General features: G+C 34.4%; 5 protein-coding genes and 1 pseudogene across 20 annotated transcripts; 3 read left to right on the plus strand and 3 right to left on the minus strand.

Moving 5' to 3' along the window:
• Nucleotides 1-1,130: 1,130 nt before the first annotated feature.
• LOC114181605 (anaphase-promoting complex subunit 11-like) lies at nucleotides 1,131-5,528 on the minus strand. Of its 3 annotated transcripts, none has more exons than XM_028068107.1 (5): nucleotides 5,391-5,524; nucleotides 3,358-3,503; nucleotides 2,983-3,068; nucleotides 2,685-2,803; nucleotides 1,131-1,432 (listed from the first exon to the last, which is right to left on the minus strand). In XM_028068107.1, exons 3-5 carry the CDS (start codon nucleotides 3,033-3,035, stop codon nucleotides 1,317-1,319), a joined length of 288 nt encoding a protein of 95 aa, XP_027923908.1. In that variant the 5' UTR covers nucleotides 3,036-3,068; nucleotides 3,358-3,503; nucleotides 5,391-5,524; the 3' UTR covers nucleotides 1,131-1,316. The 3 variants fall into 3 exon arrangements, 1 of the variants encoding a protein (XP_027923908.1); XR_003603866.1 differs by lacking the exon at nucleotides 2,983-3,068 and adding an exon at nucleotides 3,176-3,210 and having other exon boundaries at nucleotides 1,137-1,432; nucleotides 3,371-3,503; nucleotides 5,391-5,528; XR_003603865.1 differs by lacking the exon at nucleotides 2,983-3,068 and having other exon boundaries at nucleotides 1,409-1,432; nucleotides 5,391-5,517.
• A 30,745-nt stretch (nucleotides 5,529-36,273) lies between these two features.
• On the minus strand, nucleotides 36,274-39,095 carry LOC114181062 (F-box protein SKIP14-like). Of its 4 annotated transcripts, none has more exons than XM_028067390.1 (3): nucleotides 39,011-39,095; nucleotides 37,696-38,683; nucleotides 36,274-37,089 (listed from the first exon to the last, which is right to left on the minus strand). In XM_028067390.1, the coding sequence occupies exons 2-3, from the start codon at nucleotides 38,638-38,640 to the stop codon at nucleotides 36,532-36,534; spliced, it is 1,503 nt and encodes a 500-aa protein (XP_027923191.1). In that variant the 5' UTR covers nucleotides 38,641-38,683; nucleotides 39,011-39,095; the 3' UTR covers nucleotides 36,274-36,531. The 4 variants fall into 4 exon arrangements, with proteins under 4 accessions (XP_027923191.1, XP_027923188.1, XP_027923190.1 ...); XM_028067387.1 differs by having other exon boundaries at nucleotides 39,004-39,095; XM_028067389.1 differs by lacking the exon at nucleotides 39,011-39,095 and adding an exon at nucleotides 38,908-39,005.
• A 2,673-nt stretch (nucleotides 39,096-41,768) lies between these two features.
• Nucleotides 41,769-44,446, plus strand: LOC114180517 (annotated as a pseudogene).
• Nucleotides 44,447-52,040: 7,594 nt separating this feature from the next.
• Nucleotides 52,041-52,622, plus strand: LOC114180518. The gene has a single exon (XM_028066829.1). The coding sequence runs from the start codon at nucleotides 52,041-52,043 to the stop codon at nucleotides 52,620-52,622; it is 582 nt and encodes a 193-aa protein (XP_027922630.1).
• A 378-nt stretch (nucleotides 52,623-53,000) lies between these two features.
• Nucleotides 53,001-53,609, plus strand: LOC114180519. Its single transcript, XM_028066831.1, has one exon. It carries the CDS (start codon nucleotides 53,001-53,003, stop codon nucleotides 53,607-53,609), a length of 609 nt encoding a protein of 202 aa, XP_027922632.1.
• Nucleotides 53,610-63,469: 9,860 nt separating this feature from the next.
• On the minus strand, nucleotides 63,470-76,221 carry LOC114182203 (glucose-6-phosphate 1-dehydrogenase, cytoplasmic isoform-like). Of its 11 annotated transcripts, none has more exons than XM_028069014.1 (16): nucleotides 76,037-76,220; nucleotides 75,194-75,407; nucleotides 74,119-74,204; nucleotides 73,575-73,641; nucleotides 73,278-73,464; nucleotides 70,789-70,946; nucleotides 70,643-70,711; nucleotides 70,381-70,439; nucleotides 69,966-70,002; nucleotides 69,382-69,453; nucleotides 66,204-66,351; nucleotides 65,858-65,953; nucleotides 65,256-65,326; nucleotides 64,308-64,423; nucleotides 64,007-64,052; nucleotides 63,470-63,920 (listed from the first exon to the last, which is right to left on the minus strand). In XM_028069014.1, exons 2-16 carry the CDS (start codon nucleotides 75,368-75,370, stop codon nucleotides 63,750-63,752), a joined length of 1,560 nt encoding a protein of 519 aa, XP_027924815.1. In that variant the 5' UTR covers nucleotides 75,371-75,407; nucleotides 76,037-76,220; the 3' UTR covers nucleotides 63,470-63,749. The 11 variants fall into 11 exon arrangements, 10 of the variants coding, with proteins under 10 accessions (XP_027924815.1, XP_027924807.1, XP_027924810.1 ...); XM_028069006.1 differs by having other exon boundaries at nucleotides 65,831-65,953; XM_028069009.1 differs by having other exon boundaries at nucleotides 65,831-65,953; nucleotides 76,028-76,213.
• Nucleotides 76,222-144,179: the final 67,958 nt, after the last annotated feature.

The raw sequence follows: 144,179 nt of genomic DNA on the forward strand, positions 1-144,179 counted from the left end.
ATATGTATTGGACGATCCTGTGTAGAATGTTGAAACTACAGAAGTGTTTAATTCTTAGGTTTACAAGGACTTGTATTGGTTCTTTGTACTAAGACAACTGTATCATAGTTTGAAACAAGTGGTAGGATAGACACCCAAAGGACAAACTTCTCTTTGTTTTATAACTAAGACTCTAGCATTGCAGTAAAATATAGAATGGTTCAATCACTGACATGCTTTCTACATTTTAATACCCAAGTATACTTCTAATTCATTTTTTTGACAAAAATAAAGAATAAAAAAACACACACACCTCAATGAAATATTTATAGCCTATAAAAGAGGCAAATTGGTAATAAGTAACTAATTACTTTTAGTACAACTATTTATTGAGAGTTTTTCTTCTTCTTTTTTCATTTCTGCTTAAGCTTTATATATCACAACAACCAAGAGAAATGATAAACTCACCATATCTTTAATTTTTTTTTATCTAATTACTTTATTTATTCATCCCAACCTGTCACAAATTTAAACTTTTCATTTTTTTGGGGGGCACTTTCATGCTTCAAAATACCTTAGGACTTCATTCTGAAACATGCTACATTCAAATCACAATCTACATCTACACGCGTAATAAAATGTTACTAATGTTTTAACGTGACTTTATAACAATTCTAAAGTTAGATGTTACCTCACGTAAACCCGTTTCTAATTAGATTTTTTTTTTCAGGCCATGACTGAGGAGCCTGTTGAATTTTCAAACGCTCACCAAACCAATTTAGGAAACAACAAAGTATTAGTGTGAATAATAAAAATAATGTGTACATATTTGAAATTTTGTTAGGAACTGTAATTATTTCAAAAATTACAATCATTTAGACAATATAAAAGAAAAATATTGTATCAGATTTTATACCAAATTAAGAGATTCCCTCTATTTGGAGACCAATAAAAGAAATACCAAATCTTCTGCAAATACAAATAAGTAACATGAGGATTCCAATAATGTAAAGATATCAGCATATAAGCTTTAAGGAAGAATAATCCCAAATCATTGAAGGACCCTATCTATATTGGGTAAAAAAGGTCAAATTCATAGATTAATTATAAGAGAAAAATCAGGCATGACATGACACACCTTAATTTTGGCATAATCATGATAAAAAGGAATAACTAAATATAAATAAGAACCCTTCAACCCATGGAGAGGCACAATACAACACTAATCACAACCCAGTACATTTATATGCATGGTAAAATTGAAGAAGTATATTCAAATTAACAAGATCACATTTACAATGTTCAGTAGTCACCCTTAAGGGAAAAAGCCAATGTTCTTATCCTTTAAACTGCCATTCACGACGGCACATGGGGCAATGCGCTTGTGATGTTTGAGAATTAACCCATTTCAGGATACAATGCAAATGAAACGCATGATTGCATACACCCCAAACTACAAGAAGACAAGAGAATAAGTATTACTCATTTCCGTTATAAAGACTTACATAGCACTACAATTTGATAAGCAAATCCTGACACCGAGAAAAAGAAATCATCCTACATTAAACAAACAGTTTTTCAAGGGGAGTCAAGCACGAATTTATAGCCCAAAATAAAATATTTTTATCTTACTGATGTCTTAAAAGCTTCTCAATCATGCGAAACTGCTTCGGCATAAACCAAAAAGTAATAGTAACACACTCACACAACAGTTGAGTGAATTTGTGTTGGAAAGAATGTAACATACATTGCTAGAGTATATAAATTTTGCACAAATGTCAAAGTCATCCACATGAGCAACAATTTTCTTTGCAGGAGTTCAACACATTCAAACAAGAGAAGTTTGCATTTTAAATACATTTTCATTATAAATTAGAACTAGAAACGATGTAATTTTAGAGATAATTAGAAAATTAACAAAATTTGGACAGGGTGATTCAGTGTACTATGTGTGGAGAGAAAACGAAACCAAATAAAAAGACCCTTTTTCCATAATCCTACAAACTTATATGCAAAGTTTGGAAGCTTCATTGATTCATTTACACAATGTTGATGATTAGTTAAACAAGGCCCAAGCAGTGATATTACAACTAAAAATTTTCTGAGACTTCCTTCAGCCCTCACAATAGGACCACTGCCTACACAAATAATAACAGAACACATGCGTTAGAATTTAAGCACAAGAAGATATCCCACCCAAAAGAATAGTCCATCATGTAAGAGAGCTCACAGCTTATCCTACTCACTGTGACACTCTTAACTTTGTTAACCCCTTTAATGTCTGATGTCCATAACCGTCTCACACACAATTGACACTGAGCAAATGGCATCTCTTTTTTCTTTTAAGAAAACTTTACTCATTTATTAGTAGTGGCTTTGCAGCTTAATCTAGCTTATAATTAGCCTTTTCCCTGTAACATAACTCTCAATAAAAGCAACAATTGTTGGGACTCAAATACAAGAGGATATTCCAACCTAAGAATTAGTCCATTAAGTAGGAGAGTCTTAAGGCTTATATTCTACTCAGTGTGGGACTCTTAACAAATAAAATCACAAACAGTTACACAATGTGTAGTTGAGTTTAAGACTATATCACTAACACAGTTACCCAAAGCACAATGATTAATCGAGAAATTTAACTAGGACAAGTTGGTCCAAATATAATAACAACACAGTCTACCACATAAAAAAAATATATAGCTTACTCAGAGGACAGTCATCCCCTGGAAGTTTACAGTCTGGACAACATCCATCAAAGGCCATTCTACAGATCCCACACGTTTCATCTTGAGCATCCCAAGTCCACGAAACAATACCGTGCCATCTAGATTTAACAAGAGAGAACAAAAATTAGGAAGAGCTTAATATTTATTTACAAATGACTAGAAAAAATGATAAAGGAGACTAACAATTCAGAACAAAAATAGGGTTAAATTAAATTTCCCGTGTTTAATAGAAATTTGAAGCAAGTGAAAAGGCAATGGAACTCAATTTCACACGTACACCGCAACTTTTTTCCTCCTTAAAATTATTTTCAATCCCTCCTTACTTTTCATCTTCTCTAACCTTAACTATTCAAACATGGTAATCTACATATACTAGAAAGCATCAGCCATGAATTATTTGACAGATAAACTAAGTAAAACAAATCCATAGCTGCATGTAAGTTATGTTGAAGATAGAAAACAGAACTTACTCTTTTCAGAAAATCAGGAGTACCCAATCAGAGACCTTAGTCAAGAAAAACACCATTTTTTTTATTTAATTTATTTTCTGCAATGAAAATATGAAAAGTATATTGTTCCAAAACAAAGATACAAACATCAATCAAAATAATAAAAGGAGAAATTATGTAACACGGAATTTTGAAAAGGATACGCAAGATCTTCACTTTCATCTCCGATCCCGCACGGTGTTGGAGCCGCGCTTCCCCGCGTCGGAAGCGCACCGGACACGGACACCCGTCGGAAGCGCCTATGACGCGGTGTCAGACACTGATATTTGGGTCGGACACAGTCTTCTTTCTGGACGCGCAGAAAATAGGATTATCACAGAAGTTGAAAGCCACAAAGAAGAGGAGAAGAAGTTGAAAAGAAAACATAATATAAATTTAATAATAGTTATTTTATTTAATTAATTTGTTTTGATTTTACGGATTTCAAAGAATTTTCTTATATCACACTTGATCATTTAATTTTTTTCTCAATATAATTATTTTATTTAAGGAAATTTTAATATGTTTAATTAGTATATAATATATTATATTATAATTAATTTTAATTTACAATATCTTTTATTTTTTATATTTAAATAATTTAATTTCTATTACATTAATTTATATATGATTATATAATTAATATATTTTATAATATATATGTCTCGTATTTCAAATAAATATAAATAAATTATTTTATATAAAAAATAAAAATAAAAATAAATACACAACTAATCTAAACTAAAAATCTTAACCAATTATATATAATCAAACTAAAAATTTTAACAAAATAATCTTCAAATATATCTATTTGAATATTTTTATATCTATCTTTTAATAACAAAAATCATATACATGTCCTATAAATACATAAAGAAACTTATAAAATATACAAAGAAATTGGAGGAAAAAGAAATTGGAGAAAAAAGAAAGAAATGTTGAGATTTAGTGCAAATAGTTATTGCAAAAAAAACTCTTTGAAAAAGAAGGAAGAAGCTCCGATAGAAGAATAGAAAGAGATATATTTTGAGTAGAAAAAAGAAGTAGATACTAAGAAAAAAAAATGTGCAAAGAAAGGTAAGTACTCTTTACGTGTCCGTGTCTGAACTTCATAACTAGCGACAATAACAGCTACGACAAACAGCTAATTGAAAATGAGGATTGAGTTAGTTAAATGTCAACTAGAGATGGAGAAGATTTGAAATTCGTAAAGAGTTGCATTATTAGTTCACCTGGGCGGGCTGCGGAAGCCAATTCTTCTTAACCATCACACATTAAAAATGGTGATTTAGATTTTAGTATTTTTCATGATTGGAGAATTTAGTCCATCGCTCTAGTGGACGAAGTTTCATAAAAGGAATGAAACTCACATGTATAAAAAAAAAACAAGTATACGAGATATTTTTAAATTATAGAAACTAAGAATAATTTGACCAAAAAGAAATGAAATTGACGAAGTATAAAAATATCATAGATATTTTTCAAATTACTGGAATTAAGAACAATTGTGATAAAAAAATTGAAGGACCTAAATCATAAAATAATAGGATAAAATTTGTTAGGTCCCTCAATTTGATGTCAAATTTGCCTTAACCACTGTATTCTAAAATCAGTGATTTTGGTCCTCGAAATTCTTTTAATTTGATGAAGTCCATCGTCCCAGTACAATAAGTTCCACACAAAAAGAACAAGAACTAAGTATAAAAACCGCAAGCACAAGAGTTATAGTTTCAAAGAATAGGAACTAAGATCAATTGAATAAAAAAATTCAAGGACTTCAAACACATGCTACTCATAATACCAATTACATGTCAGAAGCAGAAAAAAGTAGTGAATCCATTTGGTTCTATCAGCGAATATCAACACGTTCAGTTTCCCACCTTATACATGTTTGTGAAGTGAACTATAAAAGAATGCAAATTCCAACAATATAGAGAAAATGCAAACACATCACAATCAATCAGAGTTTCCAGAATGTTCGAAAACAGTTTGTACCAAACTCAATTTAAAAAATTAAAAAAAAAAGAAAAGGAAAAAAGCATTGTCATAAGAAAACAAATTAACAATTGAAAAAAAAAGGTATAAAATTATCAGATATGTTATCCCAAGATTCAACCCCTGACAATGGAGAGAGAGGACGGTTTCCTGTTAAGAAATAATATCCCATGTGAAGAAATCAAATGGTGTTGAAGCTTACAATTCGAAGAATATGGAGGAATACGATCGTATCTCCGGCGTTTAACGGTGGTTTCCGCCACGGCTCCTTTTATGCTAAGATGCGCGCACCAAACTCTAAACTCCTAGCTTCACAGAGCGTGTGGTTCAGCTCCAAACATTCAGTGACCGAACCCGAAAAAGGAAAGGCTTCTTTACGGTGGACCTGGGTTCATAGAATACGCCTAAGGGAAAATTCTTCCTGCACCCCATAACTTCATTTGCACCACCACCGTAAATTTAAAAAAAAATTAAATTTAACTTTTAGTTTATAACTTTTATATTGTTTAATTCGAAACGTTAGAGATTATGTAATTTAAAATGTTAAATATTCATATTTTTGTATTATAAAATACAATTAAAAATATAAAATTTATATTTCAAAACGTATAATGTAAAATATAAATATTATATTCTAAATTTTAATTCCAAATATAAAAATATTGCGGTTGAATGTTTTGAATTATATAATCTATGATATTTTTAAATTACTCGGAACTGAAAATTCAAAATCAAAAGTTGAATTTAAAATTTTTAAATTTATAGAAGTGTAGAATAAAATTATAGAGGCACAGGACAAATTACACGGCACATTATATATACTCTAGTTTCTTTGGTGACGTTATTTTTAATTTGTTAAAGATAGTTTTGTACTAATTTCACACTTTTTTTTTCTTTTTACTTTTTATAAGCGACTTTGGTCTTTCTATTTTTTTCTCTGATTTTAGTCTAAGATTTAAAGAGATTATGTTCAATTCTTCATATGCTTATCTTCTTTTCTTTAAATTTGTATTAATTAAATTATCTTTAAATTATCTTTTATATTCTAAATTTTATAAAATAGAAATTTTATATTCTAAATTTTAATGAAAATATACAAATATTGATATTGAATGTTTTTGAATTATATAATAATATTTTTAAATTTCTCGCAACTGAAAATTCTAAATCAAAAGTAGAATTTAAATTTTTAAATTTATAGAAGTGCGGCATAAAATTATAGAGGTACATGACAAATTACAGGGCATATTATCTAGTTTCTGTAGTGACGTTATTTTTAATTTGTTAAAGGTAGTTTTGGTCTAAATTCATAATTTTATTTTACTTTACTTTTTTATATGCAATTTTGTTCTTTCTATTTTATTTTTTGATTTTAGTCTAAGATTTTAAAAAAATTTCATTTTGAATTAGTTTTGGGATTTTTTAGGCAATTCACTAGTGTTAGATTATATAAATGTTGTATATATAACACAAGTATATTGAATTTTTAATCCAAAACATCAAAACAATAGGTTATGAGTCTTTTCTTTTATATGGTGTTTGATTTTGTCGTTTCTACTTAATGTGATACTTAGATCCATATCTAAATTATTTCGAACACAAACTTTGATACATTTTTTATTTCTACACTTTAACAATAAATAAAAATAATTCTTTTAATCCAACGATATTAACTTTTTTAGGTGTTAAAGAGTATTTCAAAATTGACATTTGAGTTAGGAACGTGTTAAACAGTGTAAACAACTCAAACATTAGTATGAAACTTGGTTTAACACATCAAAAAACTATAGTGCATTTGGATTAGGAAAAATAAATCTATTCACTTTTAAAATTTAGAGACCAAGTTATATTAAAGTTTGAAACGGACAAATTCTAATTTAATGTCAAGTTTTAAAGAATAAAAATATATTTAACACTTAAATTAATAAAAACATAACAAGGTGTAAAAAAAATTAATATTAGATTAAAATTATGAATTTTTATAATTTAAAAACTAAAACATGAAATAAATAAAATTATCAATGAGGTAGATATAAAAGTTAAATATACTTCAAAATTATAAGTTATCTATCTTTATTTAGATATGTTATAATTATTCTAAAGTCATTTAATTTCAATAGGTTTTTGATGAGCTTTTTCTAAGAGGTATTTATTAGGGGAGAATATATATATATATATATATATATATATATATATATATATATGACTTCAATTTAATTCTTATATATAAGAATTGACATCACTTTTAATCTAAAATTTCGAGGCAATGTGTTTATCTGTCTTTTTTCTTATATGGTGTTTGATTTTGTAATTTCTACCCAATATGAGTCTTAAACTCACAGTTGGATTATTTTCAACACAAACTTCGATGATTTTAGTTTCTAAACTTTAAAAATAAATGAATATAATCTTTTTAACCCAATGATGTTAATTTTTTTAGATGTTAAACGACATTCCAAACTAGCATTTGAGCTATGAACATGTTAAAATGTGTAAAGAACTCAAACGCGAGAATGAAACGTTGTTTGACACATAAAAAATATGTAACACAATTGGGTTAGAAATACTATATTTATTCACTTTTAAGGTTTGAAGGTTAAATTGAATCAAAGTTTGAGATAAAAATGAATTCCAATTTGGTGTCAAAGTTTAAAAACTAAACATATTTAACTCTTAAATTATTGAAACAAAATAAGTCATAAGAAAAATTAGTATTGGATCAAAATTATAAATTTTTTAAATTTAGAAACTAAAACTTGGAATAAATAAAATTATCAGTGTCGTTGATAATAGTGTTAAATTATATATTAATTTAATATTTGGTTCATGTAATTTAAGGAATAACTTTAATGTAAAGATTCAAATGTGATATTAGAATATAAGTTATTAAAATTATGGGGATTATTTTAGACTTATTAAATTAATTCCCTCACTTCTCACTTCATAAATTAATTCCCTCACTTATTAAAGGTATTATAGTCAACGAGGGTAGAATCAAGAAGGACCTTAAATGCTTTTTCTGCAAGAAGGTGGGTCATTTTAAGAAAGATTGTCCAAAGAGGAAATCCTGGTTTGAAAAGAAAGGTACATTTTATGTTTTTGTAAGTTTTGAAACAAATATTGTTAAAGTGCCTAATAATACTTGGTGGTTAGATTATGGAGCTACCACTCATGTTTCTAATATTATGCAGGGATTTCTTTCAATCCAGCCCATAAAAGGAACTGAAAAGTATTTATACATGGGGAACAGAATGAAGGCACGAATAGAAGGAATAGGGACCTACATATTGATTCTAGACACTGGTTATTGTCTAGATCTTGAAAAGCGTCTCTATGTTCCTGGTTGTGCTAGAAACTTGATTTCTGTTGCAAAGTTGGATTGTTTAGGTTTTAATTTTAAGATTGAAAATGGTGTTTTTCATTTGTATAGACATACATACTATTATGGTTCTGGTACTTTATGTGATGGATTATATCGTTTGAATCTTAATTTTAATTTTACTAATTCCCTGTTTAATGTTGAACATGTTTCTAGTAGTAAGTGCAATGTACAAAATGAAAATTTTGCTTTCTTATGGCATCAAAGATTGGGTCATATATCCAAAGAAAGGATTATGAGGTTGGTGAAAAATGAAATCTTACCTCAATTGGATTTTGGTGACTGGGATGTATGTGTTGATTGTATTAAAGGTAAACAAACTAAACACATATCAAAGAATTCTGCCACAAGAAGTAATGAACTTCTTGAATTAATACACACATATATTTGTGGTCCATTTGACATTCCGTCTTGGAGTGGTGAAAAGTATTTTATCACCTTTATAGATGATTTTTCACGTTATTGTTATTTATATCTTTTGCATGAAAAGTCTCAATCAGTGGACATCCTAAAGGTGTTTATTGATGAGGTAGAAAGGCAATTAGATAGAAAAGTAAAGGTTGTGAGATCTGATAGAGGTGGTGAATTTTATGGAAAATCCACTAAAAGTGGACAATGCCTAGGTCCATTTGCAAAGTTTCTCGAAAGTCAGGGCATTTGTGCACAATATACAATGCCCGGTACACCACAACAAAATGGTGTAGCAGAAAGGCGGAATCGTACTCTCATAGATATGGTTAGGAGTATGTTGAGTCATAACAATGTTCCTAAATCTTTGTGGATGTATTCATTAAAGACTGTTGTTTATCTTCTTAACAGGGTTCCTAGTAAAGCAGTTTCTAAGACTCCTTTTGAACTATGAACTGGAAGGAAACCTAGTTTAAGACATCTTCATGTTTGGGGATGTTCGGCAGAAGTAAGGATATATAATCCACATGAAAAGAAGCTTGATGAAAGAACCATTAGTGGTTACTTCATTGGCTATCCTGAAAAGCCAAAAGGATATAGGTCCTATTGTCCTAACCATAGTACAAGAATAGTTGAGTTTGGTAATGCTAGGTTCATTGAGAATGGCCAGTTCAGTGGGAGTGAGAAATCACGTATAGTGGACATTCAAGAGACTAATAGTAATGTTTCTACACATGTCTCTTCTCAACTTGTTGTCCCTCTTGTTGTATCACAGTCACACAACATGCAAAGACAACAAGTTGATGTTCCAATACCACAAAATGAACATATAGATAATGAACCAAGTGACAATGTGCAAGTCACTAATGAGGAAATGGTAGAGGAACCACAAGAAGAAATATTAAGAAGGTTTGTAAGGCAAAAGAGAATAGCTATTTTAGATGACTATGTGGTTTACTCTATTGAACATGAATGTGACTTAAGCATTGATGGGGATCCAGTCTCAGTTAAACAAGCCATGGAAAGTGATAATTCTGAAAAGTAGTTCAATGCAATGAAAGAAGAGTTAAAATCAATGGATGACAATCAAGTTTGGGATCTAGTAGAATTGCCTGAAAGTTCTAAACAAGTGGGTTGTAAATGGGTCTTTAAGACCAAACGTGATTCAAAAGGCAATATTGAAAGATATAAGACCAGACTTGTTGCCAAAGGTTTTACTCAAAAGGATGGCATTGATTACAAAGAGACCTTCTCTCCTGTTTTTAAAAAAGGACTCTTTGAGAATTATTTGGGCTTTGGTGGCTCATTATGATTTAGAGCTTCACCAGATGGATGTAAAGACCGCCTTTCTAAATGGTGACTTAGAGGAAGAAATATATATGGATCAACATGAAGGTTTTGTTTCCACGAGAAATGCAAATATGGTGTGTAAATTAAAGAAGTCAATATATGGACTAAAACAAGCTTCTAGACAATGGTATCTCAAGTTTAATGATACCATCACGTCATATGGTTGTGTAGAAAACACCGTTGATCGATGTATTTACATGAAGGTTAGTGGGAGCATGTTTGTAATTTTAGTCCTATATGTTGATGATATTCTGCTTGCTACTAATAATGTTGCCATGTTACATGATGTAAAGAAGTTTCTCTCTAATAACTTTGAAATGAAAAATATGGGTGAGGCATCCTATGTGATAGGAATAGAAATATTCCGTGATAGATCACAAGGATTGTTGGGATTGTCTCAAAAATCATATATTAACAAGGTATTAGAGAGATTCAGAATGAATAAATGCTTTGCTGGAATAGTTCCAATTCAGAAAGGGGATAAGTTTAGTCAAATGCAATGTCCTAAGAATGATTTGGAACGAAAGGCCATGTAGTCAATTCCTTATGCATCAGTGGTTGGGAGTTTGATGTATGCTCAAACTTGTACTCGGCCGGATATTAGTTTTGCTATTGGTATGTTGGGCCGATATCAAAGTAATCCCAGTATGGACCACTGGAAAGCTGCAAAGAAAGTTCTTAGGTACTTACAAGGCACCAAGAACTATATGCTCACCTACATGAAGTCAGATCATCTTGAAGTGATTGGTTACTCAGATTCAGACTATGCAGGATGTGTGGATTCAAGAAAATCCACATTTGGATATGTTTATCTATTGGCTGGAGGAGCAATTTCTTGGAAAAGTGCAAAACAATCAGTTATTGCTACTTCCACCATGGAGGCTGAATTTGTAGCATGCTTTGAGGCTACTGTTAATGCTTTGTGGTTGCGAAATTTTGTCTCAAGGCTTGGTATTGTTGACAGTATTGCTAGACCATTAAGGATTTATTGTGACAATTTTGCAGCTGTTTTCTTCTCTAAGAATGATAAGTACTCAAAAGGTGCAAAACATATGGATTTGAAGTACTTAATGGTCAAAGAAGAAGTGCAGAAATGTAGAGTGTTAATTGAGCATATTGGTACAGATTTAATGATAGCGGATCCATTAACTAAAGGCTTACCACCCAAAACATTTATTGGTCATGTTGAAAGAATGGGTGTTATGGACAAGTCCTTGTTATGAATGTAATCTGGTATATATACATTATTGCAATAATGCTCTCTTTGTTTGACACTCGTGAATTCAATTATAGTTATGTTTCTGTTCATTTATTTGTCATTCACAATTAAAAGTATGCATTATTGTTTAGTTTATGTGGAATGACAGGATGTATCTTTGAAAAGAAAATAAAGATACATATTATAGTATAATTAAAGTGAAATTGAGTTAGATTATTTGTGATACATGGAAGGAACCATGTTGTTGAATAGCTTGCAACCGCCATGATCCATCATCCAATTCAATTATTAAAGAGAGATGACTTGATAATTCCAATGAATGGTGTGCACTTAAAGTTTAATATTGGATCTTCAAGTCATCACATGAACCAAGTGGGATAATGTTAAATTATATATTAATTTAATATTTGGTTCATGTAATTTAAGGAATAACTTTAATGTAAAGATTCTAATGTGATGATTATTAGAATATAAGTTATTAAAGTTATGGGGATTATTTTAGACTTATTAAATTAATTCCCTCTCTTCTCACTTCATAGGGGTATTATAGTGTTTTATTAAAGTTTTAAAAATACTAGAAGAAAATAATGACAGTTGCTCTTGAAAAAAAAGCGGTAGAGTTTTATGTTTCAAGAGAACGTAAAGAAAGGTGACTTTGACAGGAGAAGACTTTGTACTTGGTAATTCTAAACCATCAAGAAGCCATTAAAGAGAACTAAGAGAAGGAAAACATTGATTAAGAGAACTTTGCAATGGATCCAGGTAAGTTCTTAAACTCTTCTAATAATATAATTGTGAGAATCATAATTCCTAAACGTTCCTTTTCTATAATAGAGTAGTTTCTTATATTGATTAGAAAATGGAAACTACATAAACTTCAAAATTATAAGTTATTGATCTTTATTTAGATATGTTTGTGATGAGTTTTTTCTAAGGGGTATTCATCATGGGAGAGATTATATATGTGACTTCAGATTAACCTACGTAAGGATTAATACCACTTTTAACCTAAAATCTCAAGGTAATGAGTTTATGGATATTTTTCCTTACATGGGTGCTTGACTTTGTCATTTCTACCTAGTGTGAGACTTAGACTCACATTTAGATTATTCCCAACAATCTTTTTCTTTAAGGGTGAGTCCCTTTCATATGGTATATTTCTCCTTAAGTGTAGGGTGACCTTTACTTTTACCATTGTTATTGTGGTTATGGTGTTGTTGTGTTATGTTATTGTTATTGTCATCACAACGGTTTCAACCAGTCACCAAGATGAACCAGTGGCTATGATATACACCATGAGTTTTTTTTTTTTTATCTGAGGAGGTTCATTATGGAGAAGTTATATAAATGTGACATGAACTCAACTCAATGTGAGACTTAATTTCACACTTAAATTATTCCAATAGTGTGAATGAAATTTTGCATGCATATAGGAAGGAGAAAAAAAGATTAAAATAAGAAAATAATTATTTTTAAGGTTAAATTAATTTGTATAACTTAGCTTGTTTACTTTAAATTTTTCAAAGTTAATAAATAAACTCTCTTCTATTTGTTTCTTCAATATATATATATATATATATATATATATATATATATATATATATATAAACTAGTTTAAATTCATAAAAAAACTTAATTTATTTTCTTTCGATTTTTTGTTTTCATTTTTTTATATATAGATTTGGTGTATTAAATTCTTACTTAGATATATGGTCTCATGATAATAAATGTCGTAGTAGAGTCATTTAATGGTTGTAGACATCGTGTGGTAGTAGGATCATCCTGATTCAGGTATATATCAGTTGGGCAACTACATATATGTTATTTTGAATAGGGTTAAATATGTTTTTGGTCCCTCAAGTTTCAGTGAATTTTGGAATTAGTCCCTCATCAAAACTTTATACCAATTTAGTCTTTAATCTTTCAAAATGTGTGAATTTAGTCCTTTTAACCAAATTTTGTTAAGTTTATCTAATGTTTCAAGCGCATTTCATGATAGTATTTAAGTTAACATTAAAGCAAAAATGTGTCAAACAGTGTAAATAATTTAAATACTATCATGAAATGCGCTTGAAACGTCAGATAAACTTAACAAACTTTGGTTAAAAGGACTAAATTCACGTATTTTGATAGAAGAGGGACTAAATTGGTCAAAAGTTTTGATGAGGGACTAATTCCAAATTTCGCTAAAACTTGAAGGACCAAAAACATATTTAACCCTTTAGAATAATTAGTTAATTTTTTTTATTGTAATTCTAACTTACTTGTAACTGATTTATTATATTGCTTAATAAACGAATTAAGTTTTTTATTTCTATCTTTTTCATTTGTCTTCGGTAGATATGATTTGTTTTACCGATTCAATAGGTCTTTCATTGTTTTTTAGCATAATTTAGCATAACTGAATAATGGACATCGCACATTGGGTAGCCAAAGAAAAATGATATTTTTATGATTAAATTTTGACATTTTCTATTATAATTTTTAAATAATTTTAGAATATAGAGAAATATAAAAAAATAAAAAAATAGAAAGTCATTTAAAATATGTCACCTCAAGTCGTAAGAGAAAGTTGTCAAATATAGTTATTATAATATTATTTTTCATGTAAAAAATACAAAGATTATATGAAAAGAAAAAATGGAGTAGAGTCCAATGGACATGTGATTATCACAAAATGTAATTCAAATTGCAAGATTGTTTACTCTTTATGTACATTGATCCTTGAATCCAAGTTGATTCTACATAATAAACCACTCTCCAAGTTCAAAGGCTCAATTTTGTGCTAAGAGTGCTACAAAGTGTGAACACAAACAAAATATAAAAGGAGGGAAGGTTGAAATGTGTATTTAAGACATTTGAAAATTTTCAAAAATCAACGTATGATAAAAGAGATTAGATAAATTAAGTAGCCGTCTTTGTAAGAGTAATGTTTGATGATCTTTCATCAGACTCAACTTCAAGTTGACATGTACACTGTCAAAAATACTTTCCAAAATGTGTTCTAGTGAAACTCTTCTTTAATTAGTGGCAAGTCAATAATATGCAATTTATAAAGATGGAGGTACAAAAGATTTACACTGGTGTTTCTACATTGGTTTTTTAAAAGCTCATTCTACGTTTAGTTCTCAATCAATATAATTTAGTTCCATTGACAAACTAACGCTACAAGATACAAGCATAGTCTTCTTTGAACCCCAACCCCTCTTGGATAAACACAAAATATTATTTGGGTTGCAACCACTCTCTCTTAGATAAACACATAGTATTCTTGAACATGCAAACCACTCTTGGATAAAACCTGAGTATTTTTTGGACCTAGGCACTTTTGACCAAACACAATATTATTTGAATGACAACCAATCTTAGTTAAATACATGGTGTTTTAGGTGAAAGGGGTGAGCGTTCCCTTATACACTTTATTTGTCCACCTACGTGACAATATTGAACGGTTAAGTGGATTAACTTAGTCTTAAATGCATATTAAATGTACCAACAACCATACATTTGACCTCTATTTATAGTTTTCTTCGATGGGCCTTGATTAGGAACAACCTAATATCATCAACCCAACTTCTCCTAATCTTTTTTATGGCCATTTTAACATAATTTGCTCAACTAAAGTTTGTTGGTTTCGAGTTTGATCGGACCGATCAGTTACTACTATTGTTTACCAAGAGACCTGATGGACCTCTTTGGAGTAGAATTGGAAGGAGATCCATAGCAATGCAGCGAAAATGGAGGAGGAGCTGTTATAGACTCTCGGCCATGGAAGATTGGTGAAGATGATGAGTAGAAATGTAACTATGGAATGGAAGGTGGCTAGAGGAGATGGATGAGAGGGATAGCCATGTGTGCTCTCAAATTAATATAAGGTGGAGTGATCTCAACACTAGCATTTATTAGCAATTCAAGAGTAACCCTTACATGTGCATAGGAAGCTATCATTTATAGTATATTAGCTTCCTTAATGCAATTCAAATTAGGCTCAAATGAAACATAGATGTAGCTTGAAGAGCAAGCTTGATTCTCGGTCATGTGATGTAGGAGGTGATGCAAGATGACGACAAGTGTCCTTGTCACACACTCCTTTCCACCTTAGGACTTTCCTTGCCTTGGTCATGCTTAGCTTGTTTGTCTCCATGTGTAGCACATGCTAAGGAATCTTAGCCAAGAAGGAAATTGGGCTCGACCCAATTTTATGCACAATGTAATCACAAATGTTTTAGTTTATTTATTGAAAGCAAAGCCTAAACAATGGTCCAATTTAAATCTAAACTACGGTCTTCCATGCATCAACTCATATTTTATAGATTTCTTTGGCCCATGTGAATAAAGTGAAAAGCCCATGATTGACTTGATTATCTTGTGAGAGGCCCATTTGTATCTTCTTCATCATGCTTCTAGTGATTGGGCCTCGAGGTGGGCTTGGGCTTGTTGATGTATTTGGGCTTAGGCTTATTGGGATCACATCATCCCCTCCCTCTTGAAGAGGATATGTCCTCAGATCAACAGGGGTCTTCAAAGCCCACAACAATCGAAGCTTGGTTCCACTAGGGTCACTACAAAAATTTATAGTTTAGACCACACTAAAATAGACAACGGCTAAATAAATGTAGCCTAAACATATAATAAACAACATTTTTATAAATGATGTATAAATATCATGAAAGTCCATGATTATATAATTGTTGCTTTAAACTATGTGGGCAAAACTAGTAAAAATGTAGTCTAAAAACATAGGTAAGGTATAAAATCAACATGTAAAATTGTTGTTTATTGTGAGAATTTTAAGCAACGGTTTTAAAAATATTGTCATACTAAAAACCGTTGTCTATTACCTATAGCTACACTCACCTATACCACACCTAAAAAATTGTGGTCTAATCTTTAGACCACGGTTTTTATAATTTATATCATAATTTTATGTTGTTGTCTAAAGTGATTTTTGTTGTAGTGGGTAAAAAATATATCTGCAATAGTCATCAAACATAATTGCAGTAAAATCATAAAGACCATGCAATAGATATTGATAGAAAATGTGTGAAGATGTGCTTTTAAATTTGAAAAATTGTGATATTCGACCCACTTCACAAAAGGAGTGTCTTACACTTTGACTTAAATGAGTTTTGAAAATAATTTTAAAGTCAAAGTGTGTATTGGCAAAATATGTTGAGTAGTGTAAAATAATGGAATGAGATGGATGAAAAAATGGTTGAGAGGGAAACAAGACAAAAGATGGAATGGAAAAAGAAGAGTTTAAAGATGGGATTACTCCCTTTGGAAATTGGGTCTTCATGGAAGGGAGTGTAGAAGGATGGAACACTAATTCCCTAATCCTGATTTCCCTTTTTGCTTTTGAATTTCTCTTAAACTCTACCACCTTGGATTGTCGTTCAAACTCTTGCTCTTGTCTTAGTTTCTCTCTTTCTTGATATTCTTTTCTCTCATTCTCTTCTCTGGCTTTTCTTATATACTCCTCTTTTGCCTTTTCTTCTTCATCTCTTTTCTTCATCTCTTTTATCTCTATTTCCTCTTTTTGCTCTTTTTTTTTTCTTCGCACAAAGCTTCTCAAGCTTTTCCCGTGCTCTCTTTTGTTTTGCTTTCTCTCTTTGCTCACTCAAGATCAAATCCAGATTGTTCTTAAAATCTTTTTCTTGTCTAGAAAACTTGGCAACATTTTGAATGACTGCATCACCTATGTCAATGAAGTTTTCTATCCTAGACTGTTGCTCTCGAGTTATCTTAAAGGAAGGGGGAATAAAATGTTTCCACATGCATGCTTTCAATTCATAAAATGTGTTAATTCATGATTCTCTCCCCTTTTGCACTTTAGATTGTCTCTTTTGCCACCACTTAGATGCACGTCCTATAAACCTAGAAGTAATATGCCTAAGAATGTCAAATTGACTATATTTACTAAACAATGGTTGCACCAACTTCTCTGTATCACACATCCAATCTCTAAATGATATTGGTCCTATATCCTCCCAAAGAATGGAATGTCACTATGAATGGTATGATGCAACTCATTACTATTATGCATATGCAACCTAGGTGTCAACACCCAACTTTGTCTGGGCGAATAACATTGTTTTTTTAAATATATATATATATATATATATATATATATAATAAATTAATAAAAATAAAGTAGAATAAAAAATTTATATATATATATATATTCAAAAATAAGTGTTAAATAAAAAAGAGAAGGATAAAAATAAGTTGTTAAAAAAATAATAATAAATAAAAATTAATTAATTTACGTTTTTAAGAATTGAGTAAACTAATACTTTTTTTTTGTTTTTTTATATAATAAAATAAAAAAAGATAATTTCGTTTTTTAATTAATTAATAAAATTCAGAAATTAAAAATTAAAATTTGAAAATGAAAATAATTTTTTTGGTAGGATAGGAAGGAACGGTTTCTTATTACGTCGTGCACAAAAACCTCTCTTCAAATTTTGTTTTTTTGGGAGAAGAAAAATGAAGGAGGGGCACGATGCTTTGGTATGCTGGTATCCCTTCCACTCAAAGAAAAAAACTTACAATCACCGCTGCGGGGGCTGATTTTTCAATTCAACACTATGCCTTAACCTATTCAACCCTTCACGCATCATCATCATAAACAATCTTAAAGTCTAACATTTTAGTCCATCATCAAGCACCAGCTTTAATCTTAGCGATTTTGGGTGATTGTGGTGATTGACGATTGCTTTCTTTTTCCGCTGTCGACATTGGTGTCTCCCTTCTTGTCTCAAGCATTTTTTTCCCTTCAAGATACTTTTTCTCATGTTTATTGGTTTAGTTTGATTCTCCTGTTGGGTGTTAATGGGTTCATAAGAATGCACATAGGGATGTTTTTTTATTTTATTTATCTGCTTTGATGGATGCAGTTTTGAGTTCCGATTTATTTTGTGAAGATCTTAGGTTTTAATTATGCCAACTATTTCATTTTCCTTGAGTGGGGTATTTTCTAAAGCCACGATGATACACTTTTTCTGATGCATAGTTTGATTCTTTTTTTGATGCATTTTTTCGCTATGATAAATATAGTGGTGTTTTATTGTTGGTGTTGGATTAGAAATATTTGGTTCATTTGGAATTTAGAATTTGAAGACTTATTCGATATGATATTGTTTGTTGCATTGAGATTCAGTTTTTGATATTTGTGGTTTTTTTTAGAATGATTAGTAGTACTTGTGCTTTAAACTTTGGTCTAATGTTGTAGTTGAATCCAATGCTTGATTTGATTAAAACTTGGTTTGGGAGATTAGATTTAGGGTGTTTCAAGATTTAAAGTTTCAAGTAACCACTCGATGTGTTCAAAAAAATTAATTTATAAATTTCACATGTTTTTTTAAATTATTCCAATTCATGCAAAAATGGTGGAGGTGGGACCTGTGTTTTTTAAGCTTTGGAATCATGCGTACGTGAGTTTTGTTTTTTGTGTTTTAAATTTCAATTGCATTCTATTCACATGTCCATTAGTGTTTCTTATTAGTGTATGTGATAGAATGGTGCAGGAGGCCAAAATCTTGCTACTTTAGCCATTATTTTTTCGTTGCACCTCTGTTTTTTTTAAGTTAGCAGATTTATTTTGCTTCACGCACCACCACACTTCATTTGCACACCACCCCTATTCTTTTTTTAAGTTTGCAAATTTATTTTGCTTCATGCACCACCACAATTCATTCGCGCACCACCCCTATTTTTAATTAGGGTAGCAAATTCTTTTTCTTCACGCACCTCCATATTTCAGTTTGTGCACCCCTTGCTTTTAATTTGGATTCTGTTTATCTATTTACTTCATGCACTTCCCAATGTAATAGCCCCACATCCCTTACATTAAGTTTTATTTTACTTTATGTACCTGTGTTTTCACTAAGCACACACTCCACTCCTTTATTTTCTTCTTAGGCTAAGATGTGTGTACTTTAATACATCCCGCATTTACTTTATGGACCCTGCGTTTCTCTTTATGCACCACGTTTCCGTGTATCTTTTTTGTTTTTTTTCTCATTTATCTCTTTTTTAATTAAATCTCACCTTTCAATCATATCATTTTCAAAAATAATAAATGTATTTTAAAATTGAAATAAGAATTAAAGTAATTTTATTAAAATGATACAAATAAGGATAAATAAAATTTAAAGTTATTTTCTTTATTTTATCTTTTAGTGTCTAATTGACTACTCGCGTCACACGACACTCTTTTTTCAATAAATAAATTATAAAAAATGTATTTGGTGTCTAATCAACAGCTTGCGTCGCACGATACTTTCTTTTAAAATGCAAAAATTATTAGAAATTGTTTTTGGTGTCTAATTGATCGCTCGCGTCACACAACACTCTTTTTCAATAAATAAGTTATAAAAAATGTGTGGTGTCTAATCGGCCGCTCGCGTCGCACGACACTCCTTTTCAAATATGTCAAAGGACAACTTTCAAAAATTAAATCATTTAATCAAACAATTTTACAAAGAACTACGTAGTCCTGATTTATTATTTTTTAATGAGAATACGTAGGACCAAGGTTTTAATCCTTGTCAGGTCCCTTTCACTCAAAACATATGTCTGTTCAATATTTTCTTATTTTTTTGGGAAAAATAAATATTATAAGATAAACATATCTTTTTTTGAATTTAATTAAAGGCACCGCCTTTGGGCGAGCGCTGTAAGGTGCTAATACCTTCCTTACCCGTAACCGACTCCCGAACCCTAAATTTATTTTTCGCAGACTTTATTTTATGGTTTTCCATAGTCTTCCAGAATAAACTATGGTGGCAACTTCAAATCTCTTTTTCCAAATCAATTTATTTTTTCATTTGCCGTCCCGTCGCGATATAGGTTGCGACACTAAGACTATGTGTAGAGTATGTACTCATGGTGATTGAATGAACTTAGAAACTTTAACAAAGTGTGAAAGAAGAAACCAAGGACAAGTAAATCTCTAGGTTAGATGAGGTGATGATAATCATGGGTGTCCGTCGGTAAATGTCAATTACCGATGGATATAAATCCGTCGGTAAACATCCGTCGCTAAATACGATATTTCTTGTAGTGTTTAAGACTTCTTAAGTACCAAGGCCAATCCTTGCCAAGATGAACTTGCAAAAGGTTTCAAAGAACACACAATTGTCTAAGTGTTAAGAATATAGAATCACTTGAGACATTAAGCACAAAACAAGCACAAACAGGACTCAAAGAAAAGAAAAGACTAACACTAAAAGCAGACTCCTAAATGGCAAAAAATTTTAGAGACTTTGGTCTCACAATTATAAACCACTAAGCGTCTAACTATGCGGCCTAAAAGCAAGGTGAGAAAGCACTTAGAACTTTTAACACACTCACTTACTAAAACGTTACACTATTGGTATGAAAAATTGTTCTACTTAGGAGATGAGATTGAACACCTTTGGTTCCCTAAGACACCTAAGTAGGCCATGGATACAATGAAATGATTAAAGCAAAAGAAATTGTTGCACAAGTTTTGGTACAAAGTGAAGCAAGCCGAGAGCAACTTGGATGGTAGACAATAAGATTTTAAGGCTTTTTGGAGAACCAATAAAATGCCTTAGAATACTTCAATTGTATCAAAATAAGTGTCCAAATTATACAAAATTAAACGAACTAAAAGGTGTGGTTGAAATGAGATCCAAAATGTGCAGCCAAAGACTCCAAAACAACACCAAAACAAGCTTTCCAAAGATCACAATTGTTGGAAAATGCACTATCCCGATAGTAAAAGAGGCTTTGGTAGCATTTGTATATGACCAATGTTCAAGCACCAAAGTGTGAAAATGTTCTTTTGCAACACCAAAACACCAAAAGCAGCCAACAAACCTGCAAAGAGTGAAAGAAAGAAACAAAAACAAAACTATGACAAGCAAACTAGTTAGCACACACTCTCTCAAATGAATAGGCTCAAAACTCTCAAGCTCTCAAAGGTGAGAAGAAGGCAAGCTTATAGAGAACACACAAGCTAAAATTCTACATCAATATCCACCACCTAAGGTGCTACCATATCATAGAAACCATTCTAAACTCCATGGCATCATCAAACAACCAAAAATCGAGAGACAAGTGTATGAACCAATGAAAGGAGAAAGCAAGAAAAGCTAATTAGAAATGCTAAACCAAAGAGAATTTAATGAAACATGACTGAATGAGTAAAGAAGAATTGACAAACAACAAATTTAAGGCTGGAAAGAAAGGCAAGCATCACAAAAAGGAACCTAGAAATGCTTTAGAATAGATGAAAAGAATTGAAAATAGAGAAGAAAAAGTGCTCAGAAACAGCCACTATACTCATTGCAATTTTGTGCCAAATTGAGGGAATAAATTCTACTTCTAATGAAGGCAAACTAAATGCAATATAGAGTACACAATCAAGGAATCAATTAGAATAACAAAGAGCACTTAAAAGCACCACAAAACGCACAAAACAATAGTAAAATAGAGAATTCTCGACCACTGTGTCAGAAAACGTGAAAATTTGCCTCAACTTTGCGAATTTTTCATTTTTTTTGTACTCAACATTTTTGAATGATTCTTTTTTTGTATTTTTCATCTAGATGTTAGCTAAATGAGGCAAAATTCAGATTAAAATTTGGACCAGACAGTAAGTCATTATAAATCTCAAACAGTAGGTGTGTGTGTAGTGAAAACTAGAAAAATAGACTAGAGCAGAATTGCTCACGGAAATTGTAAGATGTTCTATGAAAATTCAAGATGAATGAACTTGATTATGATCTAAAATCAAGTATGAATCATAGAAGAACATCTTAAACACTCAAAAGCACAATCCAATTGGTGAAATGGAAGAAAAATAGTGAGACCATTGCCTTACACATCCACAAGCATCACTTGAAGTTCATAATTCATGTTGTGTGATGTAGGACTTGGTTCTCATCAAGCAAGTGCAGAATTCAGCCATATGAACGAAAATTAAGATGAATTAAAGTTCTTAAACATGACTTAAGACAAAACACAACATAAGGAACTGAAAATTAAAAGATGCACTGATTAAAATAAAGAAAAATAGCAAGGAATAAAAAAACAAGTGCTGGAAAACGAAAATGGAACCTAAAACAAATTTACACCAATGAAGCAAGGAGTACTACAAGATGAATCAATTGAGATTCATGTAGCCTCAATGTCAAACGGTGGAGAGCAACAAGAACATGAAGAAACAATAAAAAAACTTGAAGAAAACAGTGGAGAAGAAGAACAACACGGAAATGGAAAACAAAATGTTGGTATTGCGCAATAGAATGTTTAAGCATTTGGACAAAAACCAAGAGGGGGGTGAATTGGTTTTAAGTAATAAAATTAATACTTTAAAATTTTTCCAAAATTTTATCGATTAAATCAAATATTAATTTCTTTAAACACAATAATAGATGAAATAAAGAGATAGAGAAGAAAGTTGAACATAAGTATTTATATTGGTTCGGATCAAAAGATCCTACATCCAGTTATTAATCTCTTAAAAACGAGATTAACTAAATCACTAACAAATATCAGATTACAATCCGATAATAAAAGAGTAAGGAAAAAAAACACATCTCTTGAACACACAAGAGATGAACACCTTTCTTTGAATCACACAGAGAACCTTGACCTTAGCTTTCCTAGCAACACTCAATCTCCTAGAACACCTCTCAGGAAAAGTTATCGCTCTACCCACACTAGGTTTTTCAAAGCTTCTTTTGAGAACACTCAGAGAACACTATTTGCAGTCACAACACTAGCACTCTAGCTTCTAAAAAAGGTAAGTAAGAAGTAACTCTAATGTTCCTTAAATAGGGGTTTCAAAAATTAGGTTAAAAAACTGAACAGTCGTGCTCAACTTACTAGGATAATCGATTATCACTAGTGATAATCTAGTGATAATCGATTATTCCAATGCATTTTCTAAAAACAAGGTTTTGAGCAAATAATCTTGATTATTCCAGTGTTATCCTGAAAAAATTGACTCAGCTCAGGATAATCGATTATCCTAAGTGATAATCAATTATCACATTGATTTTTCGAGAAATTACAGATTTTTGATCTTTGCATGTTGATTCTAACTAATCTAATTACTATTTACAAGATAGCTTTAAACATAAAAATAATATTCTTCAAATTGACTTGCAGATGGCTTTTAGGCTTCTTTTATCATCATCATCAAAATCTTGCTTCATCATTAGACTTGTATTTGCTTTTGCCAACAATCTCCCCCTTTTTTATGATGATCAAAACAATATGTTTAAAGTATCTGCAATCAAAAGATCTCACAAATAGATTTGTTAGTAGTACTGTTTGGTTTAAACTTTTAAACTTTTTCTCCCCCTCTTTTGATCATTTGAAAAAAAAATTAAGAGAAAAGCTCCCCCCTAATTAGACAATGCTAAATAAAATGGACTTTTATTAGGAACTAATAACCATGGTAAGCACTTTACAATAGCAATAAAAATAATAACAATGATGTAGACATTTAAAATTCTTGACTCATGTCATCATCTTCATCATATTTGTCAAACTTATGTTCTAGATTAGAAATCATAGAATTTAGTCCTCTAATTAAGCCAGTGACTTCTTCTTGTCGGGTAGTGGAGATGAGAAAGAATTCTTCAAGTCTCTGGTTTAGGTTTAAGATGTGATCCTCTAAAGAAGAGGATGAGCCACCAACCCCACTTGATGAGCCAATATTTGTGTCAACAGGAGGGATATGAGCAGTGGGAGGATTCTCTTCTTCTTCATGGTCCGAGGGAGGCATATCATCCTTGTGAATGTAAGTATTCCCAAAAGGAATAAATTTCATTTGCTTCAAGGAATTTTCCGCAATTTTGTTTGCCTCAATAGTGTTATGAGATTGTTCATCAGAGACATTTACACCTTTATACTCACAAATGCGAGAGATGAGCAAAGAATATGGGAGTGGATATTGAGGCAGTCGCTTGGCTTTCAGCATTGTGTCAAGGATAATGCTTGGCCAATGGATAGGAATGTGATTGAGCATAACATAAATCATGAGATCAGCTTCACTGCATTGTGCATGATTTGTACCACGTGGACATATAATCCAGACAATAAGATAGTGAAGAAGACGCTCATAAACCTTGAGAGGTCCTGCTAGCAATTGTCGGCCTATTTCTTGATCCGGTCTTCGCATAAATGATCTATAGGCAAATATTCTGTTGATTCCTTCAATGTCAACAATGAGGATTGGAGATGTGCCATCATGAATGGGAAATTGAGCAACATTTCCTAAATATCATCATCCAGAATGATGTCGACACCTTTCACTTTTGTAAACCCCACTCCATCTCTGAATTTGTAGTTGAAGTAGAAGGCCCGTACCAGATCGGGGTAGTAGGTGCCCTACATCTCTGTGAAGAATTTGACCCCTTGTTCAGCAAGAAAGACAAGGATTGTAAAACGCCGATTTACAAACCATTGAGATTTGATGAATTTTGGAGTGATAAAAGGCTTGTCTTTCCATAGAGTGATGAATTCAGATCGCCTATCTTCATCTAAAATCCAGCCTTCGATGGAGGTAGTCCTAGGTGCAGTTGAGGGTTGAGGAGCACGAGATGCAGTTCTTCTATGGGTAGGAATCTTCCTACGAGAAGCTTCAACCATTGTTTAAGTGGAGGAGAAGGAAGCTTTGAGAGTTTTTAAGAAAATGAAGGGTTCTAAAGATTGTGAGGGGGTGAAAAGAGTGTAACAGCGACTAGAATGGCATGTATTTATAGGGAAATGTCTCTAATGGCCATATACACGGATTTTAATGCAAATCTAGCTGTTACAACGGCTAGGTTTTGAAATTATTTGGTCCAACAATGTGTAATAATCGATTATCTGAAAGTGACAATCGATTATTGTTTCAAAAACTGTGTGAAACATGAATCCTAACGAACTGATAATCGATTATCCTAAGTGATAATCGATTATTCTAGAGTGGTTTTGAAACTTGGCTCAGAATTTAATGATAATCGATTATTACATCCAATAATCGATTATTCCAAAATGTTTTGGAATTTTTAATAGAGGCTGATAATCGATTATTGGCATTGATAATCGATTATTGACGTTGTTTTTCGGATTTTTGAAGGAACTTGAATTTTGACACTTTTTAAGAAATCTCTAATATGCCTAAGTCTCTTCTTAGTTCATAAAATCTATCTTTAGCTAATGGTTTGGTAAAGATATCAGCTAATTGATGCTTTGTATCTACATATTCTATCTCACAGTGGCCTTTACTTATGTGATCTCTTAAGAAATGGTGTCTTATTTCAATGTGCTTTGTCCTAGAGTGCATTATGGGATTTTTGGTTAAGTTAATAGCATTGGTATTATCACATTTCAGAGGTATATGATTTAGAAAGATATTATAGTCTTCTAATTGTTGTTTCATCCAAAGAATTTGAGCACAACAGTTTCCAGCTACTATGTATTCAGCCTCTATAGTTGACAAAGCCACACAAGCTTGTTTCTTAGAGTGCCAAGAGACTAATGAACTTCCTAAGAGGTGACAAGTACCACTGGTACTTTTTCTATCTATTTTACAACCACCATAATCAGCATCTGAATAGCCTATCAAACTAGGAGATGCTCCTGAAGGGTACCAAAGTCCAAAGCATGCAGTTTCTTTTAAATATTTTAAGATTCTTTTCATAGCAGTAAGATGTGATTCTTTTGGATTGGCTTAAAAATGAGCACACACACATACAACTTGCATAATGTCAGGCCTACTTGCAGTAAGATACAACAAAGAACCTATCATGCCTCTAAACTTAGTCTGATTTACTTCTATTCCTGATTAATCTTTGTCTAAATAGCAGGAGGTTCCCATAGGAGTACTTGCTTCCTTAGTAGTATCCATTCCAAATTTCTTAAGTACTTCTTTACAGTACTTAGATTGAGAAATGAAAGTTTCATTTTCCATTTGCTTAATTTGTAGACCCAAAAAGAATGTCAATTCTCCCATAATTGATATTTCAAATTCTCCCTGCATTATACTAGCAAAGCCCTTACATAGAGAACTATCAGTAGACCCAAATATTATGTCATCTACATAAATCTGAACTAGCAAAATATGCTCATCTACTATTTTAATAAACAAAGTTAGATCAATTTTACCTCTTTCAAAATCATTTTCTAACAAAAATGTACTTAATCGTTCATACCAAGATCTAGGTGATTGTTTTAATCCATACAATGCTTTCTTCAATTTATAAATGTGATTAGGAAACTTATAGTCTTCAAAGCCAGGTGGTTGTTCAACATACACATTTTCTTTAATAAATCCATTTAAGAAATCCCTTTTGACATCCATATGATACAATTTAAATTTCATGAGAGAAGCATAAGCAAGAAGTAAACGTATAGCTTCTAACCTGGCAACTGGAGCATATGTCTCATCATAGTCTATACCTTCTTCTTGTCTATATCCTTTTGCTACAAGTCTGGCTCTATTTTTAGTGATGTTTCCATCTTCATCCAGCTTGTTTCTAAACACCCATTTTGTTCCTATGACTTGGTGTGAATCATCCCGAGGAATGAGTTCATAAACTTCATTTCTTTCAAATTGATTTAGTTCTTCTTGCATTGCTATACACCATTGATCATCTTGGAGAGCTTCTTCTACATTTTTGGGTTCTATCTGTGAAACAAAAGCAACAATCATACATAAATTTGACATATTTCTAGTAACTACTCCCTTTGATATATCTCCAATGACATTTTCCAAAGACAATCCTCTAGGTGATTTCCAGCTTTTGGCAAGATCTTTAGGTTCAGCCAATGGGTTCTCATTTTGGTACATCTCATCAAGAGCTTCTTTGAAATATTCTTCATCACCTGCATTTGTTTTATTTGACTCAAGAGGGTTCTCCTCAAGGTCCACAATTTCATAAAAAACAACATGCATAGATTCTTCTATATTCAAAGTTCTTCTATTAAAAACTCTATAGGCTTTACTAGTTAATGAGTATCCTAAGAAAATAACTTCATCTGCTTTAGAGTCAAATTTACCCAAATTTTCTTTTCCACTATTTAGGACAAAACATTTGCATCCAAATATTTTTAAATGTGCTACATTAGGCTTTCTTCCTTTAAACAATTCATAGGGGGTAATTTTCAAAATTGGTCTAATGAGCATTCTATTTAATACATAATAAGCCGTGCTCATAGCATCAGCCAAAAATATTTAGGCACATCATATTCGTTCAACATTGTGCGAGCTAATTCTTCTAAAGATCTATTTTTCCTTTCTACAACTGCATTTTGTTGAGGAGTTCTAGGTGCAGAAAAATTATGCATAATTTCGTTTTCTTCACAAAAGTTTTCAAACAATTCATTTTGAAATTCTCCACCATGATCACTTCTCAAAACTTTAATTTTCAAATCTTTTTCATTTTGAATCACTTTTGCAAATTTCTTAAAGGCTTTAAAGGCCTCACTTTTTAGTGTGAGAAAGAAGGTCAATGTATATCTTGAGTAATCATCAACAATAACAAGAGCATAATAATTTCCCCCAAAACATTTTGTCCTTGAAGGACCAAACAAATCCATATGCAAAAGTTCTAAAGGCTTTGATGTAGAAATCACATTTTTTGAATGAAATGATGATTTTACTTGTTTTCCTTTTTGACATGCATCACATAGTTTATCTTTTTCAAACTTTATTTTTGGCAATCCAATTACTAATTCTTTAGAAATTAGTTTGTTTAATTGTTGCATGTGAATATGAGCAGCTCATTTATGCCACAACCAAGGATTTTCTTCTTTAACAACCAAACAAGTTATATCACTAGATGATGCAGTATCAAGATCAATCAAGTAAATGTTATTGTGTTTCATACCTTTTAAGGCTACTTCGTTGGAGTCCTTTTGATGAATAATGCAAAAGTCACTCTCAAATATTACTTTGAGTCCTTTATTACATAATTGGCTTATGCTGAGAAGATTGTGCTTTAGTCGTTCCACATACAGTACATCCTTGATTTCCAAAGTGTTTCTTCCACCTACATCACCCGTTCCAAGTATTTTTACCTTGTTGTTATCCCCATATGTAACAAATCCTTGTTCCTTTCTTTTAAAGTTCTTAAACTTCTTTTTGTCTCCAGTCATGTGTATTGAACAACCACTGTCAAGATACCACATTGATCTTCTAGATTTAGAAGTCATCTGTAAAATAAGGAAACAATTCATTTAGGTCCCCAACAACTTGTTTGGGTCCTTGGGGTTAGAAGAAAAATATCTACTTATGAACAGACACCCAATGATACTTCCTATTTGGAACACCAAAATGTTTAATATTGCATTTATTTGAAGTATGACCCTTTTTCACGCAATAAAAACATGTAGCAGTACATGCATATGTATTCATAGAATGAGACGTTCCTTTTTCTACCCAAACTCTACGAGTTCTTTTAGTTTTATTTTTAAAATTATGATTATGAGCATGCTTGGTCTTATTTGGATTTTTCTTAAGATCAAACTTTTCACAGTTTTTATTTTCTAAGGCATCTTCAAGATGTTTCTCCAAAATACATATATCAAACATGTAACTTTTACATGAAGCACATTCAACAATTTCTTTTTCTTTATTTTCTAATATTAAAATTTTATTTTTTAGAAATTCTTCTTCTTCAAGAGAGATTTTTCAAATTTACTTTGCAAATCTTTAAAATCAGATTTTAACTTTTTATGAGCAATATCCAATTTACTAGATTTAACAAGTAATTGTTGAAAAGCATCATACAGATTATCATAGTCATTTTCATTGCAAGTAGAATTTACCTCACTGTCAGAATCATCGTGATTAGCCATCAAACATAGATTTGCTTCTTCATTATCAGTATCGCTAGAATTTGATGAGCTTGAGGCATTGTCTTCCCATGCTATGTATGCCTTCTTTTTAAAGTATTTTCTGCCCTTCTTTTCTTCACTTTTCTTTGAATTTGGGCAATCAGCCTTGACGTGTCCAGATTCTCCACATCCGTAGCATTTGAAATTAGAGGATGATCCTTGATTCTCCTTCTTGTTGTTCTTGAATTGATTTTTACCTTTGGCCTTCATGAATTTTGTAAACTTCTTAATCATGAGACTAAGATTTTCATTGTCATCCGAATCTTCTTCTTCCTTTTGCTTTTTGCCTTTAACTACTTCAGTTTTGAAAGCAATGTTCTTCTTTCTTCCAATATCTTCTTCTTCATTTAGTCTACCCAGTTCAAGCTCATGCTCCCTTAGCTTTCCAAATAGGGTCGCCATCGTCATTGTCCCAAGATTTTATGACTCCGTGATGGTTGTCACCTTTGGCTGCCAAGTCCTGTTGAAGGATTTAAGAATTTTTATATTTAATTCATCAGTGTCAAAAGTTTTACCTAGACCTGTGAGATGATTGACGATGTGTGTGAATCGTTTCTGCACATCATAAATAATTTCTCCTTGTTGCATTCGAAACATTTCGTATTCTTGGATCAAGGAGTTCTTGCGTGCCTTTTTCACATCGTTTGTTCCTTCATGGGTCACACGCAATATTTCCCACGTATCTTGTGCATTGGTGCAGACTGAAATCCTGTAAAACTCATCTAGGGTTAAAGCAGATGAAATTATATTTCTAGCTTTTACATCATACTAAGCTCGTCTATTTTCGTCTGCTGTCCATTGCGAGAATGGCTTTAGTTCCTGCACATCATTTACAACATTAACAGGAAGAAATGGACCATTTAACACAGCATCCCAAATACCTCTATCAATAGATTCCAGAAAAATTTGCATCCTGACTTTCCAAAAAGGATAATTTTCACCAGTAAATAGCGGAGGTTTGTTGATAGACGCACCCTTAGCAAAAGTTTGATTTTGTCCAACCATTTTCAAAAAATTTGAATAACTATCAAAGCAAGCTTTGATACCAATTATTGGTATCGCGCAGCGGAATGGACAAAAACCAAGAGGGGGGTAAATTGGTTTTAAGTAATAAAATTAATACTTTAAAATTTTTCCAAAATTTTATTGATTAAATCAAATATTAATTTCTTTAAACACAATAATAGATGAAATAAAGAGATAGAGAAGAAAGTTGAACACAAGTATTTATACTGGTTCGGATCAAAAGATCCTACATCCAATTGTTAATCTCTTAAAAACGAGATTAACTAAATCACTAACAAATATCATATTACAATCAGATAATAAAAAAGTAAGGAAAGAAAACACCTCTCTTGAACACACAAGAGATGAACACCTTTCTCTGAATCACACAGAGAACCTTGACCTTAGCTTTCCTAGCAACAGTAGCAGCACTCAATCTCCTAGAACACCTTTCAGGAAAAGTTATCACTCTACCCACACTAGGTTTTTCAAAGCTTCTTTTAAGAACACTCAGAGAACACTCTTTGCAGTCACAACACTAACACTCTAGCTTCTAAAAAAGGTAAGTAAGAAGTAACTCTGATGTTCCTTAAATAGGGGTTCCAAAAATTAGGTTAAAAAATTGAACAGTCGCGCTCAACTGACCAGGTGATAATCGATTATTCCAGTGCATTTTCTGAAAACAAGGTTTTGAGCAAATAATCGATTATCAGAAGTGATAATTGATTATTCCAATGCTATCCTAAAACAATTGACTCAGCTCAGGATAATCGATTATCCTAACATTTTGATTTTTTGAGAAATTACATATTTTTTATCTTTGCATGTTGATTCTAACTAATCTACTATTTACAAGATAGCTTTAAACATAAAAATACATGTTCTTCAAATTGACTTCCAAATGGCTTTTAGGCTTCTTTTATCATCATCAAAATCTTGCTTCATCATTAGACTTGTATTTGCTTTTGCCAACACAAAACACAAGTATGGATCAAGAACCTTACCCAAACCAAGAGGATGGATGCACCAAAGGCTTGAATGGCTCTAGATACCATTGATGGACCTCTTTAGAGTAGAATTGGAAGGAGATCCATAACAATGCAGCGAAAATGGATGAGGTGTTGTAGACTTTCGACCATGGAAGATTGGTGAAGATGAAGAGTAGAAATGAAACTATGGAATTGAAGGTGGCTAGAGGAGATGAAGGAGAAGGATAGCCATGTGTGCTCTCAAATTAATAGAGGGTGGAGTGATCTCAACACTAGCATCTATTAGCAATTCAAGAGTAACCCTTACATGTGCATATGAAGCTATCATTTATAGTAGATTAGCTTCCTTAATGCAATTCAAATTAGGCACAAATGAAACATAGATGTAGCTTGAAGAGCAAGCTTGATTCTCGGCCATGTGATGTAAGAGGTGATGCAAGATGACACCAAGTGTCCTTTTCACACAGTCCTTGCCTTGGTCATGCTTAGCTTGCTTGTCTCCATGTGTAACACATGCTAAGGAATCTTGGCCAAGAAGGAAATTGGGCTCGACCCAATTTTATGCACAATGTAATCACAAATGTTCTAGCTTATTTATTGAAAGTAAAGCCTAAACAATGACCCAATTTAAATCTAAACTATGGTCTTCCATGCATCAACTCATATTTTATAGATTTCTTTGGCCCATGTGAATAAAGTGAAAAGCCGATGATTGACTTAATAATCTTGTGAGAGGCCCATTTGTATCTTCTTCATCATGCTTCTAGTGATTGGGCCTCGAGGTGGGCTTGGGCTTGTTGATGCATTTGGGCTTAGGCTTATTGGGATTACATCAAGACCATAACAACTGAACTGTAGAGAGCATAATCAAACGGGTACTAAGGCTCTCAACCGTTCAGTTACATCATGGTAATCGATAATCAAGATAGGAATTTAAATTTCAGGGGACATGGATAACGAATAGTGGTTTTATCAACCGTGTAGTTATGTCACATTGATTGATGGATGTTGTGTAAGATAAGTTGAAGTACTAACACAAGACGTCACTGTTTGCAAATCGGAATTCATGTACACCCCGTACACATAGTATTTTTTGAACATGTCTACTTCTAGCTAAACAATCACAATTTTTCTAACCAAAAGATGATAGCATCCTAAGATGGATAGAAGATTAAGAATATTATTGTATGTGTCGATGAACACAATAGTGTTCTTACTCAAGAGCTAAGGCTTGACAACTCATTTGCTAGTTAGCCGATTAAACCTTTGACAAGACAAGTCAAGATTTTCAACATGCTTTGCTAATACAAGTCGTTCTACTCTCTCTACTTTCTTATAAACAAAATGACATGTCATGCTAAAATACACCGAACGAATCCATTATGCAACCTTTATTTAATAGTTATTTTTATGATTGATAAAGTATAATATAAATTAAGTTTGATTATATAAACATAACTAGTAATATTTGTTCTATGGGTGAAACACATAAAAATATTAGAGTAGAATTTATTTGAATTGTTACCTTCGTTTGTTCTCTTCAAATGTGAATGAAAATTTTAAAATCAAATTTAAAAAATATAATAGTCAACTTAAAATATTTAAATTTTGTCAAATTCTGATCGGATCGACTGGACCAAATTTGGCCAGCGTAAACTCAGTCAAATTTAGCCAAATTTAAGCCAGGATTGACTAGGCTGAATTTGACTAAGGTCAATTTACCCAAATTTGGTTAAATTTTGGACGGATCAGACTAGATCAAATTTGGCTAAATTTTGGCCAGACCAACTCCACCACATTCGGCCAATTTTGGATGGAGATGACTCGGTTGAATTCGGCTAGGTCAACTCGGCCAAATTTAGGCTACATCGACTTGGGTGAATTTCGCCAGGGTCAACTCGGCCAAATTCAGCCAAATTTTGGTGAGGCTAACTCCAAAATTTGCCAAATTTTGGCTCACGTGAATTCGGCCGAATTTCGGATAGCACTATCTCGGTCAAATTCGGCCATGATAAAGATGTAAAAATGAGCAAGGGCAAGGATCCACTTGAAGAACTTAGAGGACCCATGACAAGGGCTAGAGCAAGAAAAGCAAATGAAGCTCTTCAACAAGTATTATCTATATTATTTGAATACAAGTCCAAGTTTCAAGGAGAAAAGACCCATGTTGTGAAATGCATCATGACCTAAATGGAAAAGGACTAATGTTGTGCTGCAATTTTTTTTATGTTATTAGTTTGTTTAAATAATGGCCTAATCATTTGTAAAAATTGGTTGACCAAATTATGTTTTGGATTAACCGATTAATGGACTTTAGTTTCGCTTTATTTTCAAGTTGTAATAAGGCCCATTTAGCAATCTAAGAATCAGCCTTTGGGAGACTAAGGGGAAGCATAACTGAATGCTTTTGGGGTGACTTTTAGGTTGCCAAAATACTAGTTACAATCAGCCACTAAGTAGTGGGATCATTAATAGCTTAAGTGGGATGTAATGGGTCTTTTGTAATTCTGATGGTTAAAGTTTCTATATAAGCTGAACCATTTTCATCAATGAAACAAGTTAAGTTAATATTAGAGTTTTTCTCTTCTAAGATCTTAGTGAGAGTGATTCTCCTAAGTTCTTGAGTGATTCAAGAACTCTTGGCTGTATAAAAGGACTTTTCTAACCTTTGTGTTTTGCCTCCTTCGGAAAGAGTGATTCTTTCCTTCCACCTTTCATATTCAGCTTTTATTCTTTCTTCTTCACCAAATTTTTAGAAAGAAAATCCAATTCTACCCAGATTTATCTCATGGTCATAACTCACATTCTATTACTCCAAAATTAGTAATTCTTAAGCCTAAACTAAAGTTCAGAACATGAACTTTCACGTCGTTTTGGAATCATATCAATTGGAGTTTTATACCACAAGATATCGACTATTCTAAATTATTATCCAAACTAAAATGTCAACCACTTTCCTGTTTACCTTTTCACTAATTTTCCAAGTTTCCTACAAGGTTTTAACCCTAAAGATCCTAAGTCAGCCCTTGTGCAAATGGGGTTCACATCAGGCCAAATTTCGGTAGGTATCAACTCAACTAATTTCGTTCAAATTTCGGCCAAAACAAACTTGGTCACGCTCAGTCAAAATTCGGTCGGTGCTGACTTGGCCAAATTTTTCCAAATATCGGTCAAGGTCAACTTGCCAAATTTATCTTGAGGCCGACTAGGTCATATTTGGAAAAAAAGTTTGGTTGAGGCTGATTCGATCGAATTCGGCCAAATTGACTTTGCCTAATTCGACCACATTACGACCATGGTCAACTTGGTCAGATTTGGCCAAATTCGGGACATGTTCGACTCGGCGAAATTTGGCTAAATTTCGGCCAAGTCCAACTTCGGCCACATTCGGCCAAGTTTTTGTTGGGGACGACTTGGTCAAATTTAGTCAAATTTCATCCGAGGTCCACTTGGCCGAATACGGCCCAATTTTGGATAAGGCCAACTCGCTTGAATTCTGCTGAATATTGGCTAGATCAACTCGGCCAAATTTGACTAAATTGGGTCAAGTTAGTGTTGGTCGAATTTCGGCCAAGCCTGCTCCGACCAAATTAGGTCAAGTCGGGCCCAACCAAAATTTGGTCGTACTTGGCCAAGACGACCCGACTGAATTCAGCCGAGTTAGTCCCGACCAAATTTCGATATATTTGACCCCTGCCTTTTCTCATCTTGAACAATAACGAATTCCACAAGTGATAAAATTTCAATTTCCTTCTTTTTGGAGTGAATTTCAAATTTTATTATTTTAGTTATTTGAAATACCTTCTTAAAATTCCTCAATTTCAATTTCCTTTTAATTTCCTCATCCAAACAAGTTATTTTACTTCAAAGAAATTCAAATTCTCCAAATAAATGAATTACTCTCTTAAATTGCCTCATCCAAATATGCCATTAAAGAAATTCGACTAAACAAAGTCAATATGAATAAATACTAAAAGTGAAGAACAATTTGCTGGAGATTAAAATTTTCAATTTTTCAAGAAAAGCTTATTTTAACCAAAATTTTATTCAAAATTTTCTTTTATGGAAAAAATTGTCAAAAGATCCCATCAAATAAAGTTGATTGACTATTACTAGGCAGAGCACACATTCAAACATAAAAGATGCCACATTTCATGCTTTCAAATTTTTGAGAATTGTATATATAACATATGCAAGTGAACCAAAAAATACATTATTATTGAAGGTAAAAGACAAAGAGTTGCAAAGAAAACCAAATAAAAAAAGTAGGGAATAGTACAAGAATTTGGAATTTCTCTTACTCTTTTCTTCTTCATCATAAACAGAAAAAATCAATTGTTTCTACTAGTAAGGATAATTTCTCAATTTGCAGAAACTGGAACTTACATTGCATTCAAGGCTGCAATGGCTGAATTTATTTCTCTCAGAACCCCAGTTATGTCAGACCACTCTGCTTGACAGTGTAGCTTCTTCTCTCTGACAAAAGATGGTTTGTTAAAAACTAATAAAAGGTGGAATTTTCTTCCATGATCAAAACCCAGATAAAAGACCCACTTGAAGTACCAGCACAGCCCTACTTCAGCATCACCATTCATCAACAAAATTGTTCATTCTAGTTTGAATGAATGCCATTTCACAACAGTTTACATGAGGTGGAGACACCATGTCACAAAGATGTCAGGAAAAATCTGCATGCATGCCACATCGTTGAATCAAGAATAACTGAGAATTTTTCACCATATTGTTGAATAAAAACATCTGCATCTGCTTTGCTTCAATAAACTTGACCAATAATTTCACCACAGAAGGCATCACATCATGAAACTTCTTCTTTTCCCTTGATCCACCTACACTCAACACTTTGTTCTTTTTCCTTTTTACAACTTTGTTGTTTTCCAAATTCAATCTCAATTAATTTTCCCCTCCAAAACCCTTTCTTCGTTTTCCCTATCACAGTTTAAGAAAAAATAGTTGTGATATGGAACCGAAGCTCAGCTATTGAGGAATATTACAGTACCTCTCTAACCCAAATATATCTCAACTTTGCTGCACAAATAAAACCATACAGCCAAATGTGCAGATTCTGGTCCAATGTTTGTCAAAAGATCATGAAGATCAGACACTCCTAGCCATAGAGACAAAACTGATACCTGGTCCTCTCACCAATAATAGTGCATTCTGCAGCTTCCTTTTCCCCTTCCACTGGACAATGCAGGAACTGATCAAAACAATTCAAACAAAGAGAGTCTAAACAAAATGTCTCCTCATAAATGTCCGTAATGCATCTTCCACAATGAATGCAGCGTATTATGCATACTGTGCAACCTCTACAGAGCTGAGTAGCAACATGCTGCTGCTGACAACTCTCAGCAGGACAATCATAAATAGGTCTCACTTTCTTGCATTTTGGACATGCATCTACGTCGATTTGACGGCCATCTTCACGTAAGATATGTGAATACTCTCTCCGGTAGAATTGCGGCTTCTGATTTCCATGTTGCAAATGCTTGCTAGTATCCAGTAATTTCTTTAACTCTTCCAACTGCTGTTCAGTCACATGACACGTACCAGCAAGCCCACCAATTCGTAAATGCTTGATACCAGATTTTCCATATGACTTAAGAGCCCTGAGGTTCAATAAGATGCCCTCAATTGTGATTTTGATACAATCTGGAACACTAAGCTGAAAGAGGTACATTCAAATTTGTTACATAAATAATTTCAAGATATGTCATTTCAATATAAGTTAAGCTATCAAAACATCGTAGTACATAGACAATGATGTGTTTTTCATAAACATGCAAAGGAAATGTAATTGAATTAGCATTAGCATGGTAGCGCACATTCATCTTTACTGTTGTGTGTGCAACAATTGTTCAAGAATAGAAGTTCATAATTGAATTGTAATGCTTAGACTACTAAGCAAAAAAGTTGTGCCTACTATTAGTAATACATACAAAATATTGTACATTGACATCATTATATATTAACAACAAAATATATACAAAATATTGCCAGCATGAAATCTAAAATATACAAAGCACCAACTTGAAAAAACCATAGCTCTTTAAAGATATATTCTTGGGAAAGTTTTGATGTAAAAGAAAGGTTAACATAACTCAACAAGACTCAACAGGTAGCAAAAGTTTTGAAGTTAAAATAACACCAAATCTGCAAGCTAGTGATGTAGGGTTAGCTTCAAGCAAGGTTTTAAAAGGAGGTCAGTCACTTTATTGGTAATAAATGATATGTACACATGTTTGTTTTGGATCATGTTACAAATACTAACCTTCATCAATCCTGTGTTACTTCGTAAAACTCTTCGAAGACCACTGTCAGTGACCCATAAACAGTTCACCAGGATCAGGCATTGAAGGGTACCTTGAGCTCTGTTGGTTAACTTCACAAGTTTATCATCAGTAATCCTTTCGTTCAATGGCTGATTAATGTGCACAGTCCTCCATAACAAAGGATCACCTCTAACAGCATCACGCAATGTTCTGCAGACCTGTTCAACAGAGAGAAGGTCCCGCACACCTAGGTAACCCAAGACAAAAAACAAAGCATCATGTGGGTCACCTCCTTCAGCATCACATTCAATTTTGGTGCAGTTTTGCATTGCTTCAGTGCTTGGAACCAAGTAATTGTCATGCTTAACGCTCGTAAATCCCCCTTCACTTCCCTCAGCCACAATGCCCCCACCAAATACCCCATCAAAATTTTGATACCCTTTGAAAATATCACCTGATACAGACATCTCATTCTCCTTAGAACTAAACCCATGTTGCAACTTCTCAAGGCCATTCCAAGTCCAACCCAGACCTAAAAGGTGAAGATGATCATGATCACCGATCTTTTCATGTGTTTCAGCCAGCAAAAAGTCTATATCCTCAGGTGGGAAATCCCATTCAAAATCAAAATCCTCAATCCAATCTGAGAATGCTGCCAATGTAGATTTTATGTCTAGTTCAAAAGGGTCCACTGGCAACCGACCACGAACATCATCATCGTTGTCATGTTCATCGGTGTCATCATCAACAACCACTTCCTTTGCATTCTCCAAATAAAAACATGTCTCTCCTAAATTCTCGTTGAAACAACATAGGCAGCAAGAACTGCCAAAACAATCACAGCTTTTGATCAAATGGCCGTCCAACACCGACCCATTTGAGGGGCAAAACTTCTTCTCTTGCGGAATCAAAAAGCTAGATTCCTTATAAGAATCAAAAGCCATTCTTTCCCTCCTTAACCGTCACTGTAACAAAGAAACAGAAACCCTGCAACAAAGGATAACCGGAACTCAAAACACGCACCTGTAATGCCTAATCTCTCCCGTTTTTTTTTCTCAATTGAGTGGAAGGAAATAAAAAACAAAAAACACGCACTTCAAAGCACAAATTGATGACAGCAGACAAAAATAACAAAAAGGGGAGATTTGTAAAGAAGGCAAAATAGAAGAATGAGAAAAATAAAACAAGAGGGTATGGAGCATATGTATCACCAATGTTGGGCAGGAAGAAGAAGATACAATGTGATTTGGAAAATCAGGTTTGTAATAGCCATGGAAAAACAAAAAAAAAAGGAAGAGAGGAATTACGCTCTACTTCATTGTTTTGGATTTTCGCCAATTCATGAGAGGGGACAGAGATTAAGACAGTCAACATATGGAGGTAAGGATCAGATTCCTACTCTCCTCAACAAATGGAGGAGATTAAGTTCACAGATTCTTTGAGATTATCTTTATACATGATTTTGTTTTTATTTATTTCTTTTTTACAACGTTAGAACATTTTAATTTCAAACGTTAAAAATAAAATAAATAATTTATTTGTTCTTTATTTACATAGCAATTTGTTCTTTCTATTTTTATTTACCTTAATTTAGTTTTTATTTTTAAAAATTTTATATAATCAAGTCTTTTCGGTAATCTATAACTATACATATGAACGGGATTCCCCCTTTGTGTCCACATTTCATAATTCCAACTTTACCCTTTACAATTTAATTATTTATTAAATTTTTAAAAATTAACGGTTACTTTTACAAGTCTTTATAAAACTATTTACTTATCTCCTTCCTTTTTTTTTCTCATACTATTCATCAACAGTTATTTTCTCATATTTTCTCCATACATTTCACTTTAATTTTTATAAATATATTTTTATTTTGTTTATTAACTTAATAACATTACAATATCATTAATTATTAATATAATTCAAAAAATATGTACACAAGCGCTATCGCGCCTGTGTTTACGCTAGTACTATACTAATTGCGTTAAAATGGTATCAAATGTTAAGTTTTTGAAATTTTTGATTTATTTTTTAAAAATATTAAAATTTGTCACGTGTTAAATTGATGTCGTGTCACAGGACAATGATAGTATGATGTGACAAGAGCATTCTCACATGTCATTGTTATGCTAGTGTCATCTCTTCATTCTCAACTTAGTCCTTGTATTTTTTATTTTATCTCAATTTAGTTCCAATTTTAGTAAAAATTTAATAATTTTGTCCCTCTTCAAATTGAAAATCAAATTTAATTTTTATATAAATAATAAACAAATATTTTTATTCAAATTGATATTTTTATTATATATTTTTTTAACAAAACTAAATTTATTTATATATTTTTATTCAAGATAGCATAAGTTTTTAAATAGTTATAAAATATTTAAATTTTAAAAATAGTAATTAAAAAATAAAATAAATAAAATAAAATCTATAACTATAAATACAAATTATGGATAAAATAAATTTTAGTTATTAAAATAAAATAATATTATAAGTAGTTATTAAAAATGTTAAAAAATTAAATAATTATTTTGTAATGAGTAGTTATTAAAAGAATGACTAAAATAATAAAATAATAAAATAATAATTTGTTATAAATAATTATTTAAATTTAAAAAATTGTAATTAAGAGTATAAGATTTAAAAAATATAATTAAGAGTGATTGTGTAAAATTTAAATTTTTCATCAAACTGCTGGTACTTAATCATGTTGATTTTATCTGAATGTTTTAGGAATCTGTAACACTCCATTTAATTAATAACTCTAATTAAAGGAAGCGTCACACAGATTAATATAGTAAGCATGGTCCTGAAGTATAAACGTTACTCCTTACAGTAGTCTAAAAGAAACAGGAAGGAAATTTAGACACACCACGATGCCAGTAACATAATATCATAATGTATCGACTACATCTCGAAATAAAACCTAAAGGCACGACAACACATGGGCTATAGCCTTAAAAGGAAAGCCCAAGCAAAAGGTATCCAGCCCAAGCAAAAGGTATCCAGCCCAAGCAAGCTATGCAGCGGAGTCACCATTTTCCTGTTGGCCACGAGGATTTCTCGCATCTGCTCACTTAAATAAATTGATGATCATTGTAAAAAGAGAGAACCACACAAGCAAGACATACAACAAACAAAAGGGTAAGCTAGAGCAGAAAATGGTTTATCACACAGTTACGTACAATTTTGCAGTTCAAGATGCATAAGCCAACCAATCATGTTATGACTTGCAAACAATACACTAAGACTCAGACACGACTCATCCAGATACATATAATTAGTCGGATTCAGCGGATGCTTGCACTTGTGGTGGCTTTTATTGCTCTATTGAGCTGCTCTACCGAGCTAATTGTTCCAGTGTCTCAACCCCCACACACAAGGTTAGCCCTTAATGGGTTCCAAGCCTCCTACTACTTTAACTACTCGAGTTAGTACGCTCTACATGAGACTAATCGACTCTTTAGAGCGTCATGATGCAATCCTTACCTTGAATCCTTACTAAATTATATAGATGGGGCACCACCATGAACTCCCACTAACAATGGCCATGGAATTAAGTCCTGACCAACTAAGGTACCACCATGAGATCTCACCTAGAGATTCATGGAATTACGCCCTAACCAAATGAGGCACCACCACGAAACTATCGTGGAATTACCCCCCAAACATACCAACATCATGTTTCATCCATTAATATATAATCATATCTCATACCAACACCATGCCACTTTCATTACCAACCACCCCATTTGTTTTACATGCCCAGATCATACCAACACATCAATCCAATTCATAACCTCAGATATTTCATGCATATTCACATACCTCATACTTTAAATAGAGCAAACCAACATCATGTTTCATCCATTAATATATAATCATATCTCATACCAACACCATGCCACTTTCATTACCAACCACCCCATTTGTTTTACATGCCAAAATCATACCAACACATCAATCCAATTCATAACCTTAGATATTTCATGCATATTCACATGCCTCATACTTTAAATAGAGCAAACCAACCAATCAAACAATCAATAACAACCATGTGAGGAGAACAATGTGGCCTACAACATATCTCGCTCAAGCCAGAAGCCCTCGCTCAGGCGAGAGGAGTACCCTCACTCAAGCTGCAGGCTCTCGCTTAGACATGACTGCGACAAAGGTCCTGGGAGGTTTTGCGAGCGCTCGCTTAGGCGAGGCCATCTCGCCTAAGCGAGATGGTCTTTCGCTCAAAACTCAATTTACTCGCATGAGCGAGTATTCGAGCAAAACTCCTGGGCAATTTTTTGCTAGTATCGCCTAGGTGAGACAGGCTCGCTTGGACGAAAACACCAGATCTTGCCACTGTCCTTCCTACAACAGCCATACATACATATCCAAATAACATAACCAGGCAGTCCACACATTCACAGTAGCATACAATCCATACAAGACAAGAAACAGGGTTGAAACAGATAGATTTACAGAAAGTACTAAAGACCCTAGCTTCCCTTACCTAGAAAGAGCTAGTATAAGACCTCGACACCGAACAACGGAGCACCACAACTCTAGGAATAGATTACAAAGCTCGAAAAATGTAGCAGAACATATTTAAACGGGTTTATTATTACAAACCCTAGTTGGAACCATCAAGAATAAGTTGAAGGGAAAAGAGCATGAACTGAGAGCAACTTACATGAGTAGGGAAATGAGTTGAACTCACTTGAAGACAAAGATGTCTCAAAAGCCTAGCATAGAAACGACAACAGATCTAAGGAAAAGGGGAGACTGTTTTCTGAAAGTGGAGTGAAATGAAAGGGGTTAGGGTAGTTTAGGGTCCTTGGTTCCCAATGGGCCATCCCAGGGCCCAACTGATTTGGGGCAGCCCCTATAAAATAAGGACAGAAAAATAATTGGGCCTTACAAAATCTATATTAATGAAGTTAATGACAATGCACAAGTAGTATATTCCGATTTTTCATATGTATCACATGTTCGAACAAAAGGAAATATGTTTCACTTTGTACACACATTATATATGTTCCAATTTTCATGGTCAATGTTTAATAATATTATTATGAATACATAATATGATGCTCTTGAATGTGCGTTAATGGTGTCGTACGTTTATCATTTGCCTCACTTGCAATGTTATTTCTGCAACCTAGAAAGCTAAGGTTTCTTTATTTTTATTTTTGGTTAAAATACCTTTTTGGTTCCAATTTCTATCAAGTTTTGTTAAATATGTCTTAATTTTGTTTTTGTGTTCAAATATGTTCCAATTTTCGTTAATTTTGTTCAATTAGGTCCTTTTTTGCTAACACCGTTTAAATCCTTAACGACCTTGAACAGTGACTGCCACGTGTCACTTTGTGGGTTTTTTGAATTTTTTTTTATTTTTTTAAAATTTTTTTAAATTTTTTGGGAAAAATATGTTTTTGGTCCTTAAAGTTTTACCAAAATTTGGAAATGGTCCCTGGTCGAAACTTGGTCACTGTTTGGTCCCTGTACTTTCAAAATCATTGTTTTTAGTCCCTATTTTTGAACAGCGTTAAATATAACAAACGGCGTGCCACATGTTATTTATTTTTTTTATAAAAAAAAAACTAGCCGACACTTTTCACAAAAATTGGAAAAAATATGCTTTTGATCCCTGAAGTTTGAACTTAATTTGGAAATGGTCCCTGGTTGAAACTTGGTCACTATTTAGTCCTTGCACATTGAATAATAATAATATAATAATAGTACTATACTAATAATAATAATAATATTATTATTATTATATAATAAGAATATATAATTATTAATAGTATTATTATATAATAATAATAACAATAATAATAATTATTATATATAATTATTAATAATACTAAAATAAATAATAATATTATAACTATTATTAAAATTATGTTAAATTATTCATTTGGACCCAATTTTCGTAAGTAAATTTGAATTTGGTCCCTTAATTTTTAAAAGTGCTACCTAGGTCCGTAATTTTAATATTTTGTATCAATGAAGCTCCTTCAGTTAAAATAACAGAAACGATGTTAAGAGTACAGTGACATAGAGATATGAAATCTAAAGAGTGAAGTGGCACAATAATGTGGTCACTGAGGTGCATGCTCGAGCCCCTACAATAACTTTCTTTATGCATGACATCATTGGTGGATCAACCCCTTCAGAAAGAATCGTTGTTGGCACCATTGTAGACACTCAAACAGCTAAACTTCCCTTCTCAAAACCCAACAACAGGATCTTCCCCTTTAAAGGTGCCATACCATTAGTTGATACAAACACTACCACTAATCTACACACTCAAGCACCACCATGGTCATAAAAAACATTGACAAAAACAAGGTTGTTATTGATAGGAATCCACTGGGAGCATCACTAGACAAGTTTTTGTTCAGAAGAATAACGGTTATTGACGATGAAATTACGCAGGGGCACGAGTTTGGGTCAGAGGTTATTGGTAAAGCACAGGGATTTCATTTGACTAGCTCATTGGATGGAAGTAGCCGAACCATGGCCTTTACGATTGTGTTTGGTGGTGAAGGTGATGATGAGGAGGATGTTGTTAGTTTCTTTGGTGTGCACACGACAGCCACAAAGGAGTCTCATATTGCTGTTGTTGGAGGAACTGGAAAATATGATAATGCAAAAGGGTATGCCAAAATTCAGACACTGCCTTCACCTCAACAACATATCACAAATGGCTTCGAAACACTTCTTCATATTACTATATACATAGCTTAGATAATAGATCATAGCAATTAGCAAGGCAGATTACATATTCTTTGTAGTTAAAGAAGCAAAACTTTTTTCTATACATGAATGGAAATTTATTATCAGACAGTTGGATATCCAAATTTTCAAGTGTTCTCAAACAGTTGCATACTTAAAATTCTACATTTTAAACTTTATCTTTAGACACTTAATAACACCTGTTATATTTGTTTTGTAGATCATGACATCCATATTTGGACCAATTTTTTTGTGCTGTAACAAGGTTACATAGTGGACCAAATTTATTTTGTAATGCTGAATGTTTAAGTGTTGGAGCATTATATGTTTATGAATATAAGCAGGTGTCCTTTTCAATACAGATCATTTGTGTTATTTCGACAAATTAAGAAGACTCAAATAATTCAATATTTTACCCCAACTACTGCAATTTTTTCATTCATAATTAAACATTACAAAAATAACACAAACCAACCATCTGAACTACAAAACACTCATGGATTTGTAACCAACAGATACACTACAATTATATTGAATACACGCATAAAACACTCATTACACATTTATATTGAAAATTTTTAACTGTTTTCAAATGCATTTAAATATAAATGACACATTTCAGTCTGATATCTCCACGTCATTGTTCTCTTAACGTCGTTTCTGTCATTTTAACGGAAGGGACTTCATTGATACAAAATATCAAAATTAGGGACCTAGGTAACACTTTTAAAAATTAAGGGACCAAATTGAAATTTACTTACGAAAATTGGGACCAAATGAATAATTTAACCTCAAATTAATATTAATAATAATTATATGATAATTATAATAATATATCAGTAATAATATAAATAATATAAAACTGGGACAAAATTGAATCAGATACACATAAGTAGGTATTAAATTGAAACAAAAAGACATATATAGGGACTAAATCGAAATCAACACAATGTTATTTGATAGTGACATTGACACGTGGTATTGCAATGTCACGTGTCACACACAATGACCTGACACGTGGGTACCAAATTGACACACCTGTACCAAAGTGGGTACCATCTGAGTAATAAAACCTTTTTGTTAACACGAAACAAATTGGTTCCTCTCCAAATTGGAACCAAATTTATTTTTTATATCAAAGTTATAATGATGTGAATTTTAATATATTATATAAAAATATTTAATAAAAAAATGTGAATTTTAATATAACCACCTCAATCTAATTCTCAGCCCCTAATTACACCTCAATCTAATTCTCAGCCACCACATCAATCTTTTCATGTATATGAACCAACAATACCAACTACATCGTATTCATATTCTGAAAATGAGAGGAAGAAAATGAGGAGACTGAGATGCAAGTAGATGAACAAAGGCCCACAACCTAGAAAAAAAACATGGTTTGTTAATGTCATTGGTAAGAAACTATATACAAAGTACTACTTAATATGTTATACATACTTTTGTCTTTATAATAAATTAGTAAAAATTATTTTCTCACATTTCATAGATGATCAAGGAAAGAGAATTACAAAACAACAACGAACCAATGATGTGCGGCATTTACCTCCTAATGAAAGGATTGTTGTGCAGTTGAATAATGAGGGTCAACCAATTGTAGATGGTTGAGCATTATTGAATAGGTTCTTAGGGAGTATTACAAGGAACACTAGTTCTTTTCCTATTAGCTATTCTAGTTGGAAGAAGATTCCTAAAGATTATAAAGAAGACGTACTTAAGAACACTATCCAGGTCAACATTGAAAAAATCTGAATGTATAATTTAATTATACTATAACTCTTATTAAGTTTAATTGTTTTATGTTTTAAAGGCTAATTTTGATGTCCATTCCGATGTTCATATAAACCACATCCTCAAATCACTTAAGAAAAAGTGAAGAGACCACCGACAAGAATTGTGGCAACATAGAAATGATGGAACGCGTACTAGAGATGAATTGATCGCAATGACTCCAGCATGAACAATAGAGTTCATTGGGCTTCTTTTGTGGATTATCGACTAAATTAAAAAAACAAAGGTATATTGAAACTATTTTTCACCAACATCATTTAGGTTGATGATTATGATTTTTTATACGTTGATGATTATGAGCAAGCCTTAAAAAATAAAGTTAATAGGGCAAAGCAAATCATTGCTCACACATGTGGATCTAAGTGCATTGCAAGGAAAAGGGATTAAATGGTGACAATACTACATATCTTGATGTGAACCTTTTGTTTTAATTTCTAACTTTATGTGTCATATATTTTTTCTTCAATTTTATACGAAAAAGAATGTTGCCACAAGCGTCGCCTTATGGCCGAGAGTGTGCCGCCAGGCGGTTCCTCTTCCAGGAACCCAGATTACGTACATTTGCATGTGCCGCCTGGCGGGCTATTCACAGCCCGCCAGGCGGTTTCTGGGAATTTTCCAAAAACACAAAAATATAACCAAAAAAGAACAGAAATCAACAATACACATATATCAAGCAATTCAAATACAAGTATAAAAATTCTAACGTGTAAACTCCCCTAACCTGGTTTTCCTTTGCTTAAAGCTTGACGATTAAGATTTCTCCCTACCAATTGCCTCCTTAGCCTTCTCTCAATTCAGCCCCACAAGTCTCACTCAAACCTCACAAAATTCCAGATTTTCGTGCTCTCTTTCTGGGTATATTTTTCAGCTTGCCAAACCTTCTCTATTAACCCACTTTTACCTTTTAAAGTGTGCCTAAAATCTAGGTGAATATCCTAGGACGAAAATTGGGTATTAAGTGATGTTTAATGTCATTTACCAACTCATTATAGCTATTTTCCAGCCATCCATACTACTAGGTTTTCCTTCAACCTTTCCATATTCAAGCCAAAGCCAAAAATACCAAAAAATAAAGTTTAATATAAGTTCTCCAAGACTTAAACCCATAACCATGAAATTGCCAAATCAATATCAAACCATGATGCCAATTCATATTTCATGCTAATAATCATCATCCAATTATCATATTATTTCACAGGATGATTATCATATATTTAAAATAAAAACAAATAATAACACAAAATTGGCAGACATAGGACTCGAACCTAAGTCCTCTCACACAAACAAAGTACTCTCAACCACTTAAGCTAGTACTTTTCCACGTCATCCCAATCATAATTTAATGTCATAAATAATTTTCCCACCTGCATTTATTAATTAATTAATTATTTAATTAATTAAATTCCATGGGTCTTACAATCTGTACAAGGAGGAATGTGTCTTCAGAACCAGTCCTTGTTGATCCTAAGATAGAGAAAACTGCCTGCATAAACAATAATGCCAAAAGGAGATGATGAGCTCAAGCACAACAAGTTGCCCCTTATTCTTCTGCTTCAGACACTTTTCAGTCTACTTTTTAGAATCTTGATTCATTTCTAGACGAAGAAATGACTGAAAATCCTTATGGTGATGATAGAGGTCGTGAAAGACGCACTTTGGAAGATTACGTAGCGTTCACAGGCCATATGAACTTCAACAATATTGCTCAACTAATAGTCAATGCCACCAATATGGAGATGAAGTTGGCTCTTATTCACTTGGTTCAGAGTAATCAGTTCAACGACTTCTCATGAAAATCCATACACTCATTTGGCCACATTCTTAGAGATTTGCAACACTATGAAGATCCATCAAATTTCTGATGAAGCCATACTCTTGAGTGTCTTCCCTTTCTAACTAGCAAGACCCGCTAAAGCCTAGCTGAATTCCTTTCTTGAGAATAGCCTCACTAATTAGGATGATGTAGTTGCAAAGTTTTGAGCAAATATTTTCTTCAGTCCAAGGTCAAAGGACTGCTAAGTAAAACTCCCATTCATGGGTTTGATCAACCTACACAACTTACTCTTTTCTAGGTAGGCCTTAAATCCCAATCAAAGCTAATGTTGGATGCCTCAACCGGAGGAAGTATCAAGTGGAAGACGCTAGAGGAAGCTTATGAGTTGACAGAGAATATGACGACTAATGATAATGAAGTGTATACTAAGAGATCTCATTTTCAAAAGAAGGGTATTCTAGAGCTTCAATCTTAAGATGCCCTGTTGGCTCAGAACAAGATCATGACTCAGTAGCTAGAGACCCTCATGAAGAAATTGTCACAACTTCCCCAAGAGCTTTAAAATGCCTCTATAACTCAACTCCAACAAGTGAAAAGTTGTTACTTGTGTTGAGGAAACCATACCAATGGGCAATGTGCTATGCAAAGCAGATCTCAGGAGGAAGTTAGTTATATGGGTAATCAAGGCCTACCAAGGAACTAAAATCAAAGATGGAGACCTCACCAACACAAGACCCTTACATTGTAAGACCCGTAGAATTTAATTAATTACATAAATAAATAATTAATAAATATGGGAGGGGAAATAATTATGACATTAAATTATGGTTGGTATGAGGTGAAAAAGTGCTAGCTCATGTGGTTGAGAGCACTTTGATTGTGTGAGAGGACTTGGGTTCGAGTCCTATGTATGCTAACTTTTGTATTATTATTTTATTATTTAAATCTATGAAAACATGTTCTGGTATGATATGATGATTGAATTGTGATTGCTAGCATGAAATATGAATTAGTTAAATGGTTTGATATTGATTTGGCGATTGCATGGTTATGGGTTCAAGCCTTGGAGAACTTACATTAAACTTTATTTTTTTTTTGGCATTTTTGGCTTTGACTTGAATATGGAAAGGTGGAAAGAAAACCTAAGTGAGTGGGCAGCCAAAGGAGGATGGAAAGGCAACCGTAGGGGAGTTGAATGGCACATTATGTCCTATTCAATGCCATTTTTGAATCACTTAGTTTTAGGTACACTTTAAAAGGTAAAATTAGGTTAAGAGCTAAGGTTTGACAAGCTGAAAAATATACCAGAGAGAGAGCACGAAAAATCTGAGAGTTGTGAGACTTGAGGGAGAGTTGCGGTGTTGAATTGTGAGGAAGCAAGGAAGGTGGGTGATCAAAGGAGAACCTTACAAATTGTCAAAGTTTAAGCGAAAGGATCCAGATTAGGGGAGCTGGACTCCGTAATCTTATGTTTATTATTAAATAATGTGTGTGTATGATATGCTGGATTGTTTGTGCATTGTTAACTCTGTGGAATTCTGCGTTTTCTGGAATTTTCCAGAAACCGCCTGGCGGGTGACGAACTACCGCTAGGCGACTCATGTAAATTCATGCTTTCTGGGTTCTTGGAAGAGGAACCGCCTGGCGGAACACTCCCGGCCGCCAGGCGATGCAAGGCGTCTTAGCCACTTTCTGGGTTTGCTGATGTAGTGCCTGACGGGACTGGTTGAACCGCCAGGCGGCGCAGGGAAATCTAACTCGTGTTGGGTTTTCTGGAGTTCTGGGCTAAATCTAATCGGGGCAAAGGTCAGTGGTGAATCATATAGAGTGATAATGTTAACCAACAGTAGGTATGGTCACCTAATTAATGGCTTAATTGAATGGAATAGTATGTGTAAGTTTAGGGTTGAAGGTATGATATCTTTGATTGCTATTTGAACTGAATTACCGTGAATTGGATATAGGAATAAGGATAAGTGTAATTAAAATATGGAGTCGTTGTGATTATACTTGAACTAGATTACATTGTAGTGGGAATTCACAAAGGTGGAGAAATTGTGGGGTTTTGAGTGCGGGAAAAATCTGGAAAAATACCCAGATGGTAAGCACTGCCTGGTGGCACGGGGGCTGGCCGCCAGGCGCCAGTGCAGTGGCAGAGATGCTGCAGGCTGAAGTGTTGTGCGCTGAGGTTGGATACTGTTTTCCTTTGGGTTGGAATTAGTGGATGGAAATTGTGATAGTTGGGATGGTTTGACAAGGGAGTCGTGTATGAACTACAAGGGTGAGAAATTCCTTAGGTGGCGATGATATCGAATATTGGAGGTCTTTCTATATTATGGTATAATAGGGATTCTGAATACTGGTTAAGTTGGGTACAAGGGGGTTTAGCAAATTGACCAATTATTGTGAATGAGAGTCCAAACAGTGAAAGAGGTTTGACAACAACTTAGTGGTAAAGAATCTAAGAGTACCAATAGGTTAAGAAGGAAGGAGCTTAATATCATAATTGAATGAGTCCTGTTATCAAGCTAGGGAGTGAGGATTTGACCTCACCATTGTTAGTAAGCATTTAAGTTAAATAATATTGGAGATTGATCAAAGGGAAATGAGGTAAGAAACTGTGTTAAACTTGAACAGTAAAACCAGTATGCGTTGTACTATCATGGCGCCTGGCGGTGGGACTTGGACCACCAGGTGGTAGCGGGATCACAGTGGGGTCTCGGGGCTTGGTGCGCTGGCGGCGGAGGCAGTTTTGCCAGGCGGTCGCTGTTGCGAGAGAAATTTAAAGGCACTGTGCGCCTGACGGTACACGACACCCGCCAGGCGGTCTGAGAGCTGGCAGTGCCTGGCGGTACGTGTCCCCTGCCAGGCGATTTGTACTACTGCAGCTTTGAACTTTGATTGTGTATTTGTGATCTACAAGGCGTCTAGTGGTGCTTTAAAGGTGGGGTTGCTGGTGTTCCTTGAGTTATGGCTCGGAACGTATCCCTTGAGTTGTGGCTCGGGATAGGGGTTAAGCACGTGGTATTCCTTGAGTTGTGGCTCGGAATAGCATCTCTTGAGTTGTGGCTCGGGATGGTGGATGAACACGAGGAACCCTTGAGTTGTGGCTCGGGTTGGCGAGTGTTTCCGGTGTGAGTGTGCTAGTTGTGGCCAGTATGGATGGGTCCAGATAGATTGCCCTTCTCAGTTGTTGGCTGACAAGTTTGGTAGTCTTGGGACGATACGGACTATGTTCGTATATGGGAACTCTACCTGGCGTTACGGTGTATGATCCATAGCATGTTTTCCCGCACGTGATCTATCGGTTGTGGCCGATAGGTATGGCAACATGTCACCTTGAAGTAATCCTTAGACGATGTAGACCACGAATAATCCGATTTGGGGGTCAAATAGTAGGAATAAAAGTACAGGGCAATGTGGGATGTTAAGTTAAGTACTGTGATACGTATGCATGTTGATATATATGTTTGTAACATTGTATATATGGTTTATCTGCTAAGCTCACTCTATCTGCGTGTGTTTGGCGATGATCGTGTACGCGGTACATGGGAGCAGACATTGATGATGCAGGTGGCTTAGGTGCAGCTTAGTCGCGGAGAGGGGTTCGACTTGGGAAACTCTTATGTTTTATTTGTTGCTTTTGAAAATAGTTGTAAACCCTGACTGGTGATTTTATAACATTGTTCTTTTAGTTTGGAACGTATGAATATGAACTCTATTTGGGTATTTAATAAATTTTAAATTTTCCCGCATTTTGGGAAAATGAGGTATTCTTAAATGCGATGATTATTTTATTTCTTTTATTTTATTTATAAATCCGTAATATCCTGACGGGATGTTACATTTGGTGTTAGAGCAATGATTTTCAAAAAATGATTTTTGGGATCTATGGGGAGTGAGCTTACCGTGTTACGCTCGTGTGACTAATTGCTTGTGTGTTATTTTATTTTTGGATATGAAATCCTAATTTGAGCTGTGTGTGTGAACAGCTATAATATGTGGCGCACACGAGCTATGGCTAACAGAAGGAGGAGGAACACCGCTGGAGCCGATGACATAGCTCAGGCGATCCATCGTATGGTGGACGCGATGCAGCCCATAGCAGCGCCACCCAGAGCTGTAGTGGCACCTATCAGGCCGGTATCTATGGAGGATTTCATGAAACATAGGCCGACCAAGTTCTCTGGCAAGGCCACTCCTGATGAGGCAGATGCTTGGATGAGGGAGTGCAAGAAAATTTGCGGGGTGCTAAAGTGCACAGATGCTCAGAGGCTACTGTTTGTCACCTTTCTTCTGGTGGTAGATGCAGAGTATTGGTGGGAGGAGGTGACCTGGGCTACCTTCAGGACGAGGTTCCTGGAGAAATATTTCCCGAACAGTGCGAGGCACGAGCGGGAAGCAGAGTTCCTCACATTGCAGCAGGGAACCATGACCGTGGAGGCTTACATTGAGAGGTTCGAGTACCTTGCACGTTTCTACACTCCAGTGGTCATTGAGGAGTGGAGGTGTAGGAAGTTCGAGGGGGGACTAAAACATGAGCTGCACAGATTCTTGGTACCTCTCAGAATCAGAGAGTTCCCGGTTTTGGTCGAGTAGGCCAAAACAATTGAGCAGTTGGAGATGGGGCCCAGCTGAGCAGCACGGTCACAGAAGGCTGTGACAGACACTCGTCAGCAGAAGAAACCTTATAGCAGGCCACCGACTACCTCTAGGAGGCTACAATGCTATAACTGTGGCGGGGAGCACTTGAGAAGAGATTGTACTAGACCTGCCAGTAGTACAAGTGGAGGCAGTAGCACTGGTAAGTGCTACATGTGTGATCAGACTAGACACTTTGCACGACAGTGTCCTAACAGAAAACCAGTTGGAGGTGCGCCAGCTAAGAAACCTGTAGGAGATTAACCCAGAGCACCAGGGCGTGTGTTCGCCTTGACGACTACAGAGGCAACCCAGTCAGGTAATTTATTGTAGTTCATGTGTTTGTTGTGTGACCACGAGGTGGTGGTGTTATTTGACTCAGGGGCAACCCATTCGTTCGTGTCTAATGAATGCGTGGGGAGGCTCGGACTTGCTATGCGAGAGCTGGAGTGCGAATTGATAGTCGCGACGCCAGCATCTGGAAAGGTATCCACCACTTCTATGTGCGTGGGGTGTCCTATGGAGGTGGCAGGCCGTAGGTTCACTCTGAATCTTATTTGCCTGCCGATGGAGGGTCTGGATGTGATACTGGGCATGGACTGGTTGTCGAGCAACGATGTTGTCATTGATTGTGGACGGCGTAGGGTAGTGTTTCCGGATACAGCAGGGTTGGAACTTATCTCGTCTAACCAGGCAGTGAGGGAGATTGAGGCTGGGGCTACGTGTTATATGATAGTGGCTCATGCGGAGAAGATGAGTACGATAGAGAAAATCAGCAGGATTCCGATAGTGGAGGAATACGCAGATGTATTTCCGGATGAGATTCCAGAGTTGCCGCCTAGCAGGGATGTGGATTTCTCCATTGATCTCATCCCTGGCCCTGGGCCAGTGTCTATGGCACCGTACAGGATGGCGCCTGCTGAGTTAGCCAAACTAAAGAAATAGATTGAGGATCTACTTGAGAAGAAGTTCATCCGACCGAGTGCATCACCTTGGGAAGCACCAGTGCTGCTAGCGAAAAAGAAAGATGATAGCTCCAGGTTATGTGTTGATTACCGGCAGCTGAACAAGTTAACGATAAAAAATAAGTACCCGCTACCGATGATTGATGATTTGTTGGATCAGCTGAGGGGAGCTGGGGTGTTCTCGAAGATAGACTTGAGATCTGGATATCATCAGATCCTAGTCAGGCTGGAGGATGTCCAGAAGACTGCTTTTAGGTCACGTTATGGCCACTACGAGTATGTAGTGATGCCATTTGGGGTGACCAATGCACCGACTATATTCATGGACTATATGAATAGGATTTTCTGGCCATATCTAGATTGGTTTGTGGTAGTTTTCATCGACGATATCCTGATCTACTCTGAGAACAAAGAAGAGCATGCAGAACATATGAGAGTGGTGTTGGGGATTCCTAGAGAACACCAGTTGTATGGTAAGTTATCAAAATGTGAGTTCTGGTTGGAGGAGGTACAATTCCTGAGCCATGTGATCTCAGCCCAAGGAATAGCAGTTGATCCAGCTAAGATAAAGACCGTGGTGAAGTGGGAGAGGCCCTAGACAGTTTCAGAGGTGCAGAGTTTCCTGGGTTTGGCAAGGTATTATCGACAGTTTGTGGAGGGTTTCTCCAAGATGCTGAGTCCCCTTACACAGCTTACGAGAAAGGATCAACCTTTCTCATGGACAGATGAGTGTGAAACGTTCTTTGAAGATATGAAGAGAAAACTGACCACCACACCGATACTGGCAATCCCTAACACGACTAAAACATTTGAAGTGTACTATGATGCCTCGTATCAGGGGTTAGGCTGTGTACTGATGCAGGATAAACGACTTGTAGCCTATGCATTGAGACAGTTGAAGGTGCATGAGAAAAATTACCCGACACACGACTTAGAGTTAGCGGTAGTCGTGTTTGCTCTCAAGACATGGAGGCATTATCTGTATGGGGCGCAGTTTCAGGTATTCAACGATCATAAAAGTTTAAAATACTTATTTGATCAGAAAGAGCTGAATATGAGACAGAGGCGTTGGATGGAGTATTTAAAGGACTACGACTTTGAGCTATTGTACCACCCTGGTAAAGCTAACGTCGTAGCGGATGCCCTGAGTAGGAAGAGAATTCATGTGTCAGCTATGATGATTAGAGAGTTGGAGCTGATAGAGTAGTTGCGGGACATGAATTTGGGGTTGGATATGGGGCCTGGACAGATACGATGCAGCATGCTGAGGATCACGAATGAGTTCCTAGATAAGCTTCGAGTGGAACAGGGTAAGGATCAGGAGCTGCAAAATATTATTGGTGAGTTGGGCACCAAGAAGAGGAAGGATTTTCGGATGGGCAGAGATGGGATTCTACGGTTCAGGGAGAGAATGTGTGTTCCTAGCAGCACAGTTCTGAGGAAGATGCTCCTAGATGAGGGGCCTAAGAGTCATCTTAGCATACACCCTAGTATGACTAAGATGTATAAAGATTTGAAAGCCTCTTTCTGGTGGACGGGTATGAAGACAGATGTGGCTGATTACGTCGCTTCTTGCTTGGTATGTCAGAAAGCGAAGATCGAACATCAGCGACCAGGTGGTATGTTAGAGCCTCTGGACATTCCACAGTCGAAATGGGACAGCATTTCCATGGATTTCGTCTCACACCTGCCGAGATCGGTGAGAGGACATGACTCAATCTGGGTGATAGTAGACAGATTGACGAAGTGTGCTCATTTTCTACCGATTAATCAGAAGATGAATATGGATAGGCTGGCGGATTGGTATGTTCGGGAGATTGTTAGGTTACATGGGGTGCCAGCGAGTATTGTGTTAGACAGAGACCCGAGGTTCTCATCGAGGTTCTGGCAGTCATTGCAGAATGCTTTGGGTACTCAGCTCAGGATGAACTCCTCCTATCATCCTCAAACAGATGGACAGTCTGAGCGGACCATACAGTCGTTAGAAGACCTGCTGAGAATGTGGGTTTTGGATCATTTGGGTACTTGGAGTGATGTACTGCCGCTGGTAGAATTCACTTATAATAACAATTATCATTCTAGTATTGGAATGGCTCCCTACGAGGCCTTGTATGGTAGGAGATGCAGGACACCATTGTGTTGACAGCAAGATGGCTAAGCAGTAGTTCTGGGGCCAGAGTTCTTACAGCAAATCACTGAGAAGGTGAGGGTGATTCAGAATCAGATGCGCATGACTCAGAGCAGGCAGAAGTCTTATGCAGACAAGAGGAGGAGGTCGCTTGAGTTTGAGGCAGGGGACCACGTGTTTCTTAGAGTGACTCCTATTGCAGGTATTGGCAGGGCACTTAAATCGAGAAAGCTGACACCTCGATTCATCGGACTGTATCAGATCATGAGGAGGATTGGTCCTGCAGCGTATGAGATAGCATTGCCACCACACTTAGGAAACTTGCATAATGTTTTTCATGTGTCACAACTGAGAAAATACATAGCCGATCCTACGCATGTTATGGAGGATGATGATGTGCAGAAATTTATTTGTACTAATGGAGCTTTGAACTTTGATTGTGTATTTGTGATCTACAAGACGTCTAATGGTGCTTTAAAGGTGGGGTTGCTGGTGTTCCTTGAGTTGTGGCTCGGAACGTATCCCTTGAGTTGTGGCTCGGAATAGCATCTTATAAGTTGTGGCTCGGGATGGTGGATGAACACGAGGAACCCTTGAGTTGTGGCTCGGGTTGGCGAGTGTTGTCGGTGTAAGTGTGCTGGTTGTGGCCAGTACGGATGGGTCCAGATAGATTGCCCTTCTCAGTTGTTGGCTGACGAGTTTGGTAGTCTTGGGACGATACGAACTATATTCGTATATGGGAACTCTACCTGACATTACGGTGTATGATCCGTAGTATGTTTTTCCGCATGTGCTCTATCGGTTGTGGTCGATAGGTATGGCAGCAAATCACCTTGAAGTAATCCTTAGATGATGTAGACCACGAATAATCTGATTTGGGGGTCAGATAGTAGGAATAAAAGTACAGGGCAATGTGGGATGTTAAGTTAAGTACTGTGTGATACGTATGCATGTTGATATATATGTTTGTAACACTGTATATATGGTTTATCTGCTAAGCTCACCCTATTTGCGTGTGTTTGGCGATGATCGTGTACGCGGTACACGGGAGCAGATGTTGATGATGCAAGTGGCTCAGGTGCAGCTTAGTCGCGGAGAGGGTTTCGACTTGGGAAACTCTTATGTTTTATTTGTTGCTTTTGAAAATAGTTGTAAACCCTGATGGGTGATTTTATAACATTGTTCTTTTAGTTTGGAACGTATGGATATGAACTCTATTTGGGTATTTAATAAATTTTAAATTTTCCCGCATTTTGGGAAAATGAGGTATTCTTAAATGTGATGATTATTTTATTTATAAATCCGTAATATCCCGACGGGATGTTACATACATCAACAAACTTACCCAATATCCCTCTTTGTCTAATAGAACATCCAAGTTTGAAGACATGATGCAACAATTCATGCAAATGCCAATTCAAAATCAAAAAGAACACTGATGCATCAATTAAAAACTTGGAAGTGCAAGTGTGGCAATTGGCAGAGCAAGTGGCAAATCAACAAAGCAATTCATTTTCCACCAACACCGAAGCCAACCCTAAAGAGCAATGCAAGGTGGTGGTCACAAGGAGTGATAAGGAAGTGGGATTGAATGCTAAAGGAAGTGATGAAACCAAAGGCAAGCCCAAGGATAGAGGAGAATGCAAAGATGATGAAGAGATCGATGAAGAAATTGTTGTAGAGAAGGAAGAGAATAAAAGTGAAAACAAAGAAAAAGAGAAAAAGAGAAAAAGAAAGAAGTGGTAACAAAACCACCACTAGTGAAGACTCTCCCATATCCTTTCAAGCCTTCAAAGAAAGACAAAGAAAGGCAATTTGCAAGGTTTCTAGACATCTTCAAAAGACTGCAAATTAATATCCCTTTCTCAGAAGCCTTGGAGCAAATTCCAACCTATGCAAAGTTTATAAAGGAGATCTCCATAAAGAAGATAAGATTTATAGAAGAGGAAACCATAAAGCTAGAGGCAGAATGTAGTGCCATCTTTCAGAAAATGTTGCCTCCAAAATTGAAGGATCCTAGTAGTTTTACACTTTCAGTCACAATTGGGAGCCTAGTTGTAGGGAAAACCTTACTTGATTTGGGGGCTAACATCAACATGATGCCTCTGTCTATGCTTAAGAAGATTGAGGAGTTGGAAATCAAGCCTACTCAAATGACATTGCAATGTCGTATAGGTCAATCAAGTATCCTCATGGAGTAATGGAGGACATGCTAGTAAAAGTCGATAAATTCCTATTTCTACTTGATTTTGTCATAATGGAAATGGAGGAGGATGTTGAAGTGCCTCTCATATTGGGGAGGCCATTTATGAAGATTGCAAAAGTTTAAATAGATGTTGATGATGGAAAACTTAAGGTGAGAGTTCGCGATGAAGAAGTGGACTTCAATGTTTTCGAAGCCATGTCTCACCCCAAGGATGTTGAAGGTTGCTTTAGAATTGATATTCTCGATGAAGTGCTCATGAGTTCCAAGAAAGTTCTACACACCTCATCCCCTCTAGAGAAAGCTCTAATTGATGCTTTTGAGACTCTCAATGATGAGGAGGAGAAAGAGATTGATGAGTGATTGGCCAATCTTGATTCTTTGAAGGAAATCCCTCCTCATGAAGCGAATATTGAAGATTTGAAGATTAAGAATGAGGTCAAGGAGGCAAAAGTTGAATTAAAGATGTTGCCCTCACACTTGAAGTATGTGTTTTTTGAAGGAGGTAGCAACAAACCTGTGATCATTAACAATTCCTTATCACCCTCTAAAGGAGAGAAGTTGATTAAGGTGCTAAAAGTCAATTTAGGAGCCATTGATTGGTCTATATCTGATCTTAACAGAATTAGTCCCTTCTACTCTATGCATAGAATATTCATGGAGGAGGATTTCAAGCTAGTGGCACAATCTCAGAGAAGACTGAATCCTGTGATGAAGGAGGAGGTGAGAAAGGAGGTTTTGGAGCTTCTAAATGCTGAAATTATCCACCATATCTCCGATAGTGCATGGGTGAATCCAGTGCAAGTGGTTCCCAAGAAGGGCGAGATGATAGTGGTTCACAATGAGAAAAATGAGATATACCCACATGGGCCGTGACCGGCTGGCGGATGTGCATAGACTACATGAAGTTGAATAAGGCCACAAGGAATGATCACTTCCCTCTTCCTTTCATGGATCAAATGTTAGAGAGATTGGCGGGCCAAGCGTTCTATTGATTTTTGGATGGCTATTCGGGATATAACCAGATTTTGGTGGACCCTAAAGACCAAGAGAAGATAACTTTCACTTGTCCTTTTGGTATCTATGTTTATAGAAAGATGCCATTTGGGCTTTGCAATGCACCAACCACGTTTCAACGATGCATGTTGGGTATTTTCTTCGACCTTGTGGAGAAGTGCATAGAAGTTTTCATGGATGACTTCTCAATGTATGGAAGCTCATTTGATCTCTGCTTAGCAAATTTGGAAGTTGTGCTCAAGAGATGTGTTGAAACCAATCTCACTCTTAATTGGGAGAAATGCCATTTCATGGTGACTGAAGGGATTGTCTTGGGCCATAAAATATCTTCCAAGGGCATTGAAGTGGACAAAGCAAAGGTGAATGTCATTGAGATACTCCCATTATCAACAAATGTGAAGGGGATCCAAAGTTTTCTTGGACATCCAGGCTTTTACCGACGCTTCATCAAGGACTTCTCAAAGATAGCCAAGCCATTGACCAACTTGCTCAACAAGGATACTTTCTTTAATTTTGATGCTGAATGTTTAAATGCTTTCAATCTTTTGAAAACTAGCCTAGTCTCTGCACCCATAATCACCACACCTAATTGGGATCTTGATTTTGAACTTATGTGTGATGTGAGTGATTGTACGGTTGGGGCTGTTTTGTGGCAAAGAAAGAATAAGATTTTTCACTCCATACACTATGCTAGTAAAGTCCTTAATGAACATAAAGTAAATTATGCAACTACTGAAAATGAGTTACTTGTAATAGTGTATACCTTAGAAAAGTTTTGTTCTTATCGGATTGGTTCTAAAGTTGTGATTTACACTGATCATGCTGCAATAAAATACTTGCTCACTCTAGTTCGCTGCCTTCTTGAGTCTTCTGTGTTGTTGATGTTTCCTGGATGAATCCTTGATGTATACTTGAGTGTATTTTGATGTGATTGGATAACTGCAAGTAATTTTTATGATCATGGTATGAATCATGTATGAATTTGGGGTTAGGGTTCATGTTGGAATTGGAGGAATTAATGGACGTGATTTCTGGTGATGACCAATGATATGGTTCGTGAAATTAATATTAAATTAAATAAACACGATCTATGTGTGATGTTAAACATTAAAATTATGTCAGGACATGTACTAGAATTGGTAACTAGGGCTTTAAGGTGCGAGCTGGTGCTGGAAAATCTGGGATTTTCCCAGAATTTGTATGCACCGCCTGGCGACACATGCACTGCCGCCATGCGACACGTCAGGTGCAAGCAGCTATGCGAACTTTGCTTCGCATTGTGTTTTGAGGGTGGATACCTAAAAGTTTCCTGCATGATTTTAGGAAAATGAACATAAGGTGTGGCATTATAATTCAGTCATAATGTTAGGACTAAATAATTGTAATGGTGCTATGTTTTTATGTGTTGCGTGTTTGAGGTTCATGAGAACCTATTCCAAAGTGCCAAAAACAAGTAGCACTTGTGCTACTGGTATGGTGCCTGGAACCGTGGGACAAGCCACCAGGCGATAGAGACCCAAGATAGTGGCATGGGCCATTGGAATCGTGTGGCGCCTGGCGGAAGGGTAGGCTCTACCAGGTGGAGTCTGCTGACAGATTTACTTTAAAGGTGTGTCGCCTGGCGACACAAGGAGACCGCTAGGCGGCCTGGAACCAAGTTCTACCTAGTGACGCGAGGGGTGCGCTAAGCAGTTTTGGGTGCATAGTTGGACCGCGAGGAGGATTTCTACACAACTTTGGATGGAGGTCATGATGCAATGCTTGGCTGGGGGCCTAGTTACGAATGTAACTTTTATTGAGGTAGCACATGGCCACTCGAGGTTGTAGTTTGGTGGTTTTGGAAGTCTAGTGGAGTGTGCGAGATCGTGGCTCGTATGGATGGGTTTTGGAAGATTGCCCTCCTGGGTGTTATCTAAGGAGTTTGGTAGTCTTAGGACAAATACAGAATGTAGTTTGTATTGGGGAACTCCACTTCGTGTCGCGGATCGTGGCCGTGGCAATTTATTCTCGCGTGTGGACTATTAGGTGGTGGCCTGTAGTTGGAAGGGCGAGTAGACACTCGTGCAGCCAAGATTGATCAGTGTACTCATTAAAGGGTGTAGAATCAAGAGGCATCCAACAAAAGGTTTGGAAGTTGAGGTGTTAGAATTAGGGTGCTAACACGGGGCATGGTTTTGAGACGCTTTATTATTTTATGTTGTAATTGTTTTATTTTAATTGAGCTAACCCTATCTGCTTGTGTTTGGCGATGATCATGTAACTTGTTACATGGAAGCAGATGTTGATGTAGGTGAGCATATGGATGCTTAGAGTCGGAGTGGGGGCCAGCTATGGGAGTTTATACTAGTTTTCTTCATGGATTTTTTTTATGGACTATTTTGTAAATGAATTTTATAAACCACATATAATTGTAATAATTGAACGCCGTGGTTTTTTCATTATAATTGGCATGTTGAAATAGATTTAAAATTTTCCGCATTTTTAAGGAAGAACTTAATAATAAATGCAGTTTATTATTGTGTTCTTTCTTTTTTAATTTTTAAATTAGTAATATTCGGCTGGGATGTTACACATGAGAGCGAAGTAGGTGAATTCTAACCCCGACAATATCAATTCATATCATTTTTAATCTTTTCCCTTCGCTAAAAGTCTTTAACTTCCAAAGTTCATCTTTAATCAATTATGCACAAATTTACTTTCATACATGAAACTCAAAATTATGGAATCATTCTTTAGTTTAAAGTAGTTATTAATTGCACGATTATTCAGTATACACGAGTCTCTCGGGAAATGATATCCCGATCTTACCGGTTACTACTTGCACGACCTGGTACACTCGCCAAAGTCCTAACAGACTACTAGTCTAGTACTGGTCCCATTTGAAGGAAAAAAAAGGTAATAGAATTATTATAATTGTAATCCTGATTTGGTTGATTCATCTGCCACACAACACATATATCTGAAATATATTTTAATAAATAAAAGAAAAATGAGCGAGTATTTAAAGAGCATTTGCAACAACTTTCACAATCCAAGAATAAAGAGAAAGAGAGTGAGTGAGAGAAAGAGAGAAGATTGTAGGCAAGAAAGGCAAATGAAGAACTACATTTAAATTGAAAGTCTTGAAATAACACACTGTGGTACATCAATGCCATAATAAGTGGTGGCTACACATGTTTTGAAACTAGTACTAACAGGGTTTTGAAACCTCAAGTATTAACAAGGGTTTTGAAGGCCCAAGTATTAAAAGGTGGTGGTTTTTGAAACCCTAAATAGTGCTTAGGGTTTAAAATCGCAGGGAGTTATGGGGTTCGAAACCTCAAGTAGTACCAAAAGTTTTATAAACCCCTAGTAAGTTGCGTTAGTTCCAAGGATTGCTAGAAACCCCCATCAATCGATTAGCCACTCTAGTTGTCTTAGGGGAATTTCAAATCCCTGGTAAAACCATTAGTGGGGGTTAAAACCCCAAATATTTAAAAAATAGTCCCAACTAATTCTTTTTTAATGATTATACATAAACTCATTAAAACAATATTTGACATGATAACAAAAAGAAAAAATAAAATTATTAAAAAGAAAAAAATGATCAAACGATTTAACACACCACATCAAACGACAAAGAAAAAAAATGTATAATTAAGGATATAATAAAATTGAAAGTAGCTTAGAGATATCATAAAAATTTTCAAATATTTAATTAATTCAACCGTTGAGAGATAATGAAAGTTGTTTGAGCGAAACAAAAATTTCTACAAATGAAACAAAAATCAAGGATCAAAGATAATAAAGATAAATTTATTATATTACTTAGTAAATGAAATATTTACGCAATTGAAAACTTGAAATTGAGAGAGTCAAACACTCTTATGTGGAAAGGAAAAAACAATAAATAAAAATACTAACAAGGAATATAAATAATCAAATGAGACCTTAAAAATATTTGATCTACTAAAATTGATAATACACAATTTGAACATAACTACATAAAAAAAATGTGTAATCAAAATTGTGATAAGAAATGCACCTTGGAGATATGGATGGATTTAAGGATAGAACAAGCCAAATAATAAAAAGACAGAAGTAAAAAGCGAGTATCAAAAGAAAAAAAAGGACTACAAATATATACTAAGAAAATAATATTTATATTTATATATATATATATATATATATATATATATAATATATATATATAAAAGTATTTTAGGTTACCTAGTAAACTACTAGTAAATTATAGGTATTTTTGTAATTTAAACAGGGACTGGTACAGGTGAAAATAGGGGTGAATATTAAAACAGGTATGGGGATGGAACCGTGAATGGGATGGATATCTACGTAACAATTCCAGCCCTCATACCTAATTTAAAGGAGTATTATCCATCCCTATTTCCATATTCAATCAGTATGATATTTTTTGTCTACAAGTTTGAAAAATACCCGGGAGACGGGTGTATTTGTCCTTCCTTGTGCTTCAATGAATGTATACTACTGCATATGAAACACAAATACTACTAAATGAGCTTCGTTTTCCATTTATTTTGTATGCACAATACATATACCATGTCAACCATTCATTGTTTTGCTTTCACAAGACATACACCGTGTCAACCACTCATTGTTCTGCATTCACAGAGAAGGTTATATAAAGCATGTCAACCACATATTTATTCAAATGCTTGATAAAATCACCCATTAAGGAAGAATCTTGTTCCAAGGAGATCTTCTCATGCTTATCAAGTGTAAGCATAAAATATTTAAGGCAATGACTGTACTTTCTACAACGTAGGAGGGATCCATTTATAACTGGGTGTTTGAACATAACCAGCTTTTTCCAGCAATAGTTTATCTGCTTCTGCAGGACCTCTTGTTCCAGGTTTGTAAGGGATTGGCTTGAACTCCCCTTCATCTATTTGGTGCAAAAGAGGAGTGAAGATCTCCCATGATGCCTGATATGAAACAAAATACAGTCACTGAATTCGTGAATAAAATTAATGTTGAAATGGGTGGGTCTATGAAGCATGTACTGTATTACCTTCAACTCATCTCTGCGAACAAAATGTTGCTGATCACCTCTAATTCTGTAAAAATGAAAATACCGTTTTTCATTGATATTCACAAAAACTATTTCCTTCAAATAAACCTAGTGGTAAAAGTTGGAAAGGAGGGTGGGAGAGGTTGTGAGTTTAACTCTCCCACTAATAAAAACTAACAACTAACATTTGATAAAACAAAAATGTAATCCAAAATCATGTATACTTGTAACACCTTGAGATGTCTGTTCTCAAGAGACAAGCCATTAAACAATTAAACATGAAGTTGTAAGAGCAACATACGTGTCAAGAATTAGACGTTCATAAGCCTCTGGAATGGTTACTCCTTGATAACGTTGCCTATATGACAAATCTAGTTCACTTTCAACTATTTCCATATCCAGTCCAGGTTTCTTGACCTGCACAAAATCAGAGAATAGTCCATTCTTATACATATCATCGAATTATTTTAGCAGTGCAGGTGCATTTGAACTGGTTGAGCAGCAGCAGTAATCACAAAAAGCAAGACAGCTGAACTGTGACAACACAGATCAAAATGGATGGTATATTCTGATAGCATATCAGAAATGAATTGGAGATAACTTAGCACACATTCTTCATGTCTAGGACTAGACATGTAGCATGTGCTGCTTGTAGGACTGGATACACTTAGATAACACTTGAATTTATGATCGGAGATTTAGAGGAAGATATAGCAGAATATTGTATAGAGAGAGTTTAGAAACTGGAAATATTCTTTTATTCAGTGAAAATGTGAAAAATATGTTCTACATATATCCATATATGTAAACTCGTAATAGACTTAGTTGAGACTATGTCTGAGGCTACTACTAATTAAAAAGAAATTCCTAAAAACTATTACTCGTAAGTCCTAAATGCATTTTATTATGTGATATGCGATACGAACATACCATTTCCTAAGTGCATTATTTCCAACAGAACTTAACATATAGATTTCTTTCATGAACTCAAGATAACAAGTAAAAGAGATAAGATGTGGCCGAAGCTGACTACAAATTAACTAGAAAAGTTGTCATTTGCATTTCAGGATAATTGATTCAAAAATATGTCATGATATCTTTACATTTTTCAATACACAAACACTAAATATCTAAATTTTAACACTAAAAAATACTTTCCTGAATGACACATATGAAACTTCCAGAGGTAATTAAGCCAAACAAATGGCAGAACAGTTCTCGTTAAGTGTTATCAGCATGATAGACATACTATTAGCTTCATGTACATAGCTTCTGAGGGTTGCAGGCGTATGACAAACTCATTTCTCTCCTGCCTCTTACCTAAAACAAGAATAAATTTACAATAAGGTCTAAACATAGGTTGAAATTTAGATCAATAGGTACTTCTGTACTCACCAAGATATGGAAAAATACACTCTAGCTAATATTTATTTTATTTTTCAATGCCTTTATACTTTGCCAATAAAGAACAAATTCCTCCTGCATGTTGCCTTTGTTGGAATTATGGATCATACAGATGAACCCCTAATAAAAACATCACTTTCGGCAGCAATAAGATAGTTTTATGCACATACACTAATATTTCTATTTGAAACCGAAGTGCAAAATAAAGTCTAACTAGATAATCCTATCACAAAAATTCCTTGTCTTTTAAAGCAATAGGTTGTATACTGTATCTGACTGCACATGATGGATGATACATAGATATATTCAATGTCATGGTCATGATTGATATATTTACTATATATATATATATATATATATATATATATATATATATTTATATATATATATTTAAAGATGCATGATTTGAAGAGAGTTCACCCAAGCATTTAAAATTTGTTGGCATACACTTGAAAATGTCACCAGGAACATCCTTGAATTGAACTCTTATATCTGCCTTTCTTGAATTTAGGGCCTTCCCAGCTTTTAGTATGAATGGAACACCTAACATCAGAAAGGAGTTTGGTGTGAAAATGTCTCAATTGCAGTTCAGTTGATCAAATTTACAGAAATATATAGCATAAAAATAGAAAAATAGTGCACTCAAACATACGCATAAAAAGATGGACTGAATAATTATATTCCAAAAGTTCAGCGTAAATAAAGCAATGTCAGAAATATCTCCCTATAGCATCCCTGAACCTAAAGTTCAAATTTGTCTTTCAGGAACAAGATGGACGGGTTTTTCACATACCATCCCATCTCTCATTGTTTACTCTCAGAATAATAGTTGCAAAAGTAGGAGTATTCGAATCGTCAGGTACGGTGGCATCATCTCTATAGCCTTCATATTGTCCTAGCACAACCTCATCATCTTTAATAGGCAGTACTGATTCAAGAACCTGCAATTTTTTATATCAATCAGAAAGTGGTATAACTCAGGTTTGAACACAGTCAAAATTCTCGGTAATCATAAAAAGGGACTGCATCTAGTTTCAATTCATTAGTGATAACAATATTATAGAATTGTATATGTTCTGAATGTATTGTGTGTATAATGCAGACCACACAATATGTATTTATACTATTGAATAGAATCAATTACAATAAAAACACATAATAATTAAGAATCAATCATCCTAATTTACGAGATTATGTAACAGTTAATTTCTTAGAAATCTGTTACCGTTGATTATATTCTAACAAATATAATGACGGGAAGAAAACATTATGAACAAAACAAGAGAACAAACCAAGAGAGCAAGAAAATAATGATGGGACTAGGAATGTGGGCTTAGACGTTGGCAGTAAGCCCAAGGTTTGAAGGCTTAAAAAGGAGGAAACAAATAGGTGTGAAGAAAAATGCTGAAGTGATAAAAGATGTAACAGAATTGATTAATGAGTGAGAGTGGTTGGTTAGAATAAAGGACAGAAAAATAGGAGAGAAAGAAGTCGAAATTTTGAGAATTTTGTTATGGATAAGGAATGTCGTTTTCTTTGAAGGAGCTTGCTTGTGGCAGCAAGATGTTCACCCTACTATATTTCTTATTCCTTTTTGAGTAATTATACTAATATTATCTCCCTGTCATGTTATTCTCCTATTTCTTGTATCTGATCTCTAACATTTGGTCTGACTTGCTAGATATGAGCGGATAGCCTAGTGGTCGAAGAGGTTGTTAAAATGGTTGCAAAGGTCATCCCACTCGAGACAGGAGTTGCTGACTTCAAAAACGCTTTGCAGGTTTAGGCCATGAGAGAAAACGTTGCAGGATAGAAACTCAAGGCTGATTCCAACCATGCGAAACTCATGGAGTTATTGTCAAGAAATAGTAGAATGAAAAATGCCAATGGCTTGGCCATGAGAGGTTACATTTGATCCAAACAACGACCGGTTTGATGAGTTCTGGCAATCTGTCAAGAAGGTGGAGTTGCTGATGTTTAATGGTGAGAACCTGGTAAAGTGGATCGTGGGCCCAGAGTTCTATTTTCAGGTTCAGAGGACTCACCCTTATATTAAAGTGATTCTGGCATGGAGGGTTCCACCATCCATCTTTTCAAATCGCTCACCGACGAACGCACCAGTCTAACATGGGAGCAGCTGTGGTGAGGGTGATGTCTTTAGAGCATTTGAGGTCAATTTAACAGGAGGAGAGCGCTCTGCCAGTTTGAGCATTTGACAGTGTATATTCCGCATTTGCCTGACGACCAGTACTCTGGATCTTTTGTCTATGGCTTACCAGAGGGCATAAGAGGGCATGTGTTAGACCATTGTCACGTTCATGCTTGATTAACTTGGCCAGGGCAGTCGAGTTAGAGTTACAGAAGAAGAGAACAAGGTGACATGGCATGGGTTTCGCTCACATGGCAACAAAGGAAAAAATGGGTTGAGCTACACTAGCTTGGGCCCAAATGTTTAGCAAAACCATATCCAGTCTAGTAACATTCATTGGAGAGAACGCGGGACCTAACCTTTGGCCAAGAAGGTCAATCCATGAAGGACAGGATGCTAGTATAACCAGAAAGGAAACTGACAATGAGCAGTGTTGTTTTGGTGCATGAGATCAAGGGGTGGCCGATTCAATGAAAAAACGGTCTTGTTACAAATGTGGGGGTCCTTTTCACCCAAACCACTGTGTCCTGATGGTTAGTTAAGGGTGATGTTGTTAGAAGAAGAGACCGAGGCCCAAAATGTAGTAAGAAAGCAAGGTCCCTCACTGATTTAACAAAGAAAGATGAGTTTAAATGGAATGAGGCAGCTCAAGAAGCATTCTAGTAGTTCATGGTGAAGCTAACTATAGCCCTTCTGCAAGCTTTACCAGACTTTTAAAAGGAATTTGTGATTGAAAGTTAGGCTTTAGGGCCAGTTATTGGGGTCATTATTATTCAAGAAGGTAAGCCAATTGTGTATTTCAGAAAAACTTTGGGAGCAAGAAATTTGTCCAACTTGGCCTATGAGAAAGAGTCAACGGCAGTGGCCTTAGCTATTGATAATTGAAAACTGTATTTGTTGGGATAGAAGCTCCCAATAAAGACAAATTAGAAAATTTGGAGCCAATTGCTCTTAGAAAGTTTGACTATTGTGCATCAACAAAATTGTACTGCTTAGCTATTGGGTTAACAATTTGATATTCATTACAAGTCGAGTTTGGAAATTAAGGGCAGAAATGCTCTCTCACGTAGAGGTGGTGAAAGTGGCCTGCAACAGATAGTTCAAACCCTAAGAGGGAACTAGTTTATACAATAGTAGAAAAATTCATAGCGATGCAAAGTTAATGTAAAAAATAACATCTTTAAAACAGGGTAATGAGGCCAAAGCAGGATTTGAATATAAAAGGGGAGTGTTTCTGTATGAGGAAAGATTAGTCTTATCCTCTGACTCATGGATTCTCAAGATGTTGCACAGATTCCATGAGACTCCTTAAGGAGGCCACCAAGTATTACCAAACTTATAATAGGATAACTACTAATATGCTTTGATTTGGTGCGAAGAAGATAGTCCAACAATGTGTGTTGAAGTATGACAATGCCAAAGACAGAAATATCTAGCAAATACTTCAAGGGGATTGCTTCAATCATTGAATATTCCCGAGAAGGTGTGGAAAGAAATCTTTGTAGATTTCATAAAATGTTTAACATGGCCCAACGGTATATACCCAATTTGGTGGTAGATGATATGAGAGGGGTCATTGTTGATTCATCTAGATCATATTAGAGGGGTTAGGGAGAATATAGGGGAGAAAAAAGGAGGAGAAAGGGGAAGTCGGGATTTTGGGAATTCTGTTATAGGCAGGGAATGTTCTTCTCCTTGAAGGAGCTTGCTCTGTGGTAGTAGGATCTTTAGCCTACTGTATTTGTTTTTCCATTTTTTGATTAATAATATTGATACAATTTCCCTTGTCTTTCCACAAAAAATTAAATGGAAAGAGACAAACCTTCACTTTCTCATCTCGAATGTGTTCGGCCTTGAGAGAAACTGGTTTTTCCATAGCAACCAAGCAAAAAACCTGAGTTTATAGAAAAATAATAAATGTTGAAAAAAAATGTAGACACTGAAAAAATCGTGAAGTTTGTTCAAGCGTATTAAGATTGGTCTTGCAATCACTGATTACAGGAAGATTCAGGCACTTTCATAAGAATTTCTAAGGTCTGTTTGAAATTCAATTTAATGATTAATGAAAAGAAAAAAAATCAGAGCTTAAATGATTTAATGTTGTTTGTTTAAAGCTTACTAAAAATTAATCAGTGATAAATATTATCCCTTATACACCTACATCTCTCTCTCAGTGATTTTTCACCTAACTATTACAAAATGCAATGCATAAATATTCAGCACAAAATATCAGTACATTCCACAACAACGTTATTTTGTTTTATAAAACATAACTCTAGGAAGATTAGAAGTTTAGGGGGAAGTGAATTCAAAATATTGGTGCATTTGATAATTTTGTTTAATCCGCCATGGTAGTAATGTAAAAATGTATATAAGATCTTTTTCAGCCTAAAATAAAGGCCGTACCTGCAGCAGATGATTTTGAATTATATCTCGAATAATTCTGCCGAATAAAAATTACGTTAGTGATTTTGTTTTTTCCTAATCTCAATAATATAAAACAATATAAAATAAAGCTTAATCATGGACGGATGGTACTTAAAAAGCTAGAAAAGTTTCACTGTCAACATAGTTAAGAAAAGTAAAATCGGTATACACACTTGCTTTTTCCGGCTAACAATGTGAAGAAATAAAATTTATTTGGTAGGATTCAGAAGGAAAGATGAAAGAGGTTGTAGGTTCAACTCTCCCAGTAACAAAAACTAACAACTAACAATTGCCCATAAGAAAAAAAAGATATTACTTCATTTGACAACCTATTATGGCTTTAACTTGTCACTAGGCAGCTTAGTTTAAAAAATAAATGACTTACTACACATACCCATATTGGTCAAAATATCCACCTCGGCCTTCAGTTCCAAAATCTTCTCTGAAAACGATCTGCCACAGAAAAACAGCCTAAAACTCAATTTGAATGTGGCATGTAAATGTTTGGTCATGAAGTAGATGAACTAGGTAATAACAGACAGAATTTAAAAGGGCCACAAAAAAAGATTTGACAGTTACGATGAAGCAAATTAAGAAATACGAATTGTCAAGGAAACTAATAAGGCCTTGTTTGATTTCAATGGTAACTCCCTCACCTGCACATTAGCAATGTTGTCACGGTTCCATTGTGGCACGAATAACCGGTTTGCAAAACGAAGTACTAACTAAATAGAAGTCAAATGAAGAGGGTTTAGGCCGATGAAGCAAACAAAAAGAGAGTCATTAAGTAGTCATTTACTACCATATTCTGCACTAGTTCCTTCCCTAAGTAGTGATCAATACGATAAATCTGAGGTTCTTCAAACAACTCTCCAATCTGGGTACTGAGTTGCTCTGCAGATTCTAGATCTTTACCAAAAGGCTTCTCAACAATAATACGAGTCCACCCACCAAGATCAGCTACAAAATGAAAATAGATGAAATCATCAATAAAAACAATGATGGAAATGAAGATGCAACTTAGGCCAGGTAGGGAAATTAGACGCAGTTACTTGGGATGATGGTGTTAGGCAGGAGCTAGCACAAGTTGATAACAAGACAGGATTGCAGGTTTACTACAGAGGAGGCTTAAGAAGAAAAACTAAGAATACAATTGTAAGGCAACTTTTACAGTTAAGAGTTAGTTAGCAGAAAGAAGTCCTTTAATAGGAGGAAGCTTAGAAGGAAAAGGGTGACAGTTTTGAGAATCGAGAGACCTGTAACTACAATAATCCAGTGGAAAGGTGTCAGGATCCAAGAATTGAAAAGAGAAAGGAAAGAAAGATTTTTTTAATAGAATAAAAGAACACGAAATAGAAGAGCACTCTCTCTCCTCCAAGGGTTTTCACTTCACAAAGAGCTAATACCCAATCTACAAAATTAACATCCTTTTCTTTTCTCTCCTTCCTCTATTTATATCTAACTAACACTTCAAGTAACTAACTCATTAATATTCTAAATATCTTATTAGAATTCTAGGTATGAGAGAAAACAGAGAAAAGATTAACAGGAAGTGAATGGAATTATTATTACACCGAATGGGACAGAAGACACAAGTTGAACATATATATGATGAGTTACAAAGGCTGGTTGCATGCGAAGACCATAAGAAAGAGTGCCCTTAAGGTATCTAAGGATTCCTTTAACAGTTGTCCAATGAGTACCCAAAGGATTTGACATGAATTGACAGACTTTGTTGACATCAGAACTATTTCCAGGTCTTGCAAGAGTAGCATGTTGCCAAGCTCCAACGACTGATCTGTAAAGAGTAGGATCAAAAAATAAATCTGATCTTGATTTAAATAGTTTGCAAGATGAGGCCATACATCATATAGGTTGAGATTCAGTCATCTTTGTTTTATGCAAAAGGTCTTTAACAGCTGAGTGAGTGGCTGAATAAGAGATACAGAGGTGCCAGTGAAAATGATATCATGAACATATACCAATAGGTGAACAATATGAGCGTCATATTGATAGGTAAATACTGAAGGATCACATTTACTAGAACGGAAACCAAGCTGAAAAAGAGTTGTGATGAGTTTCTTAAACCATTGTCAAGGTGCTTGTTTTAAGCCATAAATGGCTTTATTATGCTTGCAGACCAAAGATTTATCTGAGGCATCAAATCCGGGAGGTTGGACCATATATACTATTTCTTCAGGAGTGCCATTGAGAAAGGCATCATTAAGATCCAAATAAAGCAAATCCTATCCATTTAGTTAAAGCAATAGTAAGAATAGTTATGACGGTAATAGGTTTGTTAACAGGAGACAAAGTTTCATGAAAATCAAACTCATGAACTTGGTGGAATCACTTGGCTTTATATTTGGCTTTATATTTGTTAACAGTTCCATCAACATTTTCTTTTACCTAAAAACCCATTTATGACTAACTGCTTTCCTGTCAGAGGGTAAAGAAAGCAGATCCCCACTGTCATTATGAGTTAAAGCATTATACTCCTATTTAATCGAAGAAGATATTCAGCAACTGATATTATGCAGCTGAAACCTTCTTTGCAAAGGCAATGACTGAGTTGCTGCATGTGTTGGAGGGGAAGGTGGTGGAATATTTTTTGAAGGCACAGATCACTATGCTCTTGATACCATATTGAAAGAATGTTATATTCATAGTGAATCTAATATGTACAATATGATGAGTTAGTAAATTCTGCGCTACAAAATCCTACATACAGATAAGAGAATTATTATTAGGTAGACAAGTAATTGTAACTGACCAATCATGTAGGTTAAAACTAAAAACAGAACACTCAGTTGCAACTGACTAGACACTTAAAGCCCTGAGATCTGTTTAGTTGATTCTATCTATCAAACAGACTTCCAAGTTTATTTCAGAATTATTTCCTAGCATAAACACAAAAAATATGACAAAGCCACCAGTAGTTATGCAGTAAATCCGAAATCAAAGCAACGTTTCATCCTCTGGAAGCATTATATTTTACAGTATAGACCAACAGCAGTGACTTCAATACAGAACCAGTGTCAACAAGATAAAAAATCACAAAGAAAGAACACAAGAAATCTGCATTTTAGATTTTATTTTTAAAAAATTTGAAGAGCTGAAAGTGACCTCTGAAGTACAGACTGGAGTAGTTATCCGACTGAGAATTACTTCTAGCTGGTCTTGAGCTATGGCATACAAGGTTTGTTACTCTTCCCCAGTTAAGAGTTCTTATTAAAGTTTGCAACCAAATGTTACTAGATTCATATCAAAACAATGGATGCTAAATCTTACATTTGTTCATGCAATAAGTCTTTATCATCTTGCAAACTGATGGGTATACTGTAGGAGGAAGGGCAAGATAGAAAAGCCTTCGGGAAGAACCCTGAGCGCTACTTTTCAAAGATTCATGCTCTGAAATCTCTTTATCCAAATTACAGAAACCATCCTTTGAATCATAAGAGCCGCTTACATATTTGATCTAATGGGAAGAGAAAGGGGAAAAAGAATGAACGTTTGATCAATCAGATAGTAATTTCAGTGAGTGAATAGCAGAAAATTATAAAATGATTCAAGGCAGCCAACACTAACCAGATGCAAGAACTTAGATACTTCCTCCAACTGCTCAGAGGAAGAATCTTTGCCAGGAACAAGATAGCTGCACATCAAACAACAACCAATTTCCTATCATTTATTGTACCTAGAATCTGCTTAAGTAAGGGATGAAAATGACAAATATCATAAGTATAGAACAAGAATAAAAGAAGCAGTAAGCAAACATGTAAGACAACAATCATGGAACAAACTTCAAATTCATATTTAGTTCGGTTTATTTTTGTAAAATAGCCACTTAATTTTGCTATATTAGAGATCTTTTGAGAAATAAGTGATTTTTTTTACCAAAATTAAGTTTTACTAAACATGCTATAAAATTTTAATGTTATGTAAACACGGATCCATGCTCTGTTATTTCACAGGATACTGATGCATTTGAAATAATGTTATACTTACATAAAAGAAATCATGGTTGTGAAATAGTAGAAAGAAATTGGTTTCCACAATTTGTTTAATTTATTCTATATATATTAGGAAAGATATACATTGTGCAACTTAAAAAAAAAAAAAAAAAACTCACCCATGTAAGCGGTTTTTCAATTCGTCATCAGTGATTTTTGTCCTTGCATAGCCAAAAATACAAACCTCATTTCGTGGTAGGAATCCCTGCAAAATGCCACCAAAATTTAGAAAAATTGTTGGTTACTTTTAGAGAAGCATACATCAGTTAGAAAATTCTCCTTGTACAAGATGAATTAGTAATAGACATCTGCTTAGGTTATCATGTAGAATAGAATATAGTTTTTTCGGTATCCAACAAGTATTTTCCTTTAGACGTAATCTGTTTCCCACAATCGGGTATTAAATCTTCGACACCTCTCCCAGCAGAGATTCAAACCTTGGTTCCCCATCTTGTGAGAACTAGTCCCTTCTAGTAGATCCAACACCGTTGATCATAGAGGGATTGCTACACAGATCAAACAATGCCAGTGTGTTTTGTCATAAACCAATTTTCTGTACAGGCTATTTAGATTTTATATCAAAATCCTATTAAATGGTTTTAAATAGAGTTTACATACCCAGTCTCAACTTCCAAGTCCATACAAAAGAGGTGTTAGGCCGTTCACATCCAATTAAAATTTTATCAAATCTTAATTTCAGTTAGAATATATGAATATGAAGAAATTTTTTGAACAAATGCTAGATTAGAATTATAACATTCTGATACACATTCCATTAAGGGTGTTTCAGTGGTTCACTAATACTTTAATGATGATCTATATCAAATCCTTTTGTTTTAATAACAAGCCCTGCAGCATGAGTGGTTATGCAAGTTCATTGGTAAAGGTGGGATAATGTGTTGTGTAGTGTTTATCAGTGTAGGTGCTGATTTTATAGCTACTGGTTGTATTTAATAGGTGCAGGGGATTGGATGGTTTAGTGTTGGATCAGGTCTTGTACATAGCAGCTTTAGGAGAAGCTTAGGTTTAATGAGAATCCATCAAATTTTCTATTTGTTTAGTATGTCATTGTCATGTACTCAACCTCTCTAATACAATTATTTTAGTCTTTCAAAAAAGTAGGCATTAAATAACTGGTCCAGAAAGGTTATTCTTTATTCCTTTTTTTAACACACAAATCTTAGGTTATCAAACCTGCTCATATAGGTGGAAAAGTGCTGGAAACGTCTTTTTCTTTGCAAGATCACCAGAAGCACCAAGTATAACAATGGAGAGTGACCCTGTCTCATGCGCATTTTCTGAATCCCTTGATGAAGGGGATTCAGTTTTTGAACTTTGCCTTGTTTCAACATGCCATTCACTTGACTTCATCCTCTATCAGCAGCACCAAACAAATATAACCTTCTGTCTGGCATCAAACAAACAAGTTGAAATTAGCCAATATCCTTCAATGATGTTAATCACAGAAACCGTATTGGAAAACAGTTCATAAATTTAAAGCTTCAATTCCTACAAGACCAGCTCCTTTAACTTAAACACCTAACTTTCAAAGGTAAACTAAGTTTAGTTTAGTGTCTGATATAATAAAAAGTGGATCCAAAATTCCAAATACCAAACCAAACACATACTAGTCACTCATGAAAAAGATCACCCATTCATAAAACGTGATATGTGTAACAACAAATCATGAACATGATGGAATATCATAGTTAATTTTTTCATCCGATGTCAAATATTGCTTACTTTATCCTTTTAGAATCGAAATTCATCCTCACGATCAAACAATTCAAAACACTGTACCGCGAGCAGTATCTGGTCGAGTGGGTAATTTCCCAAACCAAAACAAAAAAATACCATTCCACACACTGATATTGGTAAAACAGATAATTAAGATTCAATCTCAATAACAAACAAAAAGGAAAAGAAATCAAATACCGTATATAAACATGAAGCTTGTAAAATTTAAATCACGCTACTCATAAATAATGCTTAGCAGTCAAGAAATGTACATAAGGTAATGCAAATTACGTAGCTCACACAGAAGTAGCAGTGTTGATTGATCTTTTAAGGATTGAAAGTGCAATAGTAGCGACTTTATCGTTCAACGAATTTCCCCCGGTGAATCAATCGTGAACTATCACAATCATTGGCAACGAACTGTGTTCCTCAAGTGGCAACGTGGCAACTGCGATTTCACATTCTCCTCCATCTTCTCCTATTTACTTTCATATCCTTGATCTTATGAGTAATTATAAACTAAAACTTTATCTTTTGCACTGCAATCCTCTTTCAAAAACAATAAAAAAAAACTGCAATAAAATTATAAATTTTATATCAGCACTCCTAATAACACTTTTACCATGAAGGATGTCTCTTTATGATAAAATTACAGTTTCGGGTCAACAAAAGTAATAAAACACATATATACCTAATCCTCATTTTATGTTCTTTAAATGTATAAATCTATGACCAATATACAAATTTCACATCCTTGTATCACTTTTAATTGTATTTTAAAGTGATTACATTTTGTATCTCTGTAGCTATTCTGATACAAACAAAGTAAAGAGAAATAGAAGAAATAAACTATTTATCCAAAATATTACTATAATTTATTTTTGCAATTTTTCATTATAATTATATTTTTTCTTGTTTAGTAAAATTTTATACATTAAAATCATAAATTATGAATATATATATATATATATATATATATATATATATATATATATATATTGTTAGTTTTGAAATGGTTGAAATGCCAAGAAGGGGGTTGAATTGGCTAGTTAAAAATTTAGGCTATTTTTGAAAGCTAAAAATCACCTTTAATTGAATCAATTAGATCACCAAATTAAGATGCAAATTTGTTCTTGTATAAATCAATTGATTGAAACAGAAAAACAGTCAACTAAAATATTAGGAAAAATGTAGAAATGCATATTCGTGTTTTAAACTAGGAACAATGCACAAGAATGATCAAGACAATTTTTAATTGATTATGCAAACATGCTCAAAGCTGCAGATATCATGAAAACATGCAAGAACACGAAAAAGATTGGAGGGTTAGAGAAAAGATTGGATCACAAGATTTGTATACTGGTTCACTCAAACCTGAGCTACATCTAGTTTGTCAAGGCAACCTAAGCTTGACTTTGCACTATTTCAAAAGATTTACAAAGTATCCACCCTTACACTTTCAAAATATGCAAAAACCACAAATAAGACTCTTGAATCACACAAGAATGACACCAGCATAGCAAGAACCCTCTTGCAGACCTAGAAAACCACCAAACACACACACAAAGCTTGAGAAAGATCAAACCTGAGTGGTAGCACAACCCAGCCTACCACAAACCACTTTCTCCAAGCTTCAAACACAAGCCAAAAGCTCCAAGAATTGATCCAAGATCAATCTTCAATAGCTGCAGTCTAAATGATCACGAAAGAGAGAGTTTCCACAAGTTTCAAGAACAATTTCGCACTAAAAAATTATCAGAATGCCTCTCTTTCGAAAATCACAACTCTTATAGTCAAACTGTTACGAAATTCAACAGGTTGATTTCCAAATCAATCGGTTGATTTCACTTGACTTAAGTGAAATCAGTCGATTAAAAAATTAATCAACTAATTGAATTAGTTGCAGTTTAAGACTACTACAACCAACCTTTTAACATGTTAAAAAGTCATTCAACAAATTAAAAGAGACATTTTAACCTATTGAAAAACCATTCAACAAATTAAAAGACACACCAAATACAAGGTCTACAATATGAATTACAAACCTCAAATACATTTTCTTAATGATGTAACTATGTGGAGAGCACAACTTCCAACCTTGATCAACATGGATATCATTAAATCTCCTTTCCTTCATCAATGTAGGCTTTACTCAATGGTAATGGCTTCAAGATAGTTCAAAAGGGCTTCATTAAATCTTCATCAAATCTTCAAGAAGCACACCACTTTGGCTTCACATGTCAACATATATATATATATATATATATATATATATATATATATATATATATATATATATATATATATATATGTTCAGAGATAACATACTGACAAAAAGTAGAGATCTCAACCTCGACCTTCTTCATAATTTTCTCCTCTTGCTTAATACTCTCCTTGGTCTTCTTCAATTTCTTTTTGAACTAAAGGCAACATGCCCTCCAACCTTTAGGTTTCTTAACTTCCTCCTCGAGGTTCCTCTTCTCCATTGCCCACTCAGCTTGGTCAGCTTCAACCTTCTTTTTTGAAGCGTAAAGTTCCTTCACAACCTTCTTTTTTTGTTCCTAACAGTCAGCTCACTTTATAGCAAAGTAGCTACCATTCGGCTAATAATCATCGATTATGCTTGAAACTCCAACAATGCCTTTATGGTGACGTTCGGTTCCACCATATCAATAAGCTCCACCTCTTGCTCAGTTAGATGTAGGTTAGTACTCTTCCTCAAGCGAAGGCCAAAGACGTCAAGGGCATCAAGTTACGAGGTATCAAAGCAAGAACCTGGTGTGCCACCCTTGGCCAAAAATATGATTTTCTTCTTATCCTTCCCCTTTCACCTCTACTTGGAAGGTGCATGCCTCTTCACAACACTCTCGAACCTATGAGTTTGTACCACAACTCGATTCAAATTTGGAACCTTGGCCTAACCTTCTTTCTAAGCAGCCTTTATCATCTGCCTCCTCAACTTGATGAAGACATCCTTGTCGACGCCCACCTTAGCAACATGTTGGGCCATGTAATACAAAAAAAAAATAGATTAGCCAAATCACACAAGGTATGGAAAAAGGTAAACTCACCACATATATCCTTAGCCGGCTTAGGTGAAGATCACAATGCACTATCTTCTAGGTCGGGATCTTCTTAGGAAGTTGTTCCAACATTTCCACTATTCGTTTACTCACTGCAGACAACGAGCTCTTAGCATTAGAACAAAAAATTTGGCTTACTATCATTATCATAAAAGTACAACCTCCCAACCGAGGTCATAGTAACCCTCAAGAACTCATTCTTAAACCCTTTAATAGACTGGGAGTATCATAAGAAAGGCACGCTCCCCACCAGAGACAACCACTTAATCAATCCCTTTGAACGAGTAACATAAAAATAAAGAAAACTCTCTACGTAAGAGCATTATTCATAATCATGGTGAACTCGTCAAATGATAGTCAGACATGCAACTATACAAAAAAGGCTAAATACACGTATAGGAACTCCTCTTCATCCTATATGGTGAACTAAAAAACGTATATACTATTGAGTCAGGTAGTCAACAATCTTGACCATCGAAATTTAGAGGTTAGAAGTCAAACCTCTTCATGAACCTGCTCATACTCGGCCCTTCTGGGAAGGGAAGTCTCAACATGGTTCTCAAGAGGATCTTCCCTACACATCCTGGTGACTTCCATAGTCACCCCAATACCCTGAACAGAGAATGACTAGACAGTTCTAAAGATCAACCACTACTCGGCCTGTCACCAGCACTCACGTTGGATTTGTTGAATGACATACCTCTTAGTACTCAAAGTCTTTGTGTTTCTCATAGGAATTTTGTAGAGTGAAGTAGCAACAACAAATCAAGATTCTGAAACTTAGTGAAAATGATGCAAAGTGAAGCACGATTTATAGAACTGGACTACAACACTTTAGTTCCCCACCCCAACACATGCCAACCGTCACAAGCTCTCAACAAAAGGCCTAATTCCCACAACTCTTGAACTCCCAAAAGTCACCTCGATTCCAACAATGCCTTGACAACCACCAACTCATGTCACATCAATTAGAGACTTCACATCTTCCCAAACACATTAAACCTCTTCATCATTTATGCTCCTCGAGGTTGGGGGTTACTATACCCATAGGGTCATACGGTCAAAGAAATACAAATTTTCTTTCCAAAAAAGCACTATAGGCCAAACACCACAAGCCGAGAAGTCAACATCCAAATGCACATGGCCTCTACCTCATAATCTTCAACATATAAAAAAGTTAAGATTAGGGGTGTAAGACCCGTAAAATTTAATTATATAAATAAATAAGTAATTAATAAATGCGGGTAGTGGAAGCCTTTATGGCATTAAATATTGATTAATATGATGTGGAAAAGTACTAGCTCAAATGGTTGAGAGTACTCCTCTATGTTGAGAGGACTTAGGTTCAAGTCCTATGTATCCATTTATGTGTTATTTAATTAATTATTATTTTAATAATATGCTTGAGTATGATGAGTAATAATATAATCTTAGAATTATAAGAATTATCACAAAACAATAATTGGTTGAATGGTTATGCATTGATTTGACATTGGCATGGTTATGGGTTCAAACTTTGGTAGAACCAAATTAAACTTTCTTTTTGCCAATTTTCTTCTTGGCGTGAATGTGAAAGGGCATAGAAAACCCTATCAGAAGGGCAGCCAAGAGGGGCCGGAAAACCCTAGTAATGGTTCTTGAATGACCATTAATACATGCAGTAATCCATTTTCGTTTTTTTTTATTAAATTTCATGAAATAAATGGCTAAAAACTTGAGAGTATAAGGTTTTCTGGAAAATTTGGCATAGAAATTAAGAGTGAGTGGTGAGGTTGAGTTGAGTGCGTGTAAAGAAAGAGAACTGAGAGTGGAGAAAGAGTCTTGAAGGAGGAAGCACGAGCTAAGGCGAATTGAGAGCAATCAAGAATTGTGCACATTTGAGCAAGGAATCCAGGTTAGGGGAGCTGGAATCGTTATTTTAATTTGTATCATTTAAATTGTATGAAATGTATGATAAATTGGATGTATATATTATGTTCATTTACGAATTTCATGTTTCTGGGATTTTTCTAAAAACCGCCTGGCGAGCGATGAACATGTCGCCAGGCGACGCAAGCTCGTAACCCAGTTTCTGGGTTTTTCCCGATGAATAGCCTGGCGATGATGAACACCCGCCAGATGACACGAGCCAAACTGGTTTGATTTTAATGTTTTGGGCTTTCTGAGCGAGTTTTGATCGGTGGAAAGGATGTCTAATTCATTAAATGATTAAAGGGAATTGAATAATTGTGAAATCATGATGTGATAAGGGGAAATTGGATCATTGTGGCCCATTCTCATTCTAGGGTCTGAATAATTGGGGATTATTGGGTTTAGGAATCAATTAAAGCGTGAATTGGACTAAGAGTGATCTGTTCTATGTTAATTTAATACTTAAGTGCATTTAATTGTATTATGATTTGACAAATTGGTCAAATGAGGATGAGGGTGAGGTTAAGGTTTCAAGGTGCACAAAATTCTGGAGATTTTCCAGAATTCATATGTGTCGCCTGGTGACACCATGTTGGGGTAGATGATAGAGTATAAGTATCTAGGCAAGTATCCACCAATTCTGTTTGTGTGGGATGCCCTATGGAAGTGGCAGGCCGCAAGTTCAAGGTGAATCTCATATGCTTGCTGATGGAGGGTCTAGACGTGATTTTGGGGATGGACTGGCTATCCAGCAACCACAGTGTTATCTATTGCGGACGGTGTAGAGTAGTGTTCCCAAATACAGAAGGACTGGAGATGATATCGTCTAACCAGGCGATGAAGGAGATACAAGCTGGAGCTAATTGCTTATGATAGTAGCTCAAGCAGAAAATAGGAGTATAACTAAGTAGATCAGAAGCATACCAGTGATGGATGAGTATGTAGATGTCTTTCCAGATGAGATTCTGGAACTACCGGCAAACAGGGATGTGGATTTCACTATTGAACTCATCCTTGGAGCCAACCTAGTATCGATGGCACCGTACCGGATGACACCAATAGTGTTAGTCGAGTTGAAGAAGTAGATTGAAGATCTACTAGAAAAGAAGTTCATCCGACCAAGTGCATCGCCATGGGAAGCACCAATGTTGTTAATGAAGAAAAAAGACGGCAGTTCCAGACTGTGTGTTGATTACCGTCAGCTGAACAAGTTAACCATCAAGAATAAGTACCCATTGCCAAGAATTGATGATTTGTTGGATTAGCTAAAAGGAGCAGCAATATTCTCTAAGATTGACTTGAGGTTTAGATATCATCAGATCTTGGTCAAGCTAGAGGATATGTAGAAGATTGCCTTCAAGTCACGTTATGGACACTACGAGTATGTGGTGATGCCATTTGGGGTGGCAAATGCTCCTGCAATCTTCATGGACTACATGAACAGGATCTTCAATCCTTATTTGGATCAGTTCGTCGTGGTGTTCATCGACGACATTCTTATTTGCTCCCCAAATAAGGAAGAACACGCAAACCACTTGAGGGTGGTGTTGACAGTCCTTAGAGAGTATCAGTTGTATGAGAAGCTGTCAAAATGTGAGTTCTGGTTAGAGGATGTGTAATTCTTGGGTCGTGTAATCTCAGCCCAAGGAATCGTAGAGGACCCGACGGGATTAAGACGGTGATGAAGTGGGAGAGGCCACAAACAGTTACAGAGGTGAGAAGTTTCATGGGTTTAGCCGGCTATTATCGACGGTTTGTGTAAGGATTTTCCAAGATGGTTCAGCCGTTAACACAACTCACCAAAAAGGATCAGCCTTTCTCTTGGATAGATGAATGTGAAGCTTTTTTTGAAGATATGAAGAGGAGGTTGACAACCACAACAATGTAAGTTATTCCAGACACGACTAATGCGTTTGAGGTGTATTGTGACGCTTAATACTAGGGTCTGGGTTGTGTGCTGATGAAAGATAAACGACTAGTGGCCTATGAGTCGAGACAATTGAAAGTGCATGAGAAGAATTATCCGACGCATGGCCTGGAGTTAGCTACAGTAGTATTTGCCCTCAAAACTTGGAGGCATTACTTGTATGGTTCTCAATTCCAAGTGTTCAACGATCATAAGAGCTTAAAATACTTATTTGATCAGAAGGAGTTGAATATAAGACAGAGGCGTTGGATGGAATATTTGAAAGACTAGGACTTTGAACTTTTATACCACCCTAGTAAAGTCGATGTCGTTGCAGACGCCATGAGCAGAAAGAAAGTTCATATGTCTGCTATGATGATGAAGGAACTAGAGCTTATTGAGAAGCTACAAGATATGAACTTGAGATTACACACAGGTGCAGGTCACGTAAGATGTAGCATGATGAGAATCACCAATGAGTTCTTAGAGGAGATTCGGGTGGAGCAAGGAAAGGACCAAGAATTATAGTCGTTCATTGGATGGTTGGGTACTTATATAGGAAAGGACTTTAGGATGGGCAAAGACGGCATCCTACGTTTTAGGGAGAGGGTTTGTGTACCTAGAATACTTGCACTAAGAAAGATGCTCTTGGAGGAAGGACATAAGAATCGTCTTAGCATACATCCAGGTATGACTAAGATGTATAAAGATTTAAAAGCAACTTTCTGGTGGACTGGTATGAAGACTGATGTGGCAGATTATGTATCATCATGCTTAGTATGTTAGAAGGCGAAAATTGAGCATTAGAGGCCGGGGGGTACATTGGAGCCTCTAGATATTCCTCAGTGGAAATGGGATAGTATTTCCATGAATTTTGCTATACATCTGCCAATGTCTGTGAGGGGGCATGACTCAATCTGGGTCATTGTAGGCAGACTGACGAAATGTGCACACTTCTTGCCGATCAATCAGAAGATTTTTATGGACAAATTGGAAAAGTTGTATATTAGAGAAGTGGTCAAACTACATAAGGTGTCAGCGAGTATTCTACCAGACAAAGATCCACATTTCACCTCGCGGTTCTGGCAATCACTACAGGCAGCACTGAGCACTCAATTGAGAATGAGCTCAGCCTATCATCCTCAAACAGATGATCAGTCTGAGAGAACTATACAGTCATTGGAGGACTTGCTGAGGACTTGTGTGTTGGATCACATGGGCACATGGAGTGATATGTTACCATTGGTTGAGTTCACGTACAACAACAATTATCACTCCAGCATTGGGATGGCACCATATGAGGATTTGTATGGTAGGAGATGCAGGACACCGTTGTGCTGGCAACAGGATGGAGAGTCAGTGGTGCTAGGACCAGAATTTTTGCAACAAACCACTGAGAAAGTCAAGGTGATAGAAGATCGGATGCGAGCAACTCAGAGTCGGTAGAAATCATATGTAGATAAGAGAAGAAGGTCGCTTGAGTTTGAAGGAGATGATCATGTGTTCCTCCGAGTTACATTGACGATTGGTATTGGGAGAGCTCTCAAGTCGAGAAAGCTGACTCCTAGATTCATCGGGCCGTACAAGACCATAAGAAGGATTGGACCGATAACATACGAGATTTCCTTGCCACCTCACTTGGCAAACCTGCACAATGTTTTCCATTTATCACAACTGAGGAAGTACATTGCAAATCCTACTCATGTGCTGGAAGATGATGATGTTTAGGTGCGCGAGGATCTAACAATTGGAGTTGGACTAGTGAGAATCTTAGATTCTCAAGTCAAGCAACTCAAAGGAAAGGAGATCCAAACTATGAAGGTCCTCTAGGACGAGACAACACAGAAGATGACGTGGGAGATGGAGGATCTCACGAGGAAGTCGTATCCTCACCTATTTTTGGTACATTCAATTTTTTAGGACAAAAATTTTATAAGGTAGGGAGAATGTAAGACCCGTAAAATTTAATTAATTAAATAAATAAGTAATTAATAAATGTAGGTAATTGGAGCCTTTATGGCATTAAATGTTGATTAATATGACGTGAAAAAGTATTAGTTCAAATGGTTGAGAGTACTTGTATGTGTTGAGAGGACTTGGGTTCAAGTCCTATGTATGCCATTTATGTGTTATTTAATTGATTATTATTTAATAATATGTTTGAGCATGATGAGTGATAATATAATCATAGAATTATAAGAATTATCACAAAAATAGTAGAAGGTTTTCTGGAAAATTTGGCATAGAAACTAAGAGTGAGTGGTGAGGCTGAGTTGTAAGAAATTCTAGAGATTTTCCAGAATTCGTATGTGCCGCTTGGCGGCACTATGTTGGGTCTAGATAATAGAGTATAAGTATCATGATATCAACAGGGGCAAATTGTGAATTCGAAAGTTAAACACGTGAGAATGGATGTAATTCACTTAGTGAAGTTCAATGTGGGTTTTGATACCTAGCTTAGAGTGTACAATCTAATTTGTGTGCCTAGAAAACCAGTATTGCGCGAGTAGTGATGTGCGTCTGGCGGTGATGGAGGTCCCGCCAGGCGATGTTTGGAACGTTAGTGGGTTCTAGGCGCATGATGTTTGGTGGCACGTGTCCCCCGCCAGGCGGTGTGGAAGCAAATTTCGCTTGACGGCTTAGGAGCAGCGCCAAGCGATATTGCAGAGGCCCGACTTATGTTTTGCTTGCTTTAGATGTTCATGGTCTACAAGGCTTTAGTGATACCTCGAAGGTCGGCTTATTGATGTTTTTTGAGTTGTGACTCGGAACTTATCCCTTGAGTTGTGGCTCTAAACGTATCCTTTGAGTTGTGGCTCAGGATGGCGGATGAACACGAGGTACTCTTGAGTTGTGGCTCGTGTTGGCGAGTGTTGCCAGTGTGAGTGTGCGAGTTGTGGCTCGTACGTGCTCTACCAGTCGTGGCTGGTAGGTGTGGTAGCAAGACATCTCGAGGTACTCATCAGAAGAGGTAGAACACGAGCAACATGGTGGTGGCCATATGGTGTGGAACCAAAGGATAGAAACTCTTTTGGTGTACTTGTATGGTTTATCTGATGTATATATATATATATATATATATATATATATATATATATATATATATGTGTGTGTGTGTGTGTGTGTGTGTGTGTGTGTGTGTGTGTGTGTGTGTGTGTTTCTAAAATTGTAAGTTCACCCTATCTGCTTGTGTTTGGCGATGATCGTGTACGCAGTACACGGGAGCAGAGGATGTTGCAAGTGGATGTGGTGAGGCATAACACTAGAGCAGGGCTAGATTGGGAGAAAGTTTTCTCAGAGTTTTGATGTTTTATAGTTTTGGAATAATTTTGTAAACTCTTGTTACCAGACTTTGATATTATAATTGAGTTTATAAAGTATGGATTTTGAAATTTTTGGATGTAATAAATGATGTAAATTTTCTCATGTTTTTGGGAAATGAACTTAATTAAATGAGGTATTAATATTGTTTCTATTTTATTTTATTAAAAATCTATAATATTCAGTTAGGATGTTACAACATAATATGATAAAACTAGTCATTTACAACATAATCGTGATAAAACCTACTACTTTTGTAATTAACACATACGTCTATATTAAAGTTTTCAATTATTTGTTGCACATGTGTTATATGGGAGTAGATGTTGATGCAAATGCTAGTGGAGATGCGTAGCTTTGAGGAGCTCGTGAGAAAAACATGGGAATTTATTTTAAAATCTTTTGGAACTATTTTTGGACTATGATGTAATAGTTGTCTATTTTAAGAGTTACTTTCAATTGGAAAGATTTGTAATAAGTTTTGCTTGAAAACTTATATCGAATTGGTTTGAGTTTTAATGATGTTTTATTTTGGATAATAAAGTCTTGTTCAAAGGACATTTTGATAAGTGGTTTTAATAAATAAAATGGTTGTAAAGTTCTTATTTAATAGGATGGTGTTAGAGGTTGTGTGTTGAAGTTTTCAAAAATTTTAAATATACATGTGGTACTTGGAAGGGGTGTTACACATTTTCCAAAACGTAACTTAAAAGAAAAATATAAATTTAAAGTGTACTTAGATCATCCAAAGTTAAATCACTGCAATGTTCAACATTTGATTACCTTGGATTATTTCAAACAAATAAATAAATGTCATCATCCTTCACTTTGAATCATGATACCCCACATCTTTGACACTTAGTCAGTGTTTCAAACTCTTTTTTATATAATATAAAATCATTTGGATATGTGTGTATTTTTTGGTACTTCATACCTATTGGACATAGTATTTTCTTCACCTCATAGTGAAAGGTCGACAATGTTTACCCTCTGGGAGAATTTCATGCAACAATTCAAGCAATTTAGTGAAACTTCTATCGGTCCACCAATTTCTTTCCTTGATGCCAAATAATCTTAATATTCTTGACAAATGTGTGAATCTTGTACACATGTGTGCATTGAAAATTTTCTTCTTCAATATCATCAATCATATTCTCCATGTGATCTTCATAATATACACTCGACTTTTGAGATTGAAATACATTTGAAAGGTTTAAAACTTCACCATGCCAAGTCCACGTTGAATGACTCTTTAAGAAACCATCATAAAGAAGATGATCTTGTATCAGCTCAACTGGTTATCATCTCCTGTTCAAACAATTAACACATGGACAATAATATTTTCCATTCACATGTCTTGCATTTCGCAGAGCAAATTGTAGAAACTATTCAACACCATTTTCGTACACGTCACTAATTTGACTAGCATTTACCCAACTTTGATCCCTTACTTAACAACATAAGAACTTCATTTTTGCATGTAGAGGTGTCAATTTGGCCCCTAGCCCATGGGCCAGCCCTAGCCCACTCTTCATTAAGCCATCTTTTAGGAAGCCCCCAAATGAGGGGGCCAAACAAAAGCCCCAGCCCCCAAAGCCCCCTCTTTAATGGGTTAGGGTCAGGGCTAAGGTAGGTTAGACCCCTCTAAAAATACTAATTTGAGCTAGAGTCAAAGATCAAGTCAAGCGACCCGGATGGGATTGACAAGACCGATGACATGGACAAGACGGACAGGCTCAACGACACGGATGGGACGGGTGGGCTTGACGACCCGGACGAGTCCAAAGACTTGGATGCAAAGAGTAAAACAGGCCTGAAGAGCCGAACGAGTCCGACGTCTCGAACCGGCCTATCGAGCAAGACAACCCGGACGGACCAGGCAGGCCAACTAACCCGGTTGGGTCAGGCGGGCCTGACTACACTAAACGACAAGGTAAGCCCGACTACGCTAACATACCTAGCGAACTTGACAATCCAAATGGGCCAACCGTGCCACAAAAATAAAAGTTTGTTTTTTATTAATTTTCCTTTTCCTTTATTTTAAAGTTCTAATTAAACATGTGATTAAACTTAAAAAAGGGCCACGTAGGTTTACTAATACTCCACGTAGCACAAAAATGCCAATTGTATAGTGCAGCGTTACCAATTTAAACGACGTTTCCCAATTAGGATCTAATTGAATGATAAGAATTAAGACCAAAAAGGTTGCACTATATAAATATATATATATATATATATATATATATATATATATATATATATATATATATATATATATATATGTGCGTGTATGTGTGTGTGTGTAAACACTATATCACCAACATTAACGGTACAAACTATGTGTTGGTTTGTTCCTCATGCGCTTTCTTCTACTGTGTCAGAGTGAGTTCGAGGTGGGGATGAAATATGCATCTTACTAGGCCAATGTTGGCCTCCTTCCTCCTTTTCCTCATCCCTCAATCTCCTCTTCAATGCCTTTATAGCCTTTGTGTCTTTGGCACTACATTTCTTCAACCAACCAACTCCTTCTATAGTTTTGCAACCATTGCAATAGGGTTCAAATCCTTATTCATATCATCGTGTTTGTTGTCTATCATACTTTGACGTCTAAATTAGTTATTAACAATGAATAGTAATATTGCAATAAACGATTCTACTAACATAATTCATGAATAGTGACTATATATAGTACCTACATGGACCTTATTTGATAGACCTAAGGTATATAGTTCTACCTTGTCTTTAGAATTTCCTAACTCGATTAATTATCTTATCCCCTACCTTAACTATAATATGATGATCTTTAAATATATTTATTTATATATATATATATATATATATATATATATATATATATATATATATATATATATATACACGACTAATTTTTTGATTTAGGGAATTGCACCTTATTTTATTGATATTGTATTGTTTAATGATATTATTAAATATTGTTGGAATATATTAAATGTTTATCATGTTATTCGGATATAGAATTTTTTCAAAGCTAATTAATTATTCTAAAAATAGTCAATTATTATATGGTAAGATATTGAATGTGGAGATCATTGGTAGGAATTTGCGCTATGATTATGCTGGTGGTAGAATAAAGTATCATTGGTGGAGTTATGATTCTGCAGAACCTTATTTAAATATTGTTGAATTTTGTAATTGACATTATTTGGTTTCATTTAGTCGAGCAATTTCAATTCAATGGGCCTCCTCATTTCCTTCCTTCTATTAGTTGATAGGTTATTTTTTCTTAAAAAAAATAATAATTGTCTCCATTGTCTTCATTTTGTCTTCATCCTTGTTGACTTGTTGTAAAATTTTTATTCAACATAATTGGATCATTAAATAATGAAAACTATCCTATTTGTCTTAGATTATTTGCAGTTTTTAGCTTTTGTAACTTGTTGTAAATTAAGTGAATTTACTATTGATTTTTTTTTCCAAAATTCACAAATTAATATTTTAATTGTTCAACAATCCCATTTATCTTTATGTATTTATTGAGAGTGTTACCTTGTTTTAATAAAATTATAAAAAAATATGTATTTGTTGCTTTGATTTGTTTGTTAAAATTTCAAACAAGCGAATGAATAAATTGATAGTGATATAGTAAGAGGTAATACGTAGAACTGTCAAAATGGGTAACTTGGCCTATCTAGCTCGATCCATCACGGGTTGATCATTTAGTGAGCCAACCCAATCCAGTTCATTTATTAGCGAGTCAAAAAAATTCGAACCTGGTCCAGCCCACCATAGGTTGGTAGGTTAACCAGATTGACTCACAGGTTCACTTACTTACAAAAAATACAATTTTTTTATTCTTTTGAATCAAAACTAAATTATAATTCTAATGAAAATCTAAATAAACTTTAATACATTCAAATACAAACCAAAATCACAAAAATACAAATTATCTATATGTTGGTTAAAAAATATTATCTATGTGTGAGCCAAGTCAAAAGTAAACTCGTATTAAAATTTGTAGTATTTAATAAATTAGTAGTATTTAATAAATTTATCTTAATAATAACGTTTTCTAACATTACATAATATATCATCATATTTTATCTCAATCTCAATTAGCATTTAATAATGTTTTTATTTTTTAAATTAGTATTAGTGAGATCTTATTAAAATGAAGATGGAAAATATGGAGCTCCTTTCTAAATTACATTTTCTACTTCAATTATTATATATATATATATATATATATATATATATATATATATATATATATATATATATATTAATGTTAAGAGATATTTAAGCATAAACATATCATTCATCTACTAATAAGTTTTATTGGGTAGAAAACTGTTCTGAAATATAATTTTACAATTCATATTTATTGCTAAAGTTAAACTAATACATATTATCATGAAACGTTATAAAATCCTAAATAGGTGATGTAACATTTTAAAAAAAGACTAGATTCATTATAAACATACTAAAGAGGATATGTATAATATAATGTATAATATATTTCAAAATATATTTTAAGCATGTACAAAAATATACATACATACAAATATTTATAAAAGAAAATTAAAAAACAAATCTTTATGTACAATCATAGCATTTCATTATAAAAAAGAGCATATACAAACCAAACATTTTTAAACTTCTTCAATTAATTAATTAACCTGTATTATTGAATATAAAGTTGTTCTAAAATATCATACGTTATAAACCAAGTTTTTACCGTTAAATAATACATGTTAGAATACGAAACTTTTTGTAAATTCCTAAAGAATGGTTGTAACACTCCAAAAAATACTATCTACTATATATTATATATAAAGAATTTGGATTGCTGGATTTTTTTTACGGTTCATAAGGCCCACTTTCTTTTGAGTGCCCTAATGTTACGGACTGTCACACTGTTGGGCCTAGAGGGACTGGCCCATAGGGTGCCAAGACCCTAAAGCAACCCAGGTCCCTCAATTGCTAGACATTCTGAAAAATCAGTGCCCTAACTCAGCCATCTTCTCTCCACATAACCTCGGGTTTGGAGATCCACCCAAGTTTAAGTTAGTTCTCAAACCTAACTCTTTCTAAGATATTTTTGTGGTTTATGTCGGGACTCACTGTGTGAATCCAATCCCCTTTGTTGTGTCGCTGTTTCAGTTCATAGATTTGTCCTTGGAGTTGCTGGTTTCGTTGGCTTAAGAGTCAAAGTCCAATATTAGCCCTTTACCAGGTAAGGGAAGCTAGGGTCTGTGTGTCTAGTTCGTTTTCTGCTTGCTCCAATGCTTTTGTATGATTTTGTGGTCTGTATGCTATCGTGGGTTGATGAGAATGCCGTTTTAGCTTTTGGGATTGTGATTGTGTGACTGCTACATGAAGGAACAGTGACGGGCATTGGTTTTCTCGTCCAAGCGAGCATGCCTCGCCCAAGCGAGACTAACAGAGGCTTGCCCAAGCTTTCTGTGCGAACTGTCGCTCAGACGACTCGCCTTCATTTTGAGCGAGGTGTAATCTCGCTTAGGCGAGAAGGAGCTCGCCTGAGCGAGAATCCGCAGGAGCCACTGTTCCACTGCTCGAGCTCTCTCCTAGGCGAGAAGGGGCTCGTCTGAGCGAGAGGACCTCTTGCCTGAGCGAGGTCTTCTAGCCTGAGCAAGACTGAGGCAGGTTTTGTGCTATAACGTGAATGGCCAATGATGTGGTTGTTTGTTTGCTTGAATTGAATGCTTTACTATAAAAGTTTGAGGGATGATGCCTTGATTAATATATGAGGTTGAGATGTAAATGATATGCTGCTTCATTGTGTTTGAATTGGAAAGCATGAGTTGTATGATGGGTTGTTATACATGACATTAGTATTATGGGAACTTTCGGATTGGTTGGTGAAACATGTACAAAGTGTGAGCAGGGCGTAATTCCATGACTCTTGTAGCGAAAGCTCATGGTGGCGCCTTATCTGTTGGATGTAATCCTATAGACCTTTCTTATGGGAGTCCCTGGTGGTGCCTCACCTATTGGACTTAATTCCATGGACCTCGTGGTGAGAGTTCATGGTGGTGCCTCAACATAAGGACGTAATTCCACGCGAGTATCGTGGTGGTGCCTCAAGGCAAGGACGTAATTCCATGAAGGCCACGTGGTGGTGCCTCTTGTAAGGGTGTAATTCCGCGAAGGCCTCGTGGTGACGCCTCATTGTTAGGCGTAATCCCATTGCTTGGTGGTGGTGCCTCAGTTTACGTATCCGGATAGTCAAGTCTTGGGGTCTCAAATGATTTGGAAATCTATGGGTGAATGTTTGTTATTTGTGTCTGATTGTGAAACTGCATGTTGACTGTTATAATGTAAGATTTCTTTACACTAGCTTACCCTTTCGCTTGTTTGTATGTTGTGTGTGGTTTTCTCTATTGCGATGATCATCAATTTCATTGATGTGAGCAGATGTGAGAATCTCTGGCAGTGGTAATGATGGTAGAGACGCTGCAGCTTGATGAATCTTGGACGGGTATCGGGCTCACCTTGGGGCCCACAACTTTTGGAGTTTTAGTAGTTTAAGTTTCTCCTTAACGAGACTCTGTATCTTGTTTTAGGCCACGCGGGGCCTCTTTCTTTTGCTATGAATATGTTTAGGGTAATGTGTACTTCATATCTCAAATATTCGTACTCTCTGGATATTTATGTATGTGGCGTTTAATTAAATTGAATTTATCTATTTAATTGGGACGTTACATCATCTACTTGACTTTCATAATACACTCATTACCACTATTATAAATCTATTTAATTCAAAGTTAAAACAATCCAGTGTAATCATATGTAATTAAAAGTATTAAAAACACTATTTAGATATTTTTTTATAAACATTTTATGAATTAAAAATACAATAGTTGTATTTTACAATCTATCCATGTATTTTTGGTTATTTGTCATAGGAATTGATTTCTTAAAAAAATCACAAAAAAAAATACTATGTAATTGTAAAAATTTTCTATAACAATATAAATATTTTTCTGAATTTATCAAGTTACTAACATTATTCATAATATAAAGAAGTGAATGATAGTTTTAAAATTATCTAGACCTGAATTTAAAATTATACAAGCATTACTTTCAGGAGAACAAGTTGAAGGGATATGAAAAGCAAAATATCCTATTATTTGTAATTCTTTGACTCTCTTGAGAAACATTTATCAACAAGTAGTATGAGAGGTCAGAGGCCTGAAAAAATAAGGAGGATCCCAAGCATAGGAGAAGCTAACACTAGGGATGGCAACGGGGCGGGGCGGGTACGGGTATCATGATCCCATCCCCATCCCCATAATAAAAATTCATCCCCATCCCCATCCCCAAACCCAACGGGTATACAACTTTTGACCCATCCTCATCCCCACCGGGTAACGGGTATTTTCTTATACCCATACCCATACCCATTTTTTTATTGTTCCATATATCAATTAAATATTTTTTATAAAAAAAATTTAAAAATCACACCAACGGAATCATGATACTATCAAAATATTCAATATTAAAATAACATACTCTTTTTGATTTTCATGATGTCAAATATTAAGAAAAATATTATAATAGTATAAATCTCAAATTAAAGTATCAAATAACAACTAAATAAAATTCAAATAATTATATAAAAGCTAAAAAATTACACATTACTAAAATTTTATAATAACCAAAATATTTATTAATTTTACAAATGATCAGTGGTTTCATTTGCATTCGATCCACCTACACATAGAAAAAAAATGAAAAATTAGATATGATATAATAATTGAAATTGAAAATTTTAATTACTAGAATATAATGTACCTTCTTCATCAGATTCATTTTCACTCATGAGAACATCTTTTCCTTTTAATTTTTTAACACCTACAAACACCAAATGTAGAATATTAGATGAGAATTCACAAAAAATACTAACAAAAAATATTAATAAATTTGAGTAACTTACCTAGATGGTTTGAGTTCCATATCCAACTTCTTGTACACATCAAAGCCTCTATAGTAATATGATGAAGTCGACTACGGTGAGAAGTTAATATCTGACCACCAGTACTAAAAGCAGATTCAGAAGCTACAGTTGTTATTGGAATAGCTAAAACATCCCTTGCAATTGCTTGAAGGGTTGGAAACTTTAACCCATTTGTTTTCCACCATGATAGGATATCAAATTCTTGTGTAACCGGCAAATTATCTTCTTCCAAGTAATAATCCAACTCTGTTTTCATAACTGTAGTTCTAGATTTTTTCTTTTTTGCCATAAACTCTAAAAATTCATTCGCATCATTATCAACATCCTTTCCCAACTCCAATGATGTAGCTCTATAAGAAGAAGTTTCATTCTTTTTTGATTGATATTCCAAAACCAAATCATAGCACATTTGACGAATCCTACTAAGTTTCAGATCAAAATCATTACCATACAATTTATAAAAATAATATTCTAGCATGTCCATCTTGTACCTTGGATCTAAAACTGAAGCAATTGCCAATATATCATGAATAACACTCCAGTAACTTTCAAATTTCTTTAACATTTGTATTGCCATATTTTGAATGGTTATCTCAGGAGATTTAACCCAATCATTTATTGCAATCTTGATCTCACAAATCTTTGGGAAAAAGATGTTGGCAGTTGGGTATTTGGAGCCAGAAATGATTTCTGTGATGTCATTAAATAATTTTAGCCTTTGACAAACATCCTTTGCAAATTCCCACTGCATATCAGTTGGCAAAGAAGTGTATTGAGCTTCACGTTGCTTTAACCTAAAAAACACATCCTTATAACATATGGCAATATCAAGCATCTTGTAAGTAGAATTCCATCTAGTTGGGCAATCCAAACTTAACTTTTTAGTGAAAGAAATTCGCAATTGTCTAGCTGTTTCCTCAAATTTTTCCATTCTTTTAGGAGTTGCTGTCCAATATGCTACACTTTCTCGAATTTTTTCCACCCCTTCTTTTAGGACGGCTAACCCTTCTTTCACAATCAAATTAAGGATATGTGCTGAACAACGCATATGAAGCAAAGACCCTTTCTTAATGAGTGTGTCCAACTTCAACTTATCCTTAATTTTTTCAATCATGCTATCATTTGTGCTGCAGTTGTCTAAAGTGATAGTAGACAATTTTGTATCAATATTCCAATCGAACAAACAATCAACTAATACATTGCAAAGTCGATCAGCTGTGTGAGGTGCGGGAACATAAATGAACCTATAAATTAAGCAATATTTTGTAAGACATATAATCTTTCTAGAGGTGCATAAAAAAAATTACTGGAAAATTTATAAATTAAAAAAGGTGTACCTCAAAATTATATTTTGCAATGTCCAATTGTCATCAATATAGTGAGCTGTGATAGACATATACCCTTTCTTTTGATTGCTTGCAGTCCACATATCCGATGTAATTGCTATTCTTCCTTTATTTGTATCTATCAACTTCATAACAACTTGTTTTTCATGTTCATAGATGCCGAGTATCTCTTTCTTTATCGTATTTCGTGAAGGAAGTTGAAATAATGGTTGAATTGTTGTCACGAATCTAATAAAACCAATATGGTCCACTATTGACAATGGATATTCATGCAATATAATCATTGTTGCAAGTTCCCTCTTGGCATTTTCTTCACTATAAGCTCCACAAGCCAATTCCTTTTTGCCACTTGAAATCTTAGAAAAAAGTGTTTTTTGTCCCCCTTTTCCTTTTGCTAAAGCCTTCTTTTGAATACATATGTTTGTATGATGGTGCAAGTGCTTTGTTCCATTCTTTGTTTCTCCACCAAGCAGTTTCTTGCAATAGTTACATTTAGCTTTGTATTTTCCATCAACTTTTATCTTTTCAAAGTGTTCCCACACAACACTTTTCAATTTCCCTTTCTCAGGCTCTACTTGTGTTGTTGAATGTATTTCATCATGAACTTCTGAAGGTGTTTGCGTAGATGGATTCAATGGAGATTGACTGTCATTATTGGAACTTTGAAAGGGAGTTGGTTGTTGTGAACACTGTGGTGGACTTGGTACCTGCAAATCTTGATCTCCTGTGCTCATTTTCTCTAGAAACTAACATACGTAACAAAAAAAAATCAAACAAAGTAAAAAGGTTAATTTCTTTTTTAACAAAATATAAAAGGAAAACCAATAATCAAGTTTAAAAATATTTCAAATATTTTTTATACTATTAAAAATTTATATTATACCACTTAAACGAAATAGCACAAATAACAAAATTAAATTAATAATAATTCAAATTTAAACATAGATTCTTCATCTTTTGATCTTGAATTAAATTAAGGATTTATGCAATTGAGCACTTAAAATTGAGAATTAAACATTATCATGAAACAAAAAATAAATAATAAATAAAATTATCATAAAGGAGTAAAGATAATTAAATGTGTGACCCAAATTTGAGAATATCCATTTGAACATAACATAACGGAAAAAAAAATGTATAATTAAGATTATGATAAAAGGAAAAGTACCTTGAAGATCTGCTTAAACCTTAAAGAACAAGCCAAACAATTAGAAGAGAGTAAAAAAGTGTATAACCAAAGTAACAAAAAGAAGAGCTACAAAATAAGAGTCAAACATTTTCATGAAAATAAATAAATAAATAAAGATAATCAAATGTGTAACCTAAAAATTATTTCATAGAATGAAATTGAGGAACACCTATTTGAACATAACCATGTACAGAGAGTAAAAATTATGTAATAAGAAGAAGAAAAATTACCTTCAAAATTAAATCTTGAAAAACAAACCAGACAATTGAGAGAGTAAACAAAGTGTATAACAAAAAACAAAGAGAATGAGAAATATGTTATATATATATATATATATATATATATATATATTATATTATATTATATTATATTATATTATATATTATATTACTATGTATATATATTATATGTGTGGATATCTTATGTTTATATATATATATATATATATAATTATTTATATATATTATATTATATTATATATTATATTATTATTATTATGTATATATATTATATGTGTGGATATCTTATGTTTATATATATATATATATATATATATATATATATATATATATATATTTATAGATATATATTTATTTTAAGTATATATTATATTATATTATATAATAATATATATTATATTATTATGTATATATATTATATGTATATGCGTAGATATTTTATGCTTTTATATATATATATATATATATATATATATATATATATATATATATTTCTTTTAAATTTTTATAAATTTGTTTATAAAAGATCTCACTAGTTAAATGATTAATTTGTTTTATACGTATATATTATATATATTATATTATATTATTATGTATATATATTATATGTATATTATATTATATTATATTATATTATATTACATGTATATGTGTAAATATATATATATATATATATATATATATATAAGTATATTTTATTTATATGTATATATACTATATTATATTATATTATATTATATTTTATGTGTAAATATATTATTTATTTATATATATTTTTTAGATTATTTAATAAATTATAAATAGTTTAGTAATTTAAGCGGGGACGGGTATTTGGGCGGGTATATATATATATCCCCATCCCCATCCCCATCCCCAGTTGAAAATTTCGGGTATTACCCATACCCATACCCATACCCAGTCAAAGCGGGGATTCCCCGTCAAAACGGGGACGGGTTCGGGTGATACCCACGGGCACGGGTTTATTTGCCATCTCTAGCTAACACTAGTAGAACCTTTTAATGGATTGCTATTGATAAGGAGGCAAGTGTCTCTTTGAATGGAAAGAATTGATGGACTAACAATTTCTGTAGTTTGAAACCCTTGACATTGCAACTTTATTTGGCTTTGTGCGCAATTACAATTGTTTGTCACAACAACATTCCACTCGGGCTTTCCAAGTATTGTTCTCCCACTTCTTGTTGCGGCAATGTTGATGTTGTTCAAGTTACAATAACTCGATCCTGCAAAATTAGTGCAACCAACACATGCATGAATAGAGAAGAATGTTGATATAAAAAGCATAAAAGTTCATGACAGTTAAAACTATTCTCTCTTGATTTTCTCTTTTATTCAAAGTGTCATTATGTATGAATTTCAAAGAAAGTTGGGGTTTTGGGGTGACAATGACATACACAATCACCCTCTAACTCTAATGATGATAACAAGATCAAGAAAATTTATGAAATATATAAAATGAAATAAAATATACCTTTAATAACAAAACTAAGAATGAGAATGGAAATGAAATAGGGGAAGGTTGACGTCATTCTTGGTGAGTGACTTGTAACACTCTTGTTCTCTAATTAAACAAAAATACAAATACTCAGAAGATGATTGTTTAATGTGTTTTATGTTGCTGATATTTAAAGAAGTTTTGATTGACATCAAAATGTAAATATTAATTGTCCATAATTATAAATATTAATTAAAAAATTAATATAAAGGCAACTAATCTTGAAATAATAAATATAGTAAATAATAAAAATAAGTGCAATGAAACTTATAATAATAAATAAAATTAATTATATGTATATATTATTTTGATTATTTTTATGGTTATTAGAACGCTCTCCACACCACACTCTTATGTTGTTAATGTAATTGTCCATAATTATAAATATATTAATTGAAAAATTAATATAAATGGAATTAATTTTAAAATGATAAATGCAAATCAATGTAATAAAAATATAACAATTCAGCAGAAAATAATAAATAAAATTAATTATATGCATGTATTATTATTTTATTGTTATTGTATTCCTATCAAGTTTGCATTTCTATTCATTAGATGATTCATTATGATTAGACAATTTAAGTTTGAATCGATTAGAGTTTGAACTAATCAGACAATCCATCGACCATGAGATATCGTTTGGCTTATTTTGATGTTAACATTTTAATTATTTTTACTGCTCTGAATATTTATAATTTGTTTATTTTATGAATTAAGAGAAAGGAACAAGTTGCAACGTTAAAAGTGTTTCAAGATAATCAAATCAAAATCAAAAGATTTAATAAGTAAATTATGTCTCTTGAAATTGAAATTTCTTTGAATTATCAACTGTCATTTAACAATGTATAGACTAATTTGTATATATAAAAATATTCCTTTGTGAATCATCCAAAATAAAGATGTTCATGCCTATTGGTGAAGAATCAATTTAATAAGTTTTGATGAAGCCTTCTACGGTTATCTTTCTAGAATTATAAATAGTGATCAAGCTAACAAACAAGGAAGAACTTTAATATAATTTTATAAGATTTAATCTGTTAACAGCGAGAAATATTTTAATATAACTTAAAAAATATATAATTAAAATATTATCTTAAAGTTACTAATATTTTATGGACTTTTAATTTTATGTTATTTATTGTTAACCGTTATATTTTTTAAACAAATTAATATTTTATTTAACCAGATTTATTACAATTGATTTTTGTATATTTATCTTTTATTTATAAATACCAATAGGTGCATAGAGAAAAGTCACAACAAACACTAGAATTCTCTCGGAAGTGTCTACTTTTCTTATCTGTATTATCTCTTAAAACAATGGTATTCAAAAGCTTCAAAGATCCTTCGTTGCACTCGATCTGACTGACAGGTTTTTGTATCTTGGAAGATAAATGCACATGCAGTGGGGCGTTTCCTCTCTAAGGATAGCGTTATGCATGCCTTAAGAACTATTGAGTTTGTTTAATATTCTTTGATTCATATGTATGTCTTGGTATTATTATTGCTCTAACTATTATTATTATTATTATTATTATTATTCTTATTATTATTATATTACTCATATTTTTATTATTATCGGTATAATTTGTTTAATCATTTTCTAAAATTCTTAGAGAGAAAAGCCTTATTCATTTCTATCATTAAAGACAATATAGAGCATAAGATTGAAAACATTTCTTTTTATGAACGAATGTGTTTGTTTTAGTTATAATTAAATTAGTCTCAACTAAGCCTAAAAATTTATGTGTATAATTATTTTTATTTCTATTGGTAACAATAAATGAAATTATGGATAAATGAAATTATGGCTAACTGAATAATTTGTTCTGGTGATGTCTAAAACTAATATTTTTTTCTATTATATTAATTTATGCTTTAATATCTTCTACTCTTACAATTGATAAAAATGTTCTATATCATGTGTACATTTTAAGTGTTTTGTATGAAAAAAATTATGAAATAATTTGTCAAATTAAAACTATTATTGTGTTATGAAAAACACTTGAACTTAGCTATGCATTTGCAAAGAAAAAAAAGTTTAGCCTGATATTTATATGAAAAAAATGATTGATAATAAATATATTTTTTCATAGATTTATGAATTTAAAAATATTATTTATGACATCATCTTTATGATCATGCGTTTGAGAAAAAAAATCTTCGTATCAGAAATTGAGAGATGCTCAAGTAAAATTAAACTTGTCTTCTAGGAATTATTTTATTTTTTAAAAGGAGTTTTTCATATTTCTGGATTTAGAAACTTCCTTGCTGCTCAATAAGGCTATGGAATGGTTTTTATGTACAATAAATTATTATTTCTATATATGTGTTGATTGGTACATCATATATTTGTGGTGGTTGGTTTGAGTTAAGTACCTTTATCTTATAATAAAATATTTAGTAATTTTTTCTATAATTATTACAAAATTTAAGTTGTAATATATGACATACTATTATTACAATTGTTGAGAAGTTTGGTTAGAGATCATTCAAATTATAAAGATTTGAGGTACAAAATTAATTAAATAGAGAAGTGATGATACATGTCTTTATAAATGAATGTTTTTGTGTAAAACTTATGGTATTATTCATTAAGGAACATATTCATAATTTAATGAAGCTTCGACACGCCATGAGAATGGCGCCTCCATGTCGAACTCCCGTGGCGGACACGAACATGTGACCGATGTGCATACGACACCATGTCAAAAATATGGGGTGTTCTGCCCAACATGACCTTGTTTAGGGACACACTAAAGAAGACATGACCTGACTCGAGAAGGCGTAACGATGGCTCCTCTAGGTTGGATGACAACATTGGTGTTGAGGGTCATGGTGGTCTCCGATCTAGTATTGGAAAGTTGAGGGAGATCATGTTGACTCTACTTAAGCCTTCGATTGCCACCGATGTCACCAACAACGACTATGATGGATGGCAGGGCCGACTCATGGGTAAAGCGAGTAAAACACTCGATTTAGGCCTCCAACAAAATAGGCCTCAAAAATTTCTTTTACTACTAATATTTCTATATTAAATTAATTATAAAATTATTTTTAAGAAAAAAGGCCTCAAAATATTTTTTAGTATACCTCTATTAAATTAATTATAAAATTATGTTTAAGAAAGAAAAGGCCCAAAAAAATATTTTATTGCTAATATAACTATATTAAATTAATTATAAGTTTATGTTTGAACATAAAATTTAATTAAATTAATATTGTCTAATAATTTTTATTGGTATTAAAAATGATAATTAATGAGTTAAAACTTTTTTGAGTAAGTTATACTTTTATTTACGAAATGAGAATGATTAGCGATATCTGTATTCTATTACAGTCAAGGAAAATATACTTTGACTCCTATCTTTTGACTGCCATCATTTACTCCCTCACACGTGGCTTAGGGTGGGTCATTGATTCTTTCAAAGAAAAAGATAGTAGTACATTAATCAATGATCCACACTGTAAAGGATGAGAGTCAAAAATTAGAAGTCATAGTATCATTGTCTTATAATCAATATGTATTCTATTTTCTTCTTTTATCTCTCTGTGACTACTCTTGCCTCTCCTTACTTTCTTCTCTTCCAAGAGTCATTTTTTTTAGGGGTTTAGCATATTACATTCCTTGAATCTCCTAATCTTGAATATCATGTTGTTCGTATGTACCAATATTTTCATCCTCATTTTCTGTTAGTATGTTTTTTCTTTCTTTGTGTGTTGCTGTTATTTTTATTTTGTTTTGGATTTTTATTAAAATTAGAAATTCATTTCTTCTGTCCAATTTTGTTTTTCGGTATTTTTCAATTTACGAGTTTCAAGAGTGTTTTTTTTCATATATCTTGCTCACTTACTATAGAAGAACAATAATTTTTTATTTTTATTAATGATTAATCTTAAAATACACTCTGTATGTTTGTGAAAGAGTTGAGAGTTGAGAAGGAGAGATGTTTGAGACTTTAAGATACTACAAACCTACTATCAAGTTTACTTCCTTGAAAATCAAAACTAGGTTTTATTGTTTTAATTCATTCATTTTATATACATATCTTTAGTAGTATTTTATATATTATTATTTCATATAAAAATATATAGATATGTCAACTAGAAATTTGAATAAGGCTATTCAGAAATCCAAAAAAAATAGAAGAATTGAGAAATTAATTCCATCACAAAAAGGAGCTATGAATAAATTTATAAAAATAGATAAGAAAAATGAATTAGAAAATATAGGTAGGTGCTCTTTAATGAACAAGATAATAACAATGTAGATATAGGTGAAAACAACAATAGGAAGATAAGTAATAAGTGATTACGTAATGTTAACAATTTCAATGTCACTGTTTCAGCCAAAAAGGAATTTCTCAAAGCTAAAGATAATAAAAACTTATTTAAGATAAAAAATGTTCCAAGAAAGATAGGACGAATTGGCCCTATTTATCTATTAAAAAAATAAATGTTAAATAAAATTAATTGTGATAATTTAATAAATAATTTTACATAAAAAGAAAATTCAAATAAAAATTTAAATAAAAGGCTTTAATTTTTAAATTTACTTTAGGCTTTCCAAATTCTTGAATGATCCCTAATGGGGGAGGGGTTGCAAAGGCGTCAACCGGTGTCCGAGTTCTTGTGACAAAATAATATGGAGGAGAACTAAAAAATGATGTATGAGACGAAGGCAAGTGATCTTTTGTTTTCTTAATAAATTAATAATGGGTTAAATATGTTTTTGGTCCCTTAACTTTCAGTGAATTTTGGAATTAGTCCATTTTGAAACTTTGGACCAATTTAGTCCTTCATCTTTCAGAATACGTGGATTTAGTCCTTTTAATCAAATTTTGTTAGGTTTATTTAATATTTCATACACATTTTAGGATTGTATTTGAGTTGTTTATTCTGTTTGACACATTTTTGCTTTAATGTTAAGTCAAATACTATTGTGAAACGCGCTTGAAATGTCAAATAAACTTAACAAAATTTGATTAAAAGGACTAAATCCACGTATTTCAAAAGATGAAGGACTAAATTGGTTCAAAGTTTCAAAATGGACTAATTCCAAAATTTACTGAAAGTTAAAGGACCAAAAACATATTTAACCCATTAATAATTTATTATATTATTTAATATCTTTATATGTCACGGATCCCACATAAAGGTTTTTCACCTTCTTTTCAACTAAAAAAGAATCAATATTTTTCAATATCATTCTTTAAATATCAATTATATTATTTATATTTATATATTATTTAAATATATTTATTTAAAATTTCTAATTAATATGGGTTTTTAATATTAATATATTATTTATATATATTATGTAAATATAATTATTTAATTGTTTTATTAATATAATTACTTAAATATTATTTAACATATTACTTATATTTAAATATAGTTTATTTGTAACGTGGCAATTAAATAGATAAAATCAATTTAATAAAATGTCGCATACATGAATATTCAGAGAGTACGAAGTTTGGGATATGAAGGTACACAATACACCAAACATATCCATAACAAAAGAGAAGAGGCACCACAATGACTAAAACAAAGAGAAATAGTTCTAAAGGTAGTACAAGGTCTTGTCCAAAACAAGAGAATCATAAACTATTAGGTCTCTTTCAGTTGTAGGCTCCATAGTGAGCCCAAAAACCCGTCCAACCCTCAAGCTGCAGCGTCTCTACTATCATTACCACTGCCAGGGATTCTCACATCTGCTCACATCAATGAAATTGATTATCATCGCAATAGAGAAAGCCACACACAATATACAAGCAAACGAAAAGGTAAGCTAGTGTAAAGGAATCTTATATCATAACTGTCAACATGCAGTTTCAGAGTCAATCATAAATAACAGACATTCACACATGGATTACCGAATCATCTAAGACCCCAAGACTTGACCATTCGGATACGTAAAATGAGGCACCACCACAAGACAGTGGAATTACGTCCTAGCAGTGAGGCGTCACCACGAGGCCTTCGCGAAATTACACCCTTACATGAGGCACCACCACGTGGCCTTCGTGGAATTACGTCCTAGCCTTGAGGCACCACCACGATACTCGCGTGGGATTATGTCCTGATGTTGAGGCACCACCACGATACTCGCGTGGGATTACGTCCTTAAGTTGAGGTACCACCATGAACTCTCACCACGAGGTTCATGGAACTAAGTCCAATAAGTAAGGCACCACCAATGACTCTCCCTAGGGAGGTCCATGGGATTACGTCCTACAGATGAAGCACCACCATGAGCTCTCACTACAAGAGTCATGAAATTACGCCCTACTCACGCTTTGTACATATTCCACCAACCAATTAGAAAGTTCTCATAATACTATTGTCATGTGTAAACAACCAATCCTACAACTCATGCTTTCCAATTCATACACATTAAAGCAACATACCATTTCCATCTCATCCTCATATATTAATCATGGCATCATCCCTCAAACCTTCTAGTAAAGCATTTCGATAATACAAGCAAGCAACATATCAGTGAACCATTCAACAAAAGTACCAAAGCCTGCCCCCTAGTCTCGCTCAAGCTAACAAGTCTCGCTCAAGCTAACAAGTCTTGCTCAGGCGAGAGAGATCCTCTCGCTTAGGTGAGCCTCTCCTCGCCTAGGCGAGAGTTCGAGTAGTGGAACAGTAACCCCTACAGATTCTCGCTCAGCTGAGTCCCTTTTTGCCTAGGCGAGATCACGCCTCGCTCAAAAATGGAAGCCAGTCGCCTGAGCGACAATTGCACAGAAAAACTTGGGCGAGCCTCTGCTAGTCTCGCTTGGGCGAGACATGCTGGCTTGGGCGAGAAAGACAATGCTCACCACTGTTCACTCGTGAAAACGCAGAAATAACACACAAAAAAATCATGCTTTCACCAATATCAAGCAATCAAACCACGAGCATACTTCACACATATGATTCAAACTAAGAAAGTATACAAAAATTCAAATAACTATAAACCCTAGCTTTCCTTATCTGGAAATGGCTTATACGAGACTTCGACACCAACTGCGGAGTGCAACAGCTCCAGAAACAGTCTTAGAAACTGGAAGAACAACGGGGCAATAAAAGAACAGAGTTACTATAGAAGCCTAAATGGAAGAAAACGAAAATAAGCTTTAGGGAGTACAGGTACGAGCTTAAGAATCACTTACATGGAGCGAAAAATAAAAAATGAGCTCGAGCAAACTTGGCCAAGATCAGAGTTAAACCCTAGCAGAGCGTTCTGAAAGGAAAAGGGGTAGCGTTTTAGGTTCTATTTGCAAGAATGAGACTGAATGGGTAAACCCTAGCAGCTTTAGGGGCCTTATCACCCTATGGGCCAGCCCTTAGGCCCAACAGATTAAGGCCAACTCTTAAACATTAGGGCAAAAATAAAACTGGGCCTTACATTATTTAAAAATAATTATCTATTTAATATTATATATATATATATATATATATATATATATATTTATGGCCTGTATTTTTATAATTTAATCGTATCCTAGTGTTTGTATCCATGTATGTGTTTGGGCTTTATAGTGACTATTTATTTTTTAACATTCATATTGAGAGGAAGCATGTTGGTGAACAAGGTGATTGGGTTGTTCTGGTTATTAAGAATTCATGACTGCTATCACTTTGAAAGTTAGAGAGATAGAGAGAAAGTAAGGAAAATTCTGAGATATATTCAGTGTGTTAAAATGTTAGATATACATGTCTTATATATAGAGTTCTAAAATAGAAAAAACATAAACTAACAATATTGATAAATCGGTAAAACCCAACAACCCCCATAAGCTCATGAGTGAATATCAATCAGTCCGAGTTTAGATACAACAATTTTAAAGATGCCAGGATCAAGAGGCTTTGTAAAGACATTTGCTGCTTGATGTGTGGAGGTTATCGGAAGGAGTTGAAAGAGCTTGGCTTGAACCTTCTCACAGACGACGTGACAATCTATTTTTATATGTTTCGTTCGCTCGTGAAAGATGGGGTTCAAAGCAATGTGACATGTTGATTGGTTGTCGCAGTAAACCACAACTGGTTCCTTGGATTTAATCCTTAGCTTATCCATTAGGTATTTCAACCATTGTATCTCGCAAGTGAGAGTGGCAAGGGCCTTATACTCTGCTTCTGATGAAGACCTTGAGATAGTGGACTGTTTTTTTTATTTCCCGCTTATTAAGGATGACCCAAGGAAGATGCAAAACCTAGTTGTGGATCGTCGTGAGTTGGGGCAAGTTGCCCAGTCCCTCACATAACCCCTTTATTTGTAGGCTTGAGTTGCTCGGAAAGAAGAGACTCTGTCCAGGTGCCATCTTAATGTATCGAAGCACACGGTTGGCAGCTGTGAGGTGTTCTTCTGTGGGAGCTTGAATGAATTAACTCAAAAACTATACCGTGTATCCGATGTTTGGTCTGGTGTTCGTAAGGTAGAGGAGACGTCCTATCAGCCTTTGATATGGACTGATGCCCTTAAGAGGAGTTCCATCTTCAAACATAATTTTAGTGTCTTTAGTAATAGGGGTAGCACAGACTTTTGAGGCAAGAAGACCATTGTCAGACAAGATGTCCAAGGCATATTTCCTTTGGGAAACATGTATTCCCTCTCTTGATCTACCAATCTCCAGCCCGAGGAAATACTTCAGTTTTACCAAATTCTTTACCTTGAAGGTGTCATCTAAAGATTGCATGATCTACTCAATGTGAGGGAGATGATTTCCTGCAAGTATAATATCATCAACGTAGACTAATAAAATAGTGATGTTAGTTTCAAATATCTTTGTAAACAAGGAATGGTCATATGCAAACTGAGAAAAACCACAAGCTTTAAGGTGATATGAAAGTTTGGCAAACCATTGCCTGCTGGCTTGCTTCAAGCCATATAAGGACTTCCTCAGTCTGCAAACCTGCCTATTCTCTATACCACTACACCCTGGTGGAGGAAGCATATAAACTTCTTCATCTAGCTCTCCATGAAGGAAAGCATTGTTCACGTCCAACTGCTTTAAATGCCTATTTTGTGTAGAGGAAATGACAAGGAGAAATCTGATGGTGGTCAATTTTACTACAAGGGAAAAAGTATCCAAATAATCGATGTCCTTTAGTTGAGTGTAGCCCTTGGCTACAAGTCTTGCTTTGTAACGTTCCACTTCACCACTTGCATTGTATTTTATCTTATAAACCCATATACATCCTATGGGTTTTTTGCCTTGTGGAGGATCAACAACTTCCCAAGTCTTATTCTGTTCAAGGGCTTTAATTTCTTCTATCATGGCCTTCCTCCATTCAGGAAAAACAACAGCTTCATTGTGAGAGTGCGACTCTTTGTTGATGAATACAGTAAGAACATATTTCATGTGTGAAGGAGAAAGTCTACTGTAATTAAGACAAGAAGATAAAGGATGAAGAACATTAGTGTCGTTACTCTTTATATGAGAGCTAAGTTGGCAGTGATAATCCTGTAAACAGGTGGTAGTTCTTCTATTTCGAGTGGAACGTCTCAAAGGATCAGTGATGTTTTGAATATGAGATTTAGTGCAGGGCTGAACATGTTCAGTTTGAGTGTTATCAATGTTGTAATTAATAGGTTCAAAAAGGTGATTAAAGTAAGATATCTGATATGCTTTATTTTCTTGTAAAATAGGATCAATTTGATTGGCATAAGGAAACACTTTTTCATAGAAACTAACATCTCTAGAAACAAAAATCTCCCTACTCTTAATGTACAACATAACATATGCTTTAGTGCCATTTGATAACCTAAGAACACACATTTCCTAGTTCTTGTGTCAAATTTAGATCTATTTCTTTGTAAGCAATAGACAAAACACAAGGATCCAAAAACCTTAACATCATCGAAATTGGGTGTGGTTTTATAGACTAACTCATAAGGGGTTTTTCCTTTCAAGACTTTAGTAGGCAAACGATTTATCAGGAAAACAGACTGCATAATAGCATAGGACCAGAAAACCATGGGAATATTGCATTCAAAAATGAGACTTCTACAAACTTCCAGAATATGTCTATGTTTTCTTTCTACAATAGAGTTTTGTTGGAGAGTTTCTATGCATCTCTAGTTTCAGCTTTTGTTTTCATCAGAAATATCTAATAGAACCTACAGTGATCATCTACTATAGTCAGAAAGAATCTATGCCCATGTATAGAGGTGGTGCTGTAAGGCCCCCAAATATCGACATGTATCAAATCAAAAATATGTTCAAAATATGAATTACTATTATTAAAAGAAAGTCTAGTTTGTCTTGAGAAATGACAAACATAACAAGGTTTGGTTTCACTAAACACAATGCAAGGAAAACGTTTACTGATAAGATGTAAATCTTTATCTGACGGATGCCCCAAAGCCTTTTGTGCTATATTCCCTCGTCTTGGCTTTTTGAGTTGTCACTTCGTGCCTCACTAATGCTGGAAAAGGAGTTCACAATCCTTGCTACTTCTAACAATTTCAGTATGTATAACCCTTCTTGGAGCCTAGCTTCTCCATTCATCTTCAAAGAACACGCATCTTGGATCTGACACAACTCAAAAGGAAAAAATTAGCTTCCAATTGTGGTATTTAACAATCTTTTGCACATAGATAAGATTAAAAGAAAATTCAGGTACAAAGGACACATTATACAGGAAAAAATTCTCAAAAAGTTTCACAGTGCCATTATAATGTGCAAATATATGTGATCCATTTGGTAGTTTAATGCATGTGGGCTTTATCTTTCTAAAAACCACAATATTAGAAGCATTAAAGGTAACATGATATGTTGCCTCTATATCTAAAATCCATGTATTATTTCTGGTCTTACCATCAGAGGCTTTCTCAAAAGTGGAATCAGTCACGAGATTGTTAACCTTGTGTGAAACGTCGCCTTTGACTTCTTGAATCAACTTCATGATTTGATGCATTTGTGCATCTGAGAAAAGATGACTTTCTTTTCTTATTTGTTGATCTTGCTGTTTATTCACAGTTTCTTCCTTCTCAGTAATAGTGTTGTTAACAACCTTTTCACCTTTGGTCTTATACCAAGGAGGATAACCGTGCTTTGCATATCACTCATCTACGGTGTGGTATAATTTGTGGCAATAGCTGCATTGTTTGCCATTATTCTGATTTTTGTGCTTGCCTCATCCTTGGCCCTTCCAATTCTCATTATTACTTTTGGAGGTTCTTTGATCCTCAGTGGTTGCTGCACTCATCATGATCTTATTGCCTTCTATGGTATTTCCAGCAAGTTGTCGTTCTTGTTGCATAACAAGAAAGAAAACACGATTTATACCTAGTAATGGTTCCATCAACAAAATTTGGGTCTTCACAGTACCATAAACATCATTGAGACCTTTCAAGAAACACATGATGTACTCGAATTCTTTGTGCTTGATAACTGTTTTAATGAAATCACATTCACACTTAACCTTGTAGGTGCAGCCCAACGTTGGTCTGAGAGATTCAAGTTCCTCCTACAACGCTTTTAGATCTGTGAAGAAATCTATGACAGATCTTTCTCTTTGTTTGGTTGAGTGTAGTTCTTGAAGGAGATCATAGATCCTGAAATGGTCCCCTTTCGAAAAATGTTCGCGAAGATCGTCCCACAAATCTTTCGCGTTTTCAATGTACACGACGCTTTGAGCAATTTGGGCATTCATGGCGCGCGTCAACCATGATATTACTATCATGTTGCATCTTTCTCAGGCATCATGGAAGGTAGTTCCTTGTTCTGGAGTTTTGACACTACCGTCGAGAAATTTGTGTTTGTTCTTGGAAATCAAGGCATGTTTCATGGCAAGACTCCAAGCATGGTAATTGGTCCCATCAAGCTAAATGTTGATCAACGTTGCCCGTGGATTTTCACCAGGATGCAAGTAAAAAGAACTTGAAGGATTTGAGATTCATTTGTGGTAGCGGTATCCCCTGACGCCATCAAGAAAGCAAGAAGAAAACAAAAGGATTTCGAATGAAAAGAGAAGAGAAAGAATGAGGGAGACCTGACTTAGCGGAAACAAATGCTTCAGATACCATATTGAGAATACATGACTGCTATCACTTTGATAGCCAGAGAGACAGAGAGAAAGTAAGGAAATTTTTGATATATTCAGCGTGTTAAAATGTTAGGTATACATGGCTTATATACAGAATTCTAAAACAAAAAAAAAAAAATAGAAACAAAAAATATTGATAAACCGGTAAAACCCAACACTGGTTGATGATTTAACCTCTATCATTATTACGATGTCTATTATGATGAGTTGTTATTGGTTTTAGCCTGTAACATACGTTTTACTATTTAGCATAGAACTAATTACCGTAGTAACTAATCTATTATATTTAAAATGGAGAGTCTTAGTTTAAACTTATGTGCGAAGTGTAATTGTTTTATTTTTTGATTGTCCATTTGGTAATGTGAAATTGGGCTTGCCATATCCACACTTGAATAAAATCTATCCTGTAACATCCTGTAATGTTCAGGTTCTAAACTTTGGAATTTAAAATGTTCCATTTTTTATGCTTTGTTGTGAAACATAGGAAGGGGATTTTAAGAGGGCCCTAATTGTGTATTTCCTTGTGTAGGTTGAGCAATAGGTTATTGAAGTGGTCAATCATATAGGTTAAATTGCAACAAAATTTCCAAAGAAGTGTGCAATACTTTTTTATCTTTCACGAGGGTAATTAGCTATAATTGTTAATAAACTGTATTTACTTTAGGAATGACTATTTTGATTTGCGACTTGTTTTTCACTTTTATGACTAAGTGAATGTGTAGGAGATCTTATGACACATGCACATGCTATGAAATGTTTGAGTACTTTTTGTGAAGTTGTTCATCAAAGATTCATTTTTGAAAGAGTAAGCATGGTTTCCCTTGATAAGCATATATTTTAGTTGTTTTAGGGCATATGTGTGTCCAAGTAGGTGAATCCTATAAACAAACATTTATACAAGGTGAATTTAGTGTCAATTATGCGTGTTTTTGTGAAAGATGGTTGGCTTAGCAAAATGATATCATATTTTGTTATAGTACTAATTGTCATTGACTATTATTCTTTGGTAGAAAACTCTCTCAAAGATGGTTGGCTTAGCAAAATCATATCATATTTTGTTATAGTACTAATTTTCATTGACTATTATTCTTTGGTAGAAAACTCTAACAATACCATTTTTTGGTACAGGGTAGTAAATGGTTTTCTTGAGTACCTTGGCAAAGATCTTAGAACATCCATCACATTGTTCTACATGGTGCACCTTTTTTAAATAAGTTTTAGTTGAAAATTAATTTGGTGTTGTGTCTTGAAGGAACAACTTGTAGGGAACATGATATGAACCATGAAAAAAAAAGCAGTGCAATAATAAGTAAGGTGATGAGAAGCTCAATAGAAAGAAGAAAAGGTCTAATTGGATGGGGTATTTTGTTACTGATCAGGATAAACATAAAAAATAAAGTTTATCTTTTTCCTATTGTTTGTTATGATTAACGAATTATATCTATCGTAGATTTTCCCCTTTTCCTTCCAAAGAATAATATAGAAAAAACTTCTACTATCTTCTCTTTTTGTTTCGCTTCTTTGCCTTATTTTTTTTATTTCCCGCTCCCTCAATTCTCCTTCGAGCAAGTGATTTTCTCTGATAATATATCAATTGATGCTTTTACCGAGAGGTTATGACAAATCTTCTAGTGTTGTTTGTCAACACCTAATTTCATCTGGATGACTAAATAATAAATAAAATAAAATAAAAATAATTTTAATAATAATAATTTTATTTTTCTTATTTTTTAGACAACTAACTTAAATATGTAACCAAAAGTTTTAAAATAGAAAAATAAACTAAATAGAAAAATAAGGAAAAAAAACTTCTGTAATAAAAATAAATTTTTAAAAGATAAACACAAAAAAGACAGAAAAATAATGATTAAGAATAAGATATATATAATAAAGTAAAAGATATATATAATTTTTATTAAAGAAAGAAGTAAAATTAAAATTAGAAAAAGTAAGGACATTTTAAAATAAGTGGTTATATGTTACTGTTATTCAACTGCATCCTCCTAATACTTCTACGATCTAGATTTTCTCTTTATTTCTCTCAACTTCCACACACAATTAATATCTTAGATGATGCTAAAAGTGATAGAAAAAAGGTCTCAAGATCTCATAATTACTCTCGTTTCTCGAGTTTTTTTTTTCTTTCTCTGCTTCATTAAACAAGGTTTTTTCACACAACAAATAACGATACAGTTGTCGTTTATCCACTCTCATCTTCTTTCTAAGGTCAAAGAGATCATATCTAAATTTTACTCTCATCACCTTTTATTAATGATCATTCTAGAACAACTCACACTAAGAAATCATACACCTCTATATAAAACACAAAGAAAAAACACCTGAACAATTCTCCTTCTTCCTGGGTCTCCTTCTTCCTCTTCACCACATAATTCCTCCATGTTCTCTGAAACCTATTCACGTTCCGCACCCTCCTCCATCACCAATTCTCTAAGACCACCAACGCAGAGCCTCTTCGGAATTCCCCTTCCTTCTCCGCCAATCCCACACGACGACCCTAATTCAACAAAAATCATCTTGTTTCTTTCGATTTCCTCCATCCGCAGCACAATTGTGACGAAGCCACCTGCAGAAAACGTGACCACCACCATTCCACCATCCCTGTCATTTCCGGTGGATCTCCCTCACTAGCGGCCATCGCGAGCCATTTCACATCCGTTAGTAGATTCTGCATCCGTGACATTCTCTTTGTCTGCCTTTCTTGAATTAGCAAGGTGAACTAAGGGTTTCAATATCCCAGTAACCTAGTAATTCTTTATCCCTCTTTGCCTCTTGTTCTTTTTTGTTTTGTTTAATAATATGAAAATGTTTGAGTATTAATGATTAATTGAAAATTGTTGATGCTATGCGGTTGATTCTGTGTGTATTGGGGTCTATTGATGAAGATTGGGGTTTTCTAATTTGCGTTTGCACAAGTGATTTTGGTGAAGTCCTATATTTCTGGTGTGGGAATTTTGGAAAATTAATGGATGTATTTTGTGTAATAGAATTCTTTTTAGTTTTGATACTATTTGATTAAAATATAATTTTGGATTGCTATATTCATGTTAAAAACTGTGTATCGGTGTGGAATTTTTGATAATGGTGAGTTTGAAAAGTGTGCTTAAATGAAGTGAGGTTACATAATTTGGAGTGGGCTAGGAATGTTTTTCAGAGAAGTAGTTTCTTTCAGTATAGGTTAACTCAATTCATTACTTGCGCACCCCATTCTTATACATTTCACCTTTGTTCATTTACATGTACCCATTGTCAATACTTACACCCCTATCGGATTGTTAATTAGAAATTTATGCCGTCTGCACCCCTGTTTTAGCTATCATACCCATGCTTTATGCTTCATTTGGTTTTATGTTTTTTTATATATAAATTTATTTTTCTCTTTTAAATCAAAATGTTTTTCTAAATAAAGTTTGATTATCATGTCTAGTCTAGTACTTACTTGATAATTAAGTGTTTTTCTTAAATAAATTTTAATTATCATGTTTAGTCTCGGACTTGTTTGATAATTAAATTTTTTTTTAAATATCATGATTTTCATAATTTAAATTATTATGTCGAGTCTCGGACTTGCTTGATAATCATTTTTCAAAACTTTAATTATCATGTCGAGTCCCAAACTCGCTTGATAATCATGATTTTTCATAACTTTAATTATCATGATTTTCATAATTTAAATTATTATGTCGAGTCTCGGACTTACTTGATAATCATTGTTCATAAATTTAATTATCATGTCGAGTCTCGGACTTACTTGATAATAATTTATCATAACTTTAATTATCATGTCGAGTCTCAGACTTGCTTAATAATCATTTTTCATAACTTTAATTATCATGTCGAGTCTCAAACTCGCTTGATAATAATTAATTTTTTAATAATCATGATGAGTCTTAGACTTGCTTGATAATTAAAATCTTTTAAAATATTTTTCATAACATTCATTATCATGTCGAGCTCAAACTCGTTTGATAATCATTATTTTTCATAATTTTAATTATCATATAGAGTCTCAGACTCGCGCTTTTTTGGAACTGCCATAGAATTAATATAGTTTTTATTGTTATAGAATTTTATGTGAAAGACATTTTGCGATAAATTAAAATTAAGTTTATCTCTAATTAGACATATATTTTATATATTTGAATTTCCATTTTTTTATTATAATTATAATAAGAATATAATACTTTTTAGAAAGTTTTCCCCAAGCTTGATAATAATTATCTTCATAATTATTTTCATAACATTAATTATCATGTCGAGTTCTGAACTAGCTTGATAATCATTATTTTCATAATTGTAATTATCATATTGAGTCCCGGACTTATTTGATAATTAATCATTTTTTTAATAACTTTAATTATCATGTCGAGTCTTGTACTCGCTTGATGATCATAATTTTTTATAGCTTTAATTATTATGTCGAGTCTCGAACTCGCTTGATAATCATAGTTTTCATGACATTAATTATCATGTCGAGTCTTGGACTCGCTTGATTATCAATATTTTTCATAGCTTTAATTATCATGTCTAGTCTTTGACTTGCTTGATAAATAATAATTTTTTATAACTTTAATTATCATATCGAGTTCCAAACTCGTTTGATAATCATTATTTTTCATGACATTAATTATTATAACGAGTCTTAGACTCGTTTGATAATCATTATTTTTCATAATTTAATTATCATGTCGAGTCCCAGACTCGCTTGATAATAATTATTTTTCATAATTTTAATTATCATGTCGAGTCCCGAACTTGCTTGATAATCATTTTTCATAACTTTAATTATCATGTCGAGTACCAGACTCGTTTGATAATCATTATTTTTCATAATATTAATTATCATGTCGAATCTCATACTCGCTTGATAATCATTATTTTTCATAACATTAATTATCATGCGAGTCTCGTACTCGCTTGATAATCATTAGTTGTTATACTTTTTAATTATCTTTTTGGGTCTCGGACTTGCTTGATAATTACTTTTTACAACATACAAAACTTCTCTAAAACAATTTGAGTTTACAAACCCTTCTATCTTTTCTAAATAGTTTTTTCATCTAGAACTGCATGATCCCTGATTCTTCGTTCTGATTTGAGATACTAGGAGCAAGGTCAATCCTTGTCGGGCCCAACTAAAATTTTCAACAATATTTTATTAACCAATTTGTATTTTTTTTTTGTCTGTTTGATGTTTTGGGGGAAAACTAATATTTTAAAAATTTAATTAATTTTGCACACTTAATTAAAGGGAACCGTTTTTGGACGGACGTTGTGGGGGTGCTAATACCTTCCCCACACGTAACTGAATCTCAAACCCAAACTTGGTTTCAAAGACTATTTCTTTTTAAGGTTTTTCTATAATTTTTCTTAATAAACTATGGTGGCGACTCCTTTGTATTTTTAAAATAATTTTTTCGTCATCCCGTCATGACCCCGGTTGCGACATTGTTGAATCAGCCACCCTTGAAACCGTTGATCTCCACCATTAGAACCATCTCCACAAAGTTAGAAAACCTCGAAAACACCCTAGCTAAATCCAAAGTGAAACCCAGCTTACAAGTGGACCCATCAGTCCAACCCATACCTACTCACATTAGGTTGAAGGTTCTGAGATTTAACAGTAATGATCCTTTAGGTTGGACATTCAATGTGAACCATTTTTTTATTATCATTGGACTATTGATGAGCAATGGTTGCATATTGCCTCTTTCTATATGGAATGTGAAGCTCTCAATTGCTATCAATGGATGCATTCAAATAAAGGCCTTAGAACATCGATTTCCCCATCGGATTTTGAAGACCCACGAGGTGCCTTGTTCAATTTGACTCAAACAACCTTTGTTCGAGAATACTAGGCATAATTTTAAAATCTCACCAACCGGGTGAATGGTCTTTCTACTCCATTATATCTTACTGGCTTTACCTCTGGACTCAAATCAGAAATACGTTAGAGGTAATTTTGTTTCGCCCCAACTCACTCTCCGAAGCAATCAATCTTGCAAAATTACAAATGCTAAGCTCATCTGTTGAAATTGAGATTCAACACTGCTAAGCCCATCCAGGGTACAATTGATGAGGCTGCTCCGTCGAGGTACTCGCCGGAAAACCTCTCGAATCGGTGTCCCTTCAATTGAAACTCGCGGTATGCGAGGAAAACTCAGCGGAATACTCAGGTTATAGTGTTTAGGACTTGAATCTCTCTGGTTTCTCATTGGTTTGGGGCAACTCGAAGAGGTAAAAACCTAATATAGGGTTTAGGGTTTGAGTAGAGATGAAAGAGGGAGTGTTCTCAACGAAATTTAACATTCATCTTAGTTATGATTACAATAGATGGCTGGCCTTTTATAGTGAGAAGAAGGCACCGTGAGAGATTGAACGAAAGAAGGAAAGAAGAACACCGTTCTAACAATCCTAACGGTGAGATCCTAAACTAACGACTATGAAACTACAAGTGTCGTGAAGAGGATAACACACATATGGAATCCTTAGCGAAGAATGGTGAGGGACGTGTTTGAGCTAAACGTTAAGAAGCTCACGGTTTGAACCCTAGCGACATGCTCCCAACGTAAGAGAATTAGAGGTGGAAAAACGCGTGAACCCTAATGGAGATGTTGGCTTCAATGGGCTGTGTGCGTGAAAGATGTTCAAGCGGAAGCTATTTGGGCTAAAGCCCAAATACGTGGCTCTTCTAAAGACACTGCAAAAGCGGGATCCGTATGATGCTGGCCACACATGATTCCTATAAACAATTGGGTGCAAGCCCACAAGAAAGGCGCACGATGCAAGTTTTTGTTGGAATGGGCCGCAACAAACTAAGGCCCATAACGCACATGTTTGTAAAAGTTGATCTGCATTTAATAAAAGCCAATTTTAGAGCAAACATTTATTTAATTAAAAATAAAGAAAATAAAAGAAATGGCCTAGGAATTGACCTAATTCTATAAGCCTTGTTGGGGTCACATCATCCCCCCCCTCTTGAAGAAGTTCTATCCTCAGATCAAGAGGGTTATTGAAAGGCCCACAACAATCAATTTTGAAAGTTCCACCAGGATAAAAAAACAAACCTGCAATAGTCATCAAATAAAACTATAATGAAATCATAATGACAATGCAATATAATTGATTGGAGAATGGGTGAAAATGGGCTTATAAAATTGGAAAAAGTTGGTATTAGGCCCACTTCACAATAAGAATGTCTTACACTTTGACTTAGATGATTTTTGAAAAGGATTTTAAGGTCAAAGTGTATTTTGGCACAATATTTTGAGGAGTATGAGATAAGTGAATGAGATAAAGAACAAAAGGTTTGAGAAGTAAACAAAACAAGAGATTTAATGAAAATGTGAGAAGAGTTTAAAGATGGAAAAACTCCCTTTGGAACTTGGATCTTCATGAAAGGAATTGGTGAAGGATTACACACCCAGTGGCGGACCTTTATTGGAGCAGGGGTGGGCCATGGCCCCCCTTAATTTTTTAATTTTGTTTATATTATATATATATATATATAAATTATTTTTAAATTTTTTTAAATTTTCAAATTATATGTAATATATAGTGAAATAGAAGTTTAATTTAGTATTTTTTATTTATTTTAATATAACATTTAATATTAATAAATAATAAAATATAAAATCAAATATAATAAAAAATAAAAATATTTATTAACATATTTTTTATTTTTTCATTGTATTTTTAAGTTTTTCACAACTTATTATGACCTCACACTCTCTCACATCTTTTCTTTTTATTTTGAAAAAAAAAAAACAGTTAAATACAAATTTGTTATTTTTGCTCTCATATGTCATTTATTTATTTTTTTTCATTTGTGAAAAAAAAAAGTTAATTTTTGATATCATCACTTGATAATGAAATATTTGTTTAATAGTTAACATTATTTTTTACCATATGAGTCTTATATTTATTTTTTTTATGATTATGAGAGAAAAAAATGATTGTTCTATGTGTTTTTTTATAACTATCTTTTATTTGAAACTTGTTTGTCATTGATTTTTTCTTTTAGTGACTCTTAATTTTTCATTTTTTAATTAAATTATGATAAATTATTTTTTAATCTTAAACTTAAAAAAGAAATAGATATATTGATGAAGAATAAAAGAATGAATTTATTTGTTAAAAGTGGTAAAAAGAAAGTTATCCGTGGCGATGAAAATAATTCAAATTCAATATTTTATCTTAACGTATCTTGAATCATGATACAAATGATTATATTGTTCAATTAGAGGAACATGTTTTATATTAATTATTTGGAAGGTGTTTATATTTACATTGAAAAATAAATAGTTGACAATTTTAGTTTTAATTCAATTATTGATGAGTTCAAAAATCTGAAAGAACGAAGGACAATCCTTTACATATGTGTGATTTCTTTTGTATGTACAATTATAGTAAAAAAAAGACTAAAAAATAGGTTGAATCATGAGTGATAACATATGCAAACATAGTTGAAATGGACAGTACAAATATGCTGTGGTGACTAGGCCACTTTTACAGAAACACGCAGTGCATTCCAGAACATTTCATGGCAGATTTTCCAAGCAGATTTGCTTTTTCTAGGGATTCTTTTCATTTCTTCCAATTCCCAAATTGGTTGGACTTATTAGCGTTTGAAGCCACAGGTCACAGCAAGTTCAGTTTTCCCATTCCAATTCAACTAGCAAGTGCATATGACAGAGTAGAAGCAATTAATTAAACTCAAAAACAATGATGAAACAAAAGAGGTTCGACCAATGCAGAACAAATAGCAGAGTCATGCATAAGCTTTCACTCAAACAGTTTGACAAACAGAAATAGTAGGGAATTCAATTTCAACTCAGGAAACTATCACAGTAAGGAGTGAAATGCAAAGAAAAATTGTTCACACGGAGCAAGCAAAACAGAAACTGCAGTGAAAATAAGCAATCAACATTGTGGAACATAATGACATGGTCTTGACTCTAAACAGAAGTGAAGCACAAAACGAAATGAAGAGAATGCATTTATTTTTTTCCAGACTGAGGCATATTATAACAGCATCACGATCACCAACTGAATCAATCGACATGAATCAAGACTCACGAAAATGAAAGCAGTTCAAACACTCTTTGTATATTACTAAGGAACTGATGCGCCAACACTTTATTTCAATCCAACAGTTTCAAGAATTTGGGCACAGTAGTTATGAATCAGATTGCAAAGATACACTAGATTAAACACAAAAATGTAAGGAAAAGTTGTTTGCATAACAAATATACAAGCAGTACTGGAATTAAAAGCACGATACTGAGTTAAGTAAATAAGAATCACTTATGCACAAGTGTAAAACGGTTTCAACACTGATTCATACAAATATAAAATGCAGCTACTGAATTCCAACAACAATTTGAATCAACTTAAATGAGACTACTAGATAAGAACTGCACCAGAACAGAATCAGCCTAAGCAACAACTAAACCAGTTGATTTCCACTAGATTTATCTGAACAAAGACAGATCAATCATAGATATGGAATCATGTAGATATGGTTCAGTCGACAAGCATCACTGGCCAGAAATATACTCCTCAATCAAACATTTATTTAATTAAAAATAAAGAAAATAAAAGAAATGGCCTAGGCATTGGCCCAATGCTATAAGCCTTGTTGGGGTCACATCATCAATGCATTGCCAACTACAAATCATAATACAACTGGGTTGTTATCCACACCAACCACGTGAAGCCTTTATCAATGAGTAATAATAGTAGATTTAATTGTGATGAAAAATATGCTTGTGGTCATCAAAGTAAATAGCAATTTAATTTGTTGATAGCAACTCTAGAGATTCCTTCCATAGATGATGAGCTAAACCATTTGTTGGAACATTTGGATCTTTAAGTTGAACCGAATCCAATGCCTAGCCTTCATAGATATTATTGCTGAAATATTCTATCTTCAAGTCATTCCATCTTCAGTATCGAATTCCCAACTTTACCAAAAACAAATGGTTGCTTTGATAAACAACTTTGCACAACTGTTCGAGAAACCTGACGACCTTCCCCCTCCTCGACGCATTGACTACAAAACTCCCATCCTACAAGGATCCAACCTCGTGAATGTGCGACCGTATAAATATCCTCATTTTTTGATTGAAAGATTGATTGGAGAAATGATGGAAACAAGGCTAATTCAAAGAAATGGTGGCAGTTGTGTGTTGACTATCGAGCTCTTAATGCCATAACCTATAAGGATCGTTTCCCAATTCGATCTATTGATGAGTTACTAAATGAGCTCCATGGCACCCATTGGTTTAGAAAACTTGACTTGTGTTTTGGATATCACAAAATTAGAATGCATGAGGCATATACTAATAAGACAACTTTCCAGACTCATGAAGACCATTACGAGTTTCTTTTAACATCATTTGGGCTATACAATGTGCTTGCAACATTTCTAGCCACAATGAATGAAATCTTCCAACCTTATATTCGACGGTTAGTCATAGTTTTCTTTGACGACATTTTAATCTATAGCAAGACACTTAATGAACACTTACTGCACTTGAGAACAATTTTTTATTATTTATTAACTGTTGCAACCGGGGTCACAATGGGACGACAAAATATTCTTTTAAAATACAGAGGAGTTGCCACTATATTTTATTAAGGAAAACTATAGAAAAACCTTAAAAAGAATAGTCTTTGAAACCAAGTTTGGGTTCGGGAGTCAGTTACGTGGGGGTAAGGTATTAGCACCCTACAACATCCATCCAAAGACGGTTCCCTTTAATTAAGTGTGTAAAATTAATGTAATTTTTAAAATATTGGTTTTCCCCCAAAAAATCAAACAGACAAACAAATACAAAAATATTAAAGAAACTATTATTGAAACTTTTAGTTGGGCCCTACAAGGATTGAACTTACTCCTACGTATCTCCATTCGCAATGGAGAATCAAGGTTACATAGTTCTTTAAAAACTATTTGGAAAAAGATTTTAAAAACATTTTAAAATTTTGGGAGGTAAACCCGATAAGGACTTGGCCTTGCTCCTACGTATTTCCATTCAGAATGAAAAATCAGGGATCACGTAGTTCTAAATAAAAGACTGTGGAAAATGATTTTGAAAAAAAATTAATTTTTTTTAAGGTGAACTCAGCAAGGACTTGACCTTGCTCCTACGTATTTTCATTCAGAATGAAAAATCAGGGATCACGTACTTCTAAATGAAAAAACTATTTAGAAAAAATGGAAGGGTTTGTAAACTCTAATTGTTTTAAAGAAGTTTTGTATGTTGTAAAAAGTTATTATTAAGCAAGTTTAAGACTCAACATGATAATTAATGTTATGAAAATATTGATTATCAAGCGAGTCTGAGAATCAACATGATAATCCTGTTGTGGGTTTGCTGGATTTCAGGGGTGCTTTGATTTCGTTGAGTATCCTAGGGTGGTCGGCGTAGGTCGATTACCCCCTTTGGCGGCTTATGCTGCCATTGCTCATACGATGTCCTAGGCTAGTTATTCCTTTTATCATTTTAGGTTATCGGTTCAGGCCGGTTAGGCTTAGATCAGCCTAGGCCGGTTACCTGAATAACTTCGCGTGTAAATATGGTGATCGTTTATTATTATTACTTGGTTGAGTTGGCTAGGTGTGGTACAATAAGCAACATATTATATTAGCCATTAAAATCAATACTCGCATCTCGATAAAAGAAATTAAGGAAAAAGTATAAAAGATTTTGATTACTAAACTAATGTACCAAAAGAAGCTTTCAAATGCAGAGATTTATATATACATATATAAGGTTTATGTTTCTTTGACACCTTTTATGCCAACACACATATGCAACTTTCATCTAATATTAATAGCAATAAAGTTCATTCTAGATTTCGTATATTATACCACCAACCATTTCTTTTAACATAACAAACTCACGTTATAAAAGACGATTTCATAAAACCAATGATAATTAGAACATATTTATTTCTAAAGTTAAACTAAAACATATTATCATGAAACGTTATAAGATCCTAAATAGGTGATGTAACATTTCTAAAAAAGACTAGATTCATTATAAACATACTAAAGAGGATATGTATAATATAATGTATAATATATTTCAAAATATATTTTAAACATGTACAAAAATATACATACATACAAATATTTATAAAAGAAAATTCAAAATAAAATCTTTATGTCCTCCAAACGTTCTTACACCTATCTCGATATGTACAATCATAGCATTTCATTATACAAAAGAGCATATACAAACCAAACATTTTTAAATTTCATCAATTATTTAGAAATATATTATTAAGTTAAGAGAAATTTAAGCAAAAATGCTAGTTATTAATTAATTAACCTGTATTATTGAATAGAGAGTTGTTCTAAAATATCATACGTTATAAACCAAGTTTTTACCGTTAAATAATACGAAGCTTTTTGTAAATTCCTAAAGAATGGGTATAACATTCCAAAAAATACTATCTACTATATTATAAAGGATTTGGATTCTCTATTATATTTTTTTTTTCTCTATTGTACCTTCATAATACCTGATTATCACTATTATAAATCTATTTAATTTAAAGTTAAAACAGTCCAGTGTAATCATATGTAATTAAAAGTATTAAAAACACTATTTAGATACTTTTTATAAACATTTTATGAATTAAAAATACAATAGTTGTATTTTACAATCTATCCGTGTAATTTTGGTTATTTGTCATAGGAATTGATTTCTTCAAAAATTCACCAAAAAAACTATGTAATTGTAAAAATTTTCCATCACAGTATAAATAATTTTCTGAATTTATAAAGTTACTAACATTATTCATAATATAAAGAAGGGAATGATAGTTTTAAAATTATCTAGACCTGAATTTAAAATAATACAAGCATTGCTTTCAGGAGAACAAGTTGACGGGATATGAAAAGCAAAATATCCTATTATTTGTAATTCTTTGACTCTCTTGAGAAACATTTATCAGCAAATAGTATGAGAGGTCAGAGGCCTGAAAAAATAAGGAGGATCCCAAGCATAGGAGAAACTAACACTAGCAGAACCTTTCAAAGGATTGCCATTGATAAGAAGGCAAGTGTCTCCTTGAATGGAAAGAATTGATTGACTAACAATTTCCGTAGTCTGGAACCCTTGGCATTGCAACTTTATTTGACTTTGTGCGCAATTACAGTTGTTTGTCACAACAACATTCCACTCGGGTTTTCCAAGTATTGTTCTCCCACTTCTTGTTGCAACAATGTTGATGTTGTTCAAGTTACAATAACTCGATCCTGCAAAATTAATGCAACCAACGCATGCATGAAGAGAGAAGAATGTTGATATAAAAAACATAGAAGTTCATGACAGTTAAAATTATTCTCTCTTGATTTTACCTTGTATTCAAAGTGCCATTATGTACAGTGGTGGAACTTGGAAAAAAAATTTAGGGGTGCCAAATTAGATTTTTTTAAATTCATTATATGTAACTCTAAGAATTTTAGATAGTTGTTTTTCATAGTCTTTAATTTTTGAATTCTCATGAAATTTTTCAAGTTTAATTGATGTACATGCATCACAAGTTTTCTTCTTGAAAAAAAAAATCAATTATTTTACTCTTTATCATAATTTTTCTAATATAAATTTACTAGATCTCACCTATTTAGAATAATATGAATTTGTCACCACCTAGAGACACTCATTTACTCTTTATCATAATTTTTCTAATATAAATCTACCACCTCTCACCTATTTAGAAAAATATGAACTTGCCACCACCTAGTGGTACACAGTAGACAAAATTATCACATGTAAAAGGAAACCATATGCTTAAAAAAAAGGTAAAAATAAATCAATTCAAAAAAATAAATAAATTAATCTAAAATATTCTTTAAATCATCAATTTTACTATGGTGCAATTTTATTTTGAAAAAGAAGTGATATTGAAGGTAAAAATTGAGATAGAAAAGGAATAAATGAAAAAGAGATAAAGATACAAAACAGAGAGATAAAAAAAAAAGAAAAAGAGGAGAAAGTATGTATTAAATTAAAAAAAATTAAAAAATTAATATAAATAATATAATATATAAATAAATAATTTAAGTATATATGAAAAATTAAACTAAAAAAAAATTTGGAAGCCATGACTCCCCTATGTCATTGAAAAGGTCCGCTAATGATTATGTATGAATTTCAAAGAAAGTTGGAGTTTTGGGTGACAATGACATACACAATCACCCTCTAACTTTAACGATGATAACAAGACAAAGAAAATTTATGAAATATATAAAATGAAATAAAATATACCTTTGATAACAAAACTAAGAATGAGAATGGAAATGAAATAGAAGAAGGTTGTCGCCATTCTTGGTGAGTGACTTGTAATACTCTTGTTCTCTAATGAAACAAAGACAAATCCTCGGAAGATCATTGTTTAATGTGTTCTATGTTGCTGATATTTAAAGAAGTTTTGATTGACATCAAAATATAAATATTAATTGTCCATAATTATAAATATTAATTAAAAAATTAATATAAAGGCAACTAATCTTAAAATAATAAATATAATGAATATAATAAAAATAAGTGCAATTAAACTTAAAATAATAAATAAAATTAATTATATGTATATATTATTTTGATTATTTTTATGGTTACTAGAACCCTCCACACCACACTCTTATGTTGTTAATATAATTGTCCATAGTTATAAATATATTAATTGAAAAATTAATATAAATGGAATTATATTTAAAATGATAAATGCAAATCAATGTAATAAAAATATAACAATTCAGCATAAAATAATAAATAAAATTAACTTTATGCATTTATTATTATTTTATTGTTATTGTATGCCTATCAAGTTTGGATTTCTATTCATTAGATGATTCAACATGATTAGACAATTTAAGTTTGAATCGATTAGAGTTTTGAACTAATCAGATAATCCATCGACCATGAGATATCGTTTGGCGCATTTTGATGTTAACATTTGAACTATTTTTATTGCTCTGAATATTTATAATTTTTTTTTTATGAATTAATAGAAAGGAACAAGTTGCAACGTTAAAAGTGTTTCAAGATAATCAAATCAAAATCAAAAGATTTAATAAGTAAATTATGTCTCTTGAAATTGAATTTTCTTTGAATTATCAACTGTCATTTAACAATGTATATATAAAAATATTCCTTTGTGAATAATCCTAAATAAAGATGTTCATACCTATTAGTGAATAATCCAAAATAAAGATGTTCATACCTATTAGTGAAGAATCAATTTAATAAGTTTTGATGAAGTTTTCTCTACTCTTTCATATTCAATTCAAGGTAAAATTTAGCAAAAAGAGAGTTTTAATTTCAATTTTAACAAGGTTTGAAACCACAACCACTTAATTACAAAGTCAACACAACTAATTCAACCAATCATGTTTTATGATAATTCCTATAATTTTAGGATTACATTATCACTACTCTCATTCAATCATAACCTTAAAATAATGCACATAATAAAATATCATACAATTGGCATACATATGACTCAAACTCAAGTCCTCTCACACAATCAAGTACTCTCAACCACTTGAGCTAATACTTTTCCACGTCACAACAATTAACATTAAATGCCATAAGGCTTCTACTACCCGCATTTATTAAATAATTATTTATTTAATAATTTAAATTTTCTCAGGTCTTTCATTCTACACGGAGTTGCCATATCACTGTCACATAGGAAAACCATTGTCAAACTTGATCAGATGAGAAACTTAACTAAAGACACTAAGAATACACAACAAAACTAAGTAGGCACATAAGTCCACAGACTCTAAGGAACGGTCATTCTAATACCATAAATGTAACGTCCCTTTTAATAAACAAACTTAATGAAACGAAACATCACACAATATAATATAAAGATCAAAGTGGCGGAGTATCGACGTAACTCCTTGAAATTGTCCAAACAAGTGAAGAAACCAAGGCACACCACGATGCCAACAACAATACGAGTAAGGAGTTTAACAGTAGTAAAGAAAGTGCCCAAGGGCAAAGAAATACATGGGCTGCAACCCTTAAGTAAAATCAGAAAAAGTGGGGTCCGACCTAAGATGAGCTATGTAGCGGAATCTCCATTACCCTATTGACCACGAGGAGTTCTCGCATCTACTCTCATCAATAAATTGATGATCATCGCAAAAAGAGAAAACCACACACATAGAACATACAATAAGCAGAAAGGGTAAGCTAGAGTAGGAAAAACATATTATCATATGATTTCATACATTTTCATAATCAAAGATACATACCTCAACCAATCATGTGATGACTTGCAAGCAATACACTAAGACTCAAGACACGACTTATCCGGATACATATAATTAGTCGGATTCACCGGATGCTTGCACTTGTGGTGGCCTCTACTGCTCTACAGAGCCAATTGCCAATGGGTTTCACCCTACCACTCACAAGGTTATCCTTAAAAGATCTAAGGCTTCCTGCTACCCTCACCACTTGAGTCAGTACGCTCTACGTGAGACTAACTGATTTTTTAGAGTGTTAGGATGCAATCCTTACCTTGAATCCTTACTAAATTATATAATGAGGCACCACCTTGAACTCCCACTAACAAGGGTCATGGAATTACGTCCTTAACATGAAGCACCACCACACAACCATCATGGAATTACGTCCTGACCAATGAGGCACCACCATGCAACCATCAAGGAATTATGTCCTCACCACACCAAAATCATGTTTCTCCAACCAACATAAAGTCATTTAACATGTCAATTCCATACCAACGTAGATAACCAACCATCTAATACATGTTACATGCCAAGATCATGCCAAACTCATTATTATAACCCATAACATCAAAGATTTCATACATGCTCACATGCCTGTCACTTTAACTTGAGCAAACCATCCAATCATACCATCAATAACAAGCATGTGAGAAAATAATGCAATTTGCGTCAGGTCTCGCTCAAACAAGGAGCCCTCGTTCAGGCGAGAGGAGTGCTCTCGCTCAAGTTGCAGGCTCTCGCTTAGGCGAGACTGTGAACTGAGGTCCTGGGGGTTTCGCAAACTCTCGCTTAGGCAAGGCCATCTCGCCTATGTGAGATGGCTTTTCACTCAAAACCCAGTTCTTTCTCGTCTGAGCGAGTGTTCGAGCTAAAATCCTTAGGCGAGCTTCTACTACTCTCGCTTAGGCAAGACGAGCTCGCTTGGGTGAAAACAACTGTTCTCCCTCACTGTTCCACGCCCGTACAACTAGAGATTTATCCAAATAGCATACCAAGCATATTCTTTACAAAGTAGGCACCACACCATCACTAGAAATGCACACCAGAACCAAAAGCATGCAAAATAAACTTAAGATACGAAACCTTAGCTTCCCTTACCTAAAAAAAGCTAGCAGAATATCCCGACACCCAAGCAAGTGAGTACGACAGACCACGGAGCAGATTCACGAGCTGAAAAATAGCGGAACAGATTCAAAATGGGTTACCATGGTGAACCCTAGTTAGAATCATGATGACAGAGCTGGAAATGAAGAAGGTACAGTGGAGAATCAACTTACATGGACTGAAAAAATGGAGTTGAGCTAACACGAAGAAAAGTAAGACCCAAACCCTAGCAAAGCTTTTATGGAGAGAAAAGGGGAGAATGATAACACTAATTTTGGCAAGTTGGTGCAGAATGAGGGACCTTGGCTGCTTTAGGAGCCTTTTTAATATAATTTATAAGATTTAATCTGTTAACTGCGAGAAATATTTTAATATAACTTAAAAAATATATAATTAAAATATTATCTTACTAATATTTTATGCACTTTTAATTTTATGTTATTTATTGTTAATGGTTATATTTTTTAAACAAATTAATATTGTATTTAATTAGATGTATTACAATTAACTTTTGTATCTTCGTCTTTTATCTATAAATACCACATAGGTGCATAGGGAAAAGCCACAACAAACACTAGAGTTCTCTCGAAAGTGTTATACTTTTCTTCTCTGTATGATCTCTTTAAACAGTGGTGTTCAAAAGGTTCAAAGATCCTTCACTGCACTCGATCGATCTGACTGACAGGTTGTTGTATCTTGGAAGAGAAATGCATATGCAGTGGTGCGTTTCCTCTCTAAGGATAGCGTTATGCATGCCTTAAGAACTGTTGAGTTTGTTTAATATTCTTTTTTTCATATGTATGTCTTGGTATTATTATTGCTCTAACTATTATTATTACTATCTTATTCATATTTTTATTATTATCAGTATAATTTGTTTAATTATTTTCTAAAATTCTTAGAGAGAAAAGCCTTATTCATTTTTATCATTAAAGACAATATAGAGCATAAGATTGAAAACATTTCTTTTTATGAACGAATGTGTTTGTTTTAGTTATAATTAAATTAGTCTTAACTAAGCTTAAAAATTTATGTGTATAATTATTTTTATTTCTATTGGTAACAATAAATGAAATTATGGATAAATGAAATTATGGCTAACTGAATAATTTTTTGTGGTGATGTCTAAAACTAATGTTTTTTCTATTATATTAATTTATGGTTTAATATCTTCTACTCTTACAATTGATAAAAATGTTCTATATCATGTGTATATTTTTAGTGTTTTGTATGAAAAAAATTATGAAATAATTTATCATATTAAAACTATTATTGTGTTATGGAAACCACTTGAACTAAACTTTGCATTTACAAGGAAAAAAAAGTTTAGCTTGATATTTATATGAAAAAAATGACTGATAATAAATATATTTTTCATTAGATTTATGAATTTAAAAATATTATTTATGACATGAAATTAAAATGAATTATTTTAATTGACATCATCTTTATGATCATGCGTCTGACAAAAAAAAATCTTCGTATCAAAAATTAAGGGATGCTCAAATAAATTAAATTTGTCTTCTAGAAATTATTTTATTTTTTAAAAGGAGTTTTTCATATTTTTGGATTTAGAAACTTCCTTGCTGCTCAATAAGGTTATGGAATGGTTTTTATGTACAATAAATTATTATTTCTAGATATGTGTTGGTTGGTACATCTTATATTTGTGGTGGTTGGTTTGAGTTTAGTACCTTTATCTTGTAATAAAATATTTAGTATTTTTTCTTTAATTATTACAAAATTTAAGTTGTAATATATGATATACTATTATTACAATTGTTGAGAAGTTTGGTTAGAGATCATTCAAATTATTAAATTTTGAGGTACAAAATTAATTAAATAGAGAAGTTATGATACATGTCTTTATAAATGAGTGTTTTTGTGTAAAACTTATGGAATTATTCATTAAGCAACATATTCATAATTTAATGAAGCTTCGACACGCCATGACAATGGCGCCTTTGTGTCAAACTCCCGTGGCAGACACAAACATGTGACCGATGTGCGTGTGACACCATGTCAGATATTGGGGGTTGGGCCCAACACGACCTTGTTTAGGGACACACTAGAGAAGACATGACTTGACTCGAGAAGGCGTCGCGATGGCTCCTCTAGGTTGGACAACAACATTGGTGTTGAGGGTCATGGTGGTCTCCGATCTGGTATCAGAAAGTTGAGGGAGATCATGTTGGCTCTAGTTAAGCCTCTGATTGCTACCGATGTCACCAATAATGACTATGATGGATGACAGGGCCGACTTATGGGTAATGCGAGTAAAACACTCGCTTTAGGCCTCCAACAAAATAAGGCCTCAAATCTTTTTTTACTACTAATATTTCTATATTAAGTTAATTATAAAATTATGTTTTAGAAAAAAGGCCTCAAAATTTTTTTTAGTATACCTCTATTAAATTAATTATAAAATTATGTTTAAGAATGACAAGGCGCAAAAAAATATTTTATTACTAATATAACTATATTAAATTAATTATAAGTTTATGTTTGAACATAAAATTTAATTAAATTAATATTGTCTAATAATTTTTATTGGTATTAAAAATGATAATTAATGAGTTAAATTTATTTTGAGTAAATTATAATTTTGTTTACGAAATGAGAATGATTAGCGTTATCTTTATTCTCTTACAATCAAGGAAAATATACTTTGACTCCCGTGATTTACTCCCTGACGTGGCTTAGGGTGGGTCATTGATTCTTTCAAAGAAAAAGATATTGGTACATTTATCAATGATCCACACTAAGCCACGTCAAAGCCTAAACGATGAGAGTCAAAAAATAGAAGTCATAATATCATTGTCTTATAATCAATTTGTATTCTATTTTCTTCTTTTATCTCTCTATGACTACTCTTGCCTCTCCTTACTTTCTTCTCTTCCAAGAGTCATTTGTTTAGGGTTTTAGCATATTACATTCCTTGAATCTCCTAATCTTGAATATCATGTTGTCTATATGTACCAATATTTTCATCCTCATTTTTTGTTAGTATGTTTTTTCTTTCTTTGTGTGTTGTTGTTATTTTTATTTTGTTTTGGATTTGTATTAAAATTGGAAATGCATTTCTTCTCTCCAATCCTATTTTTCGGTATTTTTCAATTTACGTGTTTCAAGAGTTTTTTTTTCATATATCTTGCTCACTTACTATATAAGAACATTAATTTTTTATTTTTATTAATGATTAATCTTGTTCCTGCAGAGAACAAACAAGATAAGTTAGGCACAAGCGTCACCTTACCCACGTAGTCCGCTATCTCCTCCGTTGGCCTCTTCCTGGTTGATACATGTTGGCTTGGACCTAGGAGGGGTTACTTGCAGAAGGGACTTCGAAGTTCAAGTGAGTCAAAACTCTCAAAAGGTCAAATAAGGTGATTAATGGAGTAATGAATGCTCTGACTATGTTTATGGACTACATGAACAGGATTTTCAGGTCCTTCTTGGATAACTTTATCGTAGTCTTCCTAGACGACATACATATCTATTTTAGGACGTAGGAGGAGTATGCGAAACACCTGTAATTGGTGCTTGGTATTTTGAGAGAGAAACAGTTGTATGTTAATATGTCCAAGTGCGAAACACCTGTAATTGGTGCTTGGTATTTTGAGAGAGAAACAATTGTATGTTAAACTGTCCAAGTGCGAGTTCTGGATGGATGAAGTGCAGTTTCTAGGCATGTGATATCCGCACAGAACATAGCGGTGGATCCAGCGAAAGTGGACGTAGTGGTTAAGTGGGAAAGTCCCAAGTAAGTAACAGAGATTAAGAGTTTCTTGGGTTTAGCTGGCTACTACAGGAGATTCAGAAGGATTCTCCAAGATAGTGGCACCTCTGACATAGCTTACCCGGAAGGACCAACCTTTCACTTGGATGGATAAGTGTGAGGAGAGCTTTCAAGAGCTAAAGCGAAGGTTGACGAGTGCTCTGATACTTGTGATCCCTGATGTTGGTAAACCCTTTGAAGTTTATTATGATGCCTCTAATCTAGGTTTGGGTTGTGTGTTGATGCAAGAGAAGAAGGTAGTGGCATATGCTTTGAGGCAACTTAAGGTGCATGAGAGAAACTACCCCACTTATGACCTGGAGTTGGGAGCTATAGTGTTTGCCTTGAATATCTGGAGGCATTATCTGTATGGTGCTCAGTTTCGTGTATTCAGTGATCACAAGAGTCTCAAATATTTATTCGATCATAAGGAGCTGAACATGAGACGGAGGAGGTGAATGAAATTCCTGAAGGAATACGATTTTGAACTACTATATCATCCAAGGAAGCCAAACGTGGTAGCAAATGCCTTGAGTAGGAAGACAATGCATATTGCGCACCTTATGATCAAAGAGGTGGAGCTGCTGGAGAAATTCAGAGACATGAAGTTGCAGGTTGAGTTGGGATCATAGTTCATTAGGTGTAATACTCTAACTATATCTAGTGACTTCTTGAACTCAGTCAGAGAAAGATAGTTGTTGGATGTCAGTTTGAAAAGAATAGTGGAACAACTTGGATCAGATGAAGAAAAGGATTTTGCCTTCGAAAATGATGGTATACTGAGGTTTAAAGGTAGGGTGTGTATACTTGACGACACTGAGGTGAAAAGTTTAATCCTTGAGGATGGACACAAACTCGTATTAGTTTCCATCCTAACATGACTAAGATGTATCAGGATCTCAAGGAAGCCTTCTGGTGGCAGGGTATGAAGAAGGATGTTGCGCAATTTGTATCAGCTTGTTTGACGTGTCAGAAGGCAAAGGTAGAGCATCAGAGACCCGGTGGAATTCTATAGCCTTTGGAAATACCAGTGTGTAAATGGGATAGCATAGTTATGGACTTTGTGACCCATTTGCCACGAACCTTCAGAGGCCATGATACGATCTGGGTTATAATGGACCGATTGACCAAGAATGCTCACTTCTTAGCAATGAATCTGAAGATGTCCTTGGTCAAGTTAGCCCAACTATACATTAAGGATATTGTGAGGCTGCATGGGGTACCTTCAAGCATTGTTTCAGACAGAGATTTGCGGTTCACTTCTCGATTTTGGCAGACTTTGCAGAGTGCTTTGGGTAGCAAACTAACCATGAGTTCAGCCTATCATCCCTAGACCGATGGTCAGTCTGAGAGGACGATTCAGTCACTTGAGGATCTATTGAAAAGATGCGTGCTGGATCATCTGGTTGCTTGGGATGAAGTCCTACCTTTGATAGAGTTCACCTACAACAACAACTTTCATGCGATCATTGACATGGCACCATATGAAGCTCATTACGGCAGGAAGTGTAGGACCCCTCTATGTTGGTATCAAGATGGGCAAGCAGTGCTTGTTGGACCAGAGTTTTAGAACAGACTATAGAGAAGGTGAGAATGGTGAGAAATAGGATGAAGGCCTCTCAGAGTAGACAAAAGGCATATGTAGACCGTAGGAGGAGACCTTTGGAATTCGCAGCTGGAGATCACGTGTTCTTGAGGGTGACCCGAACCACGGGTGTGGGAAGGGCTCTCCGCTCAAGGAAGCTTTCTCCTAAGTTCCTTGGCCCTTACCAGATCTTGAGGAGGATTGGGCCGATGGCTTATGAGATTGCTTTGCCTGCTCAGTTGGCAAATCTCCATCCGGTGTTTCACATGTCACAGTTGAGGAAGTACGTGTTTGATCTGTCTCATGTGTTGGAAGTAGAGGATGTACAAATCAGGGAGGATCTTACTATGGAAGTACCACCCGTTGCTTTAGAGGATAGTCGAGTTGAGGAACATCGAGAAAAACCAGTCAGTCTTGTGAAAGTCATCTGGGATCGGAGGACATGTGACTCTACTTCAGAGTTAGAGGAGGATATGAGGAAGTCACATCCGCATCTGTTTTCCAAGTAAGTCTTCATTTTCAAGGTTGAAAATTTTTGTTATTGGGGAAAATGTAAGACCCACGTTATTTCTTTGCTTTTCTGCCCTAATTTTTAAGGGCTTGTCCTAAGCAGATGGGCCTAAAGGTTGGCCTATAGGGTGCCAAGGCCCCTAAAGTAGTCAAGGTCCCTCATTCTGCACTCACTTGCCAAAATCAGTGCTCTCACTCTTCCCTTTTCTCTCCACAGAAGCTCTGCTAGGGTTTGGGTCTTACCCTTCTTCATGTTAGCTCAATTCCATTTTTTCAATCCACGTAAGTTGATTCTCCACTGCACCTTCTTCATTTCCAACTCTGCCATCATGATTCCAACTAAGGTTATCCATGATAACCCGTTTTGAATTTGTTCCGCTGTTTTCAGCTCGTGAATCTGCTCTGTGGTCTGTCGTACTCACTTGCTTGAGTGTCGGGATATTATGCTAGCTTTTTCCAAGTAAGAGAAGCTGGGGTTTTGTATCTTAAGTTTATTTTGCATGCTTTTGGTTCTGTTGTGCATTTCTAGTGATGGTGTGGTGCCTACTTTGGAATGAATATGCTTTGTATGCTGTTTGGGATCAATCTCTAGTTGTACATGCGTGGAACAGTGAGGGAGAACTATTGTTTTCGCCCAAGCGAGCTCATCTCGCCTAGGCAAGAGTAGTAGAAGCTCGCCCAGGGGTTTTAGCTCGAACACTCGCTCAAATGAGAAAGAACTAGGTTTTGAGCAAAAAGCCATCTCGCTTAGGCGAGGCCATCTCGCCTAAGCGAGAGTTTGCGAAACCCCTAGGACCTCAGTTTGCAATCTCACCTAGCGAGAGCCTGCAGCTTGAGCGAGAGCACTCCTCTTGCTTGAACGAGGGCTCCTAGCTTGAACGAGACCTGATGCATATTGCATTGTTTTCTCACATGCTTGTTATTGATAATATGATTGGATGGTTTGCTCTAGTTAAAGTGAGAGGCATGTGAGTATGTATGAAATCTTTGATGTTCTGGGTTATAATAATGACTTTGGCATGATCTTGGCATGTAACATGTATGGGATGGTTGGTTATCTCGTTGGCATGTAACATCGTAATAATGAATTTATGTTGGTTGGAGATACATGATTTTGGTGTAGTTCGGAAGTAATTCCATGATGGTTGCATGGTGATGCCTCATTGGTCAGGGTGTAAATCCATGGATCTCTAGGTGAGATCTCATGGTGGTTTCTCATTGGTCAGACGTAATTCCACGATGGTTGTGTAGTGGTGCCTCATGGTCAGGACGTAATTCCATGACCCCTGTTACTGGGAGGTCATGGTTGTGCCTCATACTTCGGACGTAATTCCACGAAGTTTATGGTGGTGGCTGAATATATAATTTAGTAAGGATTCAAGGTAAGGAATACGTCTTGACACTATAAAGAGTCAGTTAGTCTCACGTAGAGCATACTAACTCAAGTGGTGAGGGTAGCAAGAGGCCTTGGATCTTTTAAGGCTAACCTTGTGAGTGGTAGGGGAAAACCATTGGAAATTGGCTCTGCAGAGCAGTAGAGGCCACCACAAGTGCAAGCATTCGGTGAATCCGACTAATTATATGTATCCAGATAAGTCGTGTCTTTAGTCTTAGTGTATGGTTTGCGAGTCATCACATGATTGGTTGAGGTATGTATCTTTGATTATGAAATCTATGAAATCGTATGATAATATGTTTTTCCTACTCTAGCTTACCCTTTCTGCTTGTTGTATATTCTGTGTGTGTGGTTTTCTCTCTTTGCGATGATCATCAATTTATTGATGGAGCATATGAAGAGGGCAATCACCCGAACCTCGCCGTATGAGCCACAACTCGCACACTCCACTAGACTTCCTAAACCATCAGGCTATAACCTAGGGTGGTCACGTGTTACCCCAATACAAGATACACTCGTAACTGGGCCCCCAGCCAAAGCATCGCATCAAAACATCCCCTAAAGCGGTGTAGAAACCTTTCCTCATGCACCATCACTGGACCAAAATCGCCTGGCGTGCATCTCACACCACTAGGCGGAACTTAGTTCTAGACCGCCTGACGGGCATCCCACACCGCCAGGCGCCATGCGCCAGCAGCACTCTCACAGTACCATTACCGCCTGGCGGACACCACCACACCGCCAGGCGCCTTGATTCGCCGTCACCGCTTGGCGCAACCATCACCGCCGCCAGGCGCCTCACTTCCGCTGTGACTACTACCCTTGCTTTAACTCTCGTCCGCTTGGTGGCTCGCTCACGCTACTGGTTTTATGGCACTAAAATTGGTCCTAGAGGATACCAAAACACACAACACAGGGAATTACATCATAGTATAATTGTCCATACACAAACCTTTCACTACTTCACATCACATCTATTCACCAACCAAACAATTTTTCTTAACATCATGCATACAAGCTCACAGCCTTTTTGGTCCTACCATTTACTGCTTATAAGATTCATGCCACAACAGTTTCATTACCAACATAATTCAACATACAATCACAACAGCAGTTCCATTCATAATTGAAACATTTATACCATACATGCAATATCTTTCATAGCAATCTCACCCTTATATACTTTTAACACATGATACCAACATGCAATCTCACCCATTTCACACCCACCCTTTTTTAACCTGTGGTAAGAGTTCCCTCATTCGTACCGTTCTTACACGAATTTTCACACACACATTTCACACATTTCTCATACTTCTCTTGGCATGAAACCATAGTTTAGGACTCAACAAAATATCAACCAACCCCATGGTACCCCATTTCACATATTCATACTCGTCAACAATTATCTGTAAATCATGAAATACTCGGATTTCATAACATCATGCCAAACCACAAATTCATAACATGCCTAATCATTTCCAACCTTCCCCATAACCCTAACCACACAATTTCATATCAGAAGTAGTGTCTTGCAGCAAAATCAACATCAAAGTTCATCCCCAATCATACAATTATCACAGCCACACCACAGATATTCCAGAAACATAAAAAATAACAAAAATCATGAAACTGTGATCTGCCGCCAGGCGATTCATCGGTGATACCCAGAAATGGGCTCTGGTGCAATTAAAAACTAACAATCCCCATTCCCTTATACATCACAATACAATCAATAACGATTAAAATATAAAAACAGAAAATCTATGATTTTGTCCAAGCCAAGGTTTGAACCCATCACCACACAATTCCATTTCAAATGCACAACCAATCTAACCAAATCACATTTCATGATACAATTCATATTTCAATGGTTATATTCTACTATCACGCTTCAAACACATTACTATCAGATCAAAATAGTAAAATAAAATAACACATAGATGGCATACACAGGACTCGAATCCTAGTCCTCTTACACAATCAAAGTACTCTCAACCACTTGAGCTAGTACTTTTCCACGTCCTGAAAGTTAACATTAAATGCCATAAAGGCTTCTCATACCCGCATTTATTAAATAATTACTTATTTAATTATTTAAATTTTGTGGGTCTTACATGACTCATGAAGGACTATGAGATTAGGGATGGGTAATTTGAATTAATGAAATGTTTACACAAGATTTATTTTCTTTGGAATGGATTGTCATATTTATTTTATATATGAGGTTTTATTAATATCATTGTGTTTTTAATTTTATTTTAATTATCCATCTATATTCATGTAAAAGTAATATTCCTTAGGGATGTTACACACATAATACACTACGACTCGGACACGACTCATCTACATACATATAATTAGTCAAATTCAATGGATGGTTACACTTGTGGTGGACTTCCCTGATCTACCGAGCTAATTGTTATAATGTTTCATTCCCCACACACAAGGTTAGTCCTTAATGGGTTCCAGGCCTCCTACTACTCTCAGCACTACAGTCAGCACGCTCTATGTGAGACTAGCTGACTCTTTAGAGTGTTAGGATGCAACCTTACCTTGAATCCTTACTAAATTATATAGATGGGGCACCACCATGAACTCCCACTAACATGTGTAAGACTTGTGAAAATTAAATAACTAAATAATTAATTAATTAATAAATGCGGGTAGTGGGAGCCTTTAAGGCATTAATTATTGATTTATATAATGTGGAATACTACTAGCTCAAATGGTTGAGGGTACTTGATTTGTTTGAAAGGACTTGGGTTCAATTCTTATGTATGCTAATTGTGTGTTATTTAATTTTTTTATTTTTTTTAATAATATGCTTGATCATGTTGAGTGACAATATAATTATAGTTGAATGGTTATGAAATTGATTGGCATTGGCATGGTTATGGGTTCGAACCTTAGTAATTCTAAATTAAATTTCCTTTTTGCTAAAATGAGTTTTGGCATGAAGGTGAAAGGGTGGAGAAAACCGTAGATGAATGAGCAGCCAAGGGAGGCTGAGAAAATAGTCCATAAATGACTTTGAATGATAATTAAAATCAGTCTTAAAGTCATTTTCGTTTTCCCTTCATTATTGTTAATTAAGACACCATTAAAAGACAAATTGTGAGAGAATAGAGGGGTTTGGAGGCTGGATTTTTGAGAGCATTGTAAGGTGCATGAAATTAAGGAAAAATAATGATTAGAAAGTGAATTAGAGGAGCTAAATTGAGGTGGTGCTAAGGAGACCATTGGTAATCAAAGGGGCAGCTCTAGCATTTGCGTTTTAAGCAAGGGAACCAGGTTAGGAGGCCTTTTACATGCTAATTTTATTTTAAGTTTGATGGGCATTCTAAATAGAGTAACTTTACGCGTTAACTTTATTTTAAATATGATTTGCATGCTAAATAGAGTAACTTTACGTGTTATCTTTATTTTAAATTTGAATGGCATGCTAATTAGGGTAATTTCATGCGTTGATTAATTTAAGGTTGATTGGTGTGCTGAATTTGGTATGATCATGCTTGATATTTTATTTCCTTTTAATTTATTATTTCTAGAAATTTCCAGAAACAAACAGGTTGGCGATGAACTACTGCCAAACGATCCTTTCCTTTCTAGGCCATTTAGGGTTCCTGCACAGGAATCACTTGCCAAATTTAGTGTAAAATAGTCTGTTTGACAAACATTGACCGCTCTTGCCCAGAGTTGACTGGTTGACCAGTGTTGACTCTTTGACGGTCCATTGAGAGACTGCCACATGTCAGAGTAGTCTCTCTCTCCCCATTAGAGTTTGGCTGTCGTGAGTGGTTCAGGCGAGATTATGGTGGTTGTCGCAGTGGCTGCAGAGTTGACACGGAAGGTGTTGTTGGGTTCGCGGCTGTCGCGGGGAAATGGCGTCAGGTATGCATTCTCGAGCGGGAATGGTGGTTGCGCGAGGGGCTTGCAACGACAGGTCACGATGGTGCAGCCATGGCGACCCCGGCGTGATGTGCGAGTGTAGGGCTGGTGCACGTTCCATGGACGTGTGCTCCATCAAAGGAGGTTGGGGCAGGTGCTGGTGCGCACTAGTACGGGGGCTGCTGGTGATTCGAGGTTGCTTTGGTGAGATGTAGACTCGCGAACGTGGTGCTGTCATGGTGGTGGTCACGGGATGCACGGAGAAGACGATGCGACGGAGCTCCGTGGTGGCTTATGCAAGTGCGAACTCCGACGACAGGTGTGGTGGTTGCGTTTCTTACGATGGCGCAACGTAAAGGAGGCGTTCCAACGAGCTCGACAAGGTGCGAAGATGGTGAAATCGTGGAGTTTTCCAGCAACGTGATGATGGAGGAAGAAGGAGGCGCAAAGAAGATAAAGTGGAATGTCGTTTTGGGTTGTTGCAGATGACGGAGATGATGGCGCGACGGAGCAAGCGCGAGTTGCAATGGTGGTCGGAGGTTGGAGTGCCGGCGAGGTTGTGCGAGAAGGTGATGGCTGCCGTGAAGGGTGGCGATTGCGGTTGCGGCATGGAGATGGAAGGAGAAAAGGAAAAATTAAGGTTAGGATTTTTGGTTGTATGAAGGAGAGAGGGTGATGAGGTGTCACTCTATGATTGGTTATTTTAGTGAGTGGGGGATTAAGGACGTGGCATGTTTTAATTGGTTAATCTAGTAAGTGGAGGATTGCCATGTGACATAATCTGGTGTAGAGCTTAAGTGATATTAGGGGTGCAAATTAGTAAAAAGAAGGGGTGCATAACAGAAATAGAAAGTCCAATTGCAAAAGGGGGTGTAAACATGAAAATTGGAGGTGCAGTTAGCTCCAGAAATATTCCTTTTCAGAAATAGAAAGTCCAATTGCAGAAAGGGGTGTAAACATGAAAACTGGAGGTACAGTTAGCTCAGGAAATATCCTTTTTCAGAAATAGATAATCCAATTGGAAAAAAGGGTGTAAACATGAAAATTAGGGGTGCATTTAGCACCTGAACTATTCCTCTCCAAAAATATGATTTTGAGACTTATTTTATGACTTAAAATATTCACTATTTACAACCTTAAGGACCTAAATTAATTCTAGTTGCGTTATTTAACTTAAGATTATCCAAACAAATATGATGCAACTAATATCATTTTTAAGCGCGAAAATAATGTTAAATTCCCAAAATTTAAATATTTAATATGAACAAAGGTTCGACCCATCACACCCTCTAGGTGGTCTAGAAGCACGCAGCACCTGGTGGTACGTGTCCCCCGCCAGGCAATTTTACTGCAGCAGTATTGGTGTTATTATTCTTGATGTGCGAGATCTACAAAGCTTTAGTGATGCCTTCAAGGTCGGCTTACTAGTGTTCCTTGAGTTGTGGCTCGAAACGTATCCCTTGAGTTGTGGCTCGGGATAGCGGATGAACACGGGGAACTCTTGAGTTATGGCTCGGGTTGGCGAGTGTTGTCGGTGTAAGTGTGCTGGCCAGTACGGATGGGTCCAGATGGATTGCCCTCCTCAGTAATTAGCTGACGATAGGTATGGCAACAAGACATTTTGAGGTAATCGCTATAAGACGTCGAACGCGATTATTATGGTAGTGGCCATGTGGTATGGGATCAAAGGAAGAGATTCCTTTGGTGTGATTGTGTGATATATATAACTGTGCAATATTTATATATATGTGGAATTTGTTAGCTCACCTTATCTCCTTGTGTTTGACGATGATCGTGTACGCAGTACACGGGAGCAGATGATATTGCAGGTGGATCTAGTGAGGCCTAGAGACGGAGTGGGGCTAGTATTGGGAGAAGATTTTTTTATCAGAGTTTTTATTATGTTTTGGAACAATTTTAATATTTTATATTATTAAACTTGGTTTTTTATTATGGATTTTATGCTTCAACTATACTAGAGGTTTTGAGATTTTTTATTACTACTATACGGTTTTAATTTTCCCGCATTTTGGGAACATAAGTTATGATAAATGAAATTTTATTATTTAAATCCGTAATATTCGGTCGAGCTCTTTTTGCCTAAGCAAGGGCTCAAAGAGAGGAACAGTGGCGATGTCACGTACTCTCGCTTAGGCGAGTCCTCCTCGCCTGAGCGAGACTGCGCCTCGCTCAAAACGGAGACTTGTCGCTTAAGCGACAACTCAAGCAGGAAACCTAGGCGAGCCTCTATTAGTCTCACCTAGGCGAGACGTCCTCGCTTGGGTGAGAAAACCAGTGTTCACCACTATTCTCTCGTGCAACAGTCACACAACGCAATCCCAACGGCTCAAAAGGCATTTTCATCAACTCACAGTAGCATACAAACCATATAATCACACAATAGCAGTGAGGCAAGCAGAAAAACGTAAGAAACGAGTGAACCCTAACTTCCCTTACTTGGAAATAAGCTAACAAAGTACTTTGACGCTAAACAGTGGGCACAACAACTCTAGAAGCGGACTCGAGAGCTGAAAAACAGCAGAACAGGTTCAAAACAGGTTACCAATGTGAACCCTAGTTAGAAACACGACTACAAAGCTGAAAACAAAGAAGATACAGAGGGAAAATCAACTTACGTGAGCAGAAATAATGGAGTTGAGCGAACGTAAAGAGGGAAAATGTCCAAACCCTAGCAAAGCTTCTAATAGGAGGAAAAGAGAGGGTAAAAGCACTATTTTTTGCGAAGTGTGGCAGAAATAAGAGGGGTTAGGCTGCCTTAGGGGCTTTGGACACCCTATGGGCCAGCCCTAGGTCCAACTGACTTGGGGAAGCACTTAAAATAAGTACAGAAAATAATCGGGCCTTACATATATTATAAAATATCAAAAGATAATAACTACCAAATATTTTTAAATATGACAATATCTTCTTAAATCTTTTTAGATCCACAACAACAAATATATCTTGAAGATATTGAATTATTTAGAAGATAATTTGAAAAGATTGCAAAGTGCTAATTTGGAAATTTAATGCCAATATTAGTTGGTGATAATTTATCATATATCTTTAAGTAATTAATTTATGTAATTATATCAGATGTTATCAACCAACTATAATTGTCAAATAGTCTATATCTCTCAAAATATTTTTAAATATTCATAATCACTACAAATATAAATAATATTTATCTTTATCTTTATTTTACAAATATAATCTATTTTGAAAAAGTAGTGGAATCAATCTATTTTTCTTTATCATTGTTTTTTATCTTTTTATCTTTTTCAAATTTTATTTCTTTATTCCTTATTTTATTTGATTAACCATTTTGTGTAGTTTTTATAAGAACTAATTTGTTAGAAATCAATTATGTGTTCGTTGGGAGACGACTTTAGGTTACTTTACCATTTCTATTTTGTTGACTACTATCTTAGCAAGACTAATGCTGCTATAGATTAGCAGTATTAATTTGGTAGTAGTATTAATTTTGTGGTAGACAGGGTCGTGCTACCACTGAGGTTTGATCTTTCTCAACCTTTTTGGTTGTGCATGGTGGTTTTCTAGGTCTGCAAGAGGTGTCTTGCTGTGCTAGTTTGATTCTTGTGTGATTCAAGAGTCATTGTGTGTGTTTTTGCATATTTTTAAAGTGTAAGGGTATAAACTTTGTAAATCTTTTGAAATAGTGCAAAGTCACTCTCGGGTTACCTTGAGTAACTGGATGTAGCTTAGGTTTGAGTGAACCAGTATAAAAATCTTGCTTTAAATCACAAATTCTCATTTATGCACTTTTTCCCAGTTTTTTGGTCGATTGTTTCTATCTGTACTAGTTCTGTCTGTATATGTTTAACGAAATCAATCGGCTAACTCTATTTTCAATCGATTGAAAGTGTCCAATCCATGAGTGTTTGCATCCATACTTGGTGGTTGATTTAATTCAATTAAAAATTATTTTAGGCTTTTAAAAGTCACCCTATTTTTTAACTAGCCAATTGAACCCTCCCTTCTTGGCATTTCAACCATTTCAAAACTTACATAAATAACTTCGTGGTTTCCTTGGTCTTATAGGGTTCTATATGAAATTCATTTGTGGTATGCCTCTATAGCATTTTCCTTGTCTGAGGTATTTAAGAAGGATAATATTTTATGGACAGCAAAATCTTAAGATGCTTTTGAGCAGCTTAAATAGGCCACAGTGTCTGCCTTAGTGTTGTGTTTGCCAAATTTTCAAAAGGACTTCATTCTAGAAACAGATGCGCTAGGAATGGGAATGAATGCGGTGTTGCAGCAACATGGGCACCCAATCAGCTTTTTCAGTAAGAAGTTTTGACCTAAGCTTCTTAATTCTTCAACTTATGTTCGAGAATTGCATATTATTACAGAGGTAGTGAAGAAGTGGCGAACCTATCTACTGGGGTGACAATTCAAAATCTACACCGGCTAACGGAGCTTGTAAGAGTTAATGACGCACGTGATCTAGACCCTTGAACAACAATACTACCTCTCAAAACTCTTGGGCTACAACTATGACACTCAATACAAAGTTGGGAGTCACAATAAAGTTGTTGATGCACTCTCAAGAGTACCAGACTAGACTGGGCAATTTTTTGGCATCATTCTTCCTCATTTTGAAATTTTTAGGAAGGTGCAAGAAAGGTATAAGACCGACCAAGAGCTTATTCACTATTAAAGCAAGTGGAAGAAAACCCTCAAGTCTTTTTCGACTATCAAATCATTAGTAGTGTTAAGTTTTATCAGGGCAAAATTTACCTTTCTTCTAAATCTGCTCTTATTCCCCTGTTACTAGAATAGCACGACATTACTCCTATTGGTGGTCATGATAGAATTTTAAAGACTTATAGGCATTTATTTGAGATTTTTTTTTGGCCGGAAATGAAAAGGCATACCATTGAATTTGTTAACAAGTTTATAATTTTCCAACAGGTTAAACCTCCCACACATATATCATATGGCTTACTTCAACCACTACCCATTCCTTCAAGCATTTGGGAATATGCATCAACTGACTTCATAATAGGTCTCCCATCATTCCAAAATCACACTATCATTTTGGTAATTGTTGATCGTTTTTCTAAGGCTACACATTTTGGAACTCTGTCTTATAATTTCACAACTTCTCAAGTGGCCGGTTTGTTTGCTTACATGATATACAAAATCCATGGAATGCCCAAAAGCATTTTGTTTGATCAAGATGCTATATTTATGAATTACTTTTGGCAAGAATTCTTCAAGCTTAGTGAAACCAAGTTACACATGACCATAATTTATCATCCACAAGGAGATAACCAAACTTAAGTTGTTAATTGCATCCTGCAGCAATACCTTCGCGCTTTTATGCATCATCAACCTTC

The sequence above is a fragment of the Vigna unguiculata genome, chromosome 4 (genome assembly GCF_004118075.2).
Source record: "Vigna unguiculata cultivar IT97K-499-35 chromosome 4, ASM411807v1, whole genome shotgun sequence".
Lineage (NCBI taxonomy): Eukaryota > Viridiplantae > Streptophyta > Magnoliopsida > Fabales > Fabaceae > Vigna > Vigna unguiculata.

Coding starts and splice junctions, on each gene's coding strand:
- LOC114181062 (XM_028067390.1), bottom strand. CDS start 38,640: ATGGCTTTTGATTCTTATAAGGAATCTAGCTTTTTGATTCCGCAAGAG. Junction 37,090..37,695: donor GTAACACAGGATTGATGAAG/GTTAGTATTTGT, acceptor TACCTCTTTCAG/CTTAGTGTTCCAGATTGTAT.
- LOC114180519 (XM_028066831.1), top strand. CDS start 53,001: ATGTGTTTGTTGTGTGACCACGAGGTGGTGGTGTTATTTGACTCAGGG.
- LOC114182203 (XM_028069006.1), bottom strand. CDS start 75,370: ATGAAGTCAAGTGAATGGCATGTTGAAACAAGGCAAAGTTCAAAAACT. Junction 64,053..64,307: donor GAACGTCTAATTCTTGACAC/GTATGTTGCTCT, acceptor TCATTTTTACAG/AATTAGAGGTGATCAGCAAC. Junction 63,921..64,006: donor TTCGCAGAGATGAGTTGAAG/GTAATACAGTAC, acceptor GTTTCATATCAG/GCATCATGGGAGATCTTCAC.
- LOC114180518 (XM_028066829.1), top strand. CDS start 52,041: ATGGCTAACAGAAGGAGGAGGAACACCGCTGGAGCCGATGACATAGCT.
- LOC114181605 (XM_028068107.1), bottom strand. CDS start 3,035: ATGAAAAGTAAGGAGGGATTGAAAATAATTTTAAGGAGGAAAAAAGTT. Junction 2,804..2,982: donor AGGAGGAAAAAAGTTGCGGT/GTACGTGTGAAA, acceptor TGTTAAATCTAG/ATGGCACGGTATTGTTTCGT. Junction 1,433..2,684: donor AGGGGATGACTGTCCTCTGA/GTAAGCTATATA, acceptor GTCTTCTTGTAG/TTTGGGGTGTATGCAATCAT.